Source organism: Sinohyriopsis cumingii, chromosome 9, assembly GCF_028554795.1.
Source record: "Sinohyriopsis cumingii isolate HCF-2022 chromosome 9, ASM2855479v2, whole genome shotgun sequence".
Lineage (NCBI taxonomy): Eukaryota > Metazoa > Mollusca > Bivalvia > Unionida > Unionidae > Sinohyriopsis > Sinohyriopsis cumingii.
The window spans coordinates 43,161,589-43,284,353 of NC_142969.1; the positions used below are offsets into that span (position 1 = coordinate 43,161,589).

Consider the following 122,765-nt stretch of genomic DNA (forward strand, 5'->3'; position numbering starts at 1 on the left):
TTAGCATCAAAAACACCCCTGGGCCACTTTAGGAACAATGGAAATTTAACATGGAGAAAAACGCTGGGCCACTTTAGGGACAATGGGAATTTAACATAGAGTTTGGGTCTGTCTAGGGACAAGGGAAATTAACATGGGAATAGAGTTAGGGTTTGTCTAGGGACAAGGGGAATTGAATATGGGATTTTTTTTTTTTTTAAAAAGTTCTTTCAATTTTAAATTTAAATTTAAATTTAAAAAAGGGTAGGCAATGGAAAGGCTATCTCTTTTCGAGAAATATGGCTGGCCCTGAAAAGGGCCTTTGGGTTTTTTCTTCTTCTTTTTCTTTTAACTTCTTAACTTTTTCCACCATCCTCTTATTTTGTCCATCATTCCTTTCTTCTTCTTTTCTGTTTCCGGCAGCCAGTCCGGGTGGCCCATGGCCCGGAACTTCTCTTGGATTTTCATCCAGTTTGTGTTCAGTTTTTCTAGTTCATCCTTTTTTTCTATTTTCTTCTTCTTTTCTTTCCTTTGACCACTTTTCTTTGATCTTCTTGACCTCTTCGGTCAGCACATTCCTCATTACTTCTTCCGTTTTTGTCAGCTGGTCCAACCCCCATTTTACATATCGCCACTCCGTCCAATTCGATATCTTTTCTAAGAAGCACCTGACTTCGATGACATTTTCAAGTGCTTCCTTTAAACTTCCAACTCTTACATAAGGCGGGTCAATCAATCCTCTCAGTCTCTTTTCCTCTTCTTCCATCATTCCTGTTATTATCTCCTTTGCTTCCTTCAAATTATTAAAATAGTCGAGACACTTTTCTAATTTGAATTCTTTCTCTATCTTCTCCATGACAAACGTAACATCTACTATCCAATAATAAATGCCTATCAAATGATTCAGTAACGCTGTTGCTACCACCATTTTCTTTGTCTTTATTCCGTGGAATGGGTTCTAATGGCCAAACTGTTAGCTTTATAGTTAAAGCGCGGACGTGATGGAAAACATCCCCTAAAAACGGAAAATTCATCTTACCTAGATCATGACCGAACAACGCGCGGACGTGAAGGAAAACATCCCCTACTTTTTTCATTTCTTATAATGTAACCTAAACTATACTCTCCACATACGCTAAGAAACAATAAACAAAATCCATAATCTACTATCCACACAATCGTACGTGAGCGCTTACAAAACCCTAACTATACTCTTCACATACGCTAAGAAACAATAAAGAAACCCATAATCTACTATTCACACAAACATACCTTAGCTCTTACAAGCACCAACACACAAACACATACCCTCACACTATCTTAAAAAAGAGTTAGTGTTTATATTCACACTATTCTACCTACACATTGGCAAATTGATGGTTATTTCTTTTCTAGAGTATTGGGTAGCCCTGAAAAGGGCTGTTTTTTTGGAACTTCATGGACACCTGGTTAATGGTGACACCTTCCAGGCCTGGCGCCACATACACATCTTGTCCCCCAGTTACTTTTTACCTTTTTGGGGGAGAGAGCAGAGGCAGGATATGTGGCTTCAGAATCCCAATTTTCGGTTTCTGGGATTCTGAAATTTTTTCTTCTTCTCTCCTTTTCCTCCTCCTCTTCTTTGTATCTTCTCTCCTCCTCTTTGTATCTTCTTTCCTCTTCTTCTTTATATCTTCTCTCCTCCTCTTCTTTGTTTCTTCTTTCCTCCTCTTTTATCCTTCCCTCTTCCACAATGGCTTCCGCGGCCAGTTCATTTAATATGCGCCTGGCATATTCCAGATGCACATGAAGTTCCAACAGTTTCTCCAGTCTCGTATTCATTTTTGGTGTTGATCAATCAACAAGGGTAGCTAGACTGCCGAACGAGTTTCAATTTATAGTGAAAGCGCGGACGTGATGGAAAACATCCCCCTAAAAACATAAAATTGATCTTACCTAGATCATGACCAAAAAAACAACAACGCGCGGACCTAAAAGAAACACTCACTCACTTTTTATGCTACCCATCACTTTTTTAAAATTTTTTATTAACTACTTCAATAGACTATCCACATACGCAAAGCAATCCAATTTAACCCCAAATATACACCTCAAACACCAAAAAAGACATTATTTTAATCTACTATCCATACCAACTTACGTTAGCACTTACTAACACAAACACACAATCACATACCCTCACATTTTTAAAAAAGAGTTAGTGTTTATATTCACACTACTCTACCTACACACATTGGCAAATCGATTGTTATTTCTTTTCTAGAGTATTGGGTAGCCCTTAAAAGGGCTGTGTTTTTTTTGTTTGCTATGGCATTCTTTTTTAGTTTCTAAGAATGCGATGTCCTCTGAGGATAGACTTTCTGGCGATAGGTCTGCTTCTTCGGAAAGAGAAGAAGAACTCTTTGGTGTCGATACGACAATCGACAAAGCCTCTGTCAGCTTCAGGTTGCTGCTGCTGCTGTTGTTGTTACTGATGTTGCTGCTGTCTCTGAAGTCTGTACTTCTCTGTCCATTCTTCTTTTTCCCTGTTCATTTCTTCTCTGAAGAGCTCTTCTATCAGGTCTTCAGTGATTTTTAACATTCTCACATTCTCTATTTCTTCTGGCTTCGGTATCAGACTGTGTCTGACCCTATGCAAATTCACGTAGGCTTCGTTGAGCTTAGCTAGTTTGGAGCACATCTTCTTAGGAGGATGAGTCGACAATGGATGGTTAGACTGGAAACAACCCCGGTTCTTAAAGTCAAAGCGCGGACGTGAAGGAAAACATCCCCCACACGGTTTTCGAGCCGCAACGTTCAGTGAGTGTCATGAGAGGGATAGTAAGAAATGAAAGAGCATCAATCCAACATTCTTATAGCTAAACAAACCACAAAGGCATTTTTTTCAAAACAACATTTTTTATTCAAAAATCACTTAACACTAAACAACAACTCTAACATTTTTAACAATAATCCAACAATGTAACATCAAACAATTTTTTTTCTCAATTAATAATCTACTTTAAACAGGGCTGACAACGTTGTGAATGAAATTGTGATTTCCACTGTTGGAAATCATTAGGCCATTGATGGACACTACGTTTCCTAGCTTGAGACAAAAGATAAGCATAATGGTCACAAAACCATCGATCTACTTTCACATCATTTCTAGAAGAAGAACGAGGATCAAAATGAGTCACTAAATGTTCTAAGGAATAGCCCAGGCTGCGATGATGCAGAAAATACACACAGTACTGTCCACACACCAAGGAATCTGTGCCTTGTAATTTCACGTTATTGAATCGGGTGGTCTGAGCATTTCTTCTCATAAAGTCGATGATATCGTCTTCCAAAGGGGGCAATCCGTACGAATCGAAATATTCCACACATCCTTCTTGAGGAAAGTAGACGGCTACCCAGTGGGTTCCTGGGAGATGACTGTCGTCCGTGTTGATCACGTAAGCTCGATGGTCTTTAGGTTTGCGATGAGGAAGTTCATGTTTAGCACAGACAACAGGATTCCAAGAAGCCGTATACGAACTGTGGTTCAAAAGGTAATAAAGTTCCCAGGTATCCATTTGTGTGTTGTTTTCTTCTCCACAGATAATACTAAGTCGTCAAATCGATCCTGACTTTTTGCTTGAAAATGTCTGACAAATAACCGTTTCTTCGTTTCGTCTCCTCACTCTGATTCAGGAGAGCTTCGATACGATGGATCTCTTGAGTGGTTAATGGTGGACAAGAATGTTCACGCAAGTCTTTATACCACTGGTGCAACACGTCTTTGTTCGAGATGAGACTCCAAGCTTCGTCCAGATACTCGTCCAATTTTTCTTCTTGACTCAACATCAGGCATTTATCGTGTTGAATTTGACTGGGATGATCGTTTTGACATCCATAGCAATTTTTCTTGATCAATTCCGTCATTTTTTCGACCAAGTGTTTGGCAAAACAGGAGACTAAATGGGCTTCTTGTTCTGGCCATCTTGACTTCATCATGATCACTTCTTCTTCCACAGTCTCCTCACATTTCATGTCCAAAGTTTATCCACTAGGTAAAGAGGGACAACAGTCTTCCATGGTTTCTAGTAATCTAGGATGACTTCTCTCAAACTGTTGATTTCTATCGTATTATCGAATTCTGCATACAGGATGACGTTCACCGTTTCATCAGGGTCTCGGTCTTTAAATTGAATTTCCACACGAATCTGGCCGGATTTTATAGGATGGAAATGTCCCTCGTCGCTGCCTTGGTCTGGAGTGAAATCGAAAGCCCACAAAGCGTAGCCTCCTGCATAATCCTCGTACGTAATACCGTGACTGGTGTTAGTTCCTAACTGTCCGGTGGCTTCGTACAGGGACAAGTACGATCTCAAGTAATTCTTCTTGGCAAAGTCAGGTTCGAAAGGTCTGGTACACAAGGTTTTGCCATCGCGACTGACTTCGATCTTGGACACGCCAAAGTGTTGAAAGTAGAAAGGATTTTTTTCGGCAGCTCCGTTGAAGGCTGTATTCTCGACGATACCAACGATCAAACGTTTGGGTAACTGTCCTTGGAACAGATGATCTTCGATCATGGATCGCTGTCCCTTGGGAATGGTGAAGGTTTTCACTTCCACGCGTCGTATGGGATACTTGGCGGTCGTTCTGCTCAACGTCTGACTGATGTCGTTTCCCACTTTAGGTAACACTTCCACACGGCGTACGTAGAGTCTGGCTTCTAGGATTTTGGTTTTGTAACCGTCACTATCAGCCATCAAATGGAAAGCGGTACTGCTACGATTCAGTCTCAGACGGATATCCACCCCGTTCAGCAAATACTTTTCTTGCAACCACATGTCCAAATGCAAACGATCCATCAGTTCTAAACTTGTGTTGACTCCCGTGATTCTCTTTCTTCGTTCTACAAATCCGTCATTGTTGTCTTTCTTTTCATCAGTTTCCAAATTTTCAAACTTGGTAGGTTCGTCAGCTTCCCATAGCACACAGGCATTGAGATGAATGTTCTTGGCATCTATTCCGTACGTCAAGAGATTTTCCAGGTAGGCACGATAAGGGTAAGTATCCATGCTGCTACTGACCAGTTTGTTATTCAAGTACAAGTCCACTCCACTGAACAAGGAATGCATGAAATTGTTGACGGGAGCTACTGCTTCATCGTCTATATCACCTCCAGTCTTATCTAGAACTTTGATTTTCAGGTACAAGTAACTGCTATTCAGATCGATGTAATCTTCGGGTTGTCCTTTGATTTCAAACTCGATGGGAGCGGAATCTGTCAAAGAGGAGACGGGGTGAAATTCCACCCACTGGGATTCTTGCATGGTCATCATGGTGGGGGGCATGGCAAACAGATCCAGTTCCGACTTGGAACAAGCGCAAGACTCTCGGTGCATCATTTTTTTTGTCTGCTTCTTAATAATCGAAAACGTCTAAGTCTCGAACGGTTCTTCTTTTCTTGGCCTTTCTAGCTTGAAGTCTGGTGAAAGGGTGTTTTCTTCTTCGTCTCCTTCTGCCTTGTCCTTGCTGAATGCCTGACTCGGTAGCGTGCAGGGCATTTATAGGTGTTTCTCGGCGACCCAAAATGTCTTTGCCTGTTTGCAGCAAGACATTTTTGCCTGCCCTCATGAAGGCTTCTTTAGGGTTTTGTTTGTCGATGATAACATTTTGAAGAAATTCTTTGCCTTGCGTCAGTGCTGCATCTTTCAAGGCGTGCAATCCGCGTGTCACCATCGGTTTCAACACCGGGGCCACCGAACGAAAGGCCGATTTCAGCATGTCTCCTAAACCGTGTCCTCGCTGTCGTGCAACCCCTCGATACACTGGATACATGACTTACTTGCGAGTCGTGAGAGAACCGTTTTCGAAAATGGAGTTTCACCGTGACTTTTCCTTTGGTGAATGGAATATTTTGTCCCAAATCTCCTTTTATAGCAATGTTGACCGTGTCCAAATACGACTTGCTGACCGGCAAATAATGAGGATGGTCAAATTCCCGGTGGACGTGATAAGGGTTTCCACCTTCCTGGTCACTGGTCGTGGTACTATCCACTTTGAAAGGAATGACACGCAGTAACGGTACAGAGCTGTGTCCCACCACGTTGTACTCCACCACATCGGAGTACACGTACATCAAATTCAGTCCTTGGTTCAGTTCTACAGGGAATCGAAAAAACTTGTAAAATTCCGTATTGCTGTTGATCTTCGGTTTAAAATTTGGAGCCATTTTTGTGTCTCCACCTAAAATATCAAACAAGTCACGATTAAAACTGATGGACAACGTTTGGGTATCTTGAAATTTCATCAGTAAGCGACGAGCCACTTTATGGTACTCCAGGGTGACACTTTTTTTGACTCTGTTCAGGGTTTTGCCAAAGGCGAACTCGAACCTGGAAGTAATGGTGTCCACCAAATGTTGGCCACTAAAATAAAACCCTGCCGGAATTTTCAAGGTGTAGATATTGAAGGGTGAATTGTTGGATGGTCTTGTGTCCCCTGAAAACCCGATGTCATTCATGGCTTCTTGTAATTGTTGGTTCATGATTTCGACCTCAAAAGTGTTTTGCTTTTCGGTGATGTTTTGGATTTGTGTAGGGTGAATCATTTCTACTAAAGCCACTTCCCAATGGCCTTCGTGATCTAACTGGATGGCTTGAGGTAATTTAGCCGTGTAACAGCACAACGTGTTGTGGGGAAACACCTCCATGGAACTGTCACTGGGTAAGGTTAAGTAAAATTGGTTTTGGTGACTCATAATTCCAGAGTTCTGTGGCTGTCCGAGGGGTTATTGGAAGTCAGAGGCGTGTCTCCGCCCAAAATGGGGTTCTGATTGTGGTTGGAGTGGTGACTAACACTGGCACTGGACACAAGGTTCCCGTGGTTCCCGTTCGAGGTGAATTTTAGGGAGGGATTAGGAAGCAGGTAACCGATGCAACTGCTCAATAAAATGGTCCACAATTGTTTGTCTCCTTGTTGCAAACTCAAATTGGCGATGGCTGCCCCGATGACACAATACACCACGAAGATTTGGCAGAAAAAGACGATTTGCGTTTTAGGCACACGTTCTCCACACCACACCCACAAGGGTTGTTTTTGTAAATCTTGCACAGAAGAACTGGGTGAAGGAGGAGTGGTCGACGTAGCTGCGTCTGCTGTGTGAAAGGGCATGATGGTCACTTCTTTTTATAGTCGATGACTTGCGAAGCGTCGATCCAAGAATCAAAACTGGGTGGATATCCTTTCCAACGTACTTTGACTTCTTTGACACGTCGTTTGCCCATTTTACGGGTTCTGCGTTCGAGAATGCTTTCGATGTCGTACACGTCGTCTTCTTTTTTGGTGACACGTTGTAACTCGGGCAAATAAAACGTTCCTTTGAGCACTTCTCCGTTCATGTCTTCCAATTTATAGACGGCAGGATGACGGCCATGCACTCGTCCAGTGACGCGAAACAATTCGGTCGTCCAGTTAGGTAAGTAACCTTTGTCGAAAGTGCGTTTGGTTTTGCCAATGCGCACCCAATCTCCTACGGCCAACATTCCACTTTTCTCGGGGACAGCCCTCGTCGGGGACGTACCAAACAGACGCTCAAACACCAACACTTCGTTGTCGGGAGTCACGTCTTGCGGGGCACGTCCGATGCTTCGATGGTAAGATTGGTTGTACGCTTGCACCAGGTGCGGTAAGATGTCGATGTACTTCAGAGTGTGGTGATGCGTAAAATATTTCCACATGCGTTCTTTCAAAGTGCGTTGAAAACGTTCCACGATGCTGGCTTTGGTTTCGGGATTCTCGGTGGTAAAAAAATGAATGTCACGTTTCTTTAATTCTTTTTGGAAAGCTTGGTTCAGAAATTCGGTGCCTTTGTCCGTTTGCCATCGAAGAGGGTGACGACCGCTTTGTTTCAACACCCGTTGCAGGGCTCGCACTAACTCGCTGCTCGATTTGGAAGTCAAGGGCACGACCCAGGCAAATTTGGAAAAGACGTCGATGACACAAAACAAATATTTGTAGCCACGATTGTAGCTGGCCAAATGAGAGACATCGGCTAAATCGGCTTGCCATTGATGATCGATGCCTTCCACTCGGGTGCGACTTCTGGCAAACTTGCGTCGAATGGGTTTGTGTAAAGTGTAGGTAGCTTGTTCTTGTAACCATCGTTGCACTTGAGGTAAACGGAGACTTTTCAGTCGAGTTTTGTCAGCACGATACAATTTTTGAACTCCTGCGTAACCTGCAGGATGGGAGGGATCGTAGTAAATGCTGGCTAAGACTTTTTCCATTTTTATTTTTTTGTGTTAATAAGACACCCACTCTTGGAGGATGCTACTCTTTTTCTCTTGGGGTACTTTCTTGGATTGCAATGCTTTGCGTGTGCGACCGGCAATAGGTGTCGAAGAGGAGGATGTCTGAGCGGGGGATATCGGTTCTTGTTTCACTTCTGTCTCCACTTTCTTTTTCTCTTGTGATGAAGAAGGGGTGGCCATCATCTTTTTAATCCATCCAATTCTGGAGGTAGGTGGTGTTGTTAACTTGCGTACTTTTTCTGGTGGAGTTTGAAACCCTTCCTCTTCTTCTTCTCCTTTTTCTGTCTTGGTCACTGGTACTGGTGGTACTGGTACTGGTACTGGTACTGGTGATGGTGCTGGACTTTTCATCAAGGTCTTAAAATCTTTCAGAGTGGGTAGAGCTGTTTCGTCTAAAGCTTTCTGGTGAAAGAGTTGCAGTCGTTGCAAGAGTTGACCGTACTTTTGCGATTTTTCTGTTTCGAACAAATCTTGGCGATCCATCAAGGACTGCAATTCGTGTTGTAACTGGGACATCTCGCTCAAATTGGGATTGGGAGGTAAATGCGGGGTGCGTTGTTCTTGCCACCGATGGTATTCCATCCATCGTTTGTAAGGCACTAAAGCTAGTTTTCGTCCTTCCATGGGGTTGTCAGGGGTCGATTCTGAGATCTTGGGACTTCCGAGGGCCTTTTTATCTTGCTCCCACCAGTCCTCCCAACATGGTTCCCAAGACTCCTTTCAGTATGGGACCTAACAAGAGAGGCAAAATGCCTCCACGTTGGACCAACATCTTCTTTTTTTGACGAATGGGAATTTTCTTTCGAACCATTTGGCGAAGAACGTGACGATGCTTGCTTAAGCATTGTTTCTGGTGTTTGGACAAAGGGATCGTGCCTTTCAAAACGTTCAAACAACATTCGCACACGGTATCGATGACCTCTTTGGAGGCCGTTTGAATGAGCTTTTTTCGTAGGGGTGGAGAAGCTTTGGACAGGACAGATAACATGACCCCATGTTTGGCTAAACGTGGTGGCAGTCCTTTCCTTTTCTTTCCTTGGGGTTTTCTGGAGGGTGACATCTTTGAGTCTTCAGGAGCACCAAAAAAACACTGATACCCTACTTGGTCACACACCTTTTTTATACTGGAACGCGTCGCCACTGATTGTCTTTACGTCGTATCAGTTTGAGGACAGGCATGACACGTCGTGCAGGGGTACGCAACGGACTAAATAGAGCCAGTTCTTGCTTGGACAAATCCAGTAAACTTTGTAACATGCCCGATCTTTCATGGACTTTGATTTTGGGAGAAGGTACTTTGTGAGCAGCAGCCACTGCCGCGAAATTGGAGGGTGCTGCCACTGGGGAAGTTCTTTTGGGGGTCATCAACGGAGAAGTTCTTGGTGTAATCAACGTCTCCAAGTACTCTTCAGTTCCTGGTGTCATCAACGGAGAAGTGGACAAACGTGAGGATACCGGAGACGCAGTCACTGCCGTGGCAGATCGTGGTTTGCGAGTGTAAGGTTGCGTCCTGGCCGAAGTGCCTCTCTTGCGACTAGTTTTCTGTGGACTTTTCTTTTTCTGGGGACTTTTTCTCTGTTTCTTTTTCTGGGGGCTTCTTTTCTTTTTCCGGGTTGGTGGTGTCTGGTCAGAGGAGGGTCCTGCCACTGGAGAAGTTCTCCTTGGGGACCTGGTCTTTTTCTTCTTGGGGCTTCGTTGGACTTTTGTCTTGGGTATAACTTTGGGGGCATCAGGATCCCATCTTAAGAGTGAGCGAATGATGACCCCTCCTAGAGTACCGCTCCCTCCAGGTTTCAAAATGATTTGTTTTTTGGTTTGAGTGTCGACGCGGGGATCGGCCAGTTGGACCAAAGCGACTTTGTTTCGATCAAAAAAGCGTTTGGTTTGATGAGGAATCTGAATGATTCCTTGGAGTAATTGACGTGCCGTCACCGTGAACCATCGTAAGACTTCTTTGAGACTAGCTTCTAAGACACGAGCTCGTGTTTGTGGATCTTTTTCTCGACTGATGCCATACAAGGCACGAATCAATTTGACGGGAAGATGCGACTGAAGGGACGTCATGTTCACACTGTGTGAGACAGACGAAAAAGGGTCTGAGGTTTTTATAGATTTTTTTATGGGGAGTGAAATGAAGTCGAGGACGGAGACGTGTACAGGACAGGCCCTCCGTCTTGACACCAGTGGTGAAACAAGTGGGTACGAAATCGCAAATCCTCGGGAGTCGTAGGTTTCAAATCGACGAGTAAATAGGCGTGTGGCGTTTGAGTGGCATCGTCGTACGCCTGAGTCAGCCAAGGCGTTCCTAACTGTTTGGCTAAGACTTGCACTTGCGATTTATCTCGAGGGCTTTTAAACAAGACCACGTAATGCGCATTGAGACTGATGGTGCGATGGGCTTTACTTTGTTGAAACAAATTTTGGGTGATGTAAACGACACTGGCATTACGGTGATGCTCTTTGCGCGTGAACCACAGTTTAATTCCTTCTTCGTCTTCTCCTAACATGTCGTCGAAAATGACCAAATGGGTTTGACGGGAGTCAGAGACGATGCCGTCGTCTTCTTTAGGAATGCCTTCCACAAACACGATGGAATCGCCTTGACTTTCTCGCAAGAGGTTGTACGCCGATTGCCACTCTTTGTAACACCACACGATCCGTTGAGGGGGTCGATCGATCAAATGATGTTTATGTTCGATCAAACGTTTGACGAATTCGGTTTTGTCTGAACCGCTAGGTCCAGCAATGAGCATGTTAAAGGGATGGCTAAGATACAAAGCCTCCCAACTGGCACGATCTAAGTGTTCGTCGATGACTTTGACAGTAGAGGAAGAGGGAGCAGAGACAGCAGAGGTAGCCATAGTGTGAGAAATGTCACTTGTGACACGAAAAACAAACAAGACAAGAGTTTATATACTTTTTTTCAGAACACGTTTATTGAATGTTTTTTTCAAACATGAATACGAAAGACAAAAATACATAAAAGCCAAAGGCTTAAGTACAAGAATAAAAGGCACATGATAACCATGAACGTGGAATAAAAACAAGTGTCTGTACAACAACCACATGTTTTGGGTAAAGTTCTAACCAGTTCTATAGTAGGGGGTAAGGTCACACAAGTGCCCTCCCGAAAGGGTCTTTCAGGCCTGTCCACGACAGTCCTGTCCTGGGTGACGGGTTCTTCTGGCACCGTCACTAACACGGGTTGAAAAGTAACTTTTTTCCTTGAATAACTCTCGTGCATACTGGGCCACCTCTTGTGTCCAAGCCTCAAAACCCTGGTCTCGGTGATGTCCAACATTTGACTCCTAACCAATCTGGTTTCTTCTTCGTCAACGACATGGTAAGTTACTTCAATGAACAATGAACTATCGATCTTGCCTAGGGTTCCTTTTTATATACAGACCAATACCGACGTGACCGTACGGCAACGTAAAGTGATTGGGAAGTCGCACTCGCTTCTGGTATACAATTTGATAGACTTTTTCCAAGGGTCGACTGACGATGTGGTGAGTGGGTAAACGTACAATCTTGTTCGGTTGATAGGTGGTCACTTTAAAGTTTCCATCCTCTCCCGATTGCAAGGCTTCTTTCAATACCCCAGATTTGACCACTCGACTGGTACGATGATTCAGAGTCAGTCCTTTCACTTTGCACGTCGTGTGCACTTCTCCTTGTTTGTCCCGGTATTCGTAGCCGTAATTTTTGGGGCCGCCACTGACGAAACTTAGAATCTTGTCGTCGGGATGCTCGTCTGTCCAGGCTCCTAAACGGTCTCCTTCGATGTCAGGGTGCTGTTGACTCGGGTGATGGATGTAAATGCAACTCTCCGTGTCAAAGTACAGGACGCGTTCTTCTAACAGTTCTAAAGCTTCGTACAATTTTAAGCGAGCATGAGCTGTCACGTAAGCCGCAATGATGACATTTCCAAAAGGGTCGTCTTGTACAAAGTCCAGATCTTCTTCGTAATTGACCAAGATCAAATCCTCTCGAACGACGTCCACGTGTTTCATGTATTTGGTTTTGTCGTGAATCATCTGGAAGTAGCGGGAAGGTTCTGTCAAATATTCCGTCTTGGGTAAACACGGTCGTTGTGCCATTTTTCCCCACAAGCAATTTAACATCACTTTGGCAAACGATCGCCTGCCTTCGTTTTTTTCGATGTGGTCTAAAGAGATGCCTTCTTGTTCGTAGTATTTCTCTTTGAATTTTATTTGGTCTTCGGGAGTGTGACACCAGGAAGGATAGCCGCTGGCTTCTTGTTTCAGTTTCAAAAAGGCATCCACGTAGTCGGCGAAAATGCCTTTCTGAGTAGGGTCACCCTTGTGGTACTGTTGTGTCTTGGGAAAGTGGCAAATTTCGTACACTTCTAACAGTTGGTATCCCATGTCCAGAGCTTTGAACATTTCTATCTGACCCAGGTTCCCGTCAAGGCCCGTTCTTCCTGGGTGTGATGGCAAGGCTGATCTTGGTTGCACGTTTCGGCACAAGTACGGCACAAGGGAAACATCAGTTTGCCTTGACAATGGTGAGGTAAGACGGGATGGTATAGGTTCGTGGGAGGCAAAACTTTACACTTGATCAAGCCTTCGTATTGTCGAATGTTTTTCAGGTCGATGTGTTCCGTTAACAATTGCGGGTGCCCTACAGGAAAGCGACAATATTTGCACACGTAGGGATACAGCGAACACACGTCCAAGTATTTGATTTCTTCTCCTTTCTCTTCGTCGGCTTGGTACAGCAAACAGGTGGCATTGGTCCTTCCTCCGTACAAACTATCCCTCGGGTTCAGCGGGTCCATGAACTGGTAACCTTCCACGAGGCGTTTAAACTCGGGATCGGTTTTCATACGGTGATCGTACTCGTGTTCCCACATTTCCACCACTTGGTATCCTTCCTGTTCTAACTTTAGGCGCCGCTGACAAGTGTCCTGGTACAAGTCTTCCATGGTTCGTTGCAAAAACTGATATTTAGTGCCACGGTCAGGGTAACAGACGGGACATCCGTGAAATAAGCAACCGTTAAACTCGTACACGATCTTGGGGTTTTCTAAGTCCCAGCCATCGACCGAATACGTTCCGATGGTCTTTTCGCCCTCTCCGTTGCGGACATGCTGAATCCACTTGTCTTCCTTGTCGCACAAGTAATGTAACCAACGTAGGGCTTTGACCGAGTATTGACGTTTGACAAAGTGGGTCGTTTGAGGACTGATGACAGCCACAGTGCTTTCAGGCATGAATCGTTGTCGATACACTAAGGAACACGCTTTGGCAATGGTGCAAGCTTCTTTCAAAGGATCGACCCCTCCGTGTTCCATGAACAGTTCTCGAAATTTTCCACAGCAACGCCGTAAAATGTCCACGTCGGAACGACAATACTTTAGCATTTCTTCCTGAAAGTCGAAAGGGTCCGAGGGGTGAGCTTGGTACCAAGCGTAGAAAGCTTCTCGTTGTTCGGTACGCATGTTGTCGGGGTCGTAATAGTGAGCCTCAGGTAAATGGGGTAGAACGGCATGTTGATTGGCTTCCGTATTGAAAAAGTGAGGAAAGTACCCTTTAGCCATTTCTGTCATTCCAAACGTTTTAGGCATTCGACTCAAAGGCATGGCCAAGTAACTCATCGAATCTTTAAACTGTACTTGTCCCACTTGCATGAAAATGATTTTGGCTCCGTTCAAAGTCACTTTAGGACGGTCGGTGCCTTGTTCCGTATAGTATCTGAGAAGAAACTGTCCATCGTATCCGGAGAAATTGTGAGCCATCACTGTGGCATGGCGATGACAATCTCCGTAACGTTCGATGTCCTCTTGGCTCCACGTCTTGTCGATGGGGTCTAAGACCCATCGAGCGAAATCGGCTAGCGTGTTCGGTCCCCGAAAGATTTTTTCACGCCCTCCAGGAATCTTGCTGCAGTGAGGGAAATGACTGAAGATAGGTTCTTGAATGAACTTCTCGCACGCTCGATGAGCCACGCAGAAATTAGGAATGTGAATGCCGGTCTCTTGCATGCATTCGAAATCGAAAAAGATGAAATTGCTTTTCTTCTTGTGACCGTCCTCTTTCTCTGGTGGGGGATGGTATTTTTGCACGTAGCATTGGTGTTCCAAGTCGACGATGTGGTGACAAATGTGACATTTTTTCTTTCCTCGACATACGTGTGCCTTGGTACTGTTGGTACGTATGCCTTGTCTACACGTAGGGCACAATCTTAGGAGTTGACAAGCACATTTCTTCTGTGAACCTTGTGTTTTCAAATGTTGTTGGTAACATGTAGGGCTGACAAACGTGCGCAGACAAGTCGAACAAGGCACTGGTTCTTCGCTCAGACAGGGTGGAGAGGCCAAACATCCTGGGCATTTCCATCCACAATGCTTGTGTTGCTCTCGATTGTTATAACCATAATCACATTTCTCACAGTAATATCTGTATCCCAGGAATCCGGTGATAGTGGTAATGGTATCGAAATGGTCATCGTGATAATAAACATGAATGTATTTTCCGTCCTTAAAGTCTTGGCCTCGAAACAACACAGGTCCGCGCATTTCTTGAGGGTGCACTTTCAAGGTGTAGCGTGGAGCTAGGGCATCTTGCAATTTTTGCATCTCAGGAATGCCACAGGGTGTGTCTTTGGACACGCCAGCTTGTTGCAACAGGAGTTCTGCTTCGTTTCGTTGTTTGGTTCGGTTCGATTTTCGAATGTTCTCCCAGGTTCTTTTCCATTCTACCGTGTCGTTCTTGTTGGCATAGGTTCGTCCCACCACGATGGCACGGGCTAAGCACATCTGGTCTTGAAGGTTGTTAATTCGGACGAGACTCTTTTTGGTGTTGCGAAGGTCGTCCACCAATAACATCTTTTTGCGTCCTGTCCCTTGAGGAAGAGAGACGTGAGCCATTTTCAGTGTGGCTTTACCATCGGTGATGTCAAACTGGTCATTAGATTGTTGTACGTGTTGAATCTTGTCCATGACTTTGGAAGGGGTTAGTTCTGCGGGTCTGCTAAACTCGATCCAAACAGGGGATTTCAAACCGTCGTGATCTATGGATAGTGTCAAGCGATCGTCTTCTTTGGCTTGACATTGTCGCTTGAGTGAGGTGAGCAAAGAATCCCACATCTCGGTGATAAACCCTTCTGCTTTCTCCAAGGGTACGTCGGCCTTGAAATCTTTAAACTTCACCGTGTAGGTGTAAGCCGTGGTTCTAAATTTTCTAGAGGAGCGCTTTTCCGTCTCTCGAATGGAATAGTACTTTTCAGGGTTGACTAAGGGTGGTGAACTTGGTTTAGAGGGTTCGGATTCTGGTTCACTCATGTCCTCTTCAAAATCACTGGCATGAATTTGTGCCAAGATTTCAGCCCTGGTACGAGGCGATAGATCACGTTTCTGCCTCTTACTTTCTTCTTCTTCTTCTTTCTTCTCGAATGAATAGGATCGTTTCATCTTGAGTGCAAAACGTCAAATGACTCAAGTTTAACACCATAGACTAATTTATAGTCATGGCAAACCAGCGTATATAAAAGGGTGTGTGTCTTGTCCTTTCACTATTCATTTCACTCTCAAACCGAGCACAACGATGGAAGAGACTACCCAGATGGAACGTTTCGTCAGAGCTTTGCGAGGGGTCATTAGAAAATTCTCTTCAGACCAGCCTACGGACTACTCTCCTTCATTTCGAGATAAAAGTCAGAATACTTGCTATATCTGTCAGAAGAAAGGGCATTGGTCTTCAGAGTGTCCAGACCGTCAAAAAAGAAAAAAAAACAGGGGCTAAAAAAGACAAAAGTCAAGATACCTGTTATTATTGTCAAGAAAAAGGACATTGGTCTCCAGATTGCCCAAAAAAGAAACAAGAGGAGTCAGAAGAAAAGAAGGATTCTTCAGAAGAAGAGAGGGATTCTTCGGAAGAAGAGAGGGATTCTTCGAAAGAAGAGAGGGATTCTTCAGAGGAAGAAAGAAGACAATTCTATTTAAAAGAGGCAAAGAAACAGGAGAAGAAAAGAAGAAGGGAAGAAAATGAGGAAAAAACGGTGAAGAAATTCAAAAAAACAGAGAGACTAAACAAGGAGAAAGAAGAAGTCAATGAACTTTTAATTAAAGTGTTCTGTTGTGAATTGTGAATTGGATTGTAAAAAATGGATAAAAGAATACATTAATGATATAAGGTAAGTGTCTTTGAGTTTTGATTTTAAAATAAGAAGCTACACTCACGCACTCATACACAGACACGTACTATAAGGGTAAAATGGGTGGGGTTTATTTTTTAGTTATTGGCAAATTGAAATTGTATTTCTTTTCGAGAAATGTGGGTGGCCCTGAAAAGGGTCTTTTTTCTTTATGGTGTAGGAGTGAGTTTAACCAATCAACTTTAACTGCCTTAAGCCTTTGCCACGGCCAAGGCCTACTTCTGATGATTGGGTTGAAATCACTAAGGGTGGTACGATAGGCTTAGTCACAGGGTTGGCGTGTTTAGCTCGGGAAGGTCATATTCTCTTCGGTCGTGATAAAGAAGTCTGATACATTTGTTTCAGACTTCTTAACTCCGCTAAAATGTCCAACAGTACCGTAGCCGTTTGATTTTCACCCTCTTGTTTCTTTGCTGCTACTTCTTCTTGCTGTTGTTGCTGTTGTTTTTTTCTTACCTCTTCTTGTTGCTGTTGCTGTTGCTGTAGGAGAAAAGCTTGTTCCTCTTCCTTTTGTCGTTGCATAAATTTCTCCAATTCTTCTTTCTGTCTCTGTCTAAAATTCTCCACTTGCGGTAATGAAGAATGAGACGAAGATTCCGGAACAAATTCTTGCGAGGTAAGAAAATCCACAAAATCCCAATGTACCTCTTCTGAAAGTAAGTCCGGGTTCCCTTGGGCAGTCTCCCCTGCTGGTGCACCCCAATGGATCGTTTTCTGAATTTCCGTCATGTTGAATCACTGTCGCATAGATTGACTGCACACAAGCGCTAGCGAATCTATATAGACCAACTGACGTCACAGACTAATCTCTTCGGATTGGATGCGGGCTGACTGAATTTTGTAACGCGTGTTTGGATTGGTGAATGAACTCAATCCGTTTCAATCCTACCTCTACCTATAAATAAGCGCAGTTCAGTGCATTGATTCACTTGTTCTCGTCGCTTCAAGATGTGGACCGATGTGCAATCTTCTACGCTTGTGTCTTCCATGATGTTCCGGACGGACATACCCATGTATGTCCGATCCAAGTGGACCGTTGTCCACAGGACAAACACCAGTCTGTGGTAAAAAAAAAAAAATCCCATATTCAATTCCCCTTGTCCCTAGACAAACCCAAAGTCTATTCCCATGTTAATTTCCCTTGTCCCTAGACAGACCCAAACTCTATGTTAAATTCCCATTGTCCCTAAAGTGGCCCAGCGTTTTTCTCCATGTTAAATTTCCATTGTCCCTAAAGTGGCCCAGGGGTGTTTTTAATGCTAAGTCCCATTGTCCCTAATGTGGCCCCATTTACTACTTGCATGACTATATGTTATGTGTATCTGTATTTTGAAACTGACCTAAGTCCAAAATAGTTAATGATGTACCTGACCAGTGACACTTCTTTTGTAAACTTCGTGATACATAGCTGATAATTCTCTATGACTGTATTTAAATATTCAAATCATTATTAACTGAGGTAAACATGTTCCATTTCATATGAGTCTAGGGCATTAGTTTTCCACTTGAAAATTCCTAAACTTCATGAAAACTTTGCATAGTTTGAAAGGAAACTGACCTACATCCTGTTTCTATTATTGTGTCTTAGATTTGTATCAATGTTATTATATTGAAACACTGATACATAACATTCGAAGTGGAATCAGTCTTATTATTGGGTTCAATTTTTAATTTTGGTGGATTTATTTAATCAAATTATTATTGAATTTACAAAGACCTCAAAAATATTTTCTCACTAAAGTATTAATTTGAAATTATCGTGAATTCAGTCAAGAACGTTGTGGATTACATTATTATATTTCAAAAGACTGTCAACTCTCGAAGTATTATATATATATATATATATATATATATATATATATATATATATATATATATATATATATATATATATATATATATATATATATATATATATATATATATATATATATATATATATATATATATATATATATATATATATATATATAGTTATGTATATTTGGTTTAATTATATCTGGTTTAATTGTTTGTAAGTTTTAAAATCTTTTTTTTATTTTAAATTTCATTATATGTCAAAATATTATTTGCTAGGAATTCATACTTTTCCCAGAAAATAGTTTGACCTTGACTGTTCATTTTAATAAATATCAAAATATTGACCTAGATCCTGACCTTGATTCAAAATTAACAGCAGCCACGTACATAAGCTCTAAAATGATTGGTTGTTGTCGAGGTCATGATAGGACTACGTGGTTTAAGATGTAAACAATTTTTAAAATTTTTATTTCTTAAATTAAAATGATTGGTTTTTGTCAGGGTCATGTTCGGCGTACGTGATATAAACACGATCACGTGACCCCCCTCTCGATTTCGTAACTTGGGGATTTTCGAAACTGTGTTTTAGAATATGATATAACCTTTGTTTTTGAAAAATATTCTCAGTTGGGCTTTTTTCTTTACACTGAAAAGTGTCTGTCGTTTGGAGTTATTTCAACTTATTTGGATTCAAAAGGATTAATTCTTTTTTCCTGCAAAAATACATATGCTCATACGAAATTCTTGAACAAAGACAGCTCTTATAAAAATTTATTCGGATTTCGAAAACGGGAATGACATTTCTTGTTTTCATAAGGAACTGTATACTTCAACACACTACAGGTTACAGCATACGTCATCGTCTTCAATCTTGGATTCTTCGTCGGGACTCGAACTTGAAATCGTTAGAATATTTTACTATTAGGACGTTTAAAATGTTATTCGTGGATTATTTTTGGATTTGATTCTTAAAACCGTAAGTTTATTTTTTTCTCTTACTTTTTAATGCATTTTTCCAGCGAAATAAATTGTTATATTTTTAAAAGCTTGTTGTTTTCACTTTTTCTTTTGTTACTGTTTATTCGAGCCTAAACACGTCACATAAGAATAAAATTTAGTTTGTCGTGTGATATGTCTTACAAGTACATCTTATTCTGGGGTTCAGTCTTCAGATATTCAGGTCTGTAATACTTTGATTGAATCTGTTGATTGGTCGTAAGGACGTCTTAAATATAGTTTGGCATATAGGGCTAATGTGCAAATTACAAATATTAATAATTAGAAATAGGCTGTTCAAGTCTTTTGAAAACTATCTGCCAATTTATAGTTGTACTCACACTGAAAACAACTTACTAGAAAGAGTTCAAAGGAAGCAGTGAGTATTAGTAGAGGACTTTGTCCTGGCACACCTATATTTATTTTGTATAATGAATTAGACCGGGAATAACTGACGAAATATCAATAAGGTACGATATTATTAATTAAATACAGACTAGTATGAATACTTGTAGAACGTCGTATTTAGTTTTAATATTCATAGGGATCCGCACAATACAAATTATACATGTGTGTGTTGCCCGTCTACAATTTAACTTTGGAATAGTTTCAAGAAAAATTTCCGAGTAAGATTGTATTCAATAATCCGCATATGGATTTTCTATTGTCAGTTCAGAAATTAAAAAGCACCTTAAAATCCGAGTTATCAAATAATCATCTAATCAGTTCCCCTGCTGTATCTTGTAGTGATCCAGTGACACTATTTTTCTCTTCTTTGAATGTCCTGATTATACAAGGGCAAGGTGTTTTTACGTCTTCAAGGAGAGGGCTTTAATTATAATAGCGTAATGTGTTTTAAGTCTTCAAGACAAGGGCTTTAATTATATAAGCGTAATGTGTTTTAAGTCTTCAAGACAAGGGCTTTAATTATAATAGCGTAATGTGTTTTAAGCATTCAAGACAAGGGCTTTAATTATATAAGCGTAATGTGTTTTAAGTCTTCAAGACAAGGGCTTTAATTATAATAGCGTCGGGTGCTTTGAAGTCTTCAAGAACAGGGTTTTAATTATAAAAGCGTCAGCTGCTTTGAAGTCTTCAAGAAAATGGTTTTAATTATACAAGCGTCAGCTGCTTTGAAGTCTTCAGGAAAAGGGCTTTAATTATACTAGCGTCCGGCGTTTTGAAGTCTTCAAGAAATGGACTTGCGGGGTTTTAATCTTGAAGACGTTTCTGTGTGTATCAGTTATTAATGTTATATTCATACGTCCTTTAAATGACATACTAGCATATATCTAGCTAGCTCATTACCATCGCGCATTAGGAAAGGATGCCCACGTGACTTTCAGCTGCTTCCAGATCTCTTTTTGTGGAAATTATACATGTACTGATCTCTAATAAATTCTATTTGATGCACTTCATTTTCTTCCTAATACATTATTAATGATAGTAGCAGTAGTAGTAGTAGTAGTAGTCATTCGACAATATCGCTCTAATATTTATTCAAACAGACTTTTATCAGTGGCAAAAAAAAAAAATAGAAAAATATAATAGGCAATCCTTTTTGTTAAGCTTATATCGGTTGCCGTTCGGTCCCTTGAAATGTAATATGATCAAGTTAATTTTCACTAGACTGTGTATTTGGTGTGACTTTGTGCAGAGAATAATGAGATATTCTTCCTATACATTCAACAATGATAAAGAACCCATCTCTATAGAGATAACAGTCATGATAGAATGGCCAAGTTATTAAAATTCTGTCATTGATAATGCAGATATGTAAATGTAAGACACAGTGGACGTTTGTATAAAGCGTTCGTGGGATATGTTTGCTGATATGTTAACACACGGGAAGCGTAACTATGGTATGTAATTAACTAACCCCCTTACTTGCAAAGAGTAGTTAGTGTCTCTCATAGTCATTACAGAAATATCTCTCTAATAGATGTTGTAACGATGTGGATAGTTGGAATTGCACTGGATCATTATATCTTGGCGTACACAACACATGAATCAAAGCAATATCCTATAAATAATAATAATAATAATAATAATAATAATAATTATTATTATTATTATCATTATTATCATCATCAGCATTGTTATTATTATTATTATTAGTAGTAGTAGTAGTAGTAATAGAAGTGTGTGTGTGTGTGTGTGTGTGTATGTGCGTGATTAGGATTTTTAACGTAGCTTTAACAATTTTTCAGTCATATTGCTACGATGTCTGCAGTGTGGCAGTTTATAGTGATGTCAAGCACTGGGACATCATGCCGCAGACACGTAGCATGATGTCCTACCCAGTCACATTATCCTGACACCAGGCCGACCAGTCCTAACACTAACCTCTTAATGCTGAGCGCCAAGCGAGGCAGCTATTAGTACAATTTTTGTAAGTCTTTGGTATGACTCGGCCGAGATTCGAACCCACGACCTCCCGCTTCCGAGGCGAGTAGTAGTAGTAATAGTATGAAACACAGATACATGATTAATTACAACATATAAACATTGATAAAAATGATCACATCACCGTCATGATTACTGTTTTCATTTCTCAGTGACGTATAGGTCAATGGGCTAGTATTATGAGAACTACTTTGCATCCAAGATAAAGCAATATGGCTGCCAAACTTTGTCTCCCTACCATGTCATAATCTTAGAAATAAAAAATAAAATTATTTATTTGACGCTTCTTGTTGTTATTTTGCGACTGAACATTTTCCTTAAGAGGCATAACCATTCGGTAAAACTAGAACTCGATCTAAGAGATCGTTTGCTGTACAAACAAGCTGACTTCCCCCAAAATCAGCATTACATTTCGGGTTGTTATCCAACTTTGAACTCAGATAATGTGATACAGACATGAAAATTACTACGCCAGTTTTGCTCTGAATCTGTCTCAAGAATGCAAAGAATAATTGAGCTTGATCCAGATGCAATTAATATCTGCATTAGTGAATGGCGGAGATCAGTTCGATTTAATTTATGACCCAGAAACACTTCAGGTCCAAGACTTTGGAAATCGAGTCACACTAAATGTGTGTCGTGTTGAATTTACAATGTTTGTTTTTCTTCATAACTTTGGAACCACCGTCCTTACAGCGATGCTACGATGTCGGATGGATGATCAGCATTCGTTTTTGCAGGCAATGTAGTGATTTTGTACAAGTATTTTGAATAAAGAATTAAAAAAATTCAATATTGCAAGCCTACCCACCAAGAATCTGCATCGTCAGCCCTGCCTATTATATATATAATACAAATCAAATGGCAAATAACAGTCCTTTCAAGTGCACTGGATCCAGCAATGGATCACGTTTGTCAGGGATTGATTAAGATAAATGTAATAAACTGACTACGAACAGTGCAAAACTAGTATCTAATTAGCCTAAGCGCTTTCGACTCTTAATGAATCTTTTTCAAAGTCAAATGCAAAACATAAATAAGACAAACAAATAAAACAGACAAACCGTCGTCTTTGTAACACTTTACATGACTATGACTTGTTGTGGATGCTGAAAGATATTTTATATTGACCTAGAAATGGGTGAGCCATAGCGTCATCTGTTATTTTATGTAAACTTATTTACACGCAAATTATATCCCAGATATTTCATTGTCATAGTTGTAATTATAGGTTATTGGGTGACTAATAAGCAAATTTAGAGAATCATTCAAAAGAGAACATGCCGGCTGCAAAAAGGTAATTTTATTTGTGAATGGCTGTCTTTTTCTAGTCTTCTTGGTTTAAACCGCATGGTTTCAATGTTCTAAGGCGGTGTATCCAGTACGATTCCTATAGCTCAGTGGTGCATTTCCACTCATTAATCATTATTGACTTATGAAAATAACGATAAAAAGTAATAATAATAATCCCCGTTTTCTAAATGAATTTAACATGGTACACAATTTTATCGCAATCATTTCATTTTCCGTTTCCCCTCCCCTCTCATACACAAGGGACAAAATATGCTGAAATCTGGAGTGACGAGAAAAGAAATTGGGCTGGGTAAAAACCCTTGAAACTGAAATTGTACCAAGTAACCCACAACATCATTCTTCATAACGGTATGTTTACACTTCCCTTGGGACCAGTGATACAAAGTTGCAATTGCCGGTCGGCACAGTAAGGTAAATGTCTTGGTTACAGGGCACGCATGTGTAATGTATTTAAGGCTTTGTTGATTCTGTTGTTTCTTAAACCTATTACAATGTTCTAAAAATCGATTATTATTAATTAAATATGAAAATATCCAAAGGCCGCACCCCTACCCACCCCCAAGATAATGGCGAAAATCAATGAACAGACGAGAATAGAGGATTTTCTCTTGTGTAATACCACAACGTCTCCAGACCTATGAAGAATGATGGTAAATGTTGTCAAACCGACCAAAGGGAGAGAGAGATAGAGAGAGATATTTATGGTCGGTAGTAGGGTTAACTAAAGCAGAATAATGATTTAGATCAACTTTAAATATATTAAAATATTTTAATTACCTCTTACTGGAACGTCTTCTGCTTAGATTCTATTCCACGCTAATTTCCTTGCGTTTGTACGTCAATGCATTGATGAGAATCTACATGTCTGTAGGCCTAGTGGTCTACTTTGTCTTCATTAAAACCATCTTTCATGTATAAATCATTATTGTAACTTATATTGATTAAATCAATGTGAATAAAAATAGAAACTCAGAAATGAAAGCAATAAACTTTTCAATACGGAAAGGTGATTGTGAATAGGCACAACATGACAGAACTACATTTTGTAGCGGACACACTCGGCAGGGGTGTGAGTTCATTCACCCAGTCAATACACAGCTGCCTCTCGTCGATATAACTCCGTTCAAACGGCAAATATATGTATTTTTATGTGATATAAATTATATATATATATATATATATATATATATATATGTACGCTGTATCGATGATATACCACGAGATGTATAAATTTGTCATCAAAAGGAAACGATGTTTAATTTTACGCTAAACGCCATTGTGAAATACCGACATGGCATGACATGTACTACTTTGAGACAGCTCCACAGTTTAAATGCAAAAAACTAAAATAATAATAATAAAATTATTGAACTTCAGTGTAAACTCAGCGGCTATCCGTCTTCAGTTTGAAGAGCTCTCTACCAATAGTTAAGTAGTTCAAGTGATGATTAAGTGGAAGGATTATTTACAAAGTTTATCAATAGATTATTCAGATCCTAGTCATTTAGAGGCATGAGTATTTACAATTATTGCCCAAGTAGCCAAACACTCAGATCATGGATTTTCTTCCCCGTGCCAATCGGTTTCGGTAATTTATCTCAACACATGGTACAAAGTTCGAAAGGTCAACAGTTGATCTACTTTATTTACTCTTATTCATATACAACTTTATTATTACAAAGTTGTACGATATGCACGCGCACGTCTAATTCGGATCTCTGCACAACTTAATTCATCTATACTAGGGATATTTGACAAGTTCTCAATATTTTGCTGCAATGATTTTTGTTTCTTCGAACCTGTCAATAAATTTAAAGCCGATCTATTGACAAAATAACAATCCTTAAAATGGTATGCAGCTGTACGTAGAGCACGCCTGACACCTGCAGATTTATGCGTGTGAGATCATGTAGGTAAATGACAAAGACAAAGTAAAGATTCTTCTGTTGAACACAGCATATGTAAAATCCAGGCTCTCTTTGTGTACTCTCTAACTGATATCAATATCGATAGAGTTTAGGAATGTATTTTTTTGTTATATCTTACAATTTTGGTCCGGATTCACCATCTTAAGGATGGTCGCAAATCCTTGGAAGACGACTCATGCTTTAGAAAACCGTTGCCTGCAATATGTGAACGAGATGATTCAGCTGCACGAAACACAACAGAAGACGTTATAGTTCTACTATCACAGATATTAATTCGACTGGAGAATTTGAGGGAAGGCAATGACACACTGTTTTCTCATAAAGAATTTTGTTGTACAATACAACAATAATCAAACATTTTCAGAATCATTTCGTATATTTCTTTATTAAAATTATTACTTTCTTTTCTCCTGATTTTTTTTTTTAAAGTTGATTACTTTCTTCTTCTTTAAAAACTTTCTTACAAACATTTAAATGGGACTCTGAAAACGTTACTTTCTTTTCTTTTTCATTCCTACTGATTTCATTTATACAGTACGTTGGCCTTTGCGCGAGAAAACTCTGTTTTCATGTTTACCTATTTTATCTGTTGATAACTCTTTCTAGTTATTACAATAAGATTTCATTCTGTGATTGATAATTTCATTGTTTTCATTATGTTCAAATCTTTCCATTCACTGATTCGTTGCATTAATCTTGGAAACGAAGTGGTTAGCTTTATCCATGCTTCCACTACTGCGTCAATCTTTAGTTTCTAAACCTTCTGTTTCGAATGATATTTTTGCATCCGAATGCATTACAGTTAGATACAATGCATCCGAATGCATTACAGTTCGATACAATGCATCCGAATGCATTACAGTTCGATACAATGCATCCGAATGCATTACAGTTCGATACAATGCCTCCGAATGCATTACAGTTCGATACAATGCATCCGAATGCATTACAGTTCGATACAATGCCTCCGAATGCATTACAGTTCGATACAATGCATCCGAATGCATTACAGTTCGATACAATGGACAATGTTCAAGATCACATATATATCAAGCCAGCCATATTGCAAGTTCCCTTTGGACTAAATCAAGAACTAATTGTCAATATAGACACATGACTAGTTAATTAAAGATTAAATATTAAAAGGGACTTTTTACATGTCGTGTTATATTATGACATAGAATCAAGATAGAAAACGATATAGCTTTCCATGCCTCATATAAAGTTGTGGACTTTGTGTCAGTTACTTGTAGCGTGCACTGCATTGAAGCTGTCGTCTGCTCCTCAGCGAATGTTTAATAACAGGATAACCTAAAAATATTGAGATATCACAGAATTGCATGCGCAATTTTTATTCAAGACAGAGAGCACCCTAAGGCAAAGAAAATAAAACAAGAAATCGACCAACCGTCCCTGTTTTTCGGTGCACCCTCCCCCTTCCCCCGGTTAAAGATGTAAGAATAATTTTTAAAAAGTTTTAAAATCCGAAATTAATTTATGCATCTAATTGAGCCTATTTAGCCCAGTACATAAAAGTGCTTAGTACAGTATATATACTAATCATTATATATATATATATATATATATATATATATATATATATATATATATATATATATATATATATATATATATATATATATATATATATATATATATATATATATATATATATGTTACGTCACACGCATATATCTGCAGATGTCAGATGCGCAGCTGCAAATCATTTGATTTTTTATATCGATCGGCATTAAATTTGATGAGTTTCAAAGAAAAATATTATAACAATGATTCTTAACTTTTTAATGACTACAGAAAAATGGCAGCACGTAGAAATGCATTAACTTTCCCTTTGCAGGGTTTTAAATTACCAAATATGGCAACGTTATGCCTATTAAAGTATATATAAACTCATAGCTTGACTTTTGTTCTATGTTGTTGTCTTGAAATTCTCTCTCACAATCAACAAAATTAATCGACGAGGATGGGATTCGAACCCACGCGGGGAGACCCCAATGGATTAGCAGTCCATCGCCTTAACCACTCGGCCACCTCGTCTACTTGATACAACCCTCGATTGGTCATCAGGTGATTGTAAAGAAGATTAAATAAGCCGAGTTAGTTGATTGTGATCAATGCCGATTCAACTACTACTACTACTACTACTACTACTACTATTACTACTACTACTACTACTACTACTAATAATAATAATAATAATAATATGTTTCCTTATATGAAGATTGAAACAGATTCATTTTGGTACGATTGAAAATAAATATTCGTTTTAAAGTGATAAACTGTATACTAAAATACTATACATAAAATTTAACTCTAAATGCCTAGTTTACTGTAGGGATGGTGATCTTTAATTTGTATGTAGTTTATTATATGGATGGAGGTCTTTAATCTATGTTTAGTTTACTGTACCGATGGGGGGGGGGGCTTTAATCTGTATATAGTTTATTTTACGGATGTGGGTCTTTAATCAGAATGTAGTTTATTGTACGGATGGGGGTCTTTAATCTGAACGTAGTTTATTGTACGGAACGGGGTCTTTAATCTGAATTTAGTGTACTGTACGGAGTGGGATCATTAATATGTATGTAGTTTATTGTATGATGGGGGTCTTGAATCTGAATGTAGTTTACTGTACGGAGGGGGATCTTTAATATGTAGGTAGTTTATTGTATGGATAGGGGTCTTTAATCGGAATGTAGTTTATTATATGGATGTGGGTCTTTATTCTGAATGTAGTTTATTGTATGGACGGGGGTCTTTAATCTGAATGTAGTTTATTGTACGGAGGGGGGTCTTTAATCTGAATATAGTTTATTGTACGGAGGGGGTCTATAATCTGAATGTAGTTTATTGTACGGAGGGGGGTCTTTAATCTGAATGTAGTTTATTGCACGGATGGAGGTCTTTAATCTGTATTTAGTTTATTGTACCCATTGGGGGTCTTTAATCTGATTGTAGTTTATTGTATGGATTGGGGGGGGGGTCTTTAATCTGAAAGTAGTTTACTGTAGGATGGTTATCTTTAAGCTGTATGTAGTTTATTATACGGAGGGGGTGGGTCTTTAATCTGAATGTAGTTTATTGTACGGAGGGGTTCTATAATTTGAATGTAGTTTACTGTACCGAGTGGGGTCTTTAATCTGAATGTAGTTTATTGTACGGATGGGGATTTGTAATCTGTATGTAGTTCATTGTACGGATGGGGATTGTAATCTGTATATAGTTTACTGTACGGATGGGGGTCTTTAATCTGAATGTAGTTTATTGTACGGATGGGGATTTGTAATCTGTATGTAGTTTACTGTACGGATGGGGATTTGTAATCCGTATGATGTTAAGATATCGTCCCTTCTCGAATAATAGGTCATAGGCACTTATTCGAATTCTTGACAGTTGTGAAGTTTCTTCTTTTCGTAAACTAATAAGTAAGGCAAAGATAAATTTAAAATATAATTTTCCATTATCATCTCTCACTTTCATAGCTTTTCCTTTTACTTTTCTCGTTTATTATTTTTCTTTCACCTTGATGGTCTTGTATGACTTTTTGAAGTTCATATAATGAATGTCAAACCACTAACATTCTAGATTTTTATGCAATTTTATGTGGGTTTCTAATATCACGGCAAGTAGATGCAATGTTCGAATCTTATTTATTACATCATAACAGTTAAGTGTTTGCTAGCATAATGGAAGACTCGATGTTTTCCTGTGAAATTCAAGTATTGGTTTACTGAATTTATTGTGTAGTTTCTCAAAGGAGAAAATATTGTGAACAAATTGTTAGCAGTTATATATATATCATAACTACAGAGTGTCACATACCATAGCAATGACTTCCGTCTCAAGATTAAGGTCATAGCCAAGGAAATATAAATCAGTCACTTCCATCCATATATAGTATAACTTTTGAACCAATGACGATATATTCTTGAAACGTAAGCCTGATAACTATCTGGTCGTGACAGTGTCTCACATATTCATATCTACACCCTTTTAGCCCAAGGCTGAGGTAGAATGACGAGGGGAGCAAATGACCTTGTTTCCATATCCGTTTTAATCACTTTGGATAGTATGTTGATAGTTTTAACAAATGTACACTTTATCGTGCAACTGTCAAGTTTCTAGCTCAAAGGTATGTCATTGGTATGGAAAGGATGAGATGGGCATATAATGTCAAACAAATAGATAGAACGCTCGTCCTTTTGTTATTTTATGAGAGAGAGGGGGAAGGGGTAACGTAATATTCCAATCAGCAATAATCTGAGATGACCTATATGATCTCACTCCAAAACACAATTGTCTTGTTTTATCTCATGCTATAAAAACTGGTATATCTTACAGGCAATTCTGTATACCCTAATTGTGTTACAGGCAATATTTGTATACCCTAATTATATTACAGGCAATTTGTATACCCTAATTATGTTGCAGGCAATATTTGTATACCCTAATTATGTTAATGGCAATCTGTATACCCTAATTATGTTACAGGCAATTTGTATACCCTAGTTGTTAAATCACTACAAACCTGAGTATTATGTCCGTAAACGAAAGCTGACATTTAAGTTATAAATGTATAATTATGAACCTGTTGGTCTTGAAACAGAAACATATTAACCTTCCACGTCATTCTTTAAATATGCAACGTCAATCTTTTACATACAAAGATCAGAAATTGACCCTCTACGTTATAGTCAATTAAGGGGAAGTGTTCCTGTATGTTTATGTAGTAACTATTTAGGAAAAATTATGAGCTTGCTGGTCGTTAAACAGGAACATATTTTTAAGCATCATCTATAAAAGGAAAAACTATATGTACAAATACATATATACTATATCTGTCAACATTTAATGTCCACATTCATTTACTATGTGGAATAAATGATCTTTACCTATAGATATAAATATAAAGTTTATATATGTATCAGAGACAGACAGACAGAAAAACAGCTAGAGTTGCAAAGCTTTTGTGTTAAAAAAAGACATGTATAAAACATGCACACATATACAGTTTGAGATACTTACCTATATTAGAAAAATAATTGCAATCATCTTCTGACAAAATTAGTCAACGTCCCAATTTAGATTAGCTAAATATCATATATACTCGTTTATGAGTCAAGTTAAACTGCATTCAACAAAGGTCCTGATCTGCCGCAGCATAATGCGCCTTCAGATCAGGATCTATATTATTTGTTCTACTGAATACTCCTAACAAGACCCAGATCAGCACGCACATTATGCCTGGGCCAATCTGGGTCTGTGCAGTTTGCAGTTGGACTCGACTTATAAGTGAATATTGCTCTTATTTGCCATTTAAAATAATTTCTTATGGGTCAAAAGTAAGGATTCTTGAATTTTGATTGTGAAATTTAATTTTATGACTAAAATATTTAGTAATAAATATGAAGTGGTAATGATAAAGTAGTTCTAATATATATTTTTTAAATGTATTTCAACTTTTAAACTAAATTTTCGATTTTTATTCTGAGTTGATTTTATTGTTTAATGCACGACATGAAAAGGTTTATCTAAGTTCGTAGCTTTGACCGTTGGTTGTTTGAGACCGTGTATATAAATTATCACTCTCTTATTATCTCATTTAGGTCTTTCATGGCAAGATACCGAAATTTATTTCCTGAAATTGGAATAATGCTTTTATTCCTTGTGTATTCTGCAAGTCTTTGCAATTACCGATGGTAAGGCTGTTCTTCTATACTCTTATCCCTTTTAGTGACAACAAATACCTTTTACCAACACTTTCTACGATAATATCAGTCAATCAGACATTCCAGTTAAGTTAGCCTTTCATTGAACATTATGAAATACAAATACATACTGAAAAGAATACATGCAATTATTCATAGCGAATCTCCGATTTTTGGGGGCCCTTGATTTAATCCGCGTCAAACACCAATAGTTAAACTCTTTGTGAGATCTGGTTGATGTGCTTTACAATGCTGTATAAAGACATACTGAGTTTTCTTTAGTGTGTTTTTTAAGCAGTCTTCAAAATTGGAAAATCTATTAAATAATCCTTCTAAACAGAAAGCTTGACTGTAGAACGGTAAATGCATGGGCAAATAACATACCCAGTGGTGATTGGTTAATGCATATGTTACCCTTAACATGTGCAGGGTTGAATATGAAGGTGCCACAAGTCAAGCCATACTTTCAGACTGTCATTAATCAAATAATCTTGTTAGCTTCAGTAAGTTTTTGCATTATATAATTTGAATGGAAATTTGATATTTATTTTTTATTATAATTGCCCCACTGGAAGTTTTCAGCAACACTTTGGCTTATATACATAAGGCACTACTCCGATGTTTACCCATTTAATTTAGATCGGTGTATGTCCATGCTAAACGAACGATCGACATCTTAATACGATGTTAAAATATATCCTAAACACGCATAAATGTGAGGGCTTCTAGTGGAAAGACTTCTAGCCAAATTGCTTACGCCACCCCACCCCCTCCGCAAACGATGCTGTACGACATTTCTGGTCCAGCCCCTGTTATAAATAGATATACCATTATTGTATGTGAGAGAGATTTGAGAGACGGGAGGCGGGGGTGGCTATAAAACGCGTGCTCTGCGCCTTGTGACGTGGCCTCTTGCTTCTCCGTCAAGTCGTAACGAAATGTCAAACAGTCATCGGTAGGCGGTAGGGTATCGAATATCGGGGTGGGGCACTACCAATGGCATGTTTCACAATCATTAGGGACTGCCATAAAAATTGACCCGGTTAGATTACTTCTTGAAATGCGAATTAATACTATGCTGAATCACGAAATAATAAGGGATATTAGAATTATCCTTTATAACAGACGAACAACGAGGCGAAATCAAAATGTCAAGATAAGTTATTAATAAAAGTAACAGATATCCATTGCGAGTGTGTTTTCTTTCAATCAGGTTGAGTAAAGTCAAATATAGAGTTAGTATCAGTCAGTTCCAAAGACTGACAACGTTTGCATACTCGAACTTTTTAGAAACGTTTATTCTGATTAATGGAACTTTTAACAGACTTGAAGCTTTAAAAGAAGATAGGGACCCCGAGTGGTTTAAAGCGCTCTCCGTTACGGATTACTGCCATCTCACCTCCGTGTAATATGATCTATTATTACATCTGTCTACTTAGGATCGAACCTCGTGCTTGACCAATGTGGATACTTGAAATAGCTAGCCAGTAGCTTCCCGTGGGTCTGTGGTTCTTTCCGGGATTTTCCAGGGTTTTTCGTCCACCGTTTGTACTGCCCGCCATGCTGAAAAATAGTGTTAAACCCCATAAAACAACATTAACAAAAGAAGATATACCGTATATACTAGCGTAAAAGTCATGTCCAACTTTTATAACATGATTTGCCGTCATATACTGCTCTGGTAGATTAGGGTATGTAACATTTGTTCTACTGATTACTCCTAAGAAACTGCATATACAGAGTGTTTCCTGTGCATTATACGACGCATTATACGACGCAGATCTGTGCATATGCAGCTGATATTACTTTTCATCACTTTTTCACATCTAGACAGATAAAGAGAACCAATTTCCGATGCATGAATCTAGACTATCTGTACGGAAATGGGTTACTCAGTTCCAACAGGTGCAATCAACATTGAATTCGACTCTAATCGAAAACTGGATGACCGCCATCCATGGAAGGCCACTGTAGACAAACACTTTGATGTACTTGCTTGTTTTATTCTTCTGCACAACTTGCTGATCAGCTTTTTATATGATTATTTTCAGCAGATTGATCTTTTTTAATTTTTATTCATGTCCTGTCATGGACGAAAAAATGAATGACGGAAAACATTTCAATACAAATATAGTCACTATTTTGTGACTGATGATAATTTTTTACCGCCTAACTGAAGCATTTTAACTCCCAAATGATAAAATTGATCTCGACGGATTGGAAAACCATGTACCATAAGTATGGACAATGCCCAGAATTGGAACTGCGGGAGGGTTCAACAATATCGGGAAGGTGGAGAGTGACTGAGGGACGGTTTTACTTTTGGGTGCAGTGTATGCTTTTTGCAAGCCCAAAAAATACAAGAAAGGTTCAAGTTTCTCTACAGTCCTAAATATAGAATAGTATTCCACGTCTGATATGATTTGGTATAATAGAATATGATTTAACGTGTAATAACGTTGGGGAAAGGGTAAAATTTCCATGTAATATGATTTGTTATTACACCCCCACGCCACCCAGTGTAATATGATATAGTATTACACCCCCACGAAAACCCAGTATATTGTCTATCGTAGGCTAAAAATGAAAGAACTACATTTTATCAACGACCATGCCTGACCTACAATATCTCATCAGCGGAAACATTTTAACGCTCAGTCTAATCATTGTTCTTGACCTTGAATTGATTATCTAACGTTGGTATCGTCTTGTAAGGAGAAATTAGGATATTTCGACTGGTACTAGCCAGAACTCGTAATATCGTTGTGACGTTAACATAGAATAGAGAACCATGTATGATTACGAGAGACCATGAAATGTACATATAAATCAATAAATATGGGATAGTGACAAAACCGAGGTAGTGTGATATTATTCAGGACAAGTATATAAGAAAACGTGTTATATGCCCAATTATAACTATACAGATTACAATTTTTAATTAAAAATGAATTGTCTTTCTTCTGTTTGCCAATCTATCTATTATTACAGCATGTACTAGATTATAAGTGAAGTCAAACTGCAAACAACAAAGATCCTGATTTGATGTAGCATAATGCGCCTGCAGATCATGGTTTATGCTGTTTGTTCCACTAATTACTCCTAGCAAAACGCACTGTCCCAGATCTGCCCGTGCATTATGCGACTTTAGATCTGGGTCTGTGCATTTTGCAGTTGGACTTGTCTTATAAGAGAGTTCATAGTAATTATCAACTCATTCACCCACTCATTCAAGTACAACAACTTTACCCACTATTTCAGGTCACCGGCCTATACTACATACAAAACAGAATAAATTAAGGTTGAATCAGAGCCCATACACATAACAGGAAATATGAACCTCCTATATGTATTAGATATAAGTAAACATCATAAACTCCATGTGTGTATGTATTAGATATTAGCAGTGCCGGATTAAACCCTGTGGAGGCCCTTAGGCACTTAGGCAGTCGAAATTTTGCCCCCCCCCCCCCCGGCAAGTTGTCTCCTAATACGTTTTATCAATATTATTTTGATCTGTTGTTGCGGGGCCCCTAGGCCGGTGCCTACTCTGCCTATTTGGTAATCCGGCACTTGATATTAGTACACGTCCTAACCGCATATATGTATTAGATATCAGTTAAAATTTTAAACTGCATATGTATTAGGTATTAATACACATCCGAAACTGCATATATGTATTAGATATTAGTAAACATCTTTAACTTTCTCTTTATTTGGAAGGCAAAGTACAGAAAGGTACAGTACAGAAATGCATAGTACAGAAAGGTATAGTACAGCAAGGCATAGTACAGAAAGGCATGGTACAGAAAGGTGTAATGAAGAAAGGTATAGTACAAAAAGGTATAGTAAAGAAAGGTATAGTACAGAAAGGGATAGTAAAGGAAGGTATAGTACAGAAAGGTATAGTACAGAAAGGCATAGTACAGAAAGGCATGGTACAGAAAGGTATAGTACAGAAAGGCATGGTACAGAAAGGTATAGTACAGAAAGGCTTTTTACAGAAAGACATGGTACAGAAAGGTATAGTACAAAAAGGTATAGTAAAGAAAGGTATAGTAAAGAAAGGTATTGTACAGAAAGGTATAGTAAAGAAAGGTATAGTACAGAAAGGTATTGTACAGAAAGGTATAGTAAAGAAAGGTATAGTACAGAAAGGTATAATACAGAAGGGCATAGTACAGACAGGCATAGTACAGAAGGGCATATTACAGAAAGGTGTAGTACAGAAAGGCATGGTAAAGAACGGTATGTACAGAAAGGCATGGTACAGAAAGGTATAGTACAGTAAAGCATAGAACAGAAAGGCATGGTAAGGAAAGATATAGTATAGAAATTCATAGTACAGACATTCATAGCACAGAAAGGCACAGTACAGAAAGGTAACTAGACTGTTTAAGGCATAGAGGATTAGCATCAGACATTAGATTAATAAAATTTGTGAATGGTCTATTATTAGTACTCTCTGACTATTTTCATATCAAATTTGACAAAATCCATCTAAATGTTTGCTTCGACAGTAAAATAACTGAATTATCAGCGTACAGTATAGCCAGTTATTGCCTGTACATTTTAACTGATACAGATGTTACCAGGACATTTAACACTCAACCCGTCAGTAAGAGCATTAATAAATAAAGAGAACTTAACGAACAACCTTGTGTCTTATACTTGACAATATACAATCTTGTCTCGTATACTTGACAGTACACAATCTTGTGTCGTATACTTGAGAGTACACAATCTTCTCTGGTATATTTGACAGTAATCTTGTCTCGTATAATTGACAGTATACAATTTTGTCTCATAAAAATGACAGTACACAACCTTGTTTCGTATACTTGACAGCACACAATCTTGTCTCGTATGCTTGACAGACCTCAGTCATGTCTCGTATACTTACCAGCACCAATCTTGTCTCATATTATTGATAGTACACAATCTTGTCTCGTATTTTTGATAGTAAACGATCTTGTCTCGTGTTCTTGACAGTACACAATATTTTCTGATATTGCACGATTTATCTATATACTTACCTTCCTACCTACTTATATATATATATATATATATATATATATATATATATATATATATATATATATATATATATATATATATATATATATATAAATATATATATCCGTAATTTGGTAATTACTATATAGTATTACTGCTATTGGAAACTTGTTGCAACAAGTGGAGAACTCGCAGTATTATATCTGTGTTCTAGTCTAACTTTATTGAGATCGCCTGCTGAACTAGGATAGAATGTTGCAAACTTTCTTGGTAAACATGTGTTTATATGCCAAATTGTATGATGAGTTTACCACAAAAGACAATTGGTTTCGCTACAACTAAATTTCGCGAGTTTCCTGTATCAAATACATAAAGGATCGGGGATTAAAATCGTCGTTCTGACCCAACTCATATGTCTCATTCGTTAAAAAAGTTTTCTTATCTAATTTCGTGGATTTGATCCTTTTGCTAACACCGCGAAAAAAGTACAGTTAAATTTAAAAAGACGAAGCTCTGTAAACACCAATTTTTTATTCAAGTTTTCATTTGTTATTTTGGTTTTCCAAGGCTGATGAAATATGAATGATTAACATGGGGTATGGCCTAATAATTAATTGATTCCAAGTAGTCAAGTAACTGATGTCTGAGTTATCGACGTTTGGCTATAGTAAGTGAAGAAATAACGTTATTTTACGTTATTCCAGCTTCAGAACAACGTTCACAGCTGCTCCTGGACTGATCTATTATTACGATGCAAAATATTTAATATAGCCAATATCAAATTAATATAGCCAATATAAAATAAATAACTGAAAGTTCATTTCCTGAACAAGTCTATGCATATTTTCAATCATTCTAGTCAAGAAAGACCATTTCAGACATAAGGACATTATTATGTGCCACTTATTTCGCTGCTATCTTAACTCATACAGATAATTATTTATGAATTGAACAATTTTAAACGCATATAAAAGAGTTTATTTCTTCTTTGTACGGCCATTTTGCTCTAAAGTGAAATAGTTATGTCTCAGATATAATGGCTATGTTGCTTTTTTATATGGAATTTATTACTTCACTCTTTGCTTCGTTTATTTTGGAGTATCCGCTAAGGAGTTTATTAATTACTCTTTCCTTCTTTAGTTTATGTTGGTTCATTGGATACAGAGTTATTATTCTTTGCTTCGTTAGTTTTCGCTGGTTTGTTAGGAGTTTATCTGCTCTTTATTTCGCCAGTTTAAGATTCTTTTGTTAGATACGGAGTCTGTTATTTGCAAGCAGAACATGAAAACATATCCTTAAAACCTAATAAAATCTTTTCTTTTCTTGACTGTTCTTCGTTTATAAGTTCTCTGTAATACACACTTTATCCATTACAATGTGCTAAGAACTTACGAATCGACCATCTAACTATTTGCCACACAACGTTAGTGAAGAGCTAACACCCTAACGTTACAGAAATGAATAGAATCTTTGAATTCGAACTATTTGCAAAGAAACCGCTTTTTAGCAACAGAACAGAGTGGCTCTTTATTCATGCAGTTCTCTCCGGCCACACGCAGGTAACATATTAGCATGTAATTTAAATGTAACATTAGAAAAGAAATAAAACTTGAAATGGCGTTGTTAATCCGAATGGAAGCAATGCAAGTAATGGTTCAAATATTATAATTGAAAATAAACAAAAAGAAAACACGTGACAATGTTTGTATTAAGTGGCTACGATAAACAAATTTGGTAAAGGTAAACAACAATCCCTGTACAAGATGATGTAAATAAAAATTTCCGTACATGATCAGGTAGACAACAATCTTTGTACACGGTTAGGTAAACAACAAAATTGTACACGATTAGGTAAACAGGAATTTCCGTGCATCATCAGGTTTCAGACAGAAAAATCGTATACGAATAACGGTTGTGGAGTATACGAAAGCATATGAAAAACGCGTCGGTAATGTGTAATGTAAACAGCAATCGTTAATTAAATGAATTATATTTTGGACATTGTTCTAATTATAAACGTGTAATCAACTGACGGATAACGAAGATCTCTGCAATCATGTCATAATAAAACTTTAGCAATTGTAACATATTAGGTTAACAATAATTACATGACTTCATCTCGAATCAAGACAGAAAACCAGTGTCCTTATCACCGTACACTCTTTTGATGGTCATTTTTACTGTGCGCTCTTTTAATGGTCCTTTTCACTGTGCGCACATGTAATGGTCCTTATTACTGTACTCTTTTTTAGTGGTTTTTGTCACTGTACGTACTTTTAATGGTTCTTGTCACTGTGAGCACTTGTAATGGTCCTTATCACTGTACACTCTTTTAATGGTACTGATCACTTTACACTTTTTAATTGACAGCACTTGCATTATAGTGAGAATATACTCTTTCTTTTGCCCGTTGTTTCCGAAAATGATGTAAAACGACATAATCGTGAACAAAGTATATGTTTGAAATTGAAAAAGGAGTTTCGTTTTCTAAAATTAATTTAAATTATTCAGCTTGAACCTGTATAGCCAGTTAAGGCAGAAAATGTCTTTCGTCGTGAGATAGAGCGAAGATTCATTAATTCAAGTAATTCAATGCTTGCTAAATACAGTACATATAGCAGTGATTATAATAAAATGTGGTTAGTCATTTGCTATGAAAGGCGTTTAAGCATATATCATTTGATTACCGAGTGACTATGAAAGGCGTGTAGGAGTATATAATGCGGTTACCTACAGAGTATGAAAGGGGTGTGGGAATGTATAATGCGATCACCTACGGAGTATGAAAGGGGTGTGGGAATGTATAATGCGATCACCTAGATACTGTGAAAGGCGTGTAGGAGAAAAACAAACCCATGAATGACTGAGTTATGGTAACAGTTATTTAAGAATGGATTAAAGCAGAATATCGAATACATGTGTGAAGAGTAAAAATCAAACATTCAAAACTATATGTTTTGTGTTTATGAGCGAGAAGAAAAACTAAAGCTTATTGACGTAAGCAAAAATCACATAATTTTAAGACAAGCTGAAAGCGCCTCGAGAAGTTACTATATAATTCACCTCCAGATGACTAATGGCGATCCAAAGGATAACTTCACCTCAAGATGACTAATGGCGATCCAAAGGATAACTTCACTTCCAGATGACTAATGGCGATCCAAAGGATAACTTCACATCAAGATGACTAATGGCGATCCAAAGGATAACTTCACCTCCAAATGACTAATGGCGATCCAAAGGATAACTTCACCTCAAGATGACTAATTGCGATTTAAAGGATAACTTCACCTCCAGATGACTAATGGCGATCCAAAGGATCTCATGTTAAAGGATGATGAACACATTTGGTTTAATCTCACCTTATCTACATCACTGTTTCGAATTCTTCCCTCATTTTTTACGAATTAGTTCAAATAAACCTAAGATATTCTGCGAAATAAACGATAAAATACATTCAATAAAACATATTCATAAGAACAGAAGCGTTACTATTTCTCGATTGCATTTCACTCGGAAGTAAAAGAACTAAAGGGATAATGACTGCGTGAATACTATCTTCATATTCACAGATTTTAAATTTTGATTGTACATTATGGAAAGAAATATGTGTGTGTGGGTGTGTGTGTGTGTGTGTGTGTGTGTGTGTGTGTGTGTGTGAGAGAGAGAGGTGGATAAAAGTCAATTAATGCATTCGGATACAGCATTGATCCAATGAAATGTTTCGGTTCCTCGGGTGCGAGAGGTCGCGGGTTCGGCCATGTGTCAGGACAATGTGACTGGGCGGGACATCATGCTACGTGTCTGCAGCATGATGCCCCAGTGCTCGAGATCACTACAAACTGCCACACTGCAGACATCGTAACGATATGACTGAAATATTGTTAAAGCTACGTTAACAACCTAAATCACACACACACACACACACACACACACACACACACACACACACACGCACGTATATTGTATGCTCTTCCATGAAGGTGGACGTTACAATCTCTACTTTGTTTTGTGTTTGACTCATTGTGGAAAGGCAGTCGTGCTTCACGAACATATTCATATCTAATTATGGGAGAAACTGGGTTTCATGCACAGAGAGAGTCTCAATAAATGATCTACAGAAAACAAATAGAAACGACGAAAAAGATTACAGACAACGGTCCAAGGTTGTTCTGTCGACTGAAAAAAGTCCCAATGAGTTTTGATATAATATCAATCCCACTCTCCACCACCTCTTAACGTGATCATATGAGATATTTTTCTACGTTTTCAGCTTTGATTTTATAAAATTTTGTCAAATATATTCACACTATTACTGTAATTTAAATTGTTGTATATGAACATTTAATTGTCTGAAAAGAACTCTATGTGAAAAGACAAAATTAACTCCCGTCTTGAACACGGTTACCATAAAAACAAGAAAATAAATCCCAATTTGGTGATATTCTACCCAACAGTTCAAGGTGATATGGGATAAAGAACAGACAGACAAACAGACAGATGGAATATAACAATATTTTGGACATTTATTTTTGGAAGCGTGGAACTGATGATTGTAATTTTGCTAAAAGACGGAGATGCATGTCCGGCAGGATCAGACACTAGCACCAGTGTTACGAGGATAGTTAAGGATGGGTGGAATTTATATATGTAGTGGACGATAGAACATACTTAACTTGAACTACTTCAAATAGTTTTTGTTTTATTTAACGGCCAGCGCTTCGATCTCATGAAAGAGTAAAAGATACATTTTTCTCATCATTTTGACTTTTGGAAAACATTAGAAATAGATCATCGGCACACTTGGTAATATATTTGTCAGAAAGTCCTTCCTCCATCAGATTCGTATTTGACTGGTTCTCACGCTGTCTTGATCTGTGAAACAATTAGCTTAGAACTGTTCAGATACGTACATTCAGTACTGGCGCCTGGTGAGGAATTTAATTATTTGGATATCCTTTGCTCCTCTCGCAGAGAGCGTACAGTTCTTTTAGTGTACTATTCGGGTCGTGTGGTGATCTTTTGTTATACAGCGCTATAATCCGTCCATTTTGGTCTAAAACATCCAGTTCATTTGAGCAGAATGAAAACGAGGAAATTATACATTCAGGAACGAAGCACGATCGCCCAACCTTCATACTTTTGTTTGCTAGGAGTTAGTCTTGTTCAGAGCTTCAGGGGGGGTAAAGATATATTCGTTTTTCTTGATTGCTCCTTCCAACGCGATTCGATCAGAACTGATTCGTCCCTTGAGGGCACTATTAGGCTTTATTGTGTTTCACTCTGACCTGGTCATTATTTGGTACCTTTAATTGCAAAATGCTTAATTTTATCCGTTGCGGTTTAGTCCAAAATGAATAGCTCTGGGAGGATGATTTCAGGGTAAACAGTCAATAAACCTAAATTTTATTCTTCGACTTGAGATTTTACTAATTTCTCCGTTTTCTTTGTTTGCCTAACACTTAATTTTCTACTAATATGAAGGACTTCTATGCAGATTTGGTTATATATATATATATAGTTTTCTTTCACCCTTTATGAAAATTTTAGAATTGCTTCAAATTTGACGACATTCTCAATAGTAGTAGTAAGTAGTAGTAGTAGTAGTAGCAGTAGTAGCATGAGTGAAAAATGTCAGGCGCACATGTTTAAAGGTATACAGACATTTCAGCTTTAGCTACCTATCACAACTAATTTAATGTTCTTAGAAGCATCGTAAGAAAGATGATGGAAATCTTGACCTGAATTTAATGGAATATCGATCAAATGAGTGAAAAAATATGGTCAACATTTTAAGGACAGCGTAGGTCTTTTTTTAAAGTGGGTCTTGGAGTCTCAATTGTAAGAACACTTATACGACGAATTACCTCTTATGTAATGATAACATGTTGAGAATGTTAGTGCGCTAGGATAAATAGTACAGTAGCTTTTAAAATAATTATATCGTTTTATTAAGATATCACGACAAAATTAATTGAAATTTCCTCCGCGAATCTGTGGAATTAAATACGATTGTGCAATTTGTGAACTTTTTCGCAAGTGAAACCAATACGCATAAACAGCACAAGTGCTGTATCTAGTGATTGCGATGTCTGGGTTCTGTATTTGATTTTCCTGTTTTTGCAAGTCAAATGAATTAGATTTGAACAGGGTCGCTATGTCGAAATCGTTCAGGACATACTTTCATCAATTATTAAAGCTAATGTTATATTTCTAAATATCATCAAATATTTACATTCTAAAGATACGCAGAAGGCGTGTCTCTTTCAGCCAATTAAACTTTCATTTATACGCAAAATATGACGCCATTTCGTCATCACAATGACGTATTATGTCACCTCATCTCATGAGCTGATCAGCTCACTTTTCCAACTTTTAGGTAAGCTCCGTTTTTAGCGTTACAAGGAAAAGTCAAAATTTTACCACATCCTCGTTTGGCGCATATCTCAACGGGCACGCGAGAGGCTTCGTTGATTGAGAATTGGTTCATCATAGATTTTTCATTCGGGCACATATCGGACTGCTTTAGATGCATTCAAAACCCGCCAACGTTTTGCATATATTTTCATTGCTAGTGCTAAGTGTTTTCTTGACTTTGTAGACTGTGATCTTTTTAATGATTGTTATCAAGAAGCTCCGAATGTAGTAATGATATTTAGCATTGACACTGATAAAATAAACTAGGACTTTCCTTGAGAATCCTTATATTTAAAATATTATTTGTTTTTATTATTATTATTATTATTATTATTATTATCATTATTATTATTATTATTATTATTATTATTTCATTAATTAAGGTTATTATTTATAGCATTACACTGATAAAGAATATATACTATACAAAGAACTGTTTTTCCTTTATACTGCATTTTCAAACGCTTATATGTACGGAATATAGTCCTGGAATCCTTCTTTTGGGGGAGGGGTTGGGGTGTAATGAGTTAAAAAAATATATATATCATCGATTTTCAAAGTGAAAACGGTGGTTAGCCACACAAAGTGCGAAGTGCTGTCTGATAATAATCAAGTTGTTGAGGTAGTGTTTAAAAAGGGAAAGTTTATTTAAATCACCCATATAAAGATTGTTCTGACCACATGACGCTCATAATCCACTGAACCCAAACAGTGAACAATTATTCCATGTCAATAGATAGACAATCAAAGACATAGATAACTTGGACATATCCATTTGATTTCGATACATAAGACGCTTAGATATAGATAACCGTGATAGGTCCATTTATTTTGAATACGTAGTACGCGGAGACATTGACAAGACATTTAATTATGTCAATTGTCAGTATTTATTCATGTAGATTACCAAAAGTAATAGTCAGTCACGTCTTGCTTCCATTTTGAGTGAATAAATGAATTTAGCGTGTTTATCTTGGCTGTCTCTTTAAACATATGTTAAAATGATATATCTCGGAATTTCTTTCGGTGTTCCTTTTGTTAAAAATATCATCGTTGTTGTTGTTCTTTTTTTACTTGTTATTGATCTTGTTCTTCTTCTTTTTATTATTATTATTATTATTATTATTATTATTAAGGCATTATTATTATTATTATTATTATTATTATTATTATTAAGACATTATTATTATTATTATTATTATTATTATTATTATTAAGACATTATTATTATTATTATTATTATTATTATTATTATTATTAAGACATTATTATTATTATTATTATTATTATTATTATTATTAAGACATTATTATTATTATTATTATTATTATTAAGACATTATTATTATTATTATTATTATTATTATTATTATTAAGACATTATTATTATTATTATTATTATTATTATTATTATTATTATTATTATTATTATTAAGACATTATTATTATTATTATGATTGAATAATTTACACACCAGAGAGGCACGTGTAGTTGATTAATTATTTTCTCTATTTTTTATTTAAGATCACGAATCTCTCTCTCACATACACACACACACACACACACACACACACACACACACACACACACACACACACACACAAACATACACACACAAGAAACATAATATAAGGACACATAGATACAATCTTGTTGTTGAATCATGTAAGATACACGTTTAGGTTCCTGTGTTCGCGTCACTTCATTTTTCCTTTTATTTTGTAGCTATGACGTCTGTAAAGGATAGATATAAGTTACCTTGATATATATATATATATATATATATATATATATATATATATATATATATATATATATATATATATATATATATATATATATATATATATATATATATATATATATATATATATATATACATACATACATACATACATACGTTACCTTGGTATCTGTAAATGATAGATTTAAGTTACCCTGATATCTGTAAAGGACAGATATAAGTTACCCTGCTATATGTAAGGGATTTGTATAAATTACCTTGATATCCCTTTATTTCTATAAAAGAGAGATATAAGTTACCTTGATGTCCGTAAGTAATTGGTATGTATTACCTTGATACCTGTAAGGAATTGATACATGTTGCCTTGATATCTGCGAAGCATAACTAATGGTTACTGTAATATCTGCATCTCTTACTGTTTTTTTTTTTTTTTTTTTCTTACTTTATGTCATTTTCTGTTGTTTTTGTTTTGTCTGTCTATCCTTTATATCTCCAATTCTGCATACGCCTCTTGCAACATGTATCTCTAGATGTAACGGCAAATTTTACATTGCACTCATCTCAAAGAAGAGGCTGCCGTGAAAACATCTATCTAAAGTATCTACTCAACATACGGGCATCTTGATACGCTCCTTTTGACCCTCTTCCACCTTTCTCCCTTTTTGTTTTGTTAAAGACATCAAACTAAATAATTTACTTTCGTCAAGTACATGCTACATTGAACCTCTTCTCCCCACACCTCTGTTTAATCAGTCTTCAACGTTACGTATTGTTTTTATAGTTTCGTTTCTGTCTTACATTAGATTCCTGTATTCTATCTGTATTAATTTTTATATTAGTGGAAGGGGGTCCGGTCGAACATTCAAATACTACCAGGATGACCTCGTTTTCTTTATAGAATGCAAGACATAATAATGCATGTTTCGAATCAAACCATTGATCATTACAAGTACACAATTTTATGACAAGGCAGAAATTTTCCACAAACAATTGTTATTTAGCCAGGTAGAAGCATCGAATAATTGGATTTACGAAATTATTTATGGTGATATGGTCTTGGAAATATTCTGTATACATGTGGGGTGGAGGGATTACTATTTAATGACTAGCAGGATTCCTCCATTATCCCAAGTGCTAGTGGTGGTACTTGGTGTAAGGAATGGTTGTTCTGCAATCACAAATTGCAGGGGGAACTTTTGATTTAAAAGTAACTTAAAATGGTACAAATTATACACCTCGAGATACAGTATTATATTCTACGTAACGATATTTAGGGATGAGTGGAATTTCCATGCAATGTGAATTTCAACAATATCCCACCCCCACCCCATGATATATTGATCTCTTTCTTACTTCAAGGGTATTGCCTGTACATTTATTATCTACTTTTTTGTTTTATTTTATTTTAAATACGATGAATTTCTAGAACTTTAAAATCTTACGTAGTTAAACAACATGACCATTCATATTGTGACCTAATTTAAATTGATCAATGATCCCACAAGTTTCTGATAAAGAGGGATTTCATACAATTCATTTAACTGCCATGCTTATCGCTCATATTTATAATTAATTAACATTTCACCTAGAATAAAGTATTATTTTATTAATCAAATTAGCTGACGTTGCCGACGATTAAGAAGGAAAAGATATGTAGACATATGATTTACAGATTTGTCCAACATCGGGATGAATTTTCATACAGAATTTATATTGGAATATTCATTCATACTTTTAGAAACATTTGTATCAACCATTTGTGTAAACTTGCTGCTTTTGTTTTTAATTTTTCTTGGTTGGGTTTTTATTTTGGGGTGGGGGTACAGCTATGCTACAACTGTAAGCTTCCCATCTGTACAACGGAAATATTATCTCATGAGCGAAATCCGCCATGTAAATGACTGGTGAGTAAAACTCCGAATGTATCGTACAATCTTTTGTGTTTAAGTTGAATGTAGAACATGTAGACGTTGTAAAGGCAACATGTCCGGTAGCGTATCGTGTGCGCTAGTTTTTAAGCTATGGATTTCATTGATTTCACTAAAGAGCTAATGATACAAAATGTAAAAGCTAATATTTTTGTTTGTTTGTTTGTTTGTTATTTTACTTAGAACGCATAAAACAAAAATCAAAATGCAATAATAAAGCCTTTTCCGGTTAGTACATGGGCTGGGATCCATTACGAATATCAGGTGACACTGATACAAGGTAATAGGCGTATGCGCCATTACCAGAGCAGGATTGGACACACTATGTGTTTGTACATTATAAAAAAATGTTTTTAAAACGTGCTACATGTATACTACTTTGCTAGAGATATGCTATTTTGCTAGATGTATGCTATTTTGCTAGAGGTATGCTACTTTGCTACATTTATGCTACTTTGCTAGAGGTGAGCTACTTTGCTAGACGTATACTACTTTGCTAGAGGTATGCCACTTTGCTAAATGTATGCTACTTTGTTGGATGTATGATACTTTGTTACATGTATGCTACTTTGCTAGAGGTATGCTACTTTGCTAGAAGTATGCTACTTTGCTACATGTATGCTACTTTGCTAGAGGTATGCCACTTTGCTAAATGTATGCTACTTTGCTTGAGGTATGCTACTTTGCTAGAGGTATGCTACTTTGATAGAAGTATGCTACATTGCTAGAAGTATGCTACTTTGCTACATGTATGCTAATTTGCTAGAGGTATGCTACTTTGCTAGTTGTATGCTACTTTGCTAGAGATATGCTACTTTGCTAGAGGTATGCTACTTTGCTGCATGTGAGGTATGCTACTTTGCTACATGTATGCTACTTTGCTAGAGATATGTTACTTTTCTAGAGGTATGCTACTTTACTAGAGGTATGATACTTTGCTAGAGGTATGCTGCGTTGAAAGCAGTTATACAAATATGTTCAGCACCTGGCATTTACAAATATTTTGGTAGCTTAAGACAAAGTTCGAAAACTAGTTATACAGAAGAATCATAACAACCGTCCAGATCGTCCTTTTATTGCTGGCAAGCTAGTTTCCAATATTGTTTTAATTCAGATGTTTATATACAGTGCTAAAATCGCTTGTATGATATATTATTTGGTAAAATTATGTTATTTATGCAGGAAGATTCCTATGTCTTTCCAGACGTCTAAAATAGGGTCTCACCTGTCCATTATGTCACCGAATATGTCACTGATGTCCTTCATTTGTTTTTAGTATTCAGCGTATCTCAGTGTAAGATGGCGTTTTGTTTATACATCTATGTACGTAAGTAAACAGGTAATTCCATCTGTTTGATAATTCATGAACATGTTACTTTTAATGGTCTTGTTTAGTGCCATTTCATTATTAGTCTCTCTTTGTGGTGAATCATTACATCAATTTATGTTACAACGATAGGTAAAATTTAATCAGTCAATGGTTTAAGCTTAGAATTGGGTTTGGTTATTTTTGCCTAGCAATACATCATGTCTATTGGAAATAAAGAAAACTAAAATATTCATTTCCATCTCAATATGTTGTATATCACTTTATCTTGAAATTTTTTTTAACCCAGTAAGTTCATTAAAGTGTCAAAAACTAAGTTAAAAATGCGAAAAAATCTGTCTTACAAATATCAAATTTCGCAGGAATTGAGGCGAATAAGAATGATTCAATAGCATGTTTAGAAACCTATAATTAGATTTGTCAAAATGATCGTCATTGCCACGTGACATCAGTAGCAAATAAATAACGGTTAGATATAGAAAGGTTATATATCTACACGTTTTGATTGAGCTACTTCCTGTAAAGCAAGCATTGCATGTACGTTAGTTTGAAATGTAGCAGTCCATCGCCTTAAATGTTGTCCAGAAAAGCAAAACGCACGCATGCCCTGATTGTTATTACTGTAGACTGCTTATTCTTAGACAACAGGCACGATTTTCGCACAGGAGAAAAAAACCTATTTTATTGAGGTAATATGTACCGATTTTTCTTATTAAAAGAAACAAGATAAAATACAAATAAGAGATCCCGACGGATAGACCTTATTAAATATAGTAATTTGCCCTTTCTTTGCTTCTTCTTTTCTCTCTCTTTCTCGTGATAGTTCCTCCTCACTATTTATCTATATCATATCTTCATGACGTACAAATTCTTTCCACAATAAGCAAAATTAACGACGAACAGGGAGACCCAAGAGGATAATCACTTTTTGCTGCTGTAATATATAGCGAGGAATTTAATTTGTGTGTGACATTGGATTGGACTAGTTCAAAAATGCGTCGTTTGTCGAAGCCTGGTCGGCGTCCTCAAGTCCATTTTCATTGTATGGGTCGTACACATATAACACTATTAACAGATCGTCAAAAAGTCCTCACACAAGAAAAGGTATCATTCCGAAATATATTTACTAATTCCTTTTTCCATGCTGTAAACAGGACCGTGTGTTCCTAAGTTACTCTCACGTATATTCAGTGTTCTTCTGATCTTCATATCGAAAAAAATAGAAAATCAAATTGTTATGTATATCTATATTCGTTTTCATTTTTGTTCATGACTTTATATTGTAGGACTTGTCTATAAAGAAGATATTACATAGCTATTTTGTACACGGGTATATATTCTATTGCAAGATATTAATAGCGTATGTAGAATACATAGGATATAGAAAAAAGACGTTGAAAAGTTTATCAAAATTAAATCGTCTATTATGTATATTTAATTTGCTTTGTTTGTTAGTTTTATTTTATTTTATTTCATTACATGTTGTTGTAATGTAACATTGTATGTTAGACTTGACCTTGTCCAAAATTGAGTTCATTTCTGCTTCACCCAAATTTGCTCAGTTTTCTCCTCATATACAATCATACGGCGCATTTGCTAAATGTCACGTAGTGAGCAGGCAAAAAATACGGTTTATAAGGAGAAAAGTGAGCAATTTAATTCCCATTTTGGGTTCTTATATCATAATTTTGTTGTAACATCAGTCAACAGATTATTTAATGCTGTCTTTAGATAATATGAGAGGAGATATCTGTTAGGATTATTCACTTGAATTGCAAAGTGCTCATTAGACTAAACTAGTATTATTAGAATCGTAACGGAAACTTAGAGCTCTTTCGGGATATGAATTTCATAAATATTTCAAAGAAATTAAAATTTGTTTTCAAAATTTAAATTCATTTTGTTTCTATTTTTTTGTCCTTCGTTTTGTGATTTCATATAGTGAAACCGAAAAGCTTTCAAAATGTGATCTAGGGTGGAGAGTTTTGTTTCCAATCCGACCCTGGAATGGGTTGGAGTGTTTAAAGAAAGATGGGTTGTTGGAGCTTGCTAGCCACGTTTCTTTCAGACGTAAAACCATCTTTATTAAAACAAGAAATTAAAAATAGTTTGATACAATATTTGGTGGAAAAGACTATTTTTATACAAGTGCATTAAGTTTAAATAGTAAGCCTGCATCTGGATTAGAAATGAAAGTAATGGGATTGAAAGTAAACAACCAGATGGAAATAGAATTATTAAAACTTCAACTTCAAAAAAATGATGGAGATTCAAAATCAGAAAAAGGAAAAAGGAACAATTGCAAATTGAAAAAGAGGAAAAAGAGAGACAATTGTCCATGCAAATTCAGAAATAAGAGAGAGAAAGTGAAATTCACATTCAAATTAAAAAGAAAGAGACAGCGAAAGGGAAGAGCGGCATTTTAAATTGCAAATGCAGAAAGAAGAAAGTGTGATGCAAATTAAAATGCAGTAAGAAGAACGAGAAATGCAAATACAAAAAGATCAAATGGAAATGAAATTGAAATTAAAAGAATTAGAATTGGCAAGCAGAAAGCACTCGCCCTTACGAACGTTCAGGTTTTGATGGTATAAAAATATTAAGTTAGTACTCTCCCTCCCTCCCCCCCCCCCCTCTCTCTCAAAGAAACTGCTCTAGTGATATAAGTGGTAAGAGCGCCCGCTAGGATGCACTAGCTCGCGGGTTCGAACCCCGACCGAGTCATCCCATATACTCATAAAACTGGTCCTAGCAGCAGCTGCCTCGCTTGACGCTCAGCATTAAGAGTTTAGTGTCAGGAAAATGTGAATGGGTGGGACATGATGCTACATAAGTGTGCAAATACGCGATCGAAACAAATACACTGTATTAAACTTTCACCTTTCCTTGGTTTCATCTTCCGCCTTTGCATTTCCTATCATTATGCAAGTATTTATTTTTAACAAGATAAAATGTTATCGACGAGGATGGGGTTTGAACCCAGGTTGGCTAACACCAATGGATTAGCAATCCATCGCCTTATCCACTCGGCCACCTCTTAAGAGTTAGTTATGTCTTTTCTGACTATGATAATAATGATGATGTCATTATCAGGCACGCCTTCGTCATCGTCTTTGTCTTCCTTGCCTTGGCTATGCTAAACATGGTGATAGCAACGATAATAAGCACCTTTTCTCTTTTCGTAATGTGTTATATAGTGAAGTTGAATTTGTATGAGACATGAAGATAATTGGATTGGCAGATAAGGAAAAAGGGATTGTCTTTTAAAGGACTCGCCAGAGCCTGAGGTCCATTTTCTTTGCATATGTCGTACAAAATACGGCAAACCAGGATAGACCGTTATCAAACTTATGTAACAAGACAAATTGTAATTCCCTAATATTTCGTCTGCTGATTCCCATGGATACGGTAACCTTGACCTTTTCTCTTTGCTATTGTCGACGCTCACAGACAATAAAACTTACGTTGAATAAAATGTTAGACATAAAAACCATGACACATGGTTGAAGGATGAAGGGGGATTGTGGGATTATGTCAATCTTTGGACCTTTAGATTTGTCGTAAGAATAAGGATTAGCAAGCAATAATAATTTAATTATGTATCCATAGGTACACAACAAGTAGATACCGCTGGTTAACGCATCAGTCGGGACTTTAGAGATGCCGCCTTGAAAGCCAAGATATCAAGTTTCGTTATGTATAAGAACAAAATCATCTCTTTCCACTGCTTTCAACTTCAGTGCGATGGTCCCAACGTTGTAACTTACAGCTGCACTTAGGCATTTGCTGAGAAGAAAAAAAACCAATAGATTTAGAAACTAAGTGGTACAAATTGGAAAAAAGAAAGGAAGGAACAGTGAAGCCGGGGCTGTAAAAACAATTAAAGCAATAACATGCAAGAAAACGTTTAAAATGAACGAGTAACAACACATTAAATAGACAACAGCAATTATTTTAGGAATGTTGACCTCGCTTGCTGAGTCTTGTAAAATACCGTATATGACAGTAATTTTATAGTTCACATTTTAAATTGAAAATGGAGAAAAACAACACAAAATATAGCTGGGTCAACTGATTTCAATTAAAATTTATAGAAATTATGATACTCATTATACCGTTAACTTACACAAGAAAAGTACAATTCAGGTGAGCATTATGTCGAAAGCTCCTGTTGTTTTCAATTTTGTTGGTGTCAGTTATTCTCTATCCCTTTAAAAATAAAAATACGTCAGAACATTCGTAATGTATTACGTAACAACCCATAGCGTGACTTATCGTAAGTCTCTAGTTTATTATTCATTAAGGATTGTGCTGTTTAGGTATCCTGGCGTCGATTTTGTCAACACATGTTTGTTCTGCCTCTGAACTTACGTTGAACATGTAAGAAATCAGTTAGATGGAATGTAGCTCTCATTTACATAAATGTACTTACGTTTGCCATCGATGGCGAATTCTATGGGATAGTGGTCACTTATATGCAGTGCCTGTGGAGAAAAAGTGTAATATGTTCTTTGTACACTTGCTCTGTACATTTATTCATCTGATGCGAAACCAAAGGCGCTTAATGCGCAAAAACTGACTGTGATATATGTATGATTAACCTTTAAACAAAATGTTAGTTAATTGAGTTAGTGGATAAAGTAAAGAAAATTCCCTGATAAAGATTAAAAATTTAATCACTTGAACGAAATTAAACTATTTATTTTCTCTGTAGCCATTACTGAAAAGCTGTGGATATGCCGAATTCGGCAATGGTTTCGTTTGGTTTGTTTTTGACGGCATATCAAAACGTTGAAGGTTATTTTGCGTTCAGACTAACAGAGTCAAGTGTCTTGTCGAAGGACATACGACTGTAGCCGATCTGGGTTGAGCTAATGGTGAAAACTGAATACGCAACCTTTTGGCAGTGGCGTAGCAACCGCTCAAACTACTCTCGTAACTTTAGGGGAGGCATCAGGCCCCCCCAGTGGGGGCCCAGAATTCCCACCAAACAATAATTTTATTGGAAAATTTCCACAAAAATATGTTTCGCAGGCTGGGGCTATTTTTTATTATTTTTTTGTTGCTACACCAATGCTTTTTGTCACAAGTTCAATAAGCTTAACCACTGAGCCAATGCTGCTCCTATAATGATAATAATAATAATAATAATAATAATAATAATAATAATAATAATAATAACAATAATAATACTAGTAGTAGTAGTAATAATAATAATAATACCATTAATTATTATTATTATTATTATTATTATTATTATTATTACTACTACTACTACTACTACTATTATTATTATTATTATTATTAGTATTAGTATTATTATTATTATTATTATTATTATTATTTCTGAAGATAATTCATTTGGTTCTATGTCAATTAGCCAATGGTTTGTGAATTCTTCCATAATAATAGAATATTAAAATATAAACGCAGCGTACATTTACAAATAACTCCTCAGTGTTGGACACATTCACACGTAATTACACTCATACCTACATACACACATTAAATTGAATCATACAGTAGCAGTAGTGAATGGGGATGGTATAGGGTCTATGGGACTTATCATTAAAAATACCCTTGGGAACATATAGGGTCTATGTAAATTTAACATGGAGAAAAATCGTGGGAACATATAGGGTCTATGGGAATTAACATGGACAAAAATCGTGGGACAATATAGGGTCTATGGGAATTAACATGGTCAAAAACCCTGGGACAATATAGGGTCTATGTAAATTTAACATGGCCAAAAAACCCCTGGGACTGTATAGGGTCTATGTTAAATTGAAATAAGGAGGGTCTCTATTTTTTTTAAAAAAAAAAAATAAAAACAAAATAAAAAAGGGGTAGGCAATGGAAAGGCTATCTCTTTTCGAGAAATATGGGGGCCCTGAAAAGGGCCTTTGGGTTTTTCTTCTTCTTCTTTTAACTTCTTAACTTCTTCCACCATCCTCTTATTTTGTCCATCATTCCTTTCTTCTTTTTCTTTTCTGTTTCCGGCAGCCAGTCCGGGTGGCCCATGGCCCGGAACTTCTCTTGGATTTTCATCCAGTTTGTGTTCAGTTTTTCAAATTCATCCCTTTTTTTTCTATTTTCTTCTTCTTTTCTTTCTTTATACCATCTCTCTTTAATCTTCTTGACTTCTACCTCCATCACTTTTCTCATCAACTCCTCTCCTTTCCTCAGTCTTTCCTGGCCTCTCTCCACATAAGAGCACTCTGTCCCATGTGACATTTTTTCAAGAAAGCACCTGACTTTGCTTGCATTGTCAAGTGCTTCCTTTAGGCTTCCTACTCTGACATAGGTGGGATTTATCATACCTCTCAATCTTTTTTCCTCCTCTTCAATCATTCCTGCTATCAGTTCTTTGGCTATGTTTAGACATTTAGCGTAGTCCAGGTACTCTGCTATCTTCCATTCTTTTTCCAGTCTCTCCACTACATAGATACCATCTATTATCCAGTTGTATATATGTACCAAATTGTTGAACAAGTCACTTGCAACCACCATCTTCGTTTTTATTATTCCGTAGAATGGTTCGAACGACGAACGTGGTGGGTTATTATAGTGAAAGCGCGGACGTGATGGAAAACATCCCCTAAAAACATAAAATTAATCTTACCTAGATCATGACCCATCAACGCGCGTACGTGAAAGAAAACATCCCCACTTTTCTCATTTCATATAATCAAACCCAAACTATACTCTCCACATGCGCTAAGAAACAATAAAAAAAACCTATAATCTACTATTCACACAAACATACCAGAACTCTTACAAACACAAACACACAAACACATACACTTCCACTATTAATAAAGAGTTAGTGTTTATATTCACACTACTCTACCTACACACAATGGCAATTCGATCGTTATTTCTTTTCTGGAGTATTGGGTAGCCCTGAAAAGGGCTGTTGGTTTTTTTTAAACTCCAGATGCACCTATCTAATGGTTGCACCTTCCTGGCCTTGCGCCACACACGCATCTTCTTCCCCAGTCTTCTTTCACCTTTCTTCTGGGGAGCGCAGAGGGAGGATGATTCGCTTCAACACCCCAATCCTCTATCTCGGGAATATTGAACGACATCCTCTCTTCTCTTTTCTTTTCCTCTTCTTCCCTCTCTCTTCTCTCCTCCTCTTCTTTCTTCATTCTTGCTTCTTCTATGATAGCCTCCGCTGATAGTTCGTTTACTATGCGCCTGGCATATTCCAGGTGCATCTGGAGTTCTAACAGTTTCACTATTCTGCTATTCATTCTTCTGGCTGTGTTGATCAATCAACAAGGGTAGCTAGACTGCCCAGCGAGTTTCAATTTATAGTGAAAGCGCGGACGTGATGGAAAACATCCCCCAATAACATAAAATTGATCTTACCTAGATCATGACCCAAAACAACGCGCGGACCTAAAAGAAACACTCACTCACTTTTTTATGCTACCCATCACTATTTTAAAATTTTTTATAAATCACTTCAATGGACTATCCACATACGCAAAGCAATTCAATCTAACCCCAAATATACACCTCTAACAGCCAAAAAAAACAAACATCATTTTAATCTACTATCCATACCATCTTACGTGAGCACTTACAAACACAAACACACAAACACATACCCTGACATTTTTTTAAAAAAGAGTTAGTGTTTATTTTCACACTACTCTACCTACACACATTGGCAAATGGATCGTTATTTCTTTTCTAGAGTATTGGGTAGCCCTGAAAAGGGCTGTTTTTTTTGTTTTGCTATGGCATTCTTTTTTAGTTTCTAAGAATGCGATGTCCTCTGAGGATAGACTTTCTGGCGATAGGTCTGCTTCTTCGGAAAGAGAAGAAGAACTCTTTGGTGTCGATACGACAATCGACAAAGCCTCTGTCAGCTTCAGGTTGCTGCTGTTGTTGCTGCTGTTGCTGCTGTTGCTGCTGTCTCTGAAGTCTGTACTTCTCTGTCCATTCTTCTTTTTCCCTGTTCATTTCTTCTCTGAAGAGCTCTTCTATCAGGTCTTCAGTGATTTTTAACATTCTCACATTCTCTATTTCTTCTGGCTTCGGTATCAGACTGTGTCTGACCCTATGCAAATTCACGTAGGCTTCGTTGAGCTTAGCTAGTTTGGAGCACATCTTCGTAGGAGGATGAGTCGACAATGGATGGTTAGACTGGGAACAAACCGGTTCTTAAAGTCAAAGCGCGGACGTGAAGGAAAACATCCCCCACACGGTTTTTCGAGCCGCAACGTTCATGAGAGGGATAGTAAGAAATGAAAGAGCATCAATCCAACATTCTTATAGCTAAACAAAAGACAAAAGCATTTTTTCAAAACACAACATTTTTTATTCAAAAATCACTTAACACTAAACAACAACTCTAACATTTTTTAACAATAATCCAACACTATAACATCAAACAATTTTTTTCAAATCACAAACATTTTTTTCTCAATTGACAATCTACTTTAAACAGGGCTGACAACGTTGTGAATGAAATTGTGATTTCCACTGTTGGAAATCATTAGGCCATTGATGGACACTACGTTTCCTAGCTTGAGACAAAAGATAAGCATAATGGTCACAAAACCATCGATCTACTTTCACATCGTTTCTAGCAGAAGAACGAGGATCGAAATGAGTCACTAAATGTTCTAAGGAATAGCCCAGGCTGCGATGATGCAGAAAATACACACAATATTGTCCACACACCAAGGAATCTGTGCCTTGTAATTTCACGTTATTGAATCGGGTAGTCTGAGCATTTCTTCTCATAAAGTCGATGATATCGTCTTCCAAAGGGGGCAATCCGTACGAATCGAAATATTCCACACATCCTTCTTGAGGAAAGTAGACGGCTACCCAGTGGGTTCCTGGGAGATGACTGTCGTCTGTGTTGATCACGTAAGCTTGATGGTCTTTAGGTTTGCGATGAGGGAGTTCATCTTTAGCACAGACGACAGGATTCCAAGAAGCCGTATACGAACTGTGGTTCAAAAGGTAATAAAGTTCCCAGGTATCCATTGTTTTGTGTTTTCTTCTTCACAGGTAATAATAAGTCGTCAATTCGATCCTGACTTTTTGCTTGAAAATGTCTGACGAATAAACGGTTATTCGTTCTGTTTCCTCACTCTGATTCAGGAGAGCTTCGATACGATGGATCTCTTGAGTGGTTAATGGTGGACAAGAATGTTCACGCAAGTCTTTATACCACTGGTGCAACACGTCTTTGTTCGAGATGAGACTCCAAGCTTCGTCCAGATACTCGTCCAATTTTTCTTCTTGACTTAACATTAGGCATTTATCGTGTTGAATTTGACTGGGATGATCGTTTTGACATCCATAGCAATTTTTCTTGATCAATTCCGTCATTTTATCGACCAAGTGTTTGGCAAAACAGGAGACTAAATGGGCTTCTTGTTCTGGCCATCTCGACTTCATTATGATCACTTCTTCTTCTTCCACAGTCTCCTCACATTTCATGTCCAAAGTTTCTCCACTAGGTAAAGAGGGATAGCAGTCTTCCATGACTTCTAGTAATCTAGAATGACTTCTCTCAAACTGTTGATTTCTATGGTATTGTCAAATTCTGCATACAGGATGACGTTCACTGTGTGATCTGGAGGTGGATTTGCAAACTGAAGTTCCACACGAATCTGGTGTGATTTTATAGGGTGGAAATGTCCCTCGTCGCTGCCTTGGTCTGGAGTGAAATCAAAACCCCACAAAGCATAGCCTCCTGCATAATCGTCGTACGAAATACCGTGACTGGTGTTGGTTCCTAACTGTCCCGTGGCTTCGTACAGGGACAAGTACGATCTCAAATAATTCTTTGCGACACCAAAGTTGGGCTCAAAGGGTCGGGTACACAAGGTCTTGCCGTCGCGACTGACTTCGATCTTGGACACATTGTAATGTTGAAACTCAAAAGGATTTTGATCGTGGGTTCCGTTGAAGGCTGAATTCCTGACGATACCAACAATCAAACGTTTGGGTAACTGTCCTTGGAACAGATGATCTTCGATCATGGATCGCTGTCCAGCAGGAATGGTGAACGTTTTCACTTCTACGCGTCGTATCGGATACTTGGCAGTCGTTCTGCTCAACGTCTGACTGACGTCGTTTCCCACTTTAGGTAACACTTCCACACGACGCACGTAAAGTCGGGCTTCTTGAATAATAGTTTTGTATTCGTTGGCATGGGCCATCAAATGGAAAGTGGCACTGCTACGATTCAGTCTCAGACGGATATCCACCCCGTTGAGCAAATACTTTTCTTGTAACCACATGTCCAAATGCAAACGATCCGTCAGTTCTAAACTTCGCCCTTGCAGAATTTTCTTACGACGGTCGTTAAACTCCACATTGTGAGGATTGTCATCTTCTGTCAGGACTGTGTCGCTAAACGTGCCTACACCTGCTGTGTCAGGTTTCCATACCACGCAAGCATCCAGATGAGTATTCTTGGCTTCTTTTCCGTACGTCAAGAGATTTTCCAAGTAGGCACGATATGGGTAAGTATCCATGCTGCTGCTGACCAGTTTGTTATTCAAGTACAAGTCCACTTCGCTAAATAAGGAATGCATGAAATTGTTGACAGGAGCTACTCTAGCATCGCCTCCTGGATTGGTGTTGTCCGTTTTGATCACTTTCACTTTCAAATACAGGTAACTGCTATTCAGATCGATGTAATCTTCGGGTTGTCCTTTGATTTCAAACTCGATGGGAACTGATTCCGTCAAAGAGGAGACGGGATGAAATTCCACCCACTGGGATTCTTGCATGGTCATCATGGTGGGGGGCATGGCAAACAGGTCCAGTTCCGTCTTGGAACAAGCGCAAGACTCTCGGTGCATCATTTTTTTCTCTTTCTCAATAATCGAAAACGTCTAAGTCTCGAACGGTTCTTCTTTTCTTGGCCTTTCTCGCTTGAAGTCTGGTGAAAGGGTGTTTTCTTCGTCGTCTCTTTCTGCCTTGTCCTTGCTGAATGCCTGACTCGGTAGCGTGCAGGGCATTTATAGGTGTGTCTCGTCGGCCCAAAATGTCTTTACCCGTTTGCAGCAAGACATTTTTGCCTGCCCTCATGAAGGCTTCTTTAGGGTTTTGTTTGTCGATGATGACATTTTGGAGAAATTCTTTGCCTTGCGTCAGTGCCGCATCTTTCAAGGCGTGCAATCCGCGTGTCACCATCGGTTTCAACACCGGGGCCACCGAACGAAAGGCCGATTTTAACATATCTCCTAAACCGTGTCCTCGCTGTCGAGCCACCCCTCGGTACACTGGATACATGACTTACGAGTCGTGAGAGAACCGTTTTCGAAAATGGAGTTTCACCGTGACTTTTCCTTTGGTGAATGAAATATTTTGTCCCAAATCTCCTTTTATAGCAATGTTGACCGTGTCCAAACAAGACTTGCTGACAGGCAAATAGTGAGGATGGACAAATTCGCGGTGGACGTGGTAAGTGTTTCCACCTTCCTCGTCAGCGTTCGTGGCAGAATCCACTTTGAAAGGAATGACACGCAGTAACGGTACGGAGGTGTGTCCCACCACGTTGTACTCCACCACATCGGAGTACACAAACATCAAATTCAGTCCTTGGTTCAGTTCTACCGGGGCACGAAATAACTTGCTAAAAGACTCGTTGTCGTAAACGATGGATGATTCGTTTTTCTTCATCATGGCCATTCTCATGTCCATGTCTCCGCCCAACATGTCAAACAATTCAGGACAAAATAAAATGGACACGATTTTACTCCCGTCAAATTTCATCAAGAAGCGACGAGCTGTTTTGTAGTATTCCATGGTGACACATTTTTTTGACACTTTCCAAAGCTTTCAGAAACACGACATTAAACCTGGAGGTAATGGTGCTCACCAAATGTTGACCACTAAAATAATACCCTGGGGGAATGAACAAGTGATAGGTGGTGTACTTTTGATTTTTTGTGCCAGGGGTTTTCTTGTCATATTTGCCATAGGTATCCAAGTACTGTTGCAATTGTTCGTCATGAACTTCCACATCAAAAACATTTTGATTGGGAAGGACATTGAGGACTTGGGTCGGGTGAATCATTTCCACTAAAGCCACTTCCCAATGGGCTTCGTGATCTAAGGGGATGGTCTGAGGTAATTTGTCCGTGTAACAGCACAACGTGTTGTGGGGAAACACCTCCATGGAACTGTCACTGGGTAAGGTTAAGTAAAATTGGTTTTGGTGACTCATAATTCCAGAGTTCTGTGGCTGTCCGAGGGGTTATTAATGGACGTCAGAGGCGTGTCTCCGCCCAAAATGGGGTTCTGATTGTGGTTGGAGTGGTGACTGGCACTGGCACTTGACACAACGTTCCCGTTCGAGGAGAATTTCAGGGAGGGATTGGGAAGCAGGTAACCGATGCAACTGCTCAATAAAATGGTCCACAATTGTTTGTCTCCTTGTTGCAAACTCAAATTGGCGATGGCTGCCCCGATGACACAATACACCACGAAGATTTGGCAGAAAAAGACGATTTGCGTTTTAGGCACACGTTCTCCACACCACACCCACAAGGGTTGTTTTTGTAAATCTTGCACAGAAGAACTGGGTGAAGAAGGACTGGTCGACGTAGCTGCGTCTGCTGTGTGAAAGGGCATGATGGTCACTTCTTCTTTTTATAGTCGATGACTTGCGAAGCGTCGATCCAAGAATCGAAACTGGGTGGATATCCTTTCCAACGTACTTTGACTTCTTTGACACGTCGTTTGCCCACTTTACGGGTTCTGCGTTCGAGAATGCTTTCGATGTCGTACACGTCGTCTTCTTTTTTGGTGACACGTTGTAACTCGGGCAAATAAAACGTTCCTTTGAGTACTTCTCCGTTCATGTCTTCCAATTTATAGACGGCAGGATGACGGCCATGCACTCGTCCAGTGACGCGAAACAATTCGGTCGTTCAGTTAGGTAAGTAACCTTTGTCGAAAGTGCGTTTGGTTTTGCCAATGCGCACCCAATCTCCTACGGCCAACACTCCACTTTTCTTGGGGACAGCCCTCGTCGGGGACGTACCGAACAGGCGTTCAAACACCAACACTTCGTTGTCGGGAGTCACGTCCTGCGGGGCGCGTCCGATGCTTCGATGGTAAGATTGGTTGTACGCTTGCACCAGGTGTGGTAAGATGTCGATGTACTTCAGAGTGTGGTGATGCGTAAAATATTTCCACATGCGTTCTTTCAAAGTGCGTTGAAAACGTTCCACGATGCTGGCTTTGGTTTCGGGATTCTCGGTGGTAAAAAAATGAATGTCACGTTTCTTTAATTCTTTTTGGAAAGCTTGGTTTAGAAATTCGGTGCCTTTGTCCGTTTGCCATCGAAGAGGGTGACGACCGCTTTGTTTCAACACCCGTTGCAGGGCTCGCACTAACTCGCTGCTGGATTTGGAAGTCAAGGGCACGACCCAGGCAAATTTGGAAAAGACGTCGATGACACAAAACAAATATTTGTAGCCGCTATTATAGCTGGCCAAATGAGAGACATCGGCTAAATCGGCTTGCCATTGATGATCGATGCCTTCCACTCGGGTGCGACTTCTGGCAAACTTGCGTCGAATGGGTTTGTGTAAAGTGTAGGTAGCTTGTTCTTGTAACCATCGTTGCACTTGAGGTAAACGGAGACTTTTCAGTCGAGTTTTGGCAGCACGATACAATTTTTGAACTCCTGCGTAACCTGCAGGATGCGAGGGATCGTAGTAAATGCTGGCTAAGACTTTTTCCATTTTTTATTTTTTTTGTGTTGGTTGATGTGTTAATAAGGCACCCACTCTTGGAAGAGGCTAATCTTTTTCTCTTGGGGTATTTTCTTGGATTGCAAGGCTTTGCGTGTGCGGCCAGCAATAGGTGTCGAAGAGGAGAAGGATGTCTGAGCGGGGGATATCGGTTCTTGTTTCACTTCTGTCTTCACTTCTGTCTTCACTTTCTTTTTCTCTTGTGAGGAAGAAGGGGTGGCCATCATCTTTTTAATCCATCGAATTCTGGAGGTAGGTGGTGTTGTTAACTTGCGTACTTTTTCTGGTGGAGTTTGAAACCCTTCCTCTTCTTCTCCTTTTTCTGTCTTGGTCACGGGTACTGGTGGTACTGGTACTGGTACTGGTACTGGTGATGGTGCTGGACTTTTCATCAAGGTCTTAAAATCTTTCAGAGTGGGTAGAGCTGTTTCGTCTAAAGCTTTCTGGTGAAAGAGTTGCAGTCGTTGCAAGAGTTGACCGTACTTTTGCGATTTTTCTGTTTCGGACAAATCTTGGCGATCCATCAAGGACTGCAATTCGTGTTGTAACTGGGACATCTCGCTCAAATTGGGATTGGGAGGTAAATGCGGGGTGCGTTGTTCTTGCCACCGATGGTATTCCATCCATCGTTTGTAAGGCACTAAAGCTAGTTTTCGTCCTTCCATGGGGTTGTCAGGGGTCGATTCTGAGATCTTGGGACTTTCGAAGGCCTTTTTATCTTGCTCCCACCAGTCCTCCCAACATGGTTCCCAAGACTCCTTTCAGTATTGGGCCTAGCAAGAGAGGCAAAATGCCTCCACGTTGCACTAACATCTTCTTTTTTTGACGAATGGGAATTTTCTTTTGAACCATTTGGCGAAGAACGTGACGATGTTTGCTTAAGCATTGTTTCTGGTGTTTGGACAAAGGGATCGTGCCTTTCAAAACGTTCAAACAACATTCGCACACGGTATCGATGACCTCTTTGGAGGCCGTTTGAATGAGTTTTTTTCGTAGGGGTGGAGAAGCTTTGGACAGGACAGATAACAGGTCCCCGTGTCTGGCTAAACGTGGTGGCAGTCCTTTCCTTTTCTTTCCTTGGGGTTTTCTGGAGGGTGACATCTTTGAGTCTTTAGGAGCACCTAAAAAACACTGATACCCTACTCGGTCACAGGCCTTTTTTATACTGGAACGCGTCGCCACTGATTATCTTTACGGCGTATCAGTTTGAGGACAGGCATGACACGTCGTGCAGGGGTACGTAACGGACTAAATCGAGCCAGTTCTTGCTTGGACAAATCCAGTAAACTTTGTAACATGCCCGATCTTTCATGGACTTTGATTTTGGGAGAAGGTACTTTGTGAGCAGCAGCCACTGCCACTAAATTGGAGGGTCCTGCCACTGGGGAAGTTCTTTTGGGGGTCATCAACGGAGAAGTTCTTGGTGTGATCAACGTCTCCAAGTACTCTTCAGTTCCTGGTGACATCAACGGAGAAGTGGATAAACGTGAGGCTGCCGGAGACGCAGTCACCGCTGTGGCAGGTCGTGGTTTGCGAGTGTAAGGTTGCGTCCTGGCCGAAGTGCCTCTCTTGCGACTAGTTTTCTTCTGTGGACTTTTCTTTTTCTGAGGACTTTTTCTCTGTTTCTTTTTCCGGGGGCTTCTTTTCTTTTTCCGGGGTGGTGGTGTCTGGTAAGAGGAGGGTCCTGCCACTGGAGAAGTTATTCTTCTTGGGGACCTGGTCTTTTTCTTTTTCTTCTTGGGGCTTCGTTGGACTTTTGTCTTGGGGATACCTTTGGGGGCATTAGGATCCCATCTTAAGAGTGAGCGAATGATGACCCCTCCTAAAGTACCGCTCCCTCCAGGTTTCAAAATGATTTGTTTTTTGGTTTCAGTGTCGATGCGGGGATCGGCCAGTTGGACCAATGCGACTTTGTTTCGATCGAAAAAGCGTTTGGTTTGATGAGGAATCTGAATGATTCCTTGGAGTAATTGACGTGCCGTCACCGTGAACCATCGTAAGACTTCTTTGAGACTAGCTTCTAAGACACGAGCTCGTGTTTGTGGGTCTTTTTCTCGACTGATGCCATACAAGGCACGAATCAATTTGACGGGAAGATGCGACTGAAGGGACGTCATGTTCACACTGTGTGAGACAGACGAAAAAGGGTCTGAGGTTTTTAAAGATTTTTTCATGGGGAGTGAAATGAAGTCGAGGACGGAGACGTGTACAGGACAGGCCCTCCGTCTTGGCACCAGTGGTGAAACAAGTGGGTACGAAATCGCAAATCCTCGGGGGTCGTAGGTTTCAAATCGACGAGTAAATAGGCGTGTGGTGTTTGAGTGGCATCGTCGTACGCCTGAGTCAGCCAAGGCGTTCCTAACTGTTTGGCTAAGACTTGCACTTGCGATTTATCTCGAGGGCTTTTAAACAAGACCACGTAATGAGCATTGAGACTGATGGTGCGATGGGCTTTACTTTGTTGAAACAAATTTTGGGTGATGTAAACGACACTGGCATTACGGTGATGCCCATTGCGCGTGAACCACAATTTAATTTCTTCTTCGTCTTCTCCTAACATGTCGTCGAAAATGACCAAATGGGTTTGACGGGAGTCAGAGACGATGCCGTCGTCTTCTTTAGGAATGCCTTCCACAAACACGATGGAATCGCCTTGACTTTCTCGCAAGAGGTTGTACGCCGATTGCCACTCTTTGTAACACCACACGATCCGTTGAGGTGGCCGATCGATCAAATGATGTTTATGTTCGATCAAACGTTTGACGAATTCGGTTTTGCCTGAACCGCTAGGTCCAGCAATGAGCATGTTAAAGGGATGGCGAAGATACAAAGCCTCCCAACTGGCACGATCTAAGTGTTCGTCGATGACTTTGACAGTAGAGGAAGAGGGAGCAGAGACAGCAGAGGTAGCCATGGTGTGAGAAATGTCACTTGTGACACAAAAACAAACAAGACAAGAGTTTATATACTTTTTCAGAACACGTTTATTGAATGTTTTTTTTTCAAACATGAATACGAAAGACAAAAATTCATAAAAGCCAAAGGCTTAAGTACAACAATAAAAGGCACATGATAACTATGAACGTGGAATAAACAATAGTGTCTGTACAACATGTTTTGGGTAATGTTCTAACCAGTTCTATAGTAGGGGGTAAGGTCACACAAGTGTCCTCCCGAAAGGGTCTTTCAGGCCTGTCCACGACAGTCCTGTCCTGGGTGACGGGTTCTTCTGGCACCGTCACTAACACGGGTTGAAAAGTAACTTTTTTCCTTGAACAACTCTCGTGCATACTGGGCCACTTCTTGGGTCCAAGCCTCAAAACCCCATTCTTTCCAGGCACGGACATCTGTCCAATGGGGATGTAAGTCACAAGCTACACACACATCGTCATACACGTCTTGGGTAGCTAAAAGTTGACGAATCTTTTTTTCCTGTTGAGGTCGAGAAGTATCCAGATGAAACCGCAAGGCTTTGAGCAAAAGGAGTTTTTCGTGACCATTTAAGGCCATGGAGGTGGTAAGTACTGATCGTAAAGAGTCCACAAAGAATCGGCTGGTAAACGAAATCCCAGAAAACAAGTCACTAAGACACACACCACTTGTCGTCCCAAATTGAATGGATACAGTTCTTGTAATAATTGATGGTAATGATCCACGGTTTGAATATGGTCATTGAGTTCCTTCCACGGAATCTGTTGGATGACATATGACATAAACCGTGGCATGGCAGCCTGTTTTTATATTCTCTTTTTTTCGGATGCAATACACGTACTTTCTAGCCAGAGATCTTCGTTCTCCAGTAGGGAATCTAAATCTTGCATACTGTAACCGAAACGTCAGAGTTCGTTTAGAAGTTTCCTCTTCCGCTAAGTAGATTCCACGTAACAAATGTTGGTAATCCTTTAACTTGTCTTCCTCAATGCGTTGCACTAGGTGAATCTCGAAGTAACCATAATCATGAACATGTCGATCATTAGCGATCTCAAAGTTTTGAACAATGTCTGACCATTGAAAGAATTTCTGACGAATCAGTTCTCTTATACCATTCAGGTACCAGTGGTTAAAGATCTGGTGACGTATCGGATGCAATTGTTCTTTACGTTTCACTTGTATTTTGACCAGCTCTCGGTAAATCCTTTCTCTCAACTCCACAGGCAAAGCACGAATGTTCTCTTGTAAAGTATTCATGAATAGGTCAGTCCGTACAATTCACAAAAGTAATCCACATAGTGAGTAATTTCTGACCACTGCCATTCAGGGTAACGTCCAAGAATGTCACTGAACTCTTTTGATGTAAACGGTCTAAAGCGATACAATAGGAGGAATGCACCCTTGACCCAAAGAAATCTAACACACTGGTTGACTTTTTTCACTTTCCTCTTATGAATTTCTCGACACAAAAGTTCTACAGTGACCCATTGAGATTTCACTCTGGCAAACCCCTGCCAAACTTCCTTGTAAATCTTCTCTTGTAGTTCTTTAGGTAATGATTCAATATCGTTTTTGAAATGAAGTTTAAATACTGATCTGGGTGATGTCCAACATTTGACTCCTGACCAATCTGGTTTCTTCTTCGTCAACGACATGGTAAGTTACTTCAATGTCTCGGTCCCACTAAGGGTAAGTAATGACAATTCGGTGACCATCGAGCATGTTCTACGTAGGCCGAATCTTGCGGTTCCCAGTGGTGAGGTGACACACCGCAACTGAAGCACTTGACTTTATCTCCTTCGCCCAAGTAGAAAAATCCGGCTCTGGCTAATTCTTCGGGGGTCGGTCCTTCCAGATATTTAGGCCATTTTCCTTTGAACGATTGAAGACGATTTTCAAAGTCGCAGTATTCCGACAAACGCACAGGAAACGAATATTCGTTTTTCACAGGTTCGTTTCGATGAGGGTTGGGTGACAGGAACAGGAGTTTGCTCAGGGCTGGATGACATCCGTAGGGAGGTAGACGTGAAGGTGAACATTCCCCTTTAAACCCGGTAAAATGTCTAAGAGGACGAGCGGCATCGCTTTCGCATCCCTCAGGTTTGACACGCACAGCATCACTTTCCATGACAGGGGTAGTGAGAACAAAGTTCCCATGATGCTTTACGGCATCGCTCAGGTCACAACGTACAGCATCGTACCCATCGCAAGGCTCACAATCGCACTCGTCTGCAAACTCCGTTACGCAATTACAATGGTAACCACATGGACAATCGCAGTTTCCTTCCGGACATTTTCCGTCGCAATGCATGGGTCTTATCCATCCAATATTAGTCACACTAGAGGAAGATACAACTTTTTTACAATCCCCAAACTGGAACGATGCCTCTTTCAAAGTATTCATCTTGTTCGCTCGGTCTTGGTAGTCACAATGAACTATCGATCTTGGCTAGGGTTCCTTTTTTATATACAGACCAATACCGACGTGACCATACGGTAAGGTGAAATGATTGGGAAGTCGCACTCGCTTCTGGTATACAATTTGATAGACTTTTTCCAAGGGTCGACTGACGATGTGGTGAGTGGGTAAACGTACAATCTTGTTCGGTTGATAGGTGGTCACTTTAAAGTTTCCATCCTCTCCCGATTGCAAGGCTTCTTTCAATACCCCAAAGTTGACCACACGACTGGTACGATAATTCAGAGTCAGTCCTTTCACTTTGCACGTCGTGTGCACTTCTCCTTGTTTGTCACGGTATTCGTAGCCGTAATTTTTGGGACCGCCACTGACGAAACTTAGAATCTTGTCGTCGGGACGCTCGTCTGTCCAGGCTCCTAAACGGTCTCCTTCGATGTTAGGGTGATGTTGAATCGGGTGATGGATGTAAATGCAACTGTCCGTGTCAAAGTACAGGACGCGTTCCCCTAACAGTTCTAAAGCTTCGTACAATTTTAAGCGAGTATGGGCTGTCACGTAAGCCGCAATGATGACATTTCCAAAAGGGTCGTCTTGTACAAAGTCCAGATCTTCTTCGTAATTGACCAAGATCAAATTCTCTCGAACGACGTCCACGTGTTTCATGTATTTGGTTTTGTCGTGAATCATCTGGAAGTAGCGGGAAGGTTATGTCAAATATTCCGTCTTGGGTAAACACGGTCGTTGTGCCATTTTACCCCACAAGCAATTTAACATCACTTTGGCAAACGATCGCCTGCCTTCGTTTTTCTCGATGTGGTCTAAAGTGATGCCTTCTTGTTCGTAGTATTTCTCTTTGAATTTTATTTGGTCTTCGGGAGTGTGACACCAGGAAGGATAGCCGCTGGCTTCTTGCTTCAGTTTCAAAAAGGCATCCACGTAGTCGGCGAAAATTCCTTTCTGACTGGGATCACCCTTGTGGTATTGTTGTGTCTTGGGAAAGTGGCAAATTTCGTACACTTCTAACAGTTGGTATCCCATGTCCAGAGCTTTGAACAATTCTACGCTGACCCAGGTTCCCGTCAAGGCACGTTCTTCCTGGGTGTGCTGACAAGGTTGGTCTTGGTTGCACGTTTCGGCACAAGTACGGCACAATGGTAACATCAGTTTGCCTTGACAATGGTGAGGTAAGACGGGATGGTATAGGTTCGTGGGAGGCAAAACTTTACACTTGATCAAGCCTTCGTATTGTCGAATGTTTTTCAGGTCGATGTGTTCCGTGAACAATTGCGGGTGCCCTACGGGAAAGCGACAATATTTGCACACGTAGGGATACAGCGAACACACGTCCAAGTATTTGATTTCTTCTCCTTTCTCTTCGTCGGCTTGGTACAGCAAACAGGTGGCATTGGTCCTTCCTCCGTACAAACTATCCCTCGGGTTCAGCGGGTCCATGAACTGGTAACTTTCCACGAGGCGTTTAAACTCGGGATCGGTTTTCATACGGTGATCGTACTCGTGTTCCCACATTTCCACCACTTGGTATCCTTGCTGTTCTAACTTTAGGCGCCGCTGACAAGTGTCCTGGTACAAGTCTTCCATGGTTCGTTGCAAAAACTGATTTTTAGTGCCACGGTCAGGGTAACAGACGGGACATCCGTGAAATAAGCAACCGTTAAACTCGTGCACGATCTTGGGGTTTTCTAAGTCCCAGCCATCGACCGAATACGTTCCGATGGTCTTTTCCCCCCTCCGTTGCGGGCATGCTGAATCCACTTGTCTTCCTTGTCGCACAAGTAATGTAACCAACGTAGGGCTTTGACCGAGTATTGACGTTTGACAAAGTGGGTCGTTTGAGGACTGATGACAGCCACGGTGTTTTCAGGCATGAATCGTTGTCGATACACTAAGGAACACGCTTTGGCAATGGTGCAAGCTTCTTTCAAAGGATCGACCCCTCCGTGTTCCATGAACAGTTCTCGAAATTTTCCACAGCAACGTCGTAAAATGTCCACGTCGGAACGACAATACTTTAACATTTCTTCCTGAAAGTCGAAAGGGTCCGAGGCGTGAGCCTGGTACCAAGCGTAGAAAGCTTCTCGTTGTTCGGTACGCATGTTGTCGGGGTCGTAATAGTGAGCCTCAGGTAAATGGGGTAGAACGGCGTGTTGATTGGCTTCCGTATTGAAAAAGTGTGGAAAGTACCCTTTAGCCATTTCTGTCATTCCAAACGTTTTAGGCATTCGACTCAAAGGCATGGCCAAATAGCTCATCGAATCTTTAAACTGTACTTGTCCCACTTGCATGAAAATGATTTTGGCTCCGTTCAAAGTCACTTTAGGACGTTCGGTGCCTTGTTCCGTATAGTACCTCAAAAGAAACTGTCCATCGTATCCGGAGAAATTGTGAGCCATCACTGTGGCATGGCGATGACAATCTCCGTAACGTTCGATGTCCTCTTGGCTCCACGTCTTGTCGACGGGGTCTAAGACCCATTGGGCAAAATCGGCTAACGTGTTCGGTCCCCGAAAGATTTTTTCACGCCCTCCAGGAATCTTGCTGCAGTGAGGGCAATGACTGAAGATAGGTTCTTGAATGCACTTCTCGCACGCTCGATGAGCCACGCAGAAATTAGGAATGTGAATGCCAGTCTCTTGCATGCATTCGAAATCGAAAAAAATGAAATTGCCTTTCTTCTTGTGACCGTCCTCTTTCTCTGGTGGGGGTTGGTATTTTTGCACGTAACATTGGTGTTCCAAGTCCACGATGTGGTGACAAATGTGACATTTTTTCTTTCCTCGACATACGTGTGCCTTGGTACTATTGGTACGTATGACTTGTTCACACGTAGGGCACAATCTCAGGAGTTGACAAGCACATTTCTTCTGTGAACCTTGCGTTTTCAGATGTTGTTGGTAACAGGTAGGGCTGACAAACGTGCGCAGACAAGTTGAACAAGGCACTGGTTCTTCGCTCAGACAGGGTGAAGAGGCCAAACATCCTGAGCATTTCCATCCACAATGCTTGTGTTGCTCTCGATTATTATAACCATAGTCACATTTCTCACAGTAATAACCGTATCCCAGGAATCCAGTGATATTGGTAATGGTATCGAAATGTTCATCGTGATGATAAACATGAATGTATTTTCCGTCCTTAAAGTCTTGCCCTCGAAACAACAAAGACCCGCGCACTTCTTGAGGGTGCACTTTCAAGGTGTATCGTGGAGCTAGGGCATCTTGCAATTTTTGCATCTCAGGAATGCCACAGGGTGTGTCTTTGGACAGTCCAGCTTGTCGTAACAGGAGTTCTGCTTCACTTCGTTGTTTGGCTCGGTCCGATTGTCGAATGTTCTCCCAGTCTCTTTTCCATTCTACCGTGTCGTTCTTGTTGGCATAGGTTCGTCCCACCACGATGGCACGGGCTAAACACATCTGGTCATGACGATTGTGAATTCGGACAAGGCTACGCTTAATGCTGCGAAGGTCGTTCACCAATAACATCTTTTTGCGTCCGGTCCCTTGAGGAGGAGAGACGTGGGTCATGTCCAATGTGGCTTTTCCATCGGTGATGTCAAACTGGTCATTAGATTGTTGCACGTGTTGAATCTTGTCCATGACTTTGGAAGCGGTCAATTCTGCAGGGGTGCTAAACTCGATCCAAACAGGGGATTTCAAACCGTCGTGTTGTATGGAAAGTCTCAAGCGATCGTCTTCTTTGGGTTGACATTGTCGCTTGAGTGCAGTGAGCAGAGAATCCCACACTCCGGTGATGAACCCTTCTGCTTTCTCTAACGGTACTTCGGACTTGAAATCTTTAAACTTCACCGTGTATTTGTAAGCCGTGGTTCTAAATTTTCTAGAGGAGCGCTTTTCCGTCTCTCGAATGGAATAGTATTTTTCAGGGTTGACTAAGGGTGGTGAACTTGGTTTAGAGGTTTCAAATTCTGGTTCACTCATGTCCTCTTCAAAATCACTGGCATGAATTTGTGCCAAGATTTCAGCCCTGGTTCGAGGCGATAGATCACGTTTCTGCCTCTTACTTTCTTCTTCTTCTTTCTTCTCGAATGAATGGGATCGTTTCATCTTGAAAGCAAAAAGTCAAATGACTCAAGTTCAAACACCATGAGCTACTTTATAGTCATAGCAGACCAGCGTATATAAAAGGGTGTGTGTCGTATCCTTTCACTATTCATTTCACTCTCAAGCCGAGTACAACGATGGAAGAGACTAACCAGATGGAACGTTTCGTCAGAGCTTTGCGAGGGGTCATTAGAAAATTCTCTTCAGACCAGCCTACGGACTACTCTCCTTCCTTTCGAGATAAAAGTCAAGATACTTGCTATATCTGTCAGAAGAAAGGGCATTGGTCTTCAGAGTGTCCAGACCGTCAAAAAAGAACAAAAACAGGGACTAAAAAAGACAAAAGTCAAGATACCTGTTATTATTGTAAAGAAAAAGGACATTGGTCTCCAGATTGCCCAAAAAAGAAACAAGAGGAGTCAGAAGAAAAGGATTCTTCAGAAGAAGAGAGGGATTCTTCGGAAGAAGAGAGGGATTCTTCAGAGGAAGAAGAGGAAGAAAAAAGACAATTCTATTTACAAGAGGCAAAGAAACAGGAGAAGAAGAAAAGAAGAAGGGAAGAAAATGAGGAAAAGACGGTGAAGAAATTCAAAAAACAGAGAGACTAAACAAGGAGAAAGAAGAAGTCAATGAACTTTTTATTAAAGTGTTGTGTTGTGAATTGTGAATTGGATTGTAAAAAAATGGATAAAAGAATAAATGAATGATATAAGGTAAGTGTCTTTGAGTTTTGATTTTAAAATAAGAACGTACACTCACGCACTCATACACAGACACGTACTATAAGGGTAAAATGGGTGGGGTTTATTTTTGAGTTATTGGCAAATTGAAATTGTATTTCTTTTCGAGAAATGTGGGTGGCCCTGAAAAGGGCCTTTTTCTCTTTATGATGTAGGGGTGAGTTTAAGCAATCAACTTTAACTGCCTTATGCCTTTGCCACGGCCAAGGCCTACTTCTGGACTGCGTAATGTTGATGATGATGATAGTGATTGGGTTGAAATCACTAAGGGTGGTACGGTAGGCTTAGTCACAGGGTTGACGTGTTTAGCTCGGGAAGGTCGTATTCTCTTCGGTCGTGATAAAGAAGTCTGATACATTTGTTTCAGACTTCTTAACTCCGCTAAAGTGTCCAACAGTACCGTGACCGTTTGATTTTCACCCTCTTGTTTCTTTGCTGCTACTTCTTCTTGCTGTTGTTGCTGTTGTCTTTTTCTTACCTCTTCTTCTTGTTGCTGTTGCTGTAGGAGAAAAGCCTGTTCCGCTTCCTTTTGTCGTTGTATAAATTTCTCCAATTCTTCTTTCTGTCTCTGTCTAAAATTCTCCACTTGCGGTAATGAAGAAGGTAACGAAGGTTCCGGAACAAATTCTTGCGAGGAGAGAAAATCCACAAAATCCCAATTCACCTCTTCTGAAAGTAAGTCCGAGTTCCCTTGGGCAGTCTCCCCTGCTGGTGCACCCCAATGGATCGTTTTCTGAGTTTCCGTCATGTTGAATCACTGTCGCATAGATTGACTGCACACAAGCGCTAGCGAATCTATATAGACTACGTGACGTCACAGACTGCTATCTTCGGATTGGATGCGAGCTGACTGAATTCTGTAACGCGTGTTCGGATTGGTAAATGAACTCAATCCGTTTCAATCCTTCCTGTACCTATAAATAAGCGCCGTTCAATGCATTGATTCACCTATTCTCGGAGCCTCAACATGTGGACCGACGTTGAATCTTCAACCCTTGTGTCAACAATGATGTTCAGGACGGACATGCTCATGTATGTCCGATCCAAGTGGACCGTTGTCCACAGGACCAGCAGCAGCCTGTGGATAAGAAGAGTCTATATAGAGAGACAAGGTTGCCTCAAGAGGACTCTGATGTATGGCCCTGCTGTAAGACGAAGTTTGAGGACAAGAAGATGTCGCAAATGCCCTTTATGTTAAGGGCATATTAACATAAACCAAAGGCCCTTTTCAGGGCCCCCATATTTCTCGAAAAGAGATAGCCTTTGAATTGCCTACCCCTTTTTTATTTTATTTTTTATTTTATTTTTTATTTTTTTAAAAAAAAATAGGGACCCTCCCTATTTCAATTTTACATAGACCCTATACAGTCCCAGGGGTTTTTTGGCCATGTTAAATTTACATAGACCCTATATTGTCCCAGGGTTTTTGGCCATGTTAATTCTCATAGACCCTATATGTTCCCACGATTTTTCTCCATGTTAAATTTACATAGACCCTATATGTTCCCAAGGGTATTTTTAATGATAAGTCCCATAGACCCTATACCATCCCCATTCACTACTAGTAGCTTTACCTGTAGGTTTGGAGGATGGGAATGTCGTGGGGGTATCCGAGTTAGATATCTCAGTTTGTTTGAGCTATGATATAATCAGAATTAGTTTGTGAAGCGCGCTCTTAGAGAATTGAGTATTTGCCATTTGTTTAATATTATCAGTTCCTTGTTGGCCAGTTGACGATTTTACGAATGAGTAAATGATGTTTAAACTCGTTTCCATATACTGATGTAAAATATCTTTTCCGCAATTTCTTTTTACAAAAATATTTTAAAAAACGAGCGATAGATCAAGTGGCCCTTTTGCAGTCTCTAGGATTTTGTGTTCATTAGAAGCGGTGACAGCATTTCTGTGGAGAGCATAAAAAACTGTTAAGTGAGGGAGTGCAGGTCCGGATCTCTTTGTAATTTGAAAAAATAATTTTGAATACTGAATTTTAGTTGTCTAGGTATTTTTCTGTTTGTTCTTTCCACGTGTTTTTAGTCATACCACGTTAAAATATACGTTTCTGTAATCTTCATCGAAGAATACTTATAGTTGTAGCTGTCTTTGTATTATTGGCTGATATATGCTTGCAAGGAGATCAATAAGTCACGAATTTGGATACTCGTAGTCTTTTTTGCATTCATGGTTTAATAAATTGTAATAAAAATGCTTCCTATATTAATAAAATATCCTTCAGTATGCAAACATCCCATGTCGTCGATTTAGAAATTGCTATAATTTTTCTTGTTTAATCTTACACAAAAAATTACCTCGTATTATATATGGGGCGAAGAACTATCCTAAATACATGTAAGTACAATTTTTATTTACTGAAGATTGATTGATAAAAAAAACATCAATTTTGGCAGCGAATTTCAATTGAAAACACTCATACCACCGCAGTTTTGTATTTTTCCATCAACACCATCACCAACAGTGTCACCAACACTATCACCAACACCATCACCAATACTGTCATCAAAACAATTATTGATATTTGTATCTATCCATACATCCATCCACTTACATAGATACATGCAAGCATATTTTTTACGTAGAATTCAAGGTCTCATTTGAAAACAAAATGGACGCAAATGCATAACCCAAACATTAGCTATGCTTTGAGCAACGACATACAGAGCGAAACTGTTGGTGGTAATTATGTTTTCTTTTATAACGAAGAAGTACCTCATCCTTTGATATTTTCCATTCATGGTCAAATTGGAAAACACGGGCACTGCCTGGTATTACAGAGTGCTGAAGCAGTGTTCCGCCGAGGACGAACCTAAGAAGAGAAGATTTGATCCGGTATACCCTGTGTTGTGATTCATGTTGTGATCCTATCTTTAAGTACGAAGAAAAATAACAACTTTGATCACACAAAACCTCCATATGGTATTGAAAGTTGTGAAATGAAATGTACGTTAAGTTAAATAATGCTATTTGCTGTTATATTCTACAAAATATTATAATTATTTTTCCTTGTATAATAACCAGTCTAAGGAAAACATTAAACATTGGAACCACATGTGACCAAACTAAGTTCAGAATGTCATTGATGGCTTGAATGCCTGGTCCATTTTAGTCACATACAACTTATTAATTTTTAGCTACGTAACCAGCCTATGTGTAATGGTATATTAAATACCTTATTTAAGCGAACGAAGGTAGCTTTGAAAATGTACGATAATGTATTTCCTTGGAAAAATTCTGCAAAAATGAAGAAGAAAATATATGAACTTACGGTTTTATATAATCAAATCCAAAAATAATCCAAGAATAAAATTTTAGTAATCATAATAAGAAAATGTTCTAATGATTTCGAGTTCGAATCGAAGAATCCAAGATTGAAGGCGATGACGTATGCTGCAATCTGTAGTGTTGAAGACTACATTTCCTAGAAGAAACAAGAATTATCACTCCGGTTTTTGATAGCTGAATACATTTTTATATACAGAAACTGTCCTTGTTCAACAATTTTACATGAACACACGTATTTTCCAGAAAAATAACATAATTAATCCTTTTGAATCCACGTAATTTGAAATAACTCCAAACAGCACAGCATACAACTTTCAGTGTAAGAAAAGGGCCAGCTGCAGCTGAGAAAAATTCTACAAAAAAGAGGCTATATGGTCTTGTAAAACGTAAACAAGGGGTCACGTGATCATCTTCTGGAAGTTTATAGCAGCTAAATACTTGTTAAAGATCACGTATACCCCGTGTGACCCTGACGAAAACCAATCATTTTACTCTAAGAAATAAAAAATAAAAAAAAAAACTTTTTACATCTTAAAACCGATGTTCCATCAGGACCTCGACAACAACCAATCATTTTAAAATAAAAATAGAACTTGTTTATGTGGATGCTACAAATTTCAAACAAAGTCAGCTTTTAGATCAACACCTGGTGTTTATACGCAAACAGTCAAGCTCAAACTATTTTCTTTAAAAAAAAAAGTATCATCTGTAGTGAATAAATTTACATTAAAATATCATGTAATGAGAAAGAAATTTTTTTAAAAAAAACTGACAAACAATTAAATTGAAATACATGTATATTAAATCAGATATAATTAAATCAAATATACATAATAGGGTTAACTGTATGCATTAGTATGCTTAAACTTTAAATTTGTTTTATTTTATCGTTGTAACTGTAGAAGCAGTATTGGTGTAAACTGGAAGATCTCAACTGGCCGGGGTTTTAAGGTATGAGTCTACAGGAAAAATTGTCAAACAAATGTGGCTGATGACGGATAAAGCCCAGACCCCTGTTTCGTTTAAAAATTGTTCTTTGTACCAATTTGAAATGGAGACATCGTCGAGTTTTGTTGTTGTTGTTGTGTTAACTGACCTGTCATACGTACAGTCTGTGGTATCTCTGACCGTTGTGTCCACATTTTCCCCAATCAGCCACATAAGGCGAGTATCTGTACGTAGTGGGCTCGCCTGGATCTCCGCTTGGGACACGTAGGAACAGTCCATGTTGAAATCTCCCATGATGATAATATTCTGAATGAAAACCATATATATATATATATATATATATATATATATATATATATATATATATATATATATATATATATATATATATATATATATATATATATATATATATATATATATATATATATATATATATATATATATATATATTTATATTTGATCGCAAAATCTTTAAAGTTTACATTGTCAATTTTTTTATATTCTGTCAATTTACTTAAATAATAGTTGAATATTGTACAAATATTGAAAAAAATTCTCTCCAGCTTTTAACAAAGGAAAGGTTGAGAAATTTCTCGAAATACGATCACGTATATCACACGTTTTTATTAGTTATAACATGTATCACTGAGTATTTTGTGATTGCATTAATTAGCAAATTTCCAATTAGGCATCTCTAGGACTATATTTTTTACCAGCTTAAATCCTTATTTTTATTACTTTGAACAAGTGAGAAGTTCTCGGCCACTTGTTAATTTAAAGTAGTAAGGTCTTTAGAAAAAGTAGAAACATCACTTACACGCGATCGGTTGTCTGAAAATATTTCGTACTACTGTGTGAAAAGAGCTCTGCACTAAATGCTAATTTTGTCTCGCGCAGTAGTACTAAAGTTTTAAGCAATCGGTCACGTCCCCCTCTGCACAAGATAATAATCATGTTTACACACAGTCGTACAAACGTGGTCACCTATCTTTCACGTGTAATTAATTTTGTTCACGCATTAGTACGTACGTTTTCCACCAATCGTGCATGTTTAATTAATTTTGTTTATATAGTATTGTGTACATTTTCAAACAACTGATCACGTATGAATAATTTTGTTTTCATGCAGTAATACTTCTGTTTCAGCAACCGACCACGTTTGACTGAGACCTCTTTTCTAACCATCCACCAGTCGAAAAGCTATTTTTATAAAATTTGCAAGTGGCTATGAAATTCCGATCCAAATGTGGGTAATAAATCCACTTTTCGAAAGATTATACTAATTTACATTAACAAGTATTCAGAAATCAACATAATTTATAATATTGTATGTATAGTTTATGCATAGATTATGTTAACAAAATCATCATATATCAGTTGCTCATGGTCTATTACGACATTATGAGTTCTCAAACTTCATGAATGCACTACTAAAATTATATATTGTAATTTAAGTTATTAATAATTCTCGTTTGTGTATATTTTGACGCATTAAATATTGTTTAGTGTTTTTCACTCATTTTCATCTTATTAAGATGACTTTGTCTTTCGCGTCATTCGGTACGTCACAAATTGTGTTCCTCTTCGGAAAAAAACGACGACCATCCGAATGGAGAACGTATAAATGCTACTGTGTAGACCGTAATCCCGGTTGCGGAAGTCGCCATATGTCTTAGCTGCTTATCGTAAATCAGATTAATTGCACCATACCTTTGTACCAGAAACCTCTGTAGGATGTAGAATTCCATGCTAAACCAGTTTATTCTTTAAGCTCGTAGGTACATGACTTAGTTTGATGTCCTTGAGCACATTAATCTAATCTACTCACAAGCACACCAAAAAAAAAAATCAAATTTAGGCACTACAGTAACACGCACCTCAAGATGCCAATTTTGTCTGATAGCATCGTAAACTTTTGTGAGGTTCCCAATCTCGTCCCTGGCGTGACTTGGTGACGTGTGAATGGCTGCGATGGCAAAATCGTCTACAGCTGGAATATATATATATATATATATATATATATATATATATATATATATATATATATATATATATATATATATATATATATATATATATATATATATATATATATATAACAATACTACATTTTATAATAAGTGAATCCAGACGAAAATAACTGTACCAGTTTTGTAAAAAAAAAATTGCATTTTAAAGGTTTAATAAGAGAATGTAAATAAATAATTTTATTTATATATACATATATTTGTAAAAACGTTTCGTACTTAAGATCCCAGAAATATATTTAGGTTTTGGAATAAGTTTAAAACTTGCCTAATATTTTTTTTAAATAGACCTATGACTTCTCGACACTTGTAGGCCCCTGATTTTTCAATATTATATTATTTTTCCTGCTTTCCATCTAGCACGAATTTAAACAATGAACGCATATACAACGATTTAATAGTTTCACATACATGTTTTCCACCAACAACGCGGACCTCAAAATAATAGCCCAAAATATCTCTGTAAATCGTTATCTGCATTGTTTAATTTTTAATTTAAATTTATCAAATCCTCAAATCGTCTTTTTCTATAGCCATCCCTGCCACCAAGTGTCAGTATATGGTTTTTAGTCGGACTAGTACCAAGTCAGTAAAAATTACAATGCAAAGCTATTAAAGGTAAATGTTGACAGGAATCTGCATGATACGCTAACAGCACAGCTTGTTGTTCTGCCGATATTTTCCCACAAGTTTTTTTTATACATTGTTTGTTCCAGTATTCATTCTACTACAGTGCTTTTAGAGTAACCAGGGCATGCAGTTGAAAAGTAAACAGACGCCCAAACGATAAGTATCATCCTCGACCTATGGAGAAGATGTAATAATCCCAATTACCTGTATGTGGGGCTCTAAATCGGACAATAAAGGGTTCTCTCTCAAATATGTCACCTGGATCTGGGTACTGGTAGGTGTCACTCACCTGAAGCTTCGATTTTCTGAAGGAAAAAGTAGTTTTCTTTAAGGGGAACAATGTTTAATTTCTAGTATGTTTATAAAGCCTCAATTTTCTGGGAAACAACAAGCACAATATAAACACTTCTCTTCTTGTGTGTTTATTTTCTTTTACGGTGAGCAATGTTTAACTTCTAATACTTTTATCATCAAGCCAACCGTTCCAACTTTATCATGTGTAATCTCATTAGTTTAGCTGTTTTATAAAATCGTAGCATATTCTCCTTTAAATTTATTGGGCGTATTTGTGATTGAATTAGTTGCAATAATAACACAACCTCTAATACTTACCTGAATAGAAATCCGTACTGTTCTTTACTGGTCGTTCTCCCAAGCCTTCCACTGATGACCTTGTCGTAGACGTCATTCACGTGCTGTCTACAAGACGAAACAAAGCCAAGCATTTTTATAACTTAGATAACGGCCATTTTATAGGTTTTAGACATAAGAAATTATATTACAGGCTGGTCAAACTTATAACAGATACAAAATTGTAATTGGTGAATTAAATTGCCAGATACAAAAACGTCCAAAATTCTTCCTCATGAGTTGGTTAAGTTTTATAATTAGGCAAATGAGTCAGCTCTTTGAAATATGTGGCAAGGAACGTAACATTGTAGATTAGTCCCATAAGAAACACACAACTCCTGCCTGACTTCACTAAAGACTCCGCACGTCGAGGCCGTAGACCATCATCGACGATCTATTTATTCTCGTCTTTGTAACTCTTTTTATTGCGGAGGTAGGATAGGTTAAGGAATGTCATTTTGCTAGATTTGGGGTTCTTGTTGGTACTGATATTTGAGTGTTTCAAGCACAATGATTTTTCTCGAGTTTTCAAAAATTATACTATTTTGCTTTCTAGACTACAATAAAGAAAATACTAAGTCGCGTGCGAGGACATGTGCCATTCATTACTCTATTAAAGACCAGTTGAGACTACCTGGTGAAGTGTCTGTTCAGACTTCAGCAAGATTCCCAGCAAAATCTGTTAATTATATTTCGACGGTGGCACGCGTATTCACAGATATGGTTGAAAAAGTGAAAACAGAAAAATGGTGTCATATGAACGATGTTTTAAGAGAAATATTCCTAAACTGAAAACCTGAATAAATACAGTTTAAAGAGAGAAAATACTTTTCTAAACAAAATGTTAGGGATTTCTGGCAAAGAAAACATTGCATGCTTTTCAACTTACTCTGACAAAAGTAGTGAAACGGTTTAACAGAACCTTAGAAAATGAAACCAGAAAAAGGGTTGAAGTTTTACTAAAGCTAAATGGGTGGTCCCGAGTGGCCGAGTGGTCGAAAGCGCTCTTCGTTATGGATCACTGCCATCTCACCTCTGTCTGCGTGGGTTCGAGTCTAGGATTCGGCCAATGTGGGTATGTGATATGTGAAAAAGCTTGCCAGTAGCTTTTCGTGGGTCGGTGGTTCTTTCCTGGCTTTTCCTGGGTTCCTCCTCCACCATTAATACTGGCCACCATGTTTAGCCTAAAGTGTGATGCAAAATGGCGTTAAACCCCACATTAACAACAACAACAACAACAACAACTAAAGCTAAATGAGGTATAAAATGACACCCGTCACGGATCAATGGACATAACTCGCAAGTCGAAGCAAAGAAGAAATTGATCAACAGTATTTATCAATGTCTTTGGCTACCTGGCAACATATCAACAGTATGGTATAATGTCTTTGGCTACTTGGCAACAGATCAACATTATGGAATGTCTTTGGCTACCTGGCAACAGATCAACAGTATGGATCAATGTCTTTGGCTACCTGGCAACAGAATAATATTATGGATTAATGTCTTTGGCTACCTGGCAACAGATCTACAGTATCGATCAATGTCTTTGGCTACCTGGCAACAGATCAACAGTATGGATCAATGTCTTTGGCTACCTAGCAACAGATCTACAGTATCGATCAATGTCTTTGGCTACCTGGCAACTAATACATTTGAAAAGCCTAAATTTAAAACAGATTAAACAGTTACATCTTTCAGAACACAAACACTCTTTGCAAAGGACTATTATCCAAACTTTACAAAGGAAATGTTTAAATCAGTAGATAATTTAAGGTGATCCGGTCATTTACAAACTGAAAGCTGTAAGAATATAGAGGGCATGGTTTATGATCAAGAGATGTATCTATATAATAAACTTGATACCATGCACAAAGTTGAAAATAGCTTGAAGACTGAAATGTGTGTGTGTGTGTGTGTGTGTGTGTGTGTGTGTGTGTGTGTGTGTGTGTGCGTGCGTGTGTGATTTGAATTTTACAATATTTCGGTGATATCGCTAGGATGTCTGCAGTGTGGCAGTTTATAGTGATGTATACCCCTGGGGCATCATGCCGCAAACATGTAATATGATGTCCCACCAAGTCACATTATCCTGACACCAGGCCGACCAGTCCTAACACTAAACTCTTATTGCTGAGCGCCAAGCGAGGCAGATGTAAGTATCCTTTTTTATAAGTCTTTGCTTAGACCCGGCCGGAGTTCGAACCCGCGACCTCCCGCATCCGAGGCGGACGCTTTAACCACTAGGCCACCGTACCATTCGAAGACAGAAATAATGAACCTCAAAAAGTATGTTCTCCTGAAATGGGTAGGAGATGCTAAATCATTTAACAGAAGAAAACCATCTGAAAATTTATGGTACTGAAAAGAAGTACACTTCTGTATGGGATACGATATATGAAAGATATGCCACTCCACTGAAAATAACCGAAGAACAATACGTAAATTGGGGTACCAATGAGCAAGAAAAATTTGCTGGAAAAATAAACAGTTTCTTTAGAATGTGACAATTGTGGAATGGACGATTCAGCAGAAAAGGAATGTGTCAGGACTTGCCTTTGATGCGAAGATGTCAGAGGTAAAAATACATTAAAGCAGTATAATAAGTGACACTTAGGAAGAAATAAAATGAGATAGCATTTTTAAAAATATCAACTTAATTCATGCTATATCTAAAAGCAGAATAAATTCTATGAAAATGTTTAAGCTAGTCGAGACTTTGAACGCGGAAAAGATTCCACAAATTTGGATACAAGCATACGGACGTTTAAACTTCTTTCGAATTTCATTAACAGAGAGCATATTAATCTCGCCAACTAGCTATCATCTTCGCCGTTAACTACGCAATCAGCTACGTCGTCACCTTCGCCATCGGCCACTTCATCAGCTACGTCATCATCGTCACCAACAATACCATCAACTTCGTATTTCTTTCATGTAAAAAGCCTTTACCATTTAAAATTTTAACACATCTATACATTCCTTTATTATAAAGAATTACCACGAAAGTAGCCCAAATGAGTTGATCTTGCATGATTACTTCGCATCAAAATGATGCACAAATCGTATACTGTCATACTGCACCGTGGAAAGATACAGATTTTGAAGATCCATTTTATTCACATTTGTAAATTGAAAATCTAGTAGTAATCAAATTTAAACTATACAAATGAATAATACAATCACAATTGGATGTACACTAATTGTAAAGTGTTAAAAATGCAACATAGAAAACAGAAATCCTGACATACGACGAGATGTATACATTTTTCAATGAAAGGAAACGAGGCTTGCAGAGTTTCCTTTTAATGAAAAATTTATATAACGAGTGGTATATCATTGATACAGCGTACATACTGTACATATATTTTATTTATATCACATACAAATACGTATATTTACCCTTTGCACGGAGTTAAGATCTACTACAAGCAGCCGTGTATTGGCCGACTGAATGACCTCCTCACATCTCTGATTGTGTCCGCTACAAAATGTAGTTCTATACCTTTTGTGGCTATTCACAATCACCTTTGCATATTGATAAGTTGGTTGTTTTCTTTTCTTAGTTTCTATTTTTACTCACATTCATTAAATTAATATAATACACACTTAAGAATTAAACATGAAAGATGGTTTTAATGATAAAAGTAGAGCACTACAAACACTTGGTTACCTACGCCATTCACATGGACGCTTTGCCATTCACATACCGTCACATGGAAATTAATGTGGAATAGAAACTAAACGAAATGACGAACCAAAAAGAGGTATTTAAAATATTTTAATATATTTACAGTTGATCTAAGTTATTACTCTGCTTTAGTAACAGTACCACCGACCATAAACTCTCTCTCTCTCTCTCTCTCTCTCTCTCTCTCTCTCTCTCTCTCTCTCTCTCTCTCTCTCTCTCTCTCTCTCTCTCTCATAGTTTGGTCGGTTTGATTTAACTTTTGCCATCATTCCTAGATCCAGAGACATCGTGGGATGACACAAATGAAAATCCTCTACGCTCATAGATTTTAGCCCCTATCTTGCTACGATGGTCCAGAGAGGGAGAGAAAGGGGGGGGGGGGGGGGAGGCCTTTGGATATTTTCATATGTAATTAACAATAATCGTTTTTTAGAACATTATAGTTTAAGAAACAACAACAACAAACATTACATACATCACATTATGTGTACCACGTAACCGAGAAATTTACAGTATAATGTCGACAGTGTATCATTGATAAACACTGTAGATAAATCCCAAGGAATGCGCACACATATCGTTAAGACGAACCATATTCTTGTAGGTTACTTCGTGTAATTTCTATTTCAAGGTTTTAATCAGCCCAAATTCCTTTTCTCTCTCACTCCACATTTCTGCGTTGTTTGTCCGTTATGCATGAGAGGGTAGGGGTAACAGAAAGCAGAAAGGATTGTGATGAAAATGTCTACCAACTTAAATTCATTTAGAAAACGGGGATTATTAATACTTTTTATCGTTATTTTATACGTCACTAACGATTAATGTGTGGAAATTGATCATCGATCTAGAATTAACTGCAGACGGTCGCGAGAATGTTTATATATGCGTATTATTGCGTATTACCAATAGTATTGGTACATTAAATTGCTTTATACCAACACACACACACACACACACACACACACACACACACACATATATATATATATATATATATATATATATATATATATATATATATATATATATATATATATATATATATATATATATATATATATATATATATATATATATATATATATATATATAATAATAATAATAATAATAATAATAATAATAATGAGGACTTTGTATAGCGCCTAATATTTAAAAGCTATAAGCGCTTTACAACATTTGACAACACATATAAGATTAAAAAAAAAAACATATAATTATATGATTGCAAAAACAAACACCATGAAATTAGAAAACATAAAAAAACATGCTGAGAATATTTAAGGTAGGAAACATTATTAGGTCTTTTAAGTTTGTTCTTGCAGTCGAAATAAGTGAGTTTTTAGAGCACTCGTGAATGGGATCACTGTGTCTTTATGTCTATGTTCAGTGGGCAATTCATTCCACGTTGCTGGGCCCTGGTATGCAAAAGAACGCTGTCCATATGACTTTGTTTTCATAGTGGGAATAATGAGTATACGATTGTCAGAAGAGGAGCGTAAGTATCTTGCTGGTGTGTACACATGGGTGAGGTCGGATAGGTATGTTGGACTAGAGTCCGACAGTGAAACGTAGCACAGAGAACAAATTTTGTGTTTGATTCTGGATCGAATGGATAGCCAGTGCAGGGTACAAAGCAGCGGGGAGGTGTGCTCTGATCATGGAACTCTAAGTATGATCCGAGCATCTGTGTTTTGAACTTTTTAAAGTTTCTGGAGCAGATATTGAGATGAACCAGACAGAATTGAGTTACTATAGTCCAGTCTTGAAAGTACTAATGAACACACGAGTGTTTTAGTGGCATCAGCTGAAAGATATTTACGAATTGAGCTGATGCGTCTGAGCTCAAGATATGCAGCCTTGCATATGTTCATGACATACTGGTGCAATGTGAGAGTACTGTCCAGACTAAAACCTAGGTTTCGTACTGATTGTGTGAATTTAATGTTGGTGTTGCTGATATTTATTGTTTGAGGTAAAGGATGTGAATGAGAATATATAGATATACATGCTTTGGCGAATGTCATGGAGAAAATAAGGACGATAACGAAATCACGATTCGATCAGTCAAAAAGAAATTTTGAATAATTAAACCCAACCCAATAATTAAAAAGGTAATGAATGATTTAATACATACAAAGCATTACTACCTAGAACAATAAGACAGCTGCTAAGACTAACGACATATTGTAGAAGGAGAATGATGTAGCAGTGATAGGTAAAAGAACAGACCGTAACAAGCGGAAAACATAATCGAATGAAAGCACGATTATAATAGCTTACGATATATATATATATATATATATATATATATATATATATATATATATATATATATATATATATATATATATATATATATATAACTGATTAGCGTGGGAAAATCAAAACGATAATGGATGTTACATTCAAGAGCTTCAAATAAATCACATGCTTAGATTGAATAATAAAAAAACAAACTAATATGTTCATCGAAGAGTGGTTAATAACACTGTGCTGCACAAAACAATATTAACCAAACAGCCCGAAAAAGTGAAGCGTGTGAAAATGATCAGACTTGGAACAAGAGATGTTAGCAGTACTATATGCATTCACAAGTGACTGATCAAAATCCCCCATTTAAGTGGTAGAATGTTTGCTATCAAAGATGAAAGAAATAAAAGCAGATAGAAATTCAAATTGAGTTGATCACGTAAATAGGTATATAGAGCCGAGCCTTCGTGTTTGAATGGGTGACTTGTGCAAAGATATTATAGATAATATCATAAAGGAACTTTATTTTTAAAAAAAAGCTAATGTCAGGATGTGTACTGATGTACGGTTTTCTTTGTTAATATTTTGGAGCATCCATTTTGCTTTAGATGTAATTTGCATCGAGAAAAATCACTCGGATTTTATTGACGGCTAATATATATAGATGCACAATTAACAGAGACTGTTAGACGTTAATTAACAGAGACTGTTTGACGTTTCAAGTCTGAAAGTTCACATCAGAATTAGTTGCTATTTGTGACAAACTGTCCCGCATCACGGTTTGCTGAATACAGTTTACACACATAAAAGATGGTTAACATCAATACGAAATTGAATGTTTAAAATACATTTTAGTTTGTACACAATTATTGCCAACTTGTATATTGAGAAAGCACGTGTCCGTGGGCTTTTTACTTATTTTTGCAGTGGACTAAATGTAAACATCCAACGTCTTTCTGACTCATTTTGAATCAGGGTGAGACTCAAAACTTCGTCCTTGCATAAATACTGTCAAGAAGACAACACCGTGTGAACGTTTAGATTAGAAATAGCAACAACAAAAATCATTCTTTAAGAAGTATCAAAATAAGTGCAGGAAGCATCATTAAAATGTATAACTTTTCATACGCCTGATTTCTTGCTAAATAAATTTAACAAAGATACAGAAACACTAACTAACGGTCAAGGATTTACAGGAAGCCACTAATTGTTCAAGTTAAAATGCAAATGGAGCTATAGATGAAACGTACACACGACAAAGCCTAGAAGACTAATATGGAAATACAGCTGATTTCAACTAAAACAGATTTTTTAAAAAAATACGTGATTACGTCATGAAGGACCGAAAGAACAAGGTTTAGTGACCCAGACTTTAAACAACCTGGATCATGACTTTGGTCTACACGATTCGTACAAACTTTGACACATTTGCTCACAAAGGAAATAATGTAAACTTTGAGAAACCAAGATTCTACTGATCTTTATTACCCTTTGGATGTAAGTTAAGAAGTTGATTGCTTACAAGTTACTTTAGGTTGTTGTTGTTCTTGTAGGGTTTAACGCCATTTTTCAGCCCAAGATAGACTATACATGGCGGTCAGTATAAATGGTGGAGGAAGAACCCGGGGAAAACCCCGGAAAGAACTACCGACCCACGACAAGCTACTGGCAAGCTTTCTCGCATACCCACATTGGCCAAATCCGAGACTCGAACCCACGCAGGCAAAGGTGAGATGGTTACTTTAGGTAGTAACGAGCAAAGATCTCAACTTACGATAAATGCAAACGAACTAACAAGGAAGGAAACATTACCGCAGAGTTAAATACCTCAATCCAGAGCATTATCTTATACACGTGACAGCAATAACTCCGCCTGGCTAACTCCTGCTGGCGCCGAGGCGGAATAAAGTGAGGAGGGTTGAGTGTTGGGCTAACAATCCAACCTTGTAAAAATTCCCTTGTTACGAAAATTAATACCAGATATCAAACCATTGGTGATAACGGGGATGAAAGACGCAAGGACACTGAACTATTGACATACAAGCTGGACATCCTTAGAATTAATGAAGCAGGGTAGACAAGAACAAGAAAGAAGAGGTTAACAGCAGGGCACATCATATGCTTTTCTGGAAGATCAGATAATGAACACACTGAAGGATTTGCTTTGATTATCAGCATCAAGATGGAAAGACACTGTTGGAATGGGAACCACTTTGACCAAGACAACCCAAGACTAGGCTCAAGTCAAAATCAAAATACACCAAGCTGACAGCGATAATATATCATGTGCCAACAGATGATTCATCAGAAGCTGGCAAGGACAATTTATATAACCAGCTGCAGGCAGCAACTGAGAAAGTAAAATCATATCACGTGTTGCTGGTTATTGGAGACCTAAACGTCACAGTTGAAGACAGCAACAGAGGCAGAAAACAAGTGATGGGAAGAAATGGCTTTTGAACCATCAACGATAACGGTGAGTGGCTGTGTGAGTTTTTCTGAAGAAAATAATGATTGTTTTACGGATTTTATTCCAACACATGGAATTTACAAAACAACATGGACATCACCAGATAAAGCGTCCGAGAGTTGGATGGACCATATCCTTATCAATGGAAAATGACTGAGCTCTCTAGAGAACGTCAGGGCATACAGAGGCGCTGATCTTGATATGATCCATCACAATGAAACTTCATAAGACCAGAAAAGGTCAGGAATGGGGAAAACGGTCAGACTCCATCAGACTGAAAGATAAGGTGATGAAACAATTTTTCAGGCAAGAACTCTGTTACCGCTTTCAGTCACTTGGCAGTGCGAATATCCTTGTATTTAGAAGAAATAATTATAGGTTACTGTATTTGTATGGGAAAATATGAACGAGTTTTTCGAATGGAAATACTGCACAACTTCTTACGCAAGCGTACATTATATGTTTACAAATCACAAGGGTTGGCGTCTGCGTCCATTGTTTCCAATAGAAAGTAGTTCCTTTATACACGTGAATGATATATGTGTACTGGCGTACGAGTTCAGTATCGGGTAATATTGCACGATTCTGACAATGTAAATTTAACGGGGAAACAATGAGCATATAATAAGAGTGGATTTATACAGAAACCTCATAAAATATATCTAAAACAAAAGAGATTACGCAAAATAGCAGATCAATCAGGTCACAGAGAATCAAAGATCAACTGGAAGGAAGATACACAGATCTGAATAGAGAGGTAAAATTGATGGCAAAAGCAGACAAGAATATCGATGATTAATGAATAGCAGAAGAGAAAGAAGATGCAGCTGGAAGTCAAAACCTGACGACGCTGTACAGAATCACTAAGATGCTAAACGTAAGGCTCAACAACAGTGATGTGCCAGTAAAAGACAAGGAATAAAGCATCATATCTAGTGATGTGGACAAGATAGCACGATGGAAAGAACATTATCAAGCCATCCTTAATAGACCAGAACGCCTGAGGCAGCAGTAATACCAGCAGCAGAAAAAGACTTGAAGCACCATCCTTAGAAGAAGTAATAATAACAGTCATGGCAATGAAGAGTGGATAGGCATCAGGTTTTGATGGAATGACAGCAGAAATGTTAATAGCTTATGAGAAAGAAACACCACTACTGTTGACAAAAAAATTTAAAGACATATGAGAGAATGATTAAGCTCTAGGAGCATGGACAACTGGGATTATTATCGAACCACCCAAGAAAGGAGACCTGTCAAACTAAGACTGGAGAGGCATCACGGTGCTTTTTCTCACCACCAAGGTCTTCAGCAAGATCATCCACAGAAGAATGACAGATGCATTGGACAAGCACGTCCGGTAAGAACAGATTGGTGTTCGACCTGTATATTCATGCTCAGACCACGCATTTGTACTGAGACCATTCTTGTAACAAAGCCAGGAGTGGAATGCACCTTTCTATGTCAGTTTGATTGACTTGGAGAAAGCTTTTGACAGCATACATCGGAAACCCATCTGAAAAATACCAAGACAGTACGGAATTCTCCAGAATATTGTGAACATAATTAGGAGGATGTACGGAGAGTTCTCATTTCAAATAATCTGCAATAATAAACTCACTGAGACCTTTGAGGCGGGAACTGGAATTAAGCAGGAATGCATCTTGTCTTCCATTTTATTCATACTTGGAATTGACTGGATCATGAAGGCTGTTGTCAGTCGAGAAAGAAGAGGGATTCGCTGGACTCTTACCAGCCTCCTGGAAGATCTGTTTTTTACTGAAGAAATTGTCAATCTCTCACACAGACAACAGAACATGCAAACCAGGACCGATGACTTGACAGACATAACAAGCAAACTTGGACTGCATATTAGCACCAGGAAGATCAAGCGCATGAAGATGGACAATAGAATGATAGATCACATCAGACTGAACGGATATAAGGTTGAAGAAGTAGAAAACTTCACCTATCTGGGCTCCAAAAGGACAACCAAGAGAGAACACATAAGAAGAAATACGTGCACACATTTCGAAGGCCAGCCAAGCATTTCCAGCATCCATGAGTACATGTGGGACCAGGAACATCAGCATGAAAATTAAGATCAGACGTTTCAAGAGCAATGTCCCGAGTACCCTAATATATGGTGCGGAATCTGACTAAAGCCATAAGCCATAAATTAGAAGTGTTACAAAACATACGTCTGTAAAGACGTTTCAACATATTTAGCCCCACGCTATCTCAAACACCGAACTGAAGGAACAAATGTGGACCTGGGGACACATGGAGAGATGTGCACCAGACAGACCACCGTGGCGAGCTCTGGTTGGGGCCTTATGAAAGTAACTTAACCAGACAGCAATTCAAAAGCCAAGCCGAAATATATATTTTTACATCAGGTACTTTCTGTACGTTTCGTGAAACAATACAGTGATATACAATTTATGTAGAATCCTTTTCAAAGCCAAATTCATATCAATGGAAGCGATTTAATTTTTTCGACTTGAATGACTTAAACATCTTGATTTTATGAACGATTTGTGGTGCTTCAATTATAACATATGGGATCGAAAAAAGCAATATTAATGATAAAATGATAACAGGTTATTCGAAAAAAAAACTGGTATAGCATTTTCCAGAAATTAGTACTAGAAAAGTTTCTACACTCTACCACGCCTTTTGCACTCTTACACTTTTTCTTATCTGTTGGAAAAAGGCATGCATTTTAAACATATATTTCTGTTCGCGATGTCTATTTATCTTTAATGACACCTTTATATATATATATAAAATCGCTTTATTCCAGTATAGTTGTACCCTCCATTTTGCAGTCATTAGGTCACGATACTGAAATATATTTAACGCATAAACATGTAATCGTTTTAAAGTTGCTTCAGCATGATTGGTTTTAGTTTCTCTCCATACTACCCAAAAAGCTAACTGCGCCTGAATGTTTGATGAACATTTGCAGAAATATCAAATTTTATTTTTACCTGATATCGTTAACACCAAATCACTGTATCTGTCTAAAACGTTCTTTGATGGTCTATTTACATCTTTGATTGTTTAACACATGTTCCACGTCAAAAGAGAACACTGTATCCTTTAATGTAAAATGTTGAGTAAGCGTTCAGTAACATTATCCATTTCACCACTCTATAATATATTTACAAACCTTGTTCTGTAATAATTAAATAAATATTATTTTCAGCTAGTCCATTTAAATAGGTCATTTCCCACGTCTGAGCATTATGCCTAACTGTGTTTTCAGGTAGAAAATTGCTCAAGTTTTCATTCCTCGATCGTTCCCACCGTAAAATGTGTATTAACTGAATTTCTCGCAAGTGTATCTTTAAGAGTTTAGTGACAATTCTGTTTAAAGTTTCCTGATTTCTTTCCTAGTTCGAAGACGCACTAAAGTGAGTTGAAATTCCTTTCAAGCATATCTTGGCATTGGATTATTTAAATATATCATTTTTTTTTACTTATTGTGTTTGGGTTTTTATTGTATATATATATATATATATATATATATATATATATATATATATATATATATATATATATATATATATATATATATATATATATATATATATATGTGTGTGTGTGTGTGTGTGTGTGTGTGTGCTCTGTAAATTAATACTTTTGGGTTAGTTTTACTTATTCTTCATATAGTGTCACGGGCCTCCATCCGCATACGTCACACATGAGACCAGCTCCTCTCCGAAGCATTTCTCACTCCAACGTTTCTTCAAGCGTTCACATGGTAATCTTCAATTTTGATTTATTTTGTTCTTGTATACAGGGAACAAATATTTGACCTAGCATTCCCAATTGATAAAATATGTTTTGTTTCTTGGTTTGTTGATTTGTTTTTAAAGAACGTATACATACTCAAATATTTTGTTTAAAAATCCTGATCATTTTTACTTTGAATGCTAATATAGAATGACCACGATTTTTACTCACGTTCTGAGCTCTTCGTTTACCAAATGCCACAGATCATCAAAAGCTGTTCCCGTGATATCTCGTATCTCCTGGATCAACACCACGTCATAGCGCACGAGAATCTGAAGATGATTAAATATATGATTGTTCATAAATGATGACCATCACTCTCTAGGCTCTGTTTAAACATGTCGAATAATAATATACAACTATCGACCTTTCTTGTGGTGAATATGTAAAGGTTGTTGACTGCATTGGTTCTGATGGCATGTGACAATGGATTTTCGTGCTTGTGAGTGCAATGTGCGCAACATGAGTGAGGGTCCAAAATATTTCAATACTTTTTATCATATACTTACAAACATGCATATTACTCATGTTATATAATATGAATAACAACAATTGCAACAAAATTTGTGCACACATTTTATTTAATATTTTAGAGGTCGTTCATTTCATGAATGAAAACCTGAATGCCGCTCAGTATTACACACTACTTACTGTGTACACAGGGTAAAACTGACTATATTATAAAGTATGGAATTTCACGTAACGAAAGAATTACAAACCAATAGTGATATCAGGAAAAACTGACGCAGTACTCAACGATAATGGTAGATACCATTATGGAAAGATGATATAGAAAAATTCGGTGCACGGTTATCGCTTTGTTACCTTCAGTGATGCTGCCATTGTGGCAACTGAATTTAAAAGTGCAGTGCATCATGACTGTTGCCAGGATATGATGGCCCATCGGTCTTGAACAATACTTCATACGGACGTTATATTCTCCAATCCTGACGCACACATACGTATTGCTTGTAGAGTGTTGTGAGTGACCATGATTCTGTGTATGATAGCAACATCAAATTGTTTCTTCATTGTTATTGATACAATGTGTCACTTTTTCGTAGTATCAATATTTCGTTGTTTTTCTTTCGCTAAATGACATTTTATTTTTTTTAACAAACTCTGATTCTTTCACTACTGAAGAAAAATGATCTCATGAACGCGCACGTTTCCATCTCAATAAATAATAATAATAATTTATTAGGCTAATACATTTGGGTCAGAGTCAACCATTGTCACATTTAGGTCTCAATAATTGAATATTAAAACTATAAATGTAGCATACATGTACAAATAAAACTCTTACATACTTAAGTGTCTGACACACATGTAATCATAATATAGACATACACACATGATTATATACACAGATTAGATTAAAACATATAAAATATAAATGTCTTGGCAAATGGGAAAGTAGATGCGGCATACAGGTTAGGTAACCAAAGTCAAACGATTTTAGCATTGATTCTAGTATTGACTTTCGTTGTATTTAAATCGGTTCCTTGAAAAAAATATTTATATCTATTTATGTATTCTCGACTTTGATGCAGTTGTCATACAGTCAGCTTGTCCGCGTTTATTTGCATTTTGGTGGTTCCGCACTAAAGTATAATAGCCTGAACGTCAGTAAGTTTTGTTTAAGAGAGGGGATTGTATCGCTCATGGCATGTAAGGTTGTGTCGTCCATAAAATGACCGGTTTCAGTGGCTGTCAATGAAGTGGTAAATCGTTCATGAAAAAAGCAAAGGAATAAGAATATAGTCTAAAGGGACTCCAATTTCTCAGGTATCAAGGGCAGTCTTGATGGACTCCACTATATCAGGTATCAAGGGCAGTCTTAACGGACTCCACTTTGTCAGGTATCAAGGGCAATCTTGACGGACTTCACTTTATCATGCAGTTTGGCAAGAATGCTTCTCTTAACCTGATTGTGACTTTTGTTTAAGATTATATTTCTTTAAAGGTCGGCGATGATTAAGGGCGATGTATTTTTCAAAAGTTTTAGATAAGGTTGGTTAAACTGGTGTAGGTTGATAATTGTTTGCTTACGATCTGATATACATAGATGTAGACGGCCTACTACATATGCACTCTCCTTCTGTTCCAACCGGAAACCGTTTATTGACAACTAGTGAATTATTATAATTAATGATTCACAGAGTCCTAGAATGCCAGTTTGACGGTTATTAAATACAGCATGCGTGTGTGTATCTAGTTTTGGGTTTACGTCCTGAATATTCAGATTCACTATATATAACCCTTTTCTTTAAAATGTAAGAAGTCATTTAGAATTGAAATCATATCAAAAGGTTCCTTGTTCAAAACTAGCTTAGGACAGGCAGTGTCCGTCAACCTGTCCGGAAATACAGGTAATGTCCCTTGATTGAGCTAAGCATGTGAACTTTTGGTCAGTAGTATTTAAGCATGGATCTTTCAAGAAACTGATCACTTTCTGATATTTACAGTTCAAATGATGCCTTAATGGTTAAGATATGGAACTGATTCCTGAGATTAAACATCAGGTTATCCCCAGATAATTACAAAAGGAACATTTATGTATAATAATTAGATATCTGGTATCAAGAATCTGAGTGGTAGACTTGGTTTCGTGATCAAGGTTGGGCCCTGAAAAAATTCAGACAGATATGTCATGGCTGTAGGAATAACAACGTGCAGAATATCTATTTATGTTTTGCTCTTGCTGTAATGATTTTGTCTTGAGCCTTCATTGTGTGTTATAAAGTTGCCACGCCGACTGCCAGATGAGTTTTTGCTCAAGAAATATGTACAATATATATTTGCTGTTTTTTCCCTTGACCGTAATGGCTTTGTCTTCTGCTTTCATTGCATGACAAAGTCCAGATAACAACAGACTTTCGATTCATGGCAATATAAATCGCATTATATACAATATCTAGTCATGTTTTGCTCTCGTATGACTTTGTTTTGAGCATTCATTGGGATACACATATAGTTGTTTTATCGGTAACAAGTATTTTGTCATGTAATGTGGCGAGTACTGGCTGCTAATTGGCACATTTGCAACACCCTCATTTCAAGAGTCGATAGCATTTCTCTTGTTCTAAGTATGAACGAATTGTAATCGTGAATGTGTGTTACGTCTGACTCTGAACAGAGATATCGTAGTACCCTATCACCGAAGGCAATATCAAAAGCCATCATGCAATAAGACAAGATGCCATCACACTGTGTCCTGATGAAATATAATTAATGACATGTCCTGAGAAGAGCATATCCTTACATCCATGTGTTAATCGGCATCAATCCCATAGACATTATTGTTCCAACGTTAGCAAGCTCCAGTTTGTTCACGTTCTTGTTTTAACTAAACAGTGGTGGCTCCAGTGAAAGTGCTACCAATTACAAGAGTTATCTGCTCTGAGGCTGGTACTTTATGGTGCTCATCTTGCTGGTGATGATCAAGGCCATCGTCACGCGCGATATCTCTGTGCCATGCTGCCTCAATAGGGGTGGTTCTAGTTTTCAAGCGACGAGATAATAAATCTTTACGGTAAAAGCATCGCCAGAATGTACTTTGGTCTCCACTTTCCATCGAAAACCCATGCAAGGAATGCACTGTATCATTCCTGAATTGATGCTTATCTTGTCAATATACTTACATTTTAAATTGCAGGAGATGCTATTCCTCTTTTTGATTGCTTTATCGACGTTATTTCCTTTTCCTACCCGTTACTTTTTTCCTTTGTTTAATCTGCGGGTAATGTTTATTATTTGATGACACCTTTTCAGTGAAGTTGGACTGTTATAATTTGTGTTCTTACAGACACTTGCTGGGTTTAATTCTGAGTCAGTGTTGGCTCACTTATTTAAGTACTCCCTTTTGTACTCCTATATGTAAGTTGAGATTCAAGTAAGCTAGATTCAAACCCTCTTCCATCAGAAAGTATGCTCTGATATCGTTCTTGCAAGATGTTAATATCATCAACTATTGATTCGGAAGTTAACATCATCAGACTCTAAGGTAAGAGCTGTATTTATAGTTACATTTTGAAGTTGATAATGGCCCTTGTTTCTGTTAAGCCCATTATGTCGTATTCACGACCTGTGGATAATTGTTGAAAGCCTTTTTGAGACGTAATTCTCAGCATATTCAATATAGGCAGTTACGTGGTTCGGAATCATCTGCATCGTGTCACTCATGAGCATCAACTTGTAAGTGTGACTGTTAACATTCGTTGGTTTATCATCATTAAAACTGCGTACTAATTCAAAGTACCGCTATCGAAAAAATATTTTCTAAAAAACACCAACTAAAATGAGATAAATTGTAGCCAATCCCGTTCTAAACGACAAACGTACTATTAATACAAGGTCTTCCGTGTATACAACTGAATGTACGCCGCAGATGCACACATATTAAGTGCGAATACAATAAAAATTTGTCTTTGATAAATTAAGGAATAAAAGTGCGTGTCACCCCAAAACATTACCATTTTTTCCAACAATAAATGAAAGGATTAAAATACCATTGGAGTCACTAATCTGATCAGTTGTTGATAATAATGATGTCGCTGTACGTATGTTAATACAGTAATCCATGAAGATTATTCATCCAAAAGGTACTACTTGCTTGCATCGAATTGTAAATATACCGTTATCAATATAGTATGCGAGATAAAACAACTTATATTTCTGCGTTTTGCTCCGGTTTCGTTCATAAATGAACGACATATCACATATTCAATACAGAATCTTTTCTTCAATTGTTTTATTCCTATGACATAACAAAATTATTAAATGCTTATTTATAAGTAAATGATGCAAGTCTTTAGTTACGTGTTTAGGTTCGAATAAACAGTAACACAAGAAAGAGTGAAAACAACAAGCTCTGACAAATTTAATAAATAATTTATTTCCCTGGAAAAGTACTGTAAAAATGAAGAAATAAGAACTTACGGTGTCAAGAATCAAATCCAAAAATAATCCAAGAATAATCCACGAATAAAATTTTAGAAGTCCTAATATTGAAATGTTCTAATGAAGAAGGCGATGACGTATGATGTATCCTGTTCAATGTTTTTGTCCATAGTTCCTTGTAGAAACACAAGAAATAATCCTCCGGTTTTTGCAAATCCAAATAAATTTTTTAAGAAATGTCTTTATTCAAGCACAAAAATATTTCCAGAGACACGAATTCATTTTTTAGAATCCAAATAATCTGAAGAAAAATTAACAAATAACTCGAAAAATGGCTACAACAGAAGGAAACGACTTTACATCAAGCGTTTTAAAGCCCAGACCATGAGAGAGATCTCTAAGCATCACTATTAAAACAAAGTAATGAGCAATTTTGAAAATGCCTAATTGCGAAATAGAGGATCCTGTGATCATGTTTACATATAAAAAAATCGCATAGCCCCTGTATGTCCTTGATAAGAACCAATCATTTTATTCCGAGAATAAAAGTTGTTTACTTCAACAACAAAAAAAACTATTTACAAGCCTAGGGTCACTTATTCAATACAGCCTCGATCTCACTCGATCTTACTCGATCGCACTCTTATTATTCCTACAATAAAAATAGATTAAAAATAACTTGTTTACGTGGCTGTTACTAATTTTGAACTAAGGTCGGGAACCAGGTCAGCCGTATGTGCTTGCTAAAATGAACAGTCAAGGTCAAACTATTTCCTAGAAACGTTTCGAGTTCCTACAATACAGAACTACATTATTTTGACATATAATGAAATGAAAAAATTTAAAAATTATTAAAACTTACAAACAATTAAATCATATATAAATTAAGTCAAATATACATAACACAAGATACAAAGGTTATTGACAGAGTATTACCAACATTGCACCCGCGTAAAATGCCTTCGCAAGCCAGGATATTCTGTGTCACATGATCTCGGAGCCAATGTGTTTTAAGTACTTGAATATTATGTATACTTATTATATACATAAGTGTCAAATATTGAGAATTATTGATGAAATATTTCATATTTCTTATTCCTATGTTTTCAAATATGGAAAAAAGATTATTGTATTGAAATATGTGAAAATAAAAGATTTCCCATCCTGCAATATGACATTTGATTGTGAATGCCCATAATAATTATACTTGCAGCAAGAAAAACGAGATTGTTATGACCTTAAGCAATTAATAGGAACAACATTACCTTTCAAGCATAGAATTATGTTTTCCCGAAGATAGTTGATTTGCCAATGTTTGCTTCTTTACCACGGTTATGTCCCTTTATCATCATTTCTAACAATGTAAAACATCTGGAATGTTGCATTGCTTTTGTGGTCTGATGGGGTAAAATAGCTTACAAAATATCAAACATTGCCAGATATTGGTTATTCCAAACCGACCTTTCTCTGAGATCGGTTATACTTAGTTATGATCAGCCATGAATACGACAGAATCTCGTTTGCGGTTTACATGGGCATTATGATAGAAATGATAGAGGTTTAAAGAAAATATAAACCCTCATTCTTGCACGCCATTTTGGGCGTTTTAGTTAAACTTACTAACCCCTTTATTAAAATATCTGATTTAATCTCGCATAATTGTAGAGCACGTAATCCATGGAAGCATTTGGCCGACTTAAAGTAATTTTTGGCTAATGTTGCTTGAAACAAATTCCTAACACGCTATAATTATTCATTAGCTGACAACTTGCTTTTGCACGCTATAATTATTCATTAGGTGACGCCTTGTTTTTCCTCGATGTAATTATTCATCAGTGACGCCTTATTGTTTGCACTCTTCAGGCCTAAATGTGTCAGAAACAGGATAAAAAGGAGACTTACATGTAAAGGACATCCAAAACTTCAAAAATTAAATGAAACAGAATACATGTTTTCAGCATCCGTCTCAGTTTTGTTTCTGCTTTACCGATTCAATATTTTTCAGCAGTGAACACCTGCATAGTGAGGTCACCTATACTAAGTACAATCATATTTAATCGAGACATGCATATACTTGTTTACTTAGTTCATCAAACATTTAAATATTCCAGGAACAAGACCTTAGCGCCAGTTCCACATCTTCTCTCATATTGTATTCGTAGCCTTTGCTGTAAATTGACATCAATTTTATCTCCAAAAATAGCAATATTCAACCATGTAGCCTCTCTTTTACAGAAGCATATATATATGTATAGTATTGTATTGTATTGTATTGTATTGTATTGTACTGTACTGTACTGTACTGTACTGTACTGTACTGTACTGTACTGTTCTGTACTGTATTGCATTGCATTGCATTGCGTTGTATTGTATTGTATTGTATTGCATTGTATCTTGAGATTTTCGGCCGAATCTAAACTACTTCTTCTGCCTTCAATGTAAGAGTATTCCCTGACTTCGTTTTCACCTTTTTTCTTGTAAGTGAACATATCTGACAAATTACGCATACCGTAAGTCCACATAAAAACTGTTTCTTGTCACATTTATGCTAAAACATCACCCGAAGTAGGTTTGCTACTATTTTATCACAATACTCTTTAAAGGGATGTCTCTACATTTAGCACAATTTTTCACATTCACAAATTCTAATTACTTGTTTCTCAAATATTTTCAACGCCATTTTTGCACACGAAGGTACAATAACTACGCTATTAGTTTATATTCAAATTATCTAAGCAGAGCACGATCGAATCTCACCTTTGGTAGCCAATGTCGAACTACTGGGTTATGAATCTTAGTTCTACCAAACACCTGCACATTCATCGATCCAATACGTAACGGTGCTTCGGATTGCTCGGAAAGATGTGGACTACTGCTGGTGGGACCATCGTTAAAAAGAAACGCTGTGACACCACCCACTAACAGAAAGCAGGCACTCGGCCAGCTAATGACTCGCATGGTAACTCTGCTAGCAGACAGCTTCGTGCGCTTTCTAAGGCAAATAATCACAAAACTTATCACGAGGTTATCTAATCTACAAATAGATCCACGACACTCCTTCATTAATTATCATCCCGTAATTAATTTTAGATATACGTTCTTGATATATTTATCTATATATAGCATTGGATCTTCATGCTTTATGAACAAAGTTGAAATGATTAAAAACAAAAAATCCGAAAGTTTGGAAGTTTTATCTCGATTATAGAGAAAATATTTAACAATTTCTTAAAGGTGGCACGCGTGTAATAAAATGGAGAATATATTTATAACTGTATATATGTACATTTCGTGATATGAAGATAGGGGAATGTCACGAAATAAATTGTAAGGACTTACAAGCAAGGAGTGGCTATTACGTACAGAATGCATAGTCACTAAGAGTCATTAGGTTCTACATACAACATTCATTGGCTGTTTCTAACGAAATGTGCCATTTATATTTTTACTGCATTACTTGTTTTGTTGTTTGTTTTTCTTTACCAGAAAGTACCAAATTATCATATTTGATGCGATAAAGTACAACGTTACTATATTTGATGCGATAAAATACCAAAGTACCATAATTGATTAATAAAACATTCAATCATTTCTTACGCTAATCAAACAAACGAATAAGTCTAATTTTTAACTGCTCAATATATTGCCATAGCGAGTCTAATGATTAATTAATATGCAGTGAGTTTCGATTAAAATGCAATCAGAGCTAAATATTCCAATCCATAACAGGGTCATTGGCATAAGGATTAGAACAGACATGTCAACTTAGTCGAACGAGGTACATCCTCAGAATACCCAGATAAAAAATATTCTGTAGTTTTATTTTACATGCAAATCTGTTTCACAAATACTTCTATTTGAATAGAGGTCTAGAATTTAACATTTTCACCATATACATTACTGTTCCAGTTATATAAACCCATTGTACGGTCATCAATTGTTAACCTGTTGTGGAATCTTTCTTATTTATCTCGATTAAACGCCAGAGACACACGACATCAGTTGGCCAGTGATGATCTGGTCATTCTAATCTAGTATGTATCACATAAAAAAATCACTTGTAGAAAATTCTACTTATAGTTTGTTGTTGAATTGTTCAACTACAGAGTTAAATTTAATTGGAATGTCGTTAGCAGGGAAATCATGAATGACATAATATATAGGGATTCATGTTATAACCTTTATTTAGGATACAAAATAAAGCATTATACTGTCTTATATCGGGGGAAAAAAATTACACGTAAGGAACGAATATTTATGTAGTAATAATATCATGAATGTTTTGAGCCTCTGCAAACAAGCACTAACTCTTTAATATAACTAAATTTAAATTTTGATATAGACATTGTGCACAAGTGTGTGTGTGTGTGTGTGTGTGTGTGTGTGTGTGTGTGTGTGTGTGTTATTCCATCAAGGGGCTTAAAATAATTAACAAAACAATGTAAAACCCAACAAGCATTACATTTCCAAAATATAAATGTATGTCCCTAAATATAAATCAAACAAAGTAAAAGAACTAAAAATAACTTACCGTGTTTAAATTCCTATAATATTATCCTAAATTGCGCTATAAATTTCACATTAAACCGGAAACTATCAAAATGTATTCCAAATGAAGGTTCTAATGTGCTTATGCGCTTTGCTAGAACCAACGAAGAATCACAGTTCTAATAATGAAAATACTTTTACTTCAAAATATATTCCATGAAAGTAGAATATCACTAAATTCCTTAAATATTTTACATATTCCTACAGAATTATTTAAATCTTCAAGTCCTTGAATTACTTCACATATTCCTACAGAATTATTTAAATCTTCAGGTCCTTGAATTACTTCACATATTCCTACAGAATTATTTAAATCTTCAAGTCCTTGAATTAATTCACATATTCCTACAGAATTATTTAAATCTTCAAGTCCTTGAATTACTTCACATATTCCTACAGAATTATTTAAATCTTCAGGTCCTTGAATTAATTCACATATTCCTACAGAATTATTTAAATCTTCAGGTCCTTGAATTAATTCACATATTCCTACAGAATTATTTAAATCTTCAAGTCCTTGAATTAATTCACATATTCCTACAGAATTATTTAAATCTTCAAGTCCTTGAATTACTTCACATATTCCTACAGAATTATTTAAATCTTCAAGTCCTTGAATTAATTCACATATTCCTACAGAATTATTTAAATCTTCAAGTCCTTGAATTAATTCACATATTCCTACAGAATTATTTAAATCTTCAGGTCCTTGAATTAATTCACATATTCCTACAGAATTATTTAAATCTTCAAGTCCTTGAATTACTTCACATATTCCTACAGAATTATTTAAATCTTCAAGTCCTTGAATTACTTCACATATTCCTACAGAATTATTTAAATCTTCAAGTCCTTGAATTACTTCACATATTCCTACAGAATTATTTAAATCTTCAGGTCCTTGAATTAATTCACATATTCCTACAGAATTATTTAAATCTTCAGGTCCTTGAATTACTTCACATATTCCTACAGAATTATTTAAATCTTCAAGTCCTTGAATTACTTCACATATTCCTACAGAATTATTTAAATCTTCAAGTCCTTGAATTACTTCACATATTCCTACAGAATTATTTAAATCTTCAAGTCCTTGAATTACTTCACATATTCCTACAGAATTATTTAAATCTTCAGGTCCTTGAATTACTTCACATATTCCTACAGAATTATTTAAATCTTCAAGTCCTTGAATTAATTCACATATTCCTACAGAATTATTTAAATCTTCAAGTCCTTGAATTAATTCACATATTCCTACAGAATTATTTAAATCTTCAAGTCCTTGAATTAATTCACATATTCCTACAGAATTATTTAAATCTTCAGGTCCTTGAATTACTTCACATATTCCTACAGAATTATTTAAATCTTCAAGTCCTTGAATTACTTCACATATTCCTACAGAATTATTTAAATCTTCAAGTCCTTGAATTACTTCACATATTCCTACAGAATTATTTAAATCTTCAAGTCCTTGAATTACTTCACATATTCCTACAGAATTATTTAAATCTTCAAGTCCTTGAATTAATTCACATATTCCTACAGAATTATTTAAATCTTCAGGTCCTTGAATTAATTCACATATTCCTACAGAATTATTTAAATCTTCAGGTCCTTGAATTAATTCACATATTCCTACAGAATTATTTAAATCTTCAGGTCCTTGAATTAATTCACATATTCCTACAGAATTATTTAAATCTTCAGGTCCTTGAATTACTTCACATATTCCTACAGAATTATTTAAATCTTCAGGTCCTTGAATTAATTCACATATTCCTACAGAATTATTTAAATCTTCAGGTCCTTGAATTAATTCACATATTCCTACAGAATTATTTAAATCTTCAAGTCCTTGAATTACTTCACATATTCCTACAGAATTATTTAAATCTTCAAGTCCTTGAATTACTTCACATATTCCTACAGAATTATTTAAATCTTCAAGTCCTTGAATTACTTCACATATTCCTACAGAATTATTTAAATCTTCAGGTCCTTGAATTAATTCACATATTCCTACAGAATTATTTAAATCTTCAGGTCCTTGAATTACTTCACATATTCCTACAGAATTATTTAAATCTTCAAGTCCTTGAATTACTTCACATATTCCTACAGAATTATTTAAATCTTCAAGTCCTTGAATTAATTCACATATTCCTACAGAATTATTTAAATCTTCAAGTCCTTGAATTACTTCACATATTCCTACAGAATTATTTAAATCTTCAGGTCCTTGAATAATTTCACATAATCCTCAAGGCACTAGCTGTGTTAGAATACCTGTTTGTTCTGCTAATGCTGCGAACAAATTGTAAATAAATCTTGATTTATTTTCTATCTTACAAACCTGAAGATTTCTAACATGGCGCTTTAACTCTCTTATCTAGTCTCTATTATCGCCAAAAAAAAGCGAAACTTGAATCACAGAAAACATTCTAGAATATTTAAATCATAATATTCTGAAATACTTAGCAATAATACAAATGCAGTCCTAGTATCACGTGATACTTTTGTAACCTCCATTCAAACTAATGCGTGGCGTTCTTTGACCGTACTAGTTACTGACATGATCTTTGCAACGGGCCATGATTCATGAATGGAATTTTACACGTATTGCAAGCTTAATTTTACTATAAAGCCTCCACTGACTTAAAAATAATTAAAATATTAAAGTCATAAACACAAATGACTTAAATAAAATTATATTACAAATTAATATATAATACGTACTTCCGTAACTATAGGCCTATAGATAGATAGATAGATAGATAGATAGATAGATAGATAGATAGATAGATCGATAGATATATAGATAGATACATCGATACATAGATACATATATAGATAGATATCTGATAGATAGATAGATAGAGAGAGAGAAAGAGATAGATAGATGGATGGAAGGATGGATAGATAGATAGATCGATAGATAGATAGATAGATACATCGATACATAGATACATATATAGACAGATATCTGATAGATAGATAAATAGAGAGAAAGAGATAGATAGCTAGCTAGCTAGATAGATAGATAGATAGATGGATGGATGGATGGAAGGATGGATAAATGGATATATAAATAGATAGATAGATAGAGAGGAGGACAGAACCAGCATCGTCCCCAAAAATAACGTTTTCTCGAGAAAGTTTTATGTTACATTGACATGGTTAAGCACTGCCCTGTAAATGCTTAAATTACAAAAGATTCTCGGGTTCTTCACCCCCTGGGTTCCCACTACGGGTTTTGTCACATAGATTCCATGCCTACTTACTTAATAGTTCAATCCCAGTCTCTACTAACCAACCAACCCCAAGAAAAAAACTATTTTGTTCAATGCTCCTCTAGTATCAAACGTTTTTGATCATTAAATTGATTTCTAAATAGTACATACAGCTGCCTCGCTTGGCGCTCAGCATTAAGAGGTTAGTGTTAGGACTGGTCGGCCTAGTGACAGGATAATGTGACTGGGTGGGACATCGTGCTACATGTCTGCGGCATGATGCCCCAGTGCTAGACATCACTATAAACTGCCACACTGCAGACATTGTAGCGATATGACTGAAAAATTGTTAAAGCTACGTTAAAAAGTCCAAATCACAGACACACACACACACACACACACACACACACACACACACACACACAAATTGGTTACTTTGTTCAACAAAAAAGAACCAAAACTGTTTTATCTTTCATCAAGATTTTGTCTGATTTCTGGATGAAGGGAGGTCGCCTAATTACTGATGTGGACTGGCTGACCTGAATGTATCCTTGGTTCGAGGCAAGAATCACGTCTGTAAATTTTCGCGTCTTAGGATTCGATGGAACAGCTTTCATGCTTTTCATTTCGAAACTTTCAGGCTACATGATCATGTGACAATTTCACGTGCTATTTATATGATTATCTTAAACTTTTGTGTTTAAACATGCTTTTGTTCAATGGTGATTTCGGGTTAACAATCTATCTTTCTATTCCTATAAATGAAAGTAGAAATCTAAAATGCCAAAAACTAAAATACTGTACATGCTGAGGGGATGGAATTTATTATATTATATTTATTTTTTCTATCCAAACTTCCTTGGTGCCCCGGGCGGTCAAGTGGTCTAAAGCGCTCACCTTTACCGATCAGTGCCATCTCATCTCTTTCCTAGTGAGCTCGAGTCTCGGGCTCGGCCAGTGTAGGTATTTAGAAGCTTGCCAGTCGCCTCCGTGACTCGGTTTTTACCGGAGTTTTCCAATGCTCTTCTTCCACCAGTTATAATGGCCGCCATGTATAGCCTGTCATGCGCTGAAAAACTGGCGTTAAACCCCAAACAACAACAACAACTAACATGCTTCCCCTATTTATCAATTATGATGTCTAAGCTGAAAAGCAATTGAGAATGGATAGTACAAAAGTGTAAAGGAAGTCAAGTTTGCCATATTGCAATTCTTTTCATGGGGGCTGGGGTCCTCTCGATTAAGACTTATAATTCTGAAGTTGTAAATCAAATGGTAGTGTTTTTGATGTACTATTGATCTCCAACATTACCCATCCGTGAGAAACAAGATTTCAAATTTCAGGAAATAGCGTGTTTTCTTTCTTAAATCAAGATTATCTGTTTACCATGCAACGTTAGTAGTGAATGGGATCACTTTAGCGTCAAGGGGAATTAGCATTAAAAAACACCCTGGGTCACTTTGGCGTCAATGGGAAATTTAACATTACGAAAACCCCTGGGTCACTTTAGCGTCAAGGGAAATTTAACATTACGAAAACCCCTGGGTCACTTTGGCGTCAATGGGAAATTAACATGGGAATAAATTGTGGGTCTGTTGAGCGTCAAGGGGAAATGGAACAGGGTCGGGACCCTATTTTAATAAGGTCCCGACCTGATGGGTCTATGGAAATGGAACAGGGGAAAAAATTGAAACAGGGAGGGGTCTCAATTGTTTTTAAAAAAAATAAAAAAATAAAAAAAGGGGTAGGCAATTGAAAGTCTATCTCTTTTCGAGAGATTGGAGTGGCCCTGAAAAGGGCCTTTGGGTTTATGTTAATATGCCCTTAACATAAAGGGCATCTGCAACATCTTCTTCGTCTTAGGCTTCGTCTAATGGTAGGTCCATAGACTAAAACTCTCTTGAGGCATCCTTGCCTCTCCACGTAAATCCTACGTATCCATAGGCTTGTGGCGGTCCTATGGACAACTGTCCACTCGGATCGGACATACATCGGTATGTCCGTCCTGAACATCATCGTTGACACAAGCGCAGAAGATTGCACATCGGTCCACATGTTTAGGCGCCGAGAACAAGTGAAAGAATGCAGTGAACTGCACTTATTTATAGGGAGAGAAAGGATTGAAACGGATTGAGTTTGTTGACCAATCCAAACACGCGTTACAAAATTCAGTCAGCCCGCATCCAATCCGAAGAGAGCAGTCTGTGACGTCACGTGGTCTATATAGATTCGCTAGCGCCTGTGCGCAGTCAATTCATGCGACAGTTATTCAACATGACGGAAACTCAGAAAACGATAAATTGGGGTGCACCAGCAGTGGAGACCACCCAAGGGAACCCGTACTTACTTTCAGAAGAGGTGAATTAGGATTTTGTGCATTTTCTTACCTCGCAAGATTTTGTTCCGGATCCTTCGTCACCTTCATTACCGCACGTGGAGAATTTTAGACAGAGACAGAAAGAAGACTTGGAGAAATTTATACAACAGCAAAAGGAAGCGGAACAAGCTTTTCTCCTACAGCAACAACAGCAAGAAGAAGAGGTAAGAAAAAAACACCAACAAGAAGAAGCAGCAAAGAAACAAAGGTGTGAAAATCAAACGGTCACGGTACTGTTAGACATTTTAGCGGAGTTAAGAAGTCTGAAACAAATGTATCAGATTTCTTTATTACGACCGAAGAGAATACGACCTTCCCGAGCTAAACACTCCAACCCTGTGACTAAGCCTACCGTGCCACCCTTAGTGATTTCAACCAAATCATCATCATCATCATCATCATCATCAACAGTCCAGAAGTAGGCCTTGGCCGTGGCAAAGGCTTAAGACAGTTAAAGTTGATTGCTTAAACTTACCCCTACACCAAAAAAAAGGCATTTTCAGGGCCACCCACGTCTCTCGAAAAGAGATAGACTTTCAATTGCCAATAACTCAAAAAAACACAACCCATTTTACCCCTATAGTACGTGTGTATGAATGTGTGAGTGTACGTTCTTATTTTAAAATCAAAACCCAAAGACATTTACCTTTTTATACCTAATTTATTCTTTTATAAATATTTACAATCCAATTCACAATTCACAACAGAGCACTGTAAAAAGTTCATAGACTTCTTCTGTCTCATTGTTTAGTCTGTCTGTTTTTTGAATTTCTTCACCGTCACAGTCTTTTCCTCCTCTTCCTCCTCACTTTCTTCCCTTCTTTTCTTCTCCTGTTTCTTTTTCTTCACCTGTCTGCTTTCTTCCTCCTCTTCTTCCTCTGAAGAATCCCTCTCTTCTTCTGACTCCTCTTGTTTCTTTTTTGGGCAATCTGGAGACCAATGTCCTTTTTCTTGACAATAATAACAGGTATCTTGACTTTTGTCTTTTCTAACCCCTTTTTTTCTTTTTTGACGGTCTGGACACTCTGAAGACCAATGCCTTTCTTCTGACAGATATATCAAGTATATTCACTTTTATCTCGAAAGGAAAGAGAGTAGTCCGTCGGCTGGTCTGAAGAGAATTTTCTAATGACCCCTCGCAAAGCTCTGATGAACCGTTCGATTTGGGTAGTCTCTTCCATCGTTGTGCTCGGTTTGAGAGTGAAATGAATAGTGAAAGGACAAGACAAACACCCTTTTATATACGCTGGTCTACCATGACTATAAATTAGTCCATGGTGTTTAAACTTTAGTCATTTAACGTTTTGCTATCAAGATGAAACGATCCAATTCATTTGAGAAGAAAGAAGAAGAAAGTAAGAGGCGGAAACGTGATCTATCGCCTCGTACCAGGGCTGAAGTCTTGGCACAAATTCATGCCAGTGATTTTGAAGAGGACATAAGTGAACCAGAATCCAAACCCTCTAAACAAAGTTCACCACCCTTAGTCAACCCTGAAAAGTAATATTCCATTCAAGAGACGGAAAAGCGTCCCTCTAGAAAATTTAGAACCACGGCTTACAAATACACGGTGAAGTTTAAAGATTTCAAGTCCGAAGTACCGTTAGAGAAAGCAGAAGGGTTCATCACCGAGATGTGGGATTCTTTGCTCACCACACTTAAGCGACAATATCAACCCAAAGAAGACGATCGCTTGAGACTTTCCATACAACACGACGGCTTGAAATCACCTGTTTGGATCGAGTTTAGCAGCCCTGCAGAATTGACCGCTTCCAAAGTCATGGACAAGATTCAACACGTGCAACAATCCAATGACCAGTTTGACATCACCGATGGAAAAGCCACACTGGACATGACCCACGTCTCTCCTCCTCAAGGGACTGGACGCAAAAAAGTGTTATTGGTGAACGACCTTCGCAGCACCAAAAATAGTCTTGTCCGAATTCACAACCCTCAAGACTAGATGTGTTTAGCCAGGGCTATCGTGGTGGGACGAACCTATGCCAACAAGAACGACACGGCAGAATGGAAAAGAGCCTGGAAAACTATTCAACAATCGGACCGAGCCAAACAACCAAACGAAGCAGAACTCCTGTTACAACAAGCCGGCCTGTCCAAAGACACACCCTGTGGCATTCCTGAAATGCAAACATTGCAAGATGTCCTAGCTCCACGCTACACCTTGAAAGTGCACCCTCAAGAAATGCGTGGGCCTCTGTTGTTTCGAGGGAAAGACTTTAAGGATGGAAAATACATTCATGTCTATCATCACGATGAATATTTCGATACCATTACCAGTATCACCGGATTCGTGGGATACCTTTATTATTGTGAGAAATGTGACTATGGCTATAACAATCTAGAACAACACAAGCATTGTGGATCGAAATGCTCAGGATGTTTGGCCTCTCCACCCTGTCTGTACGAATGGCAAGGACCAGTGCATTGTCCAGCTTGTCTGCACACGTTTGTCAGCACTGCCTGTTACCAACAACATTTGAAGATGCAAGGTTCACAGAAGAAATCTGCTTGTCAACTGCTGAGATTGTGCCCTACCTGTGAACAAGGTATACGTACCAATAGTACCAAGGCACACGTATGTTCAGGAAAGAAAAAATGTCACATTTGTCACCACATCGTGGACTTGGAACACCAATGCTACGTGCAAAAATACCAACCCCAACCAGAGAAAGAGGATGGACACAAGAAGAAAGGCAATTTCATCTTTTTCGATTTCGAATGCATGCAAGAGACCGGCATTCACATTCCTAATTTTTGCGTGGCTCATCGAGCGTGCGAGAAGTGCATTCAAGAACCTATTTTCAGTCATTGCCCTCACTGCAGCAAGATTCCTGGAGGACGTGAAAAAATCTTTCGAGGACCAAAGACGGTAGACGATTTCGCCCGATGGGTCTTAGACCCCATCGACGAGACCTGGAGCCAAGAGGATATCGAACGTTACGGGGATTGTCATCGTCATGCCACGGTGATGGCTCACAATTTCTCCGGATACGATGGACAGTTTCTTCTCAGATACTATACGGAACATGGTACCGAGCGTCCTAAAGTGACTTTGAACGGAGCCAAAATCATTTTCATGCAAGTGGGACAAGTACAGTTTAAAGATTCGATGAGCTATTTGGCCATGCCTTTGAGTCGAATGCCTAAAACGTTTGGAATGCCAGAAATGGCTAAAGGGTACTTTCCACACTTTTTCAATACGGAAGCCAATCAACACGCCGTTCTACCCCATTTGCCTGAGGCTCACTATTACGACCCCGACAACATGCGTACCGAACAACGAGAAGCTTTCTACGCTTGGTACCAGGCTCACGCCTCGGACCCTTTAGACTTTCAGGAAGAAATGCTAAAGTATTGTCGTTCCGACGTGGACATTTTACGACGTTGCTGTGGAAAATTTCGAGAACTGTTTATGAAACACGGAGGGGTCGATCCTTTGAAAGAAGCTTGCACCATTGCCAAAGCGTGTTCCTTAGTGTACCGGCAACGATTCAAGCCTGAAAACACCGTGGCTGTCATCAGTCCTCAAACGACCAACTATGTCAAACGTCAATACTCGGTCAAAGCCCTACGTTGGTTACATTACTTGTGCGACAAGGAAGACAAATGGATTCAGCATGCCCGCAACGGAGGGGGCGAAAAGACCATCGGAACGCATTCGGTCGATGGCTGGGACTTAGAAAACCCCAAGATCGTGTACGAGTTTAACGGTTGCTTATTTCATGGATGCCCCTTCTGTTACCCTGACCGCGGCGCTAAAAATCAATTTTTACAACGAACCATGGAAGACTTGTACCAGGCCACTTGTCAGCGACGCCTAAAGTTAGAACAGGAAGGATACCAAGTGGTGGAAATGTGGGAACACGAGTACGATCACCGTTTGAAAACCGATCCCGAGTTTAAACGCCTCGTGGAAAGTTACCAGTTCATGGACCCGCTGAACCCGAGGGATAGTTTGTACGGAGGAAGGACCAATGCCACCTGTTTGCTGTACCAAGCCGACGAAGAGAAAGGAGAAGAAATCAAATACTTGGACGTGTGTTCGCTGTATCCCTACGTGTGCAAATATTGTCGCTTTCCTGCAGGGCACCCGCAATTGCTAACGGAACAAATCGACCTGAAAAACATTCGACAATACGAAGGCTTGATCAAGTGCAAAGTTTTGCCTCCCACGAACCTATACCGTCCCGTCTTACCTCACCATTGCCAAGGCAAACTGATGTTTCCTTTGTGCCGTACTTGTGCACAAACGTGCAACCAAGACCAGCCTTGTCAGCACACCCAGGAAGAACGGGCCTTGACGGGGACGTAGGTCAGCGTAGAATTGTTCAAAGCTCTGGACATGGGATACCAACTGTTAGAAGTGTACGGAATTTGTCACTTTCCCAAGACACAACAATACCACAAGGGTGACCCCACGCAGAAAGGCATTTTCGCAGACTACGTGGATGACTTTTTGAAACTGAAGCAAGAAGCCAGTGGCTATCCTTCCTGGTGTCACACTCCCGAAGACCAAAAGACATTCAAAGAGAAATACTGGGCACAATAAGGCATCTCTTTAGACCACATCGAGAAAAACGAAGGCAGGCGATCGTTTGCCAAAGTGATGTTAAATTGCTTATGGGGAAAAATGGCACAACGACCGTGTTTACCCAAGACGGAATATTTGACCGAACCTTCCGGCTACTTCCAGATGATTCACGACAAAACCAAATTTATGAAACACGTGGACGTCGTTCGCGAGGATTTGATCTTGGTCAATTACGAAGAAGATCTGGACTTTGTACAAGACGACCCCTTTGGAAATGTCATCATTGCGGCTTACGTGACAGCTCATGCTCGCTTAAAATTGTACGAAGCTTTAGAACTGTTAGGGGAACGTGTCCTGTACTTTCACACGGACAGTTGCATTTACATCGATCACCCGAGTCAACAGCACCCTGACATAGAAGGAGACCGTTTAGGAGCCTGGACAGACGAGCACCCCGACGACAAGATTCTAAGTTTCGCCAGTGGTGGTCCTAAAAATTACGGCTACGAATACCGGGACAAACAAGGAGAAGTGCACACGACGTCTAAAGTGAAAGGATTGACTCTGAATTATCGTACCAGTCGAGTGGTGAACTTTGGCATATTGAAAGAAGCTTTGCAGTCTAGAGAAGATGAACACTTTAAAGTGACCACCTATCAACCCAACAAGATTGTACGTTTACCCACTCACCACATCGTCAGTCGACCCTTGGAAAAAGTCTATCAAATCGTGTACCAGAAGCGAGTGCGACTTCCCAATCAGTTCACCTTACCGTATGGACACATCGGTATTGGTCTGTATAAAAAAAGAACCCTAGGCAAGATAGATAGTTCATTGTGACTACCAAGACCAAGCGAACTAGATGAATACTTTCAGAGAAACACAAAACAAGTTCAGAAAGGCACAATTCAAGTTTGGGGGCTCTGAAGTGGAATGCGATTGTGAGCCTTGCGATGGGAACGATGCTGTACGTTGTGACTTTAGCGATGCCGTAAAGCATCATGGGAACTTTGTTCTCACTACTCCTATCATGGAAAGGGATGCTGTACGTGTCAAACCTGAGGGATGCGAAAGCGATGCCACTCGTCCTCTTGGACACTTTACTGGATTTCGTTTTAAAGGTGAATGTCCACCTTCACGTCTACCTCCCTACGGATGTCATCCAGCCCTGAGCAAACTCCTGTCCATGTCACCCAACCCTCATCGAAACGAACCTGTGAAAGACGAATATTCGTTCCCTGTGCGTTTGTCGGAATACTGCGACTTTGAAAAGAACGCATGTGGAAATATTTTACGCATCACCACACTCTGAAGTACATCGACATCTTACCGCACCTGGTGCAAGCGTACAACCAATCTTACCATCGAAGCATCGGACGTACCCCGCAAGAAGTGACTCCCGAGAACGAAGTGTTGGTGTTTGAGCGCCTGTTTGGTACGTCCCCGACGAGGGCTGCCCCCAAGAAAAGTGGAGTGTTGACCGTAGGAGATTGGGTGCGCATTGGCAAAACCAAAGGCACTTTCGACAAAGGTTACTTACCTAACTGGACGACCGAATTGTTTCGCGTCACTGGACGAGTGCATGGCCGTGATCCTGCCGTCTATAAATTGGAAGACATGAACGGAGAAGTGCTCAAAGGAACGTTTTATTTGCCCGAGTTACAACGCGTCACCAAAAAAGAAGACGACGTGTACGACATCGAAAGCATTACTGAACGCAGAACCCATAAAGTAGGCAAACGACGTGTCAAAGAAGTCAAAGTACGTTGGAAAGGATATCCACCCAGTTTTGATTCTTGGATCGACGCTTCGCAAGTCATCGACTATAAAAAGAAGTGACCATCATGCCCTTTCACACAGACGCAGCTACGTCGACCACTCCTTCACCTAGTTCTTCTCTGCAAGATTTACAAAAACAACCCTTGTGGGTGTAGTGTGGAGAACGTGTGCCTAAAACGCAAATCGTCTTTTTCTGCCAAATCTTCGTGGTGTATTGTGTCATCGGGGCAGCCATCGCCAATTTAAGTTTGCAACAAGGAGACAAACAATTGTGGACCATTTTATTGAGCAGCTGCATCGGTTACCTGCTTCCCAATCCCTCCCTGAAATTCTCCTCGAACGGGAACAACGGGAATCTTGTGTCCAGTGCCAGTGTCAGTCACCACTCCAATAACAACACCAACCCTATTTTGGGCGGAGACACTCCTCTGACGTCCAGTAACCCCTCAGACAGCCACAGAACTCTGGAATTATGAGTCACCAAAACCAATTTTACTTAACCTTACCCAGCGACAGTTCCATGGAGGTGTTTCCCAAGAACACGTTGTGCTGTTATACGGCCAAATTACCTCAGACCATCCCATTAGATCACGAAGCCCATTGGGAAGTGGCTTTAGTAGAAATCATTCACCCGACCCAAGTCCTCAATGTCCTTCCCAATCAAAACTTTTTTGATGTGGAAGTTCATGACGAGCAAATGCAACAGTACTTGGATACCCATGGCAAATATAACATAAAAACACCTGGCACACAAAATCAAAAGTACACCACCTATCACTTGTTCATTCCCCCAGGCTATTATTTTAGTGGTCAACATTTGGTCAGCACCATAGCCTCCAGGTTTAATGTCGTGTTTCTGAAAGCTTTGGAAAGTGTCCCAAAAAAAATGTCACCATGGAATACCACAAATCAGCTCGTCGCTTCTTGATGAAATTTGACGGGAGTAAAATCGTGTCCATTTTATTTTGTCCTGAATTGTTTGACATGTTGGGAGGAGACATGGACATGAGAATGGCCATGCTCAAGAAAAACGAATTACCAATCATTTACGACAACGAGTCTTTTGGCAAGTTATTTCGTGCCCCGGTAGAACTGAACAAAGGACTGAATTTGATGTTTGTGTACTCCAATGTGGTGAAGTACAACGTGGTGGGACACACCTCTGTGCCGTTACTGCGTGTCATTCCTTTCAAAGTGGATTCTGCCACGAACGCTGACGAGGAAGGTGGAAACACTTACCACGTTCACCGCGAATTTGTACATCCTCACTATTTGCCTGTCAGCAAATCGTATTTGGACACGGTCAACATTGCTATAAAAGGAGATCTGGGACAAAATATTCCATTCACCAAAGGAAAAGTCACGGTGAAACTCCATTTTCGAAAACGGTTCTCTCACGACTCGTAAGTCATGTATCCAGTGTACCGAGGGGTTGCTCGACAGCGTGGACACGATTTAGGAGATATGCTGAAATCGGCCTTTCGTTCGGTGGCCCCAGTGTTGAAACCGATGGTGACACGCGGATTGCACGCCTTGAAAGATGCGACACTGACGCAAGGCAAAGAATTTCTCCAAAATGTCATCATCGACAAACAAAACCCTAAAGAAGCCTTCATGAGGGCAGGCAAAAATGTCTTGCTGCAAACGGGCAAAGACCTTTTGGGCCGACGAGAAACACCTATAAATGCCCTGCACGCTACCGAGTCAGGCATTCAGCAAGGACAAGGCAGAAAGAGACGACGAAGAAAACACCCTTTCACCAGACTTCACACTTCTAAAACTAGAAAGGCAAAGAAAAGAAGAACCGTCCGAGACTTAGACGTTTTCGATTATTGAGACACAGAGAAAAATGATGCACCGAGAGTCTTGCGCTTGTTCCAAGTCTAAACTGGATCTGTTTGCCATGCCCCCCACCATGATGACGATGCAAGAATCCCAATATTTGGAATTTCACCCCGTCTCCTCTTTGACGGATTCCGCTCCCATCGAGTTTGAAATCAAAGGACAGCCCGAAGATTACATCGATCTGAATAGCAGTTACCTGTACTTGAAAGTGAAAGTGATAGAAACGTACAACACCAATCCAGGAGGCGATGCTAGAGTAGCTCCTGTCAACAATTTCATGCATTCCTTGTTCAGCGAAGTGGACTTGTACTTGAATAACAAACTGGTCAGCAGCAGCATGGATACTTACCCATATCGTGCCTACTTGGAAAATCTCTTGACGTACGGAAAAAAAGCCAAGAATACTCATCTGGATGCTTGCGTGGTATGGAAACCTGACACGACAGGTGTAGCCACGTTTAGCGACACAGTCCTGACAGAAGATGACAATCCTCACAATGTGGGGTTTAACGACCGTCGTAAGAAAATTCTGCAAGGGCGAAGTTTAGAAATGATGGATCGTTTGCATTTGGACATGTGGTTACAAGAAAAGTATTTGCTGAATGGGGTGGATATCCGTCTGAGACTGAATCGTAGCAGTGCCGCTTTCCATTTGATGGCCCATGCCAATGAATACAAAACTATCATTCAAGAAGCCCGACTTTACGTGCGTCGTGTGGAAATGTTACCTAAAGTGGGAAACGACGTCAGTCAGACGTTGAGCAGAACGACCGCCAAGTATCCGATACGACGCGTAGAAGTGAAAACGTTCACCATTCCCGCTGAACAGCGATCTATGATCGAAGATCATCTGTTCCAAGGACAGTTACCCAAGCGTTTGATTGTTGGTATCGTCAGGAATTCAGGCTTCAACGGAACCCACGATCAAAATCCTTTTGAGTTTCAACATTACAATGTGTCCAAGATCGTAGTCAGTCGCGACGGCAAGACCTTGTGTACCCGACCCTTTGAGCCTAACTTTGGTGTCGCGAAGAATTATTTGAGATCGTACTTGTCCCTGTACGAAGCCACCGGACAGTTAGGAACCAACACCAGTCACGGTATTTCGTACGACGATTATGCAGGAGGCTATGTTTTGTGGGGTTTTGATTTCACTCCAGACCAAGGCAGCGACGAGGGACATTTCCACCCTATAAAATCGGGTCAGATTCGTGTGGAACTTCAGTTTGCAAATCCACCTCCAGATCACACAGTGAACGTCATCCTGTATGCAGAATTTGACAATACCATAGAAATCAATAGTTTGAGAGAAGTCATTCTAGATTATTAGAAGCTATGGAAGACTGTTATCCCTCTTTACCTAGTGGAGAAACTTTGAAGATGGAATGTAAGGAGACCGTGGAAGAAGAAGAAGAATCCCAAGACTAAGAAGTTATCATGACGAAGTCAAGATGGCCAGAACAAGAAGCCCATTTAGTCTCCTGTTTTGCTACATTCCTGGCAGATATAATGAAAGAACTGATCAAGGAAGAGTGCTATGGATGTCACAACGATCATCCCAGTCAAATTCAACACGACAAATGTCTGATGTTAAGTCAAGAAGAAAAACTGGACGAATATCTGGACAAAGCTTGGGATCACATCGAAATAGAATTCGTGTTGAACGAGTGGTATAAAGGCTTGGATAAACATTCTTCTCCTCCATTAACGTCTCTGGAGTGCCGTCGCAACGAATCTCTCTTTGACCAGAGTAAGAAGTCGGATCTAAACGCCTTTTACTTGTCAGACATTTTCAAGCAAAAAGTCAGGATCGAATTGATCACTTGTCATTACCTGTGAAGAAGAAAAAAAACCCACACAAAACATGGATACCTGGGAACTTTATTACCTTTTGAACCACAGCTCGTACACGGCTTCTTGGAATCCTGTCGTCTGTGCTAAAGATGAACTCCCTCATCGTAAACCTCAAGACCATCTAGCTTATGTGATCAACACGGACGACAGTCATCTCCCAGGAACCCACTGGGTAGCCGTCTACTTTCCTTAAGAAGGATGTGTGGAATATTTCGATTCGTATGGATTGCCTCCTTTGGAAGACGATATCATTGACTTTATGAGAAGAAATGCCCAGACCACCCGATTCAATAATGTGAAATTACAAGGCACAGATTCCTTGGTGTGTGGACAATATTGTGTGTATTTTCTGCATCATCGCAGCCTGGGTTATTCCTTAGAACATTTAGTGACTCATTTTGATCCTCGTTCGTCTTCTAGAAACGATGTGAAAATAGATCAATGGTTTTGTGACCATTATGCTTATCTTTTGTCTCAAGCTAGGAAACGTAGTTTCCATCAATGGCCTAATGACTTCCGACAGTGGAAATCACAATTTCATTCACAACGTTGTCAGCCTTGTCCAAAATAATGTGCTAGTTGGAAAAAAAAATGTGTTTTGAAAAAAAATGTTTGATGTTATATTGTTGGATTATTGTTAAACATGTTATAGTTGTTTGTTAGTGTTAAGTGATTTTGAATTAAAAAAATGTTGTTTTGAAAAAAAATGCCTTTCTCTTTTGTTTGGCTATAAGAATTTTGATTCATGCTCTTTGACTTCTTACTATCCCTCTCATGGCACTCATTGAACGTTCCGGCTCGAAAACCGTGGAGGAATGTTTTCCTTCACGTCCGCGCTTTGACTTTAAAGCCGAGGTAGCCTCCAGTCTAACCATCCATTGTCGACTCATCCTCCTATGAAGATGTGCTCCAGACTAGCTAAGTTAAACAAAGCCTACGTGAATTTGCATAGGGTCAGACACAGTCTGAGACCGAAGTCAGAAGAGACAGAGAATGTGAGAATGTTAAAAGTCACTGAAGACCTAATAGAAGAGCTCTTCAAAGAAGAAGTGAACAGGGAGAAAGAAGAATGGACAGAGAAGTACAGACTTCAGAAACAGCAGAGAGATCAGCAACAGCAACAACAACAACAACAACAGCAACCTGAACCTGACAGAGGCTTTGTCGATTGTCGTATCGACACCAAAAAGTTCTTCTTCTCTTTCCGAAGAAGCAGACCTATCGTCAGAAAGTCTATCGTCAGAGGACGTCGCATTCTTAGAATATAAAAGATCGCCCTAGCTTCAACTTCGCACACAAAAAAACAGCCCTTTTCAGGGCTACCCCAATCTCTAGAAAAGAAATAACAATCGACTTGTATGTAGAGTAGTGTGAATATAAACACTGACTCTTTTTTTCCTAGTGTGAGTGTATGTGTTTGTGTTTGTAAGCACTCAGGTACGTTTGTGGGAATAGTAGATTTGGGGTTTGTTTATTGCTGCTCCGCGTATGTGGATAGTATATTATTTTTGATGAAAATTTTTAAAATAGTAATGGGTAGTAAAAAAGTGAGTGAGTGTTTCTTTTAGGTCCGCGCGTTGTTTGGTTATGATTTAGGTAAGATAAATTTTGTGTTTTAGGGGGATGTTTTCCTTCACGTCCGCGCTTTTAGTATAAATTGAAAACTAATCGTCAGTTGGGCTACCCATCGTCGACCTGTTAACAGCAAGACAATGAATACAAGAATTGTAATGCTTCTAGAACTCCAGATGCACCTGGAATATGCCAGGCGTATAGTGAATGAGCTGGCTGCAGAGGCCATAGTAGAAGAGGCAAGGATAAAGAAAGAATAGGAGGAGAGAAGACAGACGGAAGAGGAGGAAAAGAAAATAGGAGAGAGGATGGCTTACAAGATACCAGAGACAGAGGATTGGGGTGCTGAAGTCAATCATCCTCCCTCTGCGCTCTCAAGAAAAAAAGTAAAAGGAGACTGGGGAAGAAGATGTGTGTGTGGTGCCAGGCCTGGAAGGTGCCATCATTAACCAGGTGTCACTGGAGTTCAAAAACAAACAGCCCTTTTCAGGGCTACCCAAACCTTTAGAAAAGAAATAGTAATCGATTTGCCAATGTGTGTATGTAGAGTAGTGTGAATATAAACACTGACTCTTTTTTTCTTATTGTGAGTGTATGTGTTTGTGTTTGTAAGCGCTCACGTAAGTTTGTGTGGATAGTAGATTATTGGGTTTTGTAAGAGCTTAAGCTGATTTGTGTGGATAGTAGATTTGGGTTTCATTTTAATGCTTTCGTGTGTGAATAGTAGATTTGGGGTTTGTTTATTGCTGGTTCACGTATGTGGATAGTAGATAATATGAAATGAGAAAAGTAGGGGATGTTTTCCTTCACGTCCGCGCTTTAACTATAAGAACCCACAAGGTTCAATGTTAGAACCATTATACGGAATAACCAAAACGAAGATGGAGGTGTCACAGCTGTTTAATGATTTAAGGCATGTTTATTTTTGGATGGTGGATGGGGAATATGGAGTTGAAAGGATTGAAAGAGATTGGAGGTTAAGAACAAGTCTTCACTACGTGAACGAACTAAAATTAGCCAGGGAGATGATAGAAGGATTAATTGAAGAGGAAGTGAAGAGATTGAGAGGTCTGATAAATCCCTTATATGTCAAAGTGGGGACAATAAAAGAGGCCATGGACAAGGTAAAAGAAGTAAGAAGGTTTTTGGAAGAGATAGAACAACGGTCAGAGTGGCCCTTTGTCAAAAGGGGTGTTGAACAATTGAAAAAAGGGGAAGAAGAGATGAGAAAGGTGATAGATGAAGAAGTGAAGAAAATAAAGGAGAGGTGGGGAAAAGAAAGGAAAGAAGAAGAAAATAGAAAGAAAAAGGAAGAACTAGAGAAACTGAACGTTAACTGGATGAAAATCCAGAACAAGTTCCCAGCCATGTGTCACGCCGACTGGATACAGGAAAATGAAAAGAGAAAGAAGAAGGGAATTTTGGCAAAGATAAGGGGATGGATAAAGAAGTTAAGGAGTTAGAAGAAGAAAACCAAAGGCCCTTTTCAGGGCCACTCCAATCTCTCGAAAAGAGATAGACTTTCAATTGCCTACCCCTTTTTTTATTTTTTTATTTTTTTTAAAAACAATTGAGACCCCTCCCTGTTTCAATTTTTTCCCCTGTTCCATTTCCATAGACCCATCAGGTCGGGACCTTATTAAAATAGAGTCCCGACCCTGTTCCATTTCCCCTTGACGCTCAACAGACCCACAATTTATTCCCATCTTAATTTCCCATTGACGCCAAAGTGACCCAGGGGTTTTCGTAATGTTAAATTTCCCTTGACGCTAAAGTGACCCAGGGGTTTTCGTAATGTTAAATTTCCCATTGACGCCAATGTGACCCAGGGTGTTTTTTAATGCTAATTCCCCTTGACGCTAAAGCGACCCCATTCACTATTAACGTTAAAACATATTCAATGTCCATACAGACAGAGAAATTAAACGCCAACAAAAGAAAAGAGCAAACAAAAGTGAAACATAGCCCTTCAAAGCTAACTAATTAACTGACCAGCCGTTTAAAGTAATTCATGAAGTGTAGCCATGTCAATTCGAGTAATTTTTCGGCTACTGAAATAACAAACGAAATATCTTTTGTGAACATTGTAAGGCCCGTGTTTATCTTATGTTTCCCATAGTCTTCTGTGAATATGGTAAGACCCTTGTTTATTTTATGTTTCCCGTCGTCTTCTGTAAATATGGTAAGACCTGTGATTATCTTTTGTTTCCCGTAGTCTTCTGTGAGTATGGTAAGACCATTGTTTGTTTATCTTATGTTTCCCGTAGTCTTCTGTTAACGTGGTAAGGCTCATATTTTCCTTGTTTCCTGTTGTCTTATGTGCATTCGATTTCTTTTGTACGGTGAATTGATACAAATTTTCAAAGCGAACACTAAAAGATGAATCTCTTCAACATTAGCAGTCGTTCGAGTCAATGGGAAATGTAAACGTACATCGTTTTAAATTTGTATAATTCCTTTGCCGTGGGAACATGCATATACATTTTTCATATAGTTTATACGTTCATATTGATAAATCTTGCTTTACCGTATGCGTGGTCACTAGATATCAAACCAAATATCGTCCAACAATGCAGATAAAAGGTCTGAAAAGGAAATCCTGGTTTTAATCGAAATCTAAGAAAAACGAACAACTTTAAAAACAATTAAAAATCTTCAGTTAGTTTAATACAGTTAACAGTATACTGCTTCACGTGGTAGTAAAGCTCCTATGTTTCTTCTCTTTCAATGTCCCCACCCTGTGTCACACCTGCCTGCACGTAAGCTCTAAAGATTCTAATGACGCATCATTTGTAATTATGATTTCCCATAATAGCAAACTCCATCGGATGGTGGTGAATTAAATCCAATGTACCGTGGGAGGTAAAACAAGTTTCCTATTTACCAAACTTAATTGTGAATTTTTACACGTGGCGACTAGTAGTCTGAATATTTGCCAGATTTTTGTTTCCTATTTAAGGTGTAGACTGATAAAATGAAGGTACATGAATTTTTTGTTTTAGATTAAAACATTTCAAGGATCAGATGTTTCACATCATGGTGCATGAATGGTTTTTTTAGATTAAAACTTTTGATGTTGCTGTTTCTTTCACCACCACAATTGTCGCTTCTGTTGATACCACTACAGCTCTACAATTTAGATGGATTTAAGCAGCAATTACTCAAAAAATTGTCATCACTCGAATGACTTGCTTGTAAGTTCGAAAACTTAAAGAAAAGTCAAACATTCGAGTCACAATTGTTTGGTAGATTTTCCAGTTTTAAAAATTCTCTACTGTACTATTGTTATTGTTACTACTACTACTTCAGCCACTCCAACTACATGTTCAAGAACTAATGAATAATTCATCCAATTATACATAATCAACTTTGTCTGATTAGCGGTGCGCTCGTATTTAAATGAATTTAAATAAATTTAATGGTTTCCTTCGCAAAATGTCTTCAGATAATTTAAACTAATGACATATATTTTAAATTAAAGGCCCAAACAAAGGCAGCCACTAGCTTTGACAAAAATGGCAAATATTGTTTGAAGTATCGTTCTTTATTTATACTAATGTGCTTTTGCTGAAATAAATGTTACCAAATATACTATTTATACACATGAAAGAAGCATAGACTGATATGTATCATTTTCTTCAATTACTATAGTACAAGTCACATGGGTCATGTATGCGTATTTACTCATTTTAAATTAAATACAAACTGTTCTTTTAAGATTTAACACTAATTTTCTTTAACTAAAGTCTATTCAGTCCTGATTATTGAGTGTTCTACACCTTAACTGTCACCAAGAAGCTTACAGGCGAAAATTATATATCACGATGGACTTTTACAATGGTAGCCATATACTAAACTTGGGTCAAAATAAGAGCGCGTCGAGTGGAATCGTCACAATCGAGGGTAGGAAGAATTTGTTTCTCAATATGTGTAGCTTTCATTGTGACATCACGGCGCGCAACATTCAATCCGGATTGTACAGGATCACACCTTTAGGTTCATTTAGTCCAAAAATGTCTACATACTTTAACACTGATTTTGCCGTATACACCTCCAGGGGCGTCTAAATAATGAATATGTTGAGCGTTATCGGACTGTTGTGAGGGGTTTGCTGAATGTACTCACGGCTACCTGAATATGTTGAGAGTTGCCTCGATGTATTGAAGGTTTTCCATATATATTGATGATTTCATAAATGTATTGAAGGTTGCCTAAATGTATTGGTTATTTCCTAGATGAATTGCCTGAGTACATTGCGGGTTACCCGAATGTACTGAGGATTACCTCAATGTACTGAGGGCTGGCCGAATGAATCGAGGGTTACGTGAATGTATTGAGGGTTATCTGACCCTATTGAGGATTATCTGAATGTATTGGAGTCAGTGGCGTCGCTAGGGGGGTGCGGGGGGTGCGGACCGCACCGGGTGACACCATCTCAGAGGGGTGACACCAAAATGAAAAACTGCAAATTTTACAGAGCACACACTGCTCGGTCTAGTCGGATTTCATAAGCGGATAACCGATCATAGTTAAATACATGATTAGCAGGCACAGGGTGCCACCACGCAGTCTGCAGAGCGTCTGGTGCTTATTTGAATGAGATTCAGATCTGGTCGGAGCAAAATTTGGAGTTATTTTAAGAAGAAGAAATCCATGGTGGAAGTCTGGAGGGGTGACACCATGAGTTTACCGCACTGGGTGACACCAACCCTAACGACGCCGCTGATTGGAGGTTGCCTGAATATATTCACGGTTACCTAATTTTGTTGAGAGTTGCTTAGTGTATTGAACACTGTCGATATGTATTAATGGTTTCCTAAATGTATTGACGCTTGCCGGAATATATCATGGGTCACCCGAATGTACTGAGGATTGCCCGACTGTATTGAGGATTGCCCGAATGTATTGAAGGTTGACCGAATGAATATAGTGTTACCTGAATGAATTAGACCGCTCCGGTGGCCTGGTGATTAGAGTGTTCGCCTCGGATGCGGAAGTTCGTGGGTTCGATCGCCGGCCGAGTAATACAAAAGAATTATAAAAATGGTACTAACAGGTGCCTTGCTCTTGGCGCTCAGCATTAAGAGGTTAGTGTTAGTACTGGTCGGCCTAGTGTCAGGATAATATGACTGGCTGTGACATCATGATACATGTTGCGGCATGATGCCCAGTGCTAGACATCACTATAAACTGCCACACTGCAGACATCGTAGCGATATGACTGAACAATTGTTAAAGCTACGTTTAAAATCCAAATCACACACACACACACACACACACACCTGAGTGAATTGAGTGTTACCTGAATGTACTGAGGGTTTTAACACGAAATTTCAAGCGCTTATATTTCTGCATTGTCTTTCAAAAGTGTCACATAATTTAATTA

At 38.2% G+C, this 122,765-nt stretch overlaps 1 protein-coding gene and 1 non-coding gene across 2 annotated transcripts; both read right to left on the minus strand.

Moving 5' to 3' along the window:
* Positions 1–26,862: 26,862 nt before the first annotated feature.
* On the minus strand, positions 26,863–26,944 carry Trnas-gcu (transfer RNA serine (anticodon GCU)). Its single transcript has one exon. It is a non-coding gene; the product is annotated as a tRNA-Ser (tRNA).
* A 23,680-nt stretch (positions 26,945–50,624) lies between these two features.
* LOC149791641 (deoxyribonuclease-1-like) lies at positions 50,625–98,633 on the minus strand. Its single transcript, XM_089969237.1, has 9 exons — positions 98,373–98,633; positions 90,885–90,985; positions 78,484–78,570; positions 78,076–78,176; positions 77,092–77,204; positions 75,360–75,517; positions 73,691–73,787; positions 51,479–51,530; positions 50,625–50,832 (listed from the first exon to the last, which is right to left on the minus strand). Exons 1-9 carry the CDS (start codon positions 98,571–98,573, stop codon positions 50,822–50,824), a joined length of 921 nt encoding a protein of 306 aa, XP_089825363.1. The 5' UTR covers positions 98,574–98,633; the 3' UTR covers positions 50,625–50,821.
* Between the last annotated feature and the right edge of the window lie 24,132 nt (positions 98,634–122,765).

What these genes read in the sequence shown, in the direction of transcription:
- LOC149791641 (XM_089969237.1), bottom strand. Translation starts at nt 98,573, where the DNA reads ATGCGAGTCATTAGCTGGCCGAGTGCCTGCTTTCTGTTAGTGGGTGGT. An exon ending in GACAAAATTGGCATCTTGAG is followed by an intron (nt 75,518 to 77,091) that starts GTGCGTGTTACT and finishes GTTTTCATTCAG; the next exon opens with AATATTATCATCATGGGAGA. An exon ending in GGAAAATATCAAAGGATGAG is followed by an intron (nt 51,531 to 73,690) that starts GTACTTCTTCGT and finishes TTTTCTCCACAG; the next exon opens with GCACTGCATATAAGTGACCA.